The sequence below is a fragment of the Schistocerca gregaria genome, chromosome 3, assembly GCF_023897955.1.
Source record: "Schistocerca gregaria isolate iqSchGreg1 chromosome 3, iqSchGreg1.2, whole genome shotgun sequence".
Classification (NCBI taxonomy): Eukaryota; Metazoa; Arthropoda; class Insecta; order Orthoptera; family Acrididae; genus Schistocerca; species Schistocerca gregaria.
The window spans coordinates 141,886,333-142,030,511 of record NC_064922.1 but is presented as its reverse complement, the minus strand read 5'-3'; positions in this window follow the sequence as shown (position 1 = coordinate 142,030,511).

Below are 144,179 nucleotides of genomic sequence, written 5' to 3'. Positions count from 1 at the left end.
GGAAGAAGACGAGGAAGAAGAAGCGCAAGTCGCTGCTGAAGCTGCAGAAGTGGCTGCCGTCCCCTGCGACCACCTGCAGCTGCCGGACAACCCGAAAGCTGCGAGGATGGTCGTGGACATGTTAGCGAGGTCACTGCGAGATGGTACGTACCCGCGCTACTCCCACCTAATATCCCTTCACCATTCCCGATACTCTGTCAACGAGGCACTGTGCAAGCTGGTGGTGGCCCCATAATGGTATGGGCTGTGGAATCTACTGCGGTTTCCGGATGTTCGGCTACGGGGAGATCATTTGGAACCATTTATGGACGTCATGTTCCTGCTCTCCGCCCCCTCTCCCTCCCCCAACCAAAGGAAAAAACGATGCAGTTTTTATAGACTACAATGCGCCATTGTTCGCTATTGATTTGAAGAACATTCTGGAGAATTCGAGCGAATGATTCGGCCACCCAGATCGCCCAACATAAATCCCTCGGAACATTTATAGAAAGTTTAAAGAAAAAAAATTACGTGCTATGACTATGGCTTCACTATTGTAGTGTCAGATAAACATTTAAGTTATATTTTGGTCACACTCCTTACGACAATTATGTCAGAATATGGAATTTACCGGAAGTAATCGAGACGTGAGTTCGTGCACAAAATCCTGCGTAGGCAATACCTAACGCAGTTATGGGTGTCTTTAGAGGCAGCATGGCTCAGTATTTCTGCAGGGGACGTGCAACGACTTGTTGAGTCCACGCCAATTCGAGTTGTTTCACTACTCCTGGCAAAAGGAGGTACTACCCTGTATTAGATGGTATTCTACAGCCTACGTCACATCAGAGTACCTTGAAGGGAACAGGGACAAATAATCTGTAAAGTTAATAACAAGGTTTAAAAAATAAAATCCGGTTCTTTTCTGAACAAACCTCGTGCTGTAGAAAAGGTTTTCTTTTTAATTTATAACTCACATCCCTAGTAGAATAAACATAGTATAAGGGAGTGCCTCGGAAATACTGGTCTCACATACTGAATTATCAGTTTAATTTTTTAATAGCCCATTGTATCCAGTTTCTTCAAGGAGAGGTACGGAAAACCTGCAAGGAGAGTATTCTTGGTGTCCCACATGTATACTATAAGAGAAATGTGGGTAAAAGGATTAAATCGTGTTGATGCAGTGATTATTACACTGAACTGTCATGTTTAGCTGCTCGTATGGGGAGAGATATGGCCACGTTAATTCTGCACACCAGGAAGTCTTCGCCTACATTGTTCCGTACAGTTGAAGGCGCCCTCAGTACACAGAACAGCTGTTAACAAACCAGATCTCTGCCTCGGCAGTCGCCGCGCGAGTTCGGAGAGCCGAGTTGCGCCAGACGCTGCAGCGATCTGAACACGATGGATGGCTTTCCGCCACAATAGGTCGACCAGAATTAACGACATCGCAGTCGCAAATGAATCGGGCTCGTAGGAACTGCGCGGCTGGTTCTACAGCCGTCATTTGGAACTAAATTTGCTCCGATAAGCGGCCATTAATTACGGCATTGTGCTCGCGCCGCGCTTTCGCCGCTGACGGACTGCGATCAGATAGGCCCGGCGCGGGATTATTGGCGGCGAACGAGGTCTGCGCCGATCCTATGCGAGATCCATGGCTAATAGCCGCTCCTTAAGGCGGCGGGCAGCCGTCCGGCTGAATGGGGCAGCGGCTCGGAGGCTGCACGGAAACCAAGAGTACTTGCTGCAGGGCGACGCCGAGCTCTCCACGGAGTGCAGGCGGACTCCCACTGGATGGCAAGAAGCGCCACACGGAGGCCTGATGTGTCCCAGTCCAACTGGACGCGGTCCTCGACGATTCTCTCTGTCAACTTCTACACTTGCCAGCAATGTTAGCGCTGAGCAGTCTGAGGCCAGTCCAACTGGAAGCGGTCCTCGACGATTCTCTCTGTCAACTTCTACACTTGCCAGCAATGTTAGCGCTGAGCAGTCTGAGGCCAGTCCAACTGGAAGCGGTCCTCGACGATTCTCTCTGTCAACTTCTACACTTGCCAGCAATGTTAGCGCTGAGCAGTCTGAGGCCAGTCCAACTGGAAGCGGTCCTCGACGTTTCTCTCTGTCAACGTCGTTCTACACTTGCCAGCAATGTTAGCGCTGAGCAGTCTGAGGCCAGTCCAACTGGAAGCGGTCCTCGACGTTTATCTCTATCAACGTATTTCTACACTTGCCAGCAATGTCAGCGCTGAGCAGTCTGAGGCCAGTCCAACTGGAAGCGGTCCTCGACGTTTATCTCTGTCAACGTCGTTCTACACTTGCCAGCAATGTCAGCGCTGAGCAGTCTGAGGCCAGACCAGTGCACAGGCTGCCGTCTTTTTTTCTGCTATCTGCGCCATACAATTTGTAAGTCCCACACTAATATGCGTGTCTTTATGAAATTTAGCACAAATTTATCTCCCACTCCATAAGAAGTCTACGTATTACCAAAACGCTGTAGCCGTAAACTGTTATAAAAATTAAACTCATAAGCTGGCCTTTGACTAAACAGAGCCTAATTTGAGTTGAACTGTAACTGGTCTGGAAACAACTTGTCTTTGTATTAAATGCGCAACTAAAGTAAAAACAGATGTGACCCTAATCAAAATTTCCACTTACCTCGCGTCTTGACAACATTGCTGCAGATTTTTCGAAAGCACATCAAACAGCATGCTGGCAGCGGCTAAGGTAGGTTTCTATAGTTATTTTAAAAATAATATTTCCGAACAGTATTTAAACTCTTGCATACAATGTGGTGGAATATGATACGTGTAGTGATAAAACTTCTTTAAACAGTGGGATGGGGAGAGTAGCCATTCTTATTAAATGATATTCCAAGACAAAAATTTTAGAATGAATTACGTTGTAGTTGTTGTGGTCTTCAGTCCAGAGACTGGTTTGATGCATCTCCCCATGCTACTCTATCCTGTGCAAGCTTCTTCATCTCCCTGTACCTACTGCATCCCACATCCTTCTGAATTTGCTTAGAGCATTCATCTCTTGGTCTCCCTTTGCGATTTTTACCCTCCACGCTCCCCTCCAGTACTACATTGGTGATCCCTTGATGCCTCAAAACATGTCCTACCAACCGATCCCTTCTTCTAGCCAAGTTGTGCCACAAATATCTCTTCTCCCCAATTCTATTCAGTACCTCCTCATTAGGTATGTGATCTACCCATCTACAACATTCTTCTGTAGCACCACATTTCGGAAGCTTCTGTTCTCTTCTTGTCCAAACTATTTATCGTCCATGTTTCATTTACACGCCATACAAATACTTTCAGAAACGACTTCCTGAAACTTAAATCTATACTCGATGTTAACAAATTTCTATTCTTCAGAAACGTTTTCCTTGTCATTGCCAGTCTTCATTTTACACCCTCTCTACTTCGACAATCATGTTATTTTGCTCCCCAAATAGCAAAACTCCTTTACTACTTTAAGCGTCTTATTTCCTAATCTAATTCCCTCAGCACCACCCGACTTAATTCGACTACATTCCATTATCCTCGTTTTGCTTCTGTTGATGTTCATCTTATATCCTCCTTTCAAGACACTGTCCATTTCGTTCAATTGCTCTTCTTGGTCCTTTGCTGTCTCTGACAGAATTACAATGTCATGGGCGAACCTCAGAGTTGTTATTTCTTATCCATGGATTTTAATTCCTACTCCCAATTTTTGTTTTGTTTCCTTTAGTGCTTGTTCAGTATGCATATTGAATAACTTCGGGGACAGGCTACAACCCTGTCTCACTCCCTTCCCAGCCACTGTTTCCCTTCCGTGTCTCTCGACTCTTATAACTGCCATCTGGTTTCTGTACAAATTGTAAATAGCATTTCTCTCTCTGTGTTTTACCCCTGCCACCTTCGGAATTTGAGAGTATTCCAGTCAACATTGTCAAAAGCATTCTTTAAGTCAACAAATGTTAGGAACGTAGGTTTGGCTTTCCTTAATTTATCTTCTAAGATAAGTCGTAGTGTCAGTACTACCTCACGTGTTCCAACATTTCTACGGAATCCAAACTGATCATCCCCGATATCGGCTTCTACCAGTATTTCCATTCGTCTGTAAAGAATTCGCGTTAGTATTTTGCACCCGTGACTTATAAAACTGACAGTTCGGTAATTTTCACATCTATCAACACCTGCTTTCTTTGGTACTGGAATTATTATATTCTTGTTGAAGTCTGAGGGAATTTCGCATATCTCATACATCTTGCTCACCAGATGGTAGAGTTTTGTCAGGACTGGCTCTCGCAAGGCTCTCAGTAGTTCTAATGGAATGCTGTCTACTCCCCGGGCCTTGTTTCGACTCAGGTCTTTCACTGCTCTGTCAAACTCTTCACGCAGTATCATACCTTCCATTTCATCTTCATCTACATCCTCTTTCATGTTCATAATATTGTCCGTAAGTACGTATTAACAGAAAAGGACACTGTAAAACTGGGCTTCATCTTCTTACATAATACTGGTCTATGCTTGACAAGCTGCTTAATGATTTGAAAGGGGTATAATGTTAACAGAGAATTTCTATGAAAACCAAACAGATTAATAAGTGCTATGTTAATATATGACTCAGAGAACAAGGGTGATCTTTCTCCCAGCTGTGAGCGAGTGAACAAAGTTAACTAGCTTACAATAATCATGCCGACAATCTAGCTGTGCAGTTCTGCAGTATTACCTCAAATTACTTCTCTTACAAAAATTATTCTGACGTTATTTTATTTTTGCCTTTCATTATATACATCCTATTCATCCTTTCTGTCCTTTACAATAAATCTCTCTTTATCTAACAATCATAAGTCAAGATAGCACTAGTGAATACGTCCATCACCTACCTCACTTCAACTAAGAATGTATCAGACTGGGCAGGGGAAACACTGCCACAACAAGACCAAAGATTGTTTCACAGTAATATAAGTTGCTCTCTGTCTCTCTCTCTCTCTCTGTCGAGCATATTCATAACTTACAAAAGTGAAAGTGACATGCCCACCTTAAAAATTGCCTAATTACTGCTGCTGTTCAGTAAGTAAACCAACACGTTTTTTTCTGAAAAAAGGTTTGTTTTATCTAGCACTCGCATACACCATATTATTCCCTTCTTTGGCTATCGAATCTTTTATTTATACATAATCTCCACTCAGGGAGACGGCCTTACGCCTCTTACAGTATGCCCACTTGTTACCACATTAATAATCGTCGTCTGAGCCAATGTTCTGCTGCATAAGCTACCTCTCTGTCATTCACGTACTGCTTCCCACGGAGTTCGTCTTTCATTGGGCCAAACAGGTGAAAGTCGGAAGGTGCGAGATCTGTTGGGTGGGTGAGGAAGAACAGTCCAATGAAGTTTTGTCAGCTCCTTTCGTGTGCGCAGACCTCGGGTTCTCATGGGTAAGGAGACAATCGGTCGCATCCGTCCATCATAAGAGTGTCTGCTCATTCCACCACGCCAGGAGTTACAACTGTGTGCGGCGGGCCGGCATGCCGGAGGTCAGACAAGTTCGCGCGACTTTGTTGTGTTGCTGACAGACGCCACGCCCAAAGATTCACCGTGTTTTTGTTCTGTGCCAGGTCTCCGTAAACATTCTACAAGAGCCTCTTACTATCTGCAAAAACTTGGAATGTATCTCCGTTACAGACGCCAATTTTACGTTTTGCGTCTCCACCTAATAGTCCTTCACGAAAGTGTAGAGGCTAAAGCGGAAATATTCCACGATGTCCCACAATTAATTACGCATTTTTTTTTCAGCCGAAATTGGCCGAGAAAGAAATGTGTTACGTTACTTACTGAATGCCTCTCGTATCACACCATCTGCAAAATTTCCATACCTGTTCAAACAACTACACTGTGCCTCTCATGCATCTCCCGTAAACTCATGTCTCAGCGTCCTCAGTCTCAGATGGCTACTGCACTTATATCAATATTTCCCACTTTCCCACTTACCCTACATCTACAGATGCTGGTCAAACCGGATACCCCCCTCTTCCCCCTCAGATCTCAGTCACTCGTGCTGACTCTCACAATTACAAGCAGTAGCCATTTCTGGGAGTTGTAGAAATCGTCCTTAGGGGATGGTTATTCCTTTGCTTTTTACACCTTTTCCATGTTTTTGGTGAAATTATCTCCGACGTTAGCAATTCTTGGACCACTGTTTTGAAGAAAAATATACCAGAAAAAAAGAGGTAAGCGGTTAATTGGATTAAACATGTTTTTCATTGTTTGTGTGAGGAAAATAATGCTAATACTAGCTTTCAAACGCTATTCTTGTTCAATGTTGTTGCTGTGTGGCAAAAGTGGGTACACTTTAAAGAAATATAGGGAACTTCAAGGCGGAGCAACACAAGGGGAAGTATCAGTTACTGACTGTGAGACATTTTAGGATGAAGTCCCTCAAACCAATGTGATCCACCGCAAATCTTCTCAATCTTCTACAACAGAAACATTTTTAGAACCACAAGGTGAATTGGTTGCTGTTCCTGAGACTTCGGAAGTGACATCGGACGGATTGCTGCGTTTGCTCGAACTTTCGTTTCGCCGTCGTCATTCTCGGTGTCATGAAAGCCTCTAATACCTCCTCGAAACGTTGACTGGGGGAAGTACAAGGAAAATGACCAGAAGGGAAACGGGCAAAACAGTAATACTGACTTCCTCTCCGTATAAAAATTATTTGGAAAGCATCCTGGCATATGGCGGGAGCGTTTCAGGGGAATTACAAAAAAAGATAAATCTGGTTGGTCGGACGCGGATTTAAACCGTGGTCCTCCCGGATGTATGAGTGCAGTGTAATGACCACTGCGTCACCTCGCACGGCGACTAGAAACAACTTGGTGAACATGGCGGGAATAACCTCACTGTCATCAGAAATAAATTGCAGCAAGTGTAAAGATTTAAGCAGAGTGACTGTATGATTACCGTAATTTCTATCATGCAGCTTGGCCAAATAAGAGGTAATAACCATTCACTGTTCGATGTCATTCCGAGGTAGACAGTTCTTGTACCGGAGTTTCGGTGTGTTGTCGTTTGTGTTATGTGTTCATCTGAAACAGTCATCCAGCTTTACTGGCGTCGTGCATGTAGCCGAGGGAGCTCTGAAGCTACTGTCGGTTTGATTACTTGCAATTTCCAAATCGGCTGTCCGCCACAGCGTTACGTGCTAACAGCAAACACGAGTCGATTGGCTCTCGACGTCCGTGTCTACATACAGTTCAGCAGACATCTCTGGCTGCAAATCACACTGGATTGACTCATTAACTTACAATATCGTTTTTACACTTGTGATGAAGACATGCCGTTGTGCCCCGGTTTCAGTGTTACGTTAACCATAGCTCTGCGACCTGCTGAAAGAAGGAAACGTCTAAACTTTCAACTCTGAGAACAGGGGGAACTTCGGCGCTAAGCAGAGAGATATTAGAGTATCTCGGCGTAATCCTGTGTTGACTCTCACACACATATCTCTCAGCTATGTCAGAAATCTAGTTATGCACAAGTTGGTAAGACTGGGCGCCGTTGACTTTAAGATTCATTTGCAACGGCTGAGACTCTACCACAACGCAATTCTTACTAACGGCGGAATACAAACCACAACGATTACAACAAGGTACAATGTCCATGAATGACAGGGACAGCCGCAGCTGCCAACGGTACTCACCTACATGAAGCACCCCGAGGTGAGAGGTAAGGGGACTCACCGGTATCAAGCAATCCGAAGCGAACAGAAAACTGGATGACGCTAAACGTAACTTCTAACCAAACAGTGAAACGGCTAACCGTACTGTACTGATCAATCAGATTCTAAACACTACAGTAAATTTCTAATACAAATATCAACGATAAAGGAACAAGCCAAAGAAATGAATTGAAATTTGTGCTACTGCCGGATCTGGAAGTCGGGTGTCCCATTCATGAGGCAGGTACAGTGACCGTTACACCAGTGTAGCAGTATACATAACAGTGTGGCCCTCCCAAAACACAAACTTCATTTCAGACATTCAGCCTACTTTCCCCTTCCTAAATCGTCAATATTGCCGATGCTTTCCAGTACTAGAACAGCACCCCAGCTTTGTAGATAATAAGAAAATCTTGCCTGTGCGTCAGGCGTAGGTGGTCTATAGATGTGATATAATTAAATTTCCCTTCAAAAATTCGCCTAGTAAGCACGAGACCCGCGTTCAAATCCCCGCTGTAGCACAATTTTAATTCATTACTTCAGTTTCTATCACTATCGTAGATACATTTCAGAGTCATATGTGTCAAGGAAAATTTCATTATAAATATCAACCCTTAAACCACTGCATGTACATTTTTATTGAACTGTATGAAATAAAACCGTCATAACTTCTGAATGGTTTGCGATAGGCCGTTGGAACTAGACGGTTGTCCTCGAGGCTTGATGGCAATTAATGTGCTCATGCATCGTTTGGTTTAGCGATGAAGCCCACATTCATTTGGATGTGTTCGTCATTAAGCCAAATTGTCGCATTTTGCGGACTGAGAATCGGCATTTCGCGATCGAGAAGTCTCTTCACCCTTAACGTGTGACTGTGTGGTGTGCAATGTCCAGTCACAGAATAATCGGTTAGATATTCCTTGACAGCACGGTGACTACCGAACAGTATGTGAAGGTTTTGGAAGATGGTTTCATCCCTGTTATCCAAAGTTACCCTGATTTCAACAACGTATGGTTTTGTACTGTCGCGAAATAGGGGAGAATAGGGGCACGGACATGATACGTGGAGTGGCAATCATTAAAGCGAAGGCGTTTTTCGTTGCGACGGGATCTTCTCATGAAATTTCAATCACCAGATAGCTCCTTCGATTGCGAAAACATTCTGTTGGCACCCACCTAAATGTGGAGAAACGGTCATTTCGTTAAAGTAAGAGAAATCAGGGCTTGCACAGAAAAATTTAAGAGCTCGTCACCGTGCGCTCCGTTCGAGAGTGGAACGATAGAGAGACAGCTTGAAAGTGGTTCATTGAACCCTCTGCAAGGCACTTCATTGTGAACAGCAGAATAATCGCGCAGATGTAGATAAAGATGCAAAACAGAAGCAGGAGAGTGTTTGATGTCCTGGAGGATAATTTTCGGGAGAGGATTCTGGCCAGAGGCCATGGGTATGGTGCTCGATTGGTCGCCATATTCTACGGATCTGAACACATGCGGCTCTTTTTTGTGAGGCTATATTAGGGAAAAGGTGTACAGCAATAACCCCAAAACAATAGCTGAGCTGAAAACAGCCATTCAGAAGATCATTGACAGCATCGATGTTCCGACACTTCAGCGGGTCATGCAGAATTTCGCTATTCGGCTGCGGCACATCATCGCCAGCGATGCAGGCATAGCGAACTTGTCATAACCTAAATCCCAATTTCTGAAGTGACGTTTACGTGTTGAATAAAGTATGTGTACGCCGTAGTTTGCAACCAATTTATGTTTCTTTCCGTATAGTCCAATAATGAAATATAGAGTCGGATGCGTCTGTTATGAATTTAGAAACAAGCACTCTTAATATTTGTCAATTACAGAGCCATCTACCACGAATCACAAACAATAGTTTTGAGGGAATCCTCTTTGGCAAAGAATTCGCGTATGTAATAAAATGATAATTTAATAATGGACAGCCTCAGTTACACCGTTTACCTAGAATTTAGGCCTACTTATGTATCTAACGATAGATACTGTAATTCTGAAGAAGGTAGGCTTACCCCTACTGAAACATAGGTAAATTCTAGGTAAACGGTGAAACTGAGGTTATTCAATATTAAAATTAATATTTATACAGTTGCTGACATGGCCGCGAAATGTTGAAATATAATAAAAATGGGGTGTGGGGTCCGTTGCCATTTGAAAATACGAAGTTGATCCCGCCCACGCGCAATAGATGTCCCCTTTACTGAGAATTACTTTTCACCTCGAGCATTTTTCCCGTATGATGCGTCGTTTTCAAGATATTTAGTTGCCTGAGGTTAAAATAACACCCTGTAAATTACTTTCGATGTATCGATACATTCACAAATTAAGACAACATTGTCTATGGATTGCAGCGAACTGATGCTGCTCGTATTTATTTATTAAATAATTCGGACTTATGTGAAGTCATATTCAAACTTTTGGTCCGCTATGGATGGGTGCTGGCAGCTCCTAGGTTTTTTCGTGATACCACCATCGTAAACTGTGCCTGATGGCTGAAGAGCCACGGGTTCCATAATGTGCAGCTCGCACACTGAGATAGTGTATGATCACGCTATCACGAGAAAAACGTGGAGCCACCAGCAACAGCCATAGAGGGCCAAAAATTCTCAATATGGGTTTAACGTAAGCCGACGCCGGCAAGGAAATAAAATATTATTGCGATTTCGACTGTCGATTTGAATCTAACCAACGAAACATTGCTATTTTACTTTCGATCGGTATTGTTAGAAATATTATCGAAATATCGATGTAACGATGTTTTTGTTGTTGTTGTGTTCTTCAGTCCAGAGACTGGTTTGATGCAGCTCTCCATGCTACTCTATGCTGTGCAAGCTTCTTCATATCCCAATACCCACTGCAACCTACATCCTTCTGAATCTCTTGGTCTCCCACTACAATTTTTAGCCTCCTCTTGTGACCACAACAACTTCTCTATTGTATATAAATAATGATAGATATGGATAATGTATACCAATAAATGTATTATATTCTTTCGTATTTAAACTTTCTTTTCACTAATAACTAAGAAAGATTAAATAATATAATAAATATATTTGATATAATTATGGAAATGAATGGAATATGTTGTTAATATAAAATATAGTATATATATATATGTATATACATATAAAACAAAATATAAAATTAACTTGATATTAAATTAACTTAAATATTTGTTAGTTAAATAATCTAATTATAGATAATTCATTAATCATATTATTATAATTAATATAATTATTTATATTTATATAATATTTTATATTTAATTTTATTTATTTTATCCAATTATAATTATATTTAATATTAATTTACATATTATTATATATTTTAAAATACAATAATTTATTTTAAGCTAAAAACATAAGTAGCTATGTTGTTGTTGTGGTCTTCAGTCCTGAAACTGGTTTGATGCAGCTCTCCATGTTACTCTATCCTGTGCAAGCTTCTTCATCTCCCAGTACCTACTGCAACCTACATCCTTCTGAATCTGCTTAGTGTAGTCATCTCTTGGTCTCCCTCTACGATTTTTACCCTCCACGCTGCCCTCCAATACTAAATTGGTGATCCCTTGATGCCTCAGAACATGTCCTACCAACTGATCCCTTCTTCTGGTCAAGTTGTGCCACAAAATTCTCTTCTCCCCAATCCGATTCAATACTTCCTCATTAGTTATGTGATCTACCCATCTCATCTTCAGCATTGTTCTGTAGCACCACATTTCGAAAGCTTCTATTCTCTTCTTGTCCACACTATTTATCGTTCATGTTTCACTTCCATACATGGCTACACTCCATACAAATACTTTCAGAAATGACTTCCTGACACTTAAATCTATACTCGATGTTAACAAACTTCTCTTCTTCAGAAACGCTTTCCTTGCCATTTCCAGTCTACATTTTATATCCTCTCTACTTCGACCATCATCAGTTATTTTGCTCCCCAAATAGCAAAACTGCTTTACTACTTGAAGTGTCTCATTTCCTAATCTAATTCCCTCAGCATCAACCGACTTAATTCGACTACATTCCATTATCCTCGTTTTGCTTTTGTTGATGGTCATCTTGTATCCTCCTTTCAAGACACTATCCATTCCGTTCAACTGCTCTTCCAAGTCCTTTGCTGTCTCTGACAGAATTACGATGTCATCGGCGAACCTCAAAGTTTTTATTTCTTGTTTATGGACTTTAATACCTACTCCGCATTTTTCTTTTGTTTCCTTCACTGCTTGCTCAATATACAGATTGAATAACATCGGGGATAGACTACAGCCCTGTCTCACTCCCTTCCCAACCACTGCTTCCCTTTCATGCCCCTTGGCTCTTATAACTGCCATCTGGTTTGTGTACAAATTGTAAATAGCCTTTTGCTCCCTGTATTTTACCCCTGTCACCTTCAGAATTTGAAAGAGAGTATTCCAGTCAACATTGTCAAAAGCTTTCTCCAAGTCTACAAATACTAGAAACTTAATCTAGCTTCTAAGATAAGTCGTAGGGTCAGTATTGCCTCACGTGTTCCAACATTTCTACGGAATACAAACTGATCTTCCCCGAGGTCGGCTTCTACTAGTTTTTCCATTCGTCTGTAAAGAACTCGCGTTAGTATTTTGCAGCTGTGACTTATTAAACTGATAGTTCGGTAATTTTCACATCTGTCAACACCTGCTTTCTTTGGGATTGGAATTATTATATTCTTCTTGAAGTCTAAGGGTGTTTCTCCTGTCTCATACATCTTGCTCACCAGATGGTAGAGTTTTGTCAGGACTGGCTCTCCCAAGGCCGTCAGTAGTTCCAATGGAATGTTGTCTACTCCGGGGGTCTTGTTTCGACTCAGTTCTTTCAGTTCTCTATCAAACTCTTCACGCAGTATCGTATCTCCCATTTCATCTTCATCTACATCCTCTTCCATTTCCATAATATTGTCCTCAAGTACATCGCCCTTGTATAGACCCTCTATATACTCCTTCCACCTTTCTGCTTTCCCTTCTTTGGTTAGAACTGGGTTTCCATCTGAATAAATGTATTAGAAGAATCACTTAATAATAATAAATTAAACTTATAGGTATTTAAATTTAATTAAATGTAATATATTAATCTACATTATTTATTAGATACAGGGTGTTCCAAAGAAGTACGGCCAAACTTTCAGGAAACATTCTACACACACAAAGAAAGAAAATATGTTATGTGGACATGTGTCCGGAAACGCTTACTTTCCATGTTAGAGCTCAGTTTATTACTTCTTTTCAAATCACATTGATCATGGAATGGAAACAAACAGCAACAGAACGTACCAGCGTGACTTCAAACACTTTGTTACAGTAAATGTTCAAAATGTCATCCGTTAGCGAGGATACATGCATTCACCCTCCGTCGCATGGAATCCCTGATGCGCTGATGCAGCCCTGGAGAATGGCGTATTGTACCACAGCCGTCCACAATTCGAGCACGAAGAGTCTCTACATTTGGTACCGGGGTTGCGTAGATAAGAGCTTTCAAATGCCCCCATAAATGAAGGTCAAGAGGGTTGAGGTCAGGGAGCGTGGAGGCCATGAATTGGTCCGCCTGTACCAATCCATCGGTCACCGACTGTGTTGTTGAGGAGCGCACGAACACTTCGACTGAAATGTGCAGGAGCTCCATCGTGCATTAAGCACATGTTGTGTCGTACTTGTAAAGGCACATGTTCTAGCAGCACAAGTAGAGTATCCCGTATGAAATCATGATAACGTGCTCCATTGAGCGTAGGTGGAAGAACATGGGGCCCAATCAAGGCATCACCAACAATGCCTGCCTAAACGTCACAGAAAATCTGTGTTGATGACGTGATTGCACAATTGCGTTCGGATTGTCGTCAGCCCACACATGTTGATTGTGAAAATTTACAATTTGATCACGTTGGAATGAAGCCTCATCCGTAAGAGAACATTTGCACTGGAATGAGGATTGACACGTTGTTGGATGAACCATTCGCAGAAGTGTACCGTGGAGGCCAATCAGCTGTTAATAGTGCCTGCACAAGCTGTACTTGGTACGGAAGCAACTGGTTCTCCCGTAGCACTCTCCATACAGTGACGTGGTCAACGTTACATTGTACAGCAGCAACTTCTCTGACGCTGACAGTAGGGGGTCGTCAACTGCACGAAGAATTGCCTAGTCCATTGCAGGTGTCCTCCTTGTTCTAGGTCTTCCCCAGTCGCGAGTCATAAGCTGGAATATTCCGTGCTCCCTAAGACGCCGATCACTTGCTTCGAACGTCTTCCTGTCGGGGCAACTTCGTTCTGGAAATCCGTCTCGATACAAACGTATCGTACCACGGCTATTGCCCCGTGCTAATCCATTCATCAAATGGGCATCTGCCAACTCTGCATTTGCAAACATTGCACTGACTGCAAAACCACGTTCGTGATGAACACTAACCTGTTGATGCTACGTACTGATGTGCTTGATGCTAGTACTGTAGAATGAGTCGCATGTCAACACAAGCACCGAAGTCAACATTACCTTCCTTCAATTGGGCCAATTGGCGGTGAATCGAGGAAGTACAGTACATACTGACGAAACTTAACTGAAATCTAACATGGAAATTAAAAAAATAAACCAAATCGAAACAAATTAATGCAAAATAACCAAAATAATACACAACCTAATTTCATAGAAAAACTTTTAATTTATATATTAAGTAAATGAAGTGCCTGATTAAAGGGTTACCTTGATAGGGTAAATTAAGTAAATAAAAATTACCTTCATTAAACAAATTGCATAAGATAGAATTAAACTACCTCCTTTAGTATCAAAAACTTATGTGTATCATACACATCAATGTAAAAAGGTAAGCTAACCAAGCTAATGTGCACATACCCCATTTATAGAGGTATTAAACCTCTCCTTTTTAATGGCCAACAACTCTACAAAACTTATCTTCCTATCAACATTAATGATAGGAAAGATCCTGTCCATTTCATCAAATTCTTGATTTGGAGTTTGGATAGGACTTGAGATCAACTTACTTTCATTTATTCCGCTTCTAACGAGAAATAAAAATATAATGATAAATGAATCATCAATTAAATATTTTATTGTCCAAGCAATAGCACCGACAATACTATTATTTTCAATTTTGTTGATTCAAATAAAGTATCCAATAGGATGGGAAACAGAATTTATCCCCTCAGTAATAATCAGATCTAGATTATTATTAAATATTGGAGCTGCACCTTTTCATTTCGGATTTCCAGAAGTAATAGGAGCTTCAAGATGAAATAACTGTTTAACATTAATAACATGACGAAAAATTGCCCCAATAATAGTACTATCATATTGTATTCAACTAAGAACCTTTCTTTGAATCATTATTATTTTAAGAATCATTAATGGGGCAATAGGAGGCTTAAATCAAACATCTCTACGCCAACTTCTAGCATATTCTTCAATTAGACATTTAGGGTGAATAATTAGATCCCTAACAGTCAGAGAAAACATCTGAGAACTATACTTTATTATTTATTCACTACTAAGTTTAATCATGGTTTTACTATTCGAGCAAATAAATCTGTCCTTTATAAACTAGATTTATTCAGCCAGAAATATAAAAACTACCCTTCATTCGATCGCTGCGAGACCCTACGTTTCTGCATGTTGCAGGTCCAGTACAGGCCTTTCTGCATACAGAAAAAGTTCGACTGCTGTCCTGGCCAGCACGTTCTCCAGATCTCTCACCAACTGCAAACATCTGGTCAATGGTGGCCGAGCGACTGGCTCGTCACAATACGCCTGTCACTACTCTTGATGAACTATGGTATCGTGTTCAGGCTGCATGGGCAGCTGTACCTGTACACGCCATCCAAACTCTGACTCAATGCCCAGGCGTATCCCGTCCGTTATTACGGCCAGAGGTGGTTGTTCTGAGTACTGATTTCTCAGGATCTATGGACCCAAATTGCCCGAGAATGTAATCACATGTCAGTTCTACTATAATATATTATTTGTCCAATGGACACCCGTTTATCATCTGCATTTCTTCTTGGTGTAGCAATTTTAATGACCAGTGGTGTGTTATTGCGATTTGGGTCTGAACGTCGAAACATTACTATTTCATTTTCGATATACTGTCACGGTCGGTATTGTTAGGAAGATTATAGAAATATTGATGTAAGGAGACTTTAGGGAATTCTGGTAACTGTATTCGACGGAGTGTCTCTTTTTTTTATTTTGCTTTTAATTAGCGCTCTGTATGTTGGGGCCGGCGATTCTGTGCGGAGTGGTGAGCTGGGGCAGCGCCGCGCGTCGCCGGGTGTCGCTGCACTGTGCAACTGGCGCGCCAGCTGCGGCCGTGGCGCCCGCAGCTGCGGCGGCCGCCACCACGCGGCTACGCCACGCGACCGGCAGCAGGCGGCGGGCAGAGGGCGGCGGTCGCCGGGTGCCGGGTGCAGGCAGGCGACGCCGGCGTCGCGTCTCGCCGACGCAGGCGCACGGGGAGGCCGGGCGCCCGCTGCCCGGTGTCTGCCGACTCGCAGCTGGTCGCCGCACACACACACACACACACACCTGCCGTCTCCAGCCGCCTCTTCCGGCCTATACTCTCCACACGGCCCGTATGCCCCACTTCCTGAAACGAGCGGCATCCGCCTAAATACGCTAACCCGGCAAACTGATATTGGCCGCCCCCTCAGGAGAGCCCAGTGGTCGCTCTGGAACGCAGTAAGTTCTGTAGAACGGGTACCGACCGGTCGCACGGCCGTCGTGGGGCTCCTGTTCAGAACATACACTAATCACCCACAACATTATGATCACCTCTCTAATAGGTCGTATGTCCTCCACCTTTGCCACGGATAACAACGCCGACACACAGTGGCATGGAAGCAATGTGGCCATGGTAAGTCACTGGAGCGATGTCGCACCGCATCTGCACGCACAAGTCAGCTAAACGTAAATATCGTGTGACTAGGTCCTCACGTCGGGTAGACCGTTCGCCAAGTGCAAGTCTTTCGATTCTACGCCACTTCTACATCTACCTCTACATCCATACTCCGCAAGCCACCTGACGGTATCTGGCGGAGGGTACTTTGTGTACCTCTATCGGTCCTCCCTTCTGTTCCAGTCTCGTATTGTTCGTGGAAAGAAAGATTGTCGGTTTGCCTCTGTGTGGGCTCTAATCTCTCTGATTTTATCCTCATGGTCTCTTCACGAGAAATTCGTAGGTGCCGGCCGCGGTGGCCGTGTGGTTCTGGAGTTGCAGTCCGGAAGCGCGGGACTGCTACGGTCGCAGGTTCGAATCCTGCCTCGGGCATGGGTGAGTGTGATGTCCTTAGGTTAGTTAGGTTTAAATAGTTCTAAGTTCTAGGGAATTATGACCTGAGATGTTAAGTCCCATAGTGCTCAGAACCATTTGAACCATATCTCTTCTATCAACCCTATCTAGTACGTATCCCACACTGGTGAGCAGCATACAAGCAGTGGGCGGATTGCATTTCCTTAGGTTTCTTCCTATGAACCTCAGTCTGGCGTCCGCTTTACAGACGAACAACTTTATATGGTCATTCCATTTTAAATCACTCCTAATGCGTACTCCCAGGTAATTTATACAATTGACTGCTTCCAGTTTGTGACCTGCTATATTGTAGCTAAATGATATGGGGTCTTTCTTTCTATGTATTCCCAGCACATTACACTTGTCTACGTCGAGATTCAATTGCCTTTCCCTGTACCATGCGTCAATTCGCTGCAGATCTTCCTGCATTTCAGTACAATTTTCCATTGTTACTGTTGTGGTTGGCAGGAGAGCCAACCGTGTAGTAAAGGAGGCCGAAATGCACGCGTCTTAGCTCACGCAGGCTGGCGTGAGGTCTGGAACATGACAAGAAGGGAATTAGAACTGAGAAAAACGGATATAGCTGGTGGAATACTTAACTATAATCCATTAATGAAGAACATCGCTCTTTATGGTACATGATTCACAATATCAATAGTACGGATACTGGCGCCTTGCTAGGTCGTAGCAAATAACATAGCTGAAGGTTATGCTATCGTCTCGGCAAATGAGAGCGTAGAAGTCAGTGAACCATCGCTAGCAAAGTCGGCTGTACAACTGGGGCGAGTGCTGGGAAGTCTCTCTAGACCTGCCGTGTGGCGGCGCTCGGTCTCCAATCACTGATAGTGGCGACTCGCGGGTCCGACGTATACTACCGGACCGCGGCCGATTTAAAGGCTACCACCTAGCAAGTCTGGTGTCTGGCGGTGACACCACAGTTACATCTCTCGATATACCACAGCATCATCCGCAAAAAGTCTCAGTGAACTTCCGATGTCATCCACAAGGGCATTTATGTATATTGTGAATAGCAACGGTCCTGCGGCACTCCCCTGCTGCACACCTGAAATCACTCTTATTTCGGAAGACTTCTCTCCGTTGAGAATGACATGCTTTGTTCTGTTATCCAGGAACTCTTCAATCCAATCACGCAATTGGTCTAATAGTCCAAATATGCTCTTACTTTGTTCATTAAACGACTGTGGGGAACTGTATCAAACGCCTTGCGGAAGTCAAGAAACACGGCATCTACCTGGGAACCCGTGTCTACGGCCCTCTCAGTCTCGTACACGAACAGCGCGAGCTGGGTCTCACACGATCGTCGAAGCCTATGCTGATTCCTACAGAGTAGACTTCTAGTCTCCAGAAAAGTCATTATACTCCAACTTACTACGTGTTCCAAAATTCTACAACTGATCGACGTTAGAGATATAGGTATATAGTCCTGCACATCTGTTCGACATCCCTTCTTGAAAACGGGGATAACCTGTGCCCTTTTCCAATCCCTTGGAACGCTACGCTCTTCTAAAGACCAACACTAATCAGTCACAACATTATCATCGCCTCTCTAATATTTGGTATGTCCTCCACCTTTGGCACGGATACCAGCGCCGACGTCCAGTGGCATCGAGGCAATATGGCCTTGGTCAGTCACTGGAGCGATTCGCACCACATCTGCACGCACAAGTCAGCTAAACGTTAATGTCGTTTGACTAGGGCCTCCCGTCGGGTAGACAGCTCGCCGGGTGCAAGCCTTTCGAATTGACTCCACTTCGGCGACTTGTGTGTGGACGAGGGTGAAATGATGATCATAAGGACAACACAACACCCAGTCCCTGAGCGGAGAAGCCGCAACACGGTTCCACCACTTTCACCAAAGGATCTCTTAGTCGGTAGACGAACGTCTATGCTCTGCGTTGCAATATTAGTTATGTACAAGATGGGCAACTAGTCAAGTTTTATCTTGCCCACCTTGTACTTGGTCTTCCATGTACGATGCAAGCGCTTTGTCCGGCGTTGCAGCAGAATAAATAATGTTTCGACGGAGGCTGTGGTCAGGACATATTCTTCATCCTGCTGCTCAAAAATTGTGGCAGGTAATGTTTCACTTTTAGCTGAGAAGCAACTAAAGAAGTTAGGGTCGGCTGAGCAAAGAAGCCCGAAAAAGTCGTTGCGCCATTTAGCACTTCAGACAAGTGTCGGTAGCATCGGTTCCTATGGTTACGCATAACTGTAGCTGGCCATAACCGATACTTCACCTCTCCTGGTGATTAGGACAACACAACACCCAGTACACGAGCGGAGAAAAACTCCGACCTAGCTGGGAAACAAGTCAGCTAATTCTTATAAATTCCGGGTAAACATCTGATGAGCTCAGATGCCACGTTCAGTCACATCCCAGCTGTGTTGCACTGGGTTCCGATCTGGCGAATCGGGGAGCCAGCACATCAACTGGAATTCACCACTGTGTTCCTCGAACCATCCCATCACACTGCTGGCCTTGTGACATGGCGCATTACCTTGTTGAAAAATACCACTGGCGTAGGGGAACATGGTCGCCACGGAGGGGTGTACGTGGTGTACAACTGGCGTACGATACTCCTTGGCCGTCATGGTGCCTTGCACGAGCTCCAATGGACCCATGGAGGTCCACGTAAATGTTTCCCAAAAGCATAATGGAGCGGCCACGGATTCAAAAAATGGTTCAAATGATTTCAAATGGAAGCCGCAACACGGTTGCACCACTTTCACCAAAGACCAACACTAATCAGTCACAACATTATGATCGCCTCTCTAATATTTTGTATGTCCTCCACCTTTGGCACGGATACCAGCGCCGACAGCCAGTGGCATCGAGGCAATAACGCTAACTGAAGAGGAGGACATGATTATGTGTTAAGACCTGCAATAGCAGAATAGAGATTAATGACAGACTTGACATCAAACTTGCCGAGCACGTAGTAGACAAAGTGAAAGAATTCTGACATAATGGAAGCAAACCATAGTCGGAACAACAAGGATAGAAGCGGCAGACAACGAAAAACCTTCTCGCTGCTACCTGTAACTAGTCTGACAGCATCAAACATAGACTTTAATTTGAGACAGAAATTTCTGAGATTGTACGTCAGGAGCACAGTATTATATGTTAGTGAATCATAAACTGTGGGAAAGTTAGTTAAGAAGAGACTAAAAGTGTTGTTACAGACGGATTACGAAACTTAAAGCGACTGACATATTGAGTATTGAGGATGTTCCAGAAGTAACTTTCACCTTCCAGCGGAGTGAACGCAGACATTAAACTGCCTAGCAGATTAAAGCTGTGTGCCGGAGGAGGACTCGAATCAAAGACCTTTGACTTTTGTGAGTAATTGCTTTGCCCACGGAGCTACCCGAACACAATTCACGACCGTTTCTCATAGCTTTATTTCCACGATTACAAAGGGTGCATGACCTACCTTCCCAAATTCCCAGAAGCCCTCCTGTCATGCTTGGTTTGGTTTCCGGTCCAGCATACTATTTTAATCCGCCAAGAAGTACCAGTGAGAATATTGTCTGCAGAATCGCCGATGAAAGTAACTTTTAGATAACGCTAACTGAAGTAGAGGACATGACTATAGGACATGTGTTAAGACCTGACGTAATTACTCAATGGTACCACAGGAAATCGCAGAGGGCAAACATTCTAGGAGCAGACCGAAGTTGGAATACATCCAAATATTATATTCTGGTTTGAAGAGGTTAAAGGAAGTGAAGTAGTTGTGGTGGGACACATAAAACTGTAAGAAAACTTATCAAAAATCTGAAAGAAATGAAGTCGTCACAACGAAATTTTGTTGCGACGTTGGGATAAAAGAAATATTTCATTCATTAATTTGAACTTACCGTGGTTTTATTGATCAAATATTCGGAGAAAATAAAAAATCTGCAGCCACCGTTATGCCCATCTCATGTTTTCCCAGAAATCTCTTTTCAGCCATGTTCAGTTCATAATTTCCACAACTTACCCAATTGTCGGAGTGTCATCACGTAGAACACTTTCGCCATCTTGCTATACATTTATATCCTTTTGGACACTACATCAATTTCTGCTGTATAACAGTTTTCAAGTGATTCAGTTTTAGCCTACGGTACTGTGATTAATTACTGTAAGAGAATAATAAATTAGTTGAAAATGGCACAGAGCCAAAACTACAGTAGTGTCCAAAAAGTAACAAAAGAACTATCAAATGGTGGAAGTGTTATCTAACAGAGTTTTCATTCTGTGCTCTGACCATGTAATGTTCAGATAGTTCAAATGGCTCCAAGCACTATGGGACTTAAGACATAGAACTACGTAAACCTAACTAACCTAAGGACATCATACACATTCGTGCCCGAGGCAGGATTCGAACCTGCGAGCGTAGCAGCAGCTCGGCGCCGGACTAATACGCCTAGAACCGCTCGGCCACTATGTAATCTTCCACAGTGTTTTGTAGCGCCGCATTTAACAATCATTAATTCCATTTTTGTCTTTACTGTTTATTAACCACCCTCCACTTCCATAAAAGACTACGTTACTACAAATTATTTCAGAAAACACTTCATGATACTTAAAAGTTGGTCCTATGTTAACGTATTTCTAATTTTTACGAGAGCTTATCTCCCCCCTTTTTAAGTCTATATTCCTTACTTCAGTGCCTCATTTCCTAATATAATTCTGTTCGACTCAACTGACTACTTACTCCACTACCATTTTTCACTTTTTCATGTTAGTCTATTGATCTCTATTCAAGACAGTGTCCATGCTCTACAACTAATCTTTTGTATCCTTGGCCGTCTCTAGCAAAATTTCGTTGTTACCACCTTCAAGTTTTCATTTGTTCACCCTGAACTTTAATTCATTTTCTAAATTCCTCCATAGTTTCCTTTACTGGTTCCTCAATTATAGTCTCTCGTCACGTTATAATCTTATAATTGTAGTCTGTCTTTTCGTACGCACTGTACATAACCTTTACCTTACTGTGTTTTATCACTGACGACAGGTATTGTCGTCGAAGTTATCCGTTAGACGCAGCGTACATCAGGCAGAGTGGTCTTTCTACTGTGTTACGCCTGGAGCATCGAAAGTGCCTGTGCACGTGAGCACCTGTCCAGCTGGTCCCGTAACTCCACCTCTCTGTCCACAGTGCTTCGTATTTGCAGGAGTCAGGGCTCCCAACTTGTCGGCGTCAGGGTGAGAGCAGCAAGTCGGGGAGAGACCACATAGACAGCGTGAGAAGCACACCGACGCAGCCGTACACACAGCGGCCACCAGCGACACAACGATTTGTTTTTCAGTCACGAGTGCAACGCCTGTAGCAAAACAGGGAGGAGGGACAGTTAAAAATGTAAGCGGTTGGCCTTTTTTGGGCAAGTGCTACGTGGAGCGCACGTGTGCGAGCGCTGGCGACACGTGTGTGTCCCGTGGGAACGGCGGCTGCCGGGGGTCACGTGCGACCCCCTATTATCACGCTGCCCTGCGCCCTCTCTGTCACGAATGAGATGTGAACTGAAATAATAATGCCTTTCACGGCCGCAGCTGTTCCTTTTCACAACAGTCCTTAACGTTGCTTTCGGGTCGCCTTTCTCAAACTCATTTTTTTATATTGCCGAGTCTATTTTGCAATTAGGGATAGGCTGGGTAGTATCGGATAGCAGATTGTATCGGTAAAGAGCTGCTTGTGAATTCTGGCGCTAGTGACATCACGTCTTGTGTCACTGCCGTCTGCCAGAAAGTTTCAAATTGGCGCTTACTTACCCGTACTGTGAAAATTCATTGTGGGGGATGACCATTAGTCGTAAAAAACTTGCCGTATAGAAGAGAGGCGAAAAAATAAGTGGAGGAAGAGAGATGGCAAGTGTAGTAGCATACTGCCTCCCCGGCCCTTTTTTTGCAGTTCTCTGTTTTTCTGTGAAAGATGCTTTTATGACCTACTTGAAAATAGAAACCATTTCTTCGTATGGTACTTACACAAAAACTCTGTAAAAATGTTTTTGAGAACAGCACGTCACGCGATTCTGGATCAAGACAACAGTCCCTTTCGGAGTGGCAACAAGTGTCTTGTGAGCTTTTTCGGTGCACGAATTTAACTGTGGATACATGTGTTTCTTTGCAAGTACACAATACTACATTTTTATTGTATATTTAGGTACAATTGATATTATTCTCTGTATTGCAGGCTGCGACATTGTGTAGCCCAAGTAACAACAATGTTCGGGCTGTATCGCACAAAACAGTTTCAGCTTGTATCGGACAAACCAGACAGCACAAAACTTACAGTTTTAACTGCTATTTTTCGACGCTCTAAGATGGAGACGTCAGAATATAAACCGGAAGAAATTAACGTGAAGGTAGTCGGAAAACAAGTCAGAGTCCTTGAAATGACAATCGGACAACCGAGAGAGTTATTCAGTTCCAAGAAGTTGGGGGGAGTCTTGTATCTTGCAACTCTTACAGACTTTTGTCTCTAATAGATGTTTAATATATTTTATTATTCCGTGATTTAATGACAGCATTAATGTTTTGAGTACTGCAGTCTTTTTTCGAGATTGCAAATATTACTCCGGAAAAGTAAGCTTTTCGAAATGTGAAAAAATGTTGCAACGTTGAACACGGCCATGTACTTTCGTACTCAGAAGTATCCGAACGACGTTAATTGCGTCCCGCCTGATTAGGATGAAACACACATAACGTAACTGTCTTGGAGGTCTTCTAATCTCTTTTCGGTACAGTCGTTTGACTATACGAAATAGATACCACAGGTGACCACCAAAGAGCACTGTTCTGTATGGCAATACCTCCAGATGCAAATTAATACTGCAAATATTGGGAAACACGTTATCAGAGATCAGACAGTTTTCTACACTTGTAAATTCAAATTTATTACAAATAATGACATTCTTAATATGTTACCACTCTTATTAGCATCTGAGGCAACTAATGTCCATTGCTTGACCACTTACATCATTTCATAATCCTTACTCAAAACTAATTTTTTTCCAATAACAGGTACGATAAAAATTTCTGGACTCCAAAATTTGTTAATTCGGAGCGTTATTCCTCTCTACAAGATTTTTCAACCATTAACCGTCGTTAGCTTAAGGAGTAGTTGTGCGTTAACTGGACGATGAAGTCACAGACTAGAAAAACTGACAAGGGCAGCAGCAAGCAGTCTTTGGGAAGCTCACCGTCAACGACGTATCACTAGTAATTTTACTGTACTCTACTTGACACATGGATCTATGTGCCGTTCTAAACTCAGCTGTCGTTCTTGTTATCTACAAAGTCACATTTGAAGCCAAAGTTACTGATAAGCCACCAGTTGTGCACATGTTTGAAAAGTAAATTACACTCCTGGAAATGGAAAACCGAACACATTGACACCGGTGTGTCAGACCCACCATACTTGCTCCGGACACTACGAGAGGGCTGTACAAGCAATGATCAAACGCACGGCACAGCGGACACACCAGGAACCGCGGTGTTGGCCGTTGAATGGCGCTAGCTGCGCAGCATTTGTGCACCGCCACCGTCAGTGTCAGCCAGTTTGCCGTGGCATCCGGAGTTCCATCGCAGTCTTTAACACTGGTAGCATGCCGCGACAGCGTGGACGTGAACCGTATGTGCAGTTGACGGACTTTGAGCGAGGGCGTATAGTGGGCATGCGGGAGGCCGGGTCGACGTACCGCCGAATTGCTCAACACGTGGGGCGTGAGGTCTCCACAGTACATCGATGTTGTCGCCAGTGGTCGGCGGAAGGTGCACGTGCCCGTCGACCTGGGTCCGGACCGCAGCGACGCACGGATGCACGCCAAGACCGTAGGATCCTACGCAGTGCCGTAGGGGACCGCACCGCCACTTGTCAGCTAATTAGGGACACTGTTGCTCCTGGGGTATCGGCGAGGACCATTCGCAACCGTCTCCATGAAGCTGGGCTACGGTCCCGCACACAGTTAGGCCGTCTTCCGCTCACGCTCCAACATCGTGCAGCCCGCCTCCAGTGGTGTCGCGCGACAGGCGTGAATGGAGGGACGAATGGAGACGTGTCGTCTTCAGCGATGAGAGTCGCTTCTGCCTTGGTGCCAATGATGGTCGTATGCGTGTTTGGCGCCGTGCAGGTGAGCACCACAATCAGGACTGCATACGACCGAGGCACAAAGGGCCAACACCCGGCATCATGGTGTGGGTAGCGATCTCCTACACTGGCCCTACACCTCTGGTGATCGTCGAGGGGACACTGAATAGTGCACGGTACATCCAAACCGTCATCGAACCCATCGTTCTACCATTCCTAGACCGGCAAGGGAACTTGCTGTTCCAACAGGACAATGCACGTCCGCATGTATCCCGTGCCACCCAACGTGCTCTAGAAGGTGTAAGTCAACTACCCTGGCCAGCAAGATCTCCGGATCTGTCCCCCTTTGAGCATGTTTGGGACTGAATGAAGTGTCGTCTCACGCGGTCTGCACGTCCAGCACGAACGCTGGTCCAACTGAGGCGCCAGGTGGAAATGGCATGGCAAGCCGTTCCACAGGACTACATCCAGCATCTCTACGATCGTCTCCATGGGAGAATAGCAGCCTGCATTGCTGCGAAAGATGGATATACACTGTACTAGTGCCGACATTGTGCATGCTCTGTTGCCTGTGTCTATGTGCCTGTGGTTCTGTCAGTGTGATCATGTGATGTATCTGACCCCAGGAATGTGTCAATAAAGTTTCCCCTTCCTGGGACAATGAATTCAAGGTGTTCTTATTTCAATTTCCAGGAGTGTATATGACGTACTGCTTTATTCTGGATATGAATCCAAACCCAACACCTATAGGTAAAGCTTTCGTGCCTCGAAGAGACTCGAACGTAGCACTCATCGTCATTGCTCACAAGGAAAATAAACAGACGTGAAATACGTTATTTCTAACCAATGATAGTAAATCTGAAATTGAAGTAATAAGGCGAACTATTGTTCTGTTTCCTAACCGCGAAAGATGTTAAATGTGGTTCCATTGACGAACAACAAACTTGAAATGACTTGACGTCATGTTTCGTGTTGGACGGCGATTCGAACCCAACATCTAATCGGTTTGTTCACCAAACACAAGAAAATATTACAGAATTTTTTAGCAATAGCGAGATGTGTGGACCTGAAACGACGAGACGAATGAATATTTTTTCCTTCTCAGTATTCGAACCTGGCTCATGTCCCTTTTGTTTTCCAGCTACGAATAGACGTTAAGCATTGACTTTTTTTATCATCACTAGCGCTATGTTCAGAAGTCTGAACTAGAAATAACGGGACGAAGAGTTCCTGTACAGACTGGAAGTCGATCTCCGCACTTATCCTCGCTGACAATGCACGAACAAGCATCACCTATTAAGCTAGGAGCGTTATGTTCGAAACTGAACTACGAGGTGAAAATTTGACCCGTGTGACGAAAATCGAGGAAGCTTCGAGCAGCTGAACAGTCCGAATCACAGACGATCAACCATGCCTGCACGACATGCATTCGTAAGCATGCATCGTAAGCGTGCAACAACTTGTGGAAGTACACAGGTAGTTATTCTCCGATCAGTGAATTGAATGTGACAGGGAGAGACTAATACTATCCTCAAGTATGCTCCGCCGTGCACTGAACACTGGGTTGTAGAATATTTTGTAGATAAATGTTTATTTATGTACGCAAGTAGATAAGAAATCTCGCCTCAGTATCTGTAAGGATACGTACTGCAACTGTTCTCGGACTCGTTCACTACCTATTTTTCACGTGGATCACCTGCAAAGGGGGTTGGTAGTGAACGGTTGCATTTGCGCCCCTAATACTGAGTCATATATTGACTAGCCTTTGAACAGCAGTGAATTGAATAGACATTGTCTATACCTCAGCCTTGCTAAAATGAGATACACTATACAAGGTCAGATTGAAACTCATTTATTAAAAAATAAACACTTCTAACTTTGTGGACATGCATTTTTAAGTTCACAAATAAATCCGATCTGTATAAATAATAATCGGTGCAATTCGTAGATATGGTTTATTGTCTCGCACCCACACACTTTCACGTTGTTCCTTCACATACACTGGCGTCCATGCTTACACTTGCGGCACTTTGCTTCTCCGAACTTACCACCACAGCGGACGACGACCAAAGACCTCATTTTCCCGCTCATATCCCGAGTCCTGAGTCCGGTCACGTGACACTACATTAATTAAAATAATTCTTAGACATGGCCACAATTCGTCTACAATTTTTATAAGATTTAAATACTTCAACTTAAATAAATTATATGTAATTTTACACACATTTATCACAAGATAATTTTATAATTTGTTGCAATTAAAAAAACAAAACACTATGCAACGGAACTACGACGCTCATCAAAACACAACATAAGTATTTTCATGTCCCTTTTGCATTACACTATTTTTACTCTGCATTTAATACATTTTTCATTCTTAAGCACAGAAAATTAAAATCAGAACTAATTAATACATGCTATCAAATTACATAATTAGGAATAACTCCATGTTTTAGGACAGCTTCATCCCTCTTCCTTCACTTAATGACATCTTTGCACGAAATATGAAACATACAAATATTTGTCTGGCACTACAAAGGTCGAAACTTAATGGTGTCTTCATAATAAAATAACGACTTACTTTGCAGTTGTTCTAAACATCTTTATAACTTAATTCTACTATGAAACGTTTTGATTGAAGTACACCAGCCCGACATATTTCTGCTGCTGTGCTTTAAACTTAAATTACAAACTACTTGGAAGAGCTCCATATTATCTCCTGTTACCTTACAATACTTCGTACTGTACCACTGAAGATTTTACCGCTAACACGATATATCGTGTAAAGTATGGTTTATTGTATATTAATGTTAACCACTTATCATTCTAATAATTATTTAACGTAAAAGTACAAAGTGTTTGTTTTCTCTGTTGTTACGTTTAGGTTATGGTGATCTGGGTAGTGTAGAAGGCACGGAAGTGTCAGGTCACCGGATTCATTACTGATCTGATCAATGGCTGTCCAGCCCAGCAGGAAGCGCGAAGCTGTACAACACGTCCTTCGGCGATTATGGCTGAAGAACGATCATAAATAGAATGGAAAATAACTGAACGTCGATGATATTGTAATCAGTTCTCACTCTTGCCATCATCAAGTCAACTGTATGTTGTTACACTACTTAAAATTTTTAATACGTGGCATGCTATATTATTCTATGCCTAACACCTATAGGCAAAGCTAATTAAACAAAGCTTTCGTGCCTGACCGAGACTCGAACATAGCACTCATCGTCATTGCACTCTAAGCGCTTCAGTCCGTAACCACGCTGCTGCTACGGTCGCAGACTCGAATTCTGCCTCGGGCATGGATGTGTGCGATGTCCTTAGGTTAGTTAGGTTTAAGTAGTTCTAAGTCTAGGGGACTGATGACCGCAGATGTTAACTCCCATACTGCTTACAGCCATTTGAACCATTTCTATGCTAGTCAATAATCTGACGTAATGTTATTTTGAAGATAGCGAATAATAAACGCGTTATATATTCATTTCCTCAAGTACAGGAATTGGACAAAAATGTGGAAACACCACAAGAAATACACGGCTGGACATAAATACAGGCGCTAGCCACGAATGCAGGTTGACTGCTAGGTTTGACCACGAACGACACCTCTGCAATGTCTTCCATATGTTGCAAGTGTCAGATGTGGGCAGAATAGTGTCCTGTGCATCACGTACGAGGCGTATTCCGAAAGTACGGTCTGATCGGTCGCGAAATGAAACCACACTAGAAACCAAAAGTGTTTTATTTACAATAGTTAGCCACAACTTCCAGCAACGTCTCCACATAGTCGCCGCTTCTTCTGAGACATTTGTGGCAGCGTTGTACCAACTTTCCAATACCCTCGCCATACAAGGCAGCTGCCTGCACTTTTCGGCGATTCTCTACGCCCATCTGCAGTTCGTTGTCTGTGCCAAAACGTTGATTTCATAGCCAACAGTTCATGTCAGCAGAGATGAAAATCAAAGGGAGCGAAGTCCGGGCTGTATGGCGGGCGATCAAACACTTCCCATCGAAAACGCTGCAGCGACGTCCTCATTGCTCCTGCAGAATGTGGTCGAGAACTGTCATGGAGAAGGAAACGCATGACAGTTACGTTGTGTGGGCTGCATAAAATCAGTTGAAATCTCTCACGCGCACGCATACTTGGCGGGTTTTCTAGGCATCTTTAGGTGCTCTCTCTGGGCTCAGAACTGAAAAGACAGACGTGACACCACCAATGGGCATAGTGGAGATGCTGTCCAGCACACCTATGCAGAGCGTTATCGTATTTTCACTGCGTTTTCCATCTGACGAACAATCGGACCTCTTGTTCGCACGGACGGCACTTTCACGGTGGACGTTACATTTCAGATGTGTTACGACCTGTGGCTCTACCCTTCATTCGATCCCATCGAAACCCTACATTTCAGCAGGATAATGCACGACCGCATGTTGCACGTCCTGTACGGGCCTTTCTGGATACAGAAAATGTTAGACTGCTGCCCTGGCCAGCACATTCTCCAGATCTCTCACCAATTGAAAACGTCTGGTCAATTGTGGCCGAGCAACTGGCTCGTCACAATACGCCAGTCACTACTCTTGATGAACTGAGGTATCGTGTTGAAGCTGCATGGGCAGCTGAACCTGCAGAGGCCATCCAAGCTCTGTTTGACTCAATGTCCAGGCGTATCAAGGCCGTTATTACGGCCAGAGGTGGTTGTTCTGGGAACGGATTTCTCAGGATCTATGCACCCAAATAGCGTGAAAATGTAATCACATGTCAGTTATGACCAGTACTGTATTATACGAGCACCAACTATTTCCCCATCTTCGAAGTCACTTAGCTTCTACAAGGCATATTCCAAAAGTAAGGTCCGATTGTTCGTCAGATGGAAAACGCAGTGAAAATACGATAACGCTCTGCATAGGTGTGCTGGACAGCATCTCCACTATGCACAGTGGTGGTGTCACGTCTGTCTTTTCAGTTCTGAGCCCAGAGAGAGCACCTAAAGATGCCTAGAAAACCCGCCAAGTATGCGTGCGCGTGAGAGATTTCACCTGATTTTATGCAGCCCACACAACGTAACTGTCATGCGTTTCCTTCTCCATGACAGTTCTCGACCACATTCTGCAGGAGCAATGAGGAGGTCGCTGCAGCGTTTTCGATGGGAAGTGTTTGATCGCCCGCCATACAGCCCGGACTTCGCTCCCTTTGATTTTCATCTCTGCTGACATGAACTGTTGGCTATGAAATCAACGTTTTGGCACAGACAACGAACTGCAGATGGGCGTAGAGAATCGCCGAAAAGTGCAGGCAGCTGCCTTGTATGGCGAGGGTATTGGAAAGTTGGTACAACGCTGCCACAGATGTCTCAGACGGAGCGGCGACTATGTGGAGACGTTGCTGGAAGTTGTGGCTAACTATTGTAAATAAAACTCTTTTGGTTTCTAGTGTGGTTTCATTTCGCGACCGATCGGACCTTACTTTCGGAATACGCCTCGTACGTGATGCACTTACAAGTGCACAGGACATTATTCTGCCCACATCTGACACTTGCAACATATGGAAGACATTGCAGAGGTGCCGTTCGTGGTCAAACCTAGCAGCGCAATCTGCAGGCGTGGCTAGCGCCTGCATTAATGTCCAGCCGTGTATTTCTTGTGGTGTTTCCACATTTTTGTCCAATTCCTGCACTTGAGGGAATGAAGTCCCAAGAACTCGTCACAATACCTGACAGCAGTTCAACCTTGCCGATTCACCAGTACAGCTTCATGTAGAGGTGATCGTGTGGTGAACATAAACCCTGCCCAAACCATTAGCGATCCTCCTCGATATCGTTCACTTTCCGCAATGTTTGTGTGCCAAAATCGTGTTCCATTTCCCTCGAGATACAAATCCATCGAGAATCGCCCTCCAGACTAAATCGGGACTCATCTGTGAAAACAACATTCGCCCACTGTTCGACCGTCCAGATGGCATGTTAATGATTGCTCTACTGTGAAGACACCTCAGATGTAGACATACAGCGGGTCTTCAACAGTTTAGGCCACTCTGCCGAAGCCTTGTGCACACCCACACCTCCAGTGGATGCTGCGAGCTGCTGTGCAGTACTAAGGCGTTACCGTCGTAGCCTTACCGTCAGATAACGGTTCTCCCTTCTGAAGTCACACGTGGTCGGCCCTGTCCTTGCCTTCGGGATACTGTTTCAGTCTCTATTAACTGTCGCCACAACCGAGAAACAACAGAACGATTCACATTAAGCCATCGTGCCCAATCAGTTTGCGAATTACCTGCATCATTTCCTTCTAAGGCCCTCCATCGCAGAAAGTGTGGTAGACATCTTTTCTGTGCCATACTGCACCGTCTGTGACTGCGTAAATAGCGATTGTGGATGTGGAACTGCCCTTAGAACACTGACACTGACATGACTGTCCGTTGACCGGAATGCCATCTTCCATGCACAACATGATCGTACGGACATCTGGTTGACAGATCGTATGATAATGTCATGAATTAGTCACAGGACGGGGAAACAGCAGTTCGTTGCTTTAATTTTGGACGCCAGTGTATATGGCATCCAGGGATGCGGAAAACATCACCCTTTAAGTCACAAAGCGGACAAAAGTGTGTGTTGAGTGGTCTGTGACACATGGTCACTGAAGGGGACGACAGCTGCAGAATTCATTGCAGAACTGAATATCGCCCTCGTGAGCCCTGTCAGCACTAAACAGTCAAGAAGGGGGCTCCATAATGTTAGCACTGCAGGGCGTGATGGAATTCCAAAAGCACTCATCAATGCTGCAAATGCCTATAAGAGAAAACGTAATGCCGAATCATAAAACCTGGGCAATGGATTCAATGGAAGAAAGTTATTTGTTCGGATCAGCCTCGTTTCATACTGTATTCAACTTCTGGCCGAGTTTACGACCTTACAGTGAAATAGGGTGGAGGTTCGGGTAGGATTTGGGCAGCCATATTCCACGGGACCCATGCTTACTCTACAACGTCGCATTCCTGCCAATTATTACGCGAGCAGTTTCCTGATCAGGTTCTTCCCATGGTGAAGTCTTTGTTCCTCAATGGTGATGCTGTGTTATAAGGCGACAGGCCCAATTTCTCGCGGCTCGCATCGTCCAGAACTGATTTTGTGAGTACGAGGATGAAGTGTCGCATTTCCTCTGGTCACCACAATCACAAGATCTCGATAACCCTTATTCTTTAGTTTGGAGAAGAGGATGCTGGAGTCAATGCTTACCTGCATTGGTGGCTGAATCTGCATACAAAGATATCTTCAGTTTTTAAATGAAATGGATAAGTGTGAAAATTATTGAACTACCTTACAGGAGTAAAACTATACTACGTTTGTGTCCAGCAAAGAATGGATTTGGTACGTTAAAATGAATTCTTCCACAGGCAATACTGCTGTGTTGATAAACGTCTGGCACATGGTCGCTTATCTTACTAGTGCCTTAGAAATGCACAAATTGTTCTGTGAGTCTTAATGGCAATGGGTGTGGTGATATACAGTAACTGGCAGCCTGTGATGTTATTCTGGGTCGCCTAATATTGTTCTCATCTCGTCATAGCCTTTTTGAATTTTGCGCTGTTGCCTACATATACTGGCATGATACGGCATATGCTGCAGTGAGCGATAAAAACTGTTTTGAGTCCGAAAGCTTGCCCTACTCGTTGGCATAAATGTTACAGTGTGAAGTCAAGCGCCGGAACCCCAGTCTGGAACGACATGGAAGAGAAAGCTGTGAGAAGTTCACATGTTGACCGACCTCCCTTCCAGGACGACAACGCAACAGCAGCGGACCCTCAGTGAAAAGGACATAAGCACCGCGTCCGACAGGCGACGGCCCACTTCAATAGCAGCTTCAAGATTAGCGACTTGGATAGCAGCGTCTACGTTAGGCACTTCGATAGCAGTTCAAAAATGGTTCAAATGGCTCTGAGCACTATGGGACTTAACATTTCATGTCATCAGTCCCCTAGGCTTAGAACTACTTAAACCTATCTAACCTAAAGACATCACACACATCCTGGCCCGAGGCAGTATTCGAACCTTCGACCGTAGCAGCCGCGTAGTTCCGGACTTAAGCGCCGAGAACCGCTCGGCCATAGCGGCCGGCAGATAGCAGTTCAGGAAAGACTTTTGTCAGGGTCCAGCAGTCTCTGGAAAGACTGATTATTTCGTACGTCGCCCTTTGCTTGCGACAGACCTGTGTAATCGCCAAAGTTAAGTTCTGTAATTTTCTTGTTGTAATAAAACTCATTAATACCAATTGTTTGATTGTTTGTCTAGCGAAACGAATAAGCTGGATACCTAAGCACAGCAAATTTGACGGCAAGGTTGGACGAAAGAAAAAGGACACAGAAATTTGTAAACAACTGCTGCTAGCGCTGTACTGTATATATGACCTAGAGGTTCGCCTAAAGCTGCCGATATTGTATGAGAGTTTAACTGATCATGACCACTGTTGTGCGATTACTACAATAGCAGAAATTGAGAATGAGGATATCCCTGTTCATGTAGCCATAGTAATTATCTTGTAACCTGGGTCTGATTATTAATTACAAGCCTTTTGTTTTCCAAGTGTTAATTGTTGTTCTTTTCAGAATGTGTAAAGAAATGCCTGACTTATGAGGTGCTGGATGGGCACTGGCGGTCTAGTAAATGTTATGGCATTGAAATGATCCTATGCAACTGGCACCGACTTGGGGGCCACGACTGTTGCAGTACTGTGGCCTCTCCATTGTGTTGATCGAGGTCGAGTCATGGGAAACTCCCTCACTAGGGCGGAGGTTTGTGTTTTGAAATAGTTTACACCGCTGTCATTGCATTTGAGTGTGTCATAAATTTGAATATTTACTTGCCTTCAAGGCGTGTAAATGGGCTCTTAAGAAATTATTGCATAATTCTTATGGACTGCTAAGGGAGTTGTTTAAATGATAAGCCTGTGACTCAACGGAGAAAGGGTACCCTTGTCAGAGTGTCGTAAGAATTTAGAAATTTTGTAAGCTGTTATTGTTTTGTAAATTTGTCCTTCAGAATGATTTTTAATTTTATGCTTTTAAATTCAACTTATTGGAAGTAATGAATGCTGTGAAAGACTATAATTTCATATTTTAGCATTGAAAGAACTGGAAGCGAGGTGTAGCAAAGCTAATACAGTGAGCGCTCAGCTGCGATCTACTCTCTTGTGCAAGAAGCAAGTCAGTAGCAAGACTAAGTTATCTGTGCACCGTTCAATCTTTCGACCAACTTTGTTGTATGAGAGTGAAAGCTGGGTGGATTCAGGTTACCTTATCAACAAGGTTGAGGTTACGGATATGAAAGTAGCTAGGATGATTGCAGGTACTAGTAGATGGGAACAATGGCAGGAGGGTCTCCACAATGAGGAAATCAAAGAAAAACTGGGTATGAAATCTATAGATGTAGCAGTCAGGGCGAAAGGGCTTAGGTGGCGGGGTCATGTTACACGCATGGGAGAAGCAAGGTTACCCAAGAGACTCATGGGTTCAGCAGTAGAGGGTAGGAGGAGTCGGGGCAGACCAAGGAGAAGCTACCTGGATTCGGTTAAGAATGATTTTGAAGAAATAGGTTTAACATCAGAAGAGGCACCAATGTTAGCACTGAATAGGGGATCGTGGAGGAATCTTATAAGGGTGCTATGCTCCAGACTGAACGCTGAAAGGTATAATTAGTCTTAAATTATGACGATGATGATTATTTGAGCATTATGAGAAATTTCTACTCACCACATTGCGGGGATGCTGAGTCGCAGATAGGCACAACAAAAAGACTCTCACAAATATAGCATTCGGCCGTTAAGGCATTCGTCAACAACGCACACACATACGCGCGCACGCACACACACACACACACACACACACATACATACACACACAACTCTCACACACGTATGCAGTTTGAGGCAACTGAAACAAAAATTTAAAAAAATATGATTAATGTTCAGTTTTAATGAATGTTTCAAAGTACCACTCTGCCTTTTGACAACCAGTCTTCGCTCTTCTGCCAAATTAGTACAGGTGCCACAGAAGCACAGACCCTGTGAATCTTGAGTTGTGCCTTAGTCCGCCAGGGCCTAATTATCCAAATGAATGAGGAAATCTAGTTATGTTCTTATACCAAGTACAGTAATGTAATGTACTGTAGTGCTATGTATTGTACTTCTATGTAGTGTAGTGCTGCCTAGAACATTATAAATTAAAAGATAATGGTGCAGCAGAGGAGACGAGTTGCATGTGCCTTCTGGATTCCAGATGAACATACATCTGCCGCCAAATGGTCTTACCGTAGTACGTTCTTTTTTAATATTTTTTTTGTTAGGTGGGTGGATGTCTTAAGTAGCTTTTTCGTAAAGACTATAGTGCTTAGTTATACTAACTAATTTGTAATTATATCGAAATAATATATTCATCATAGTGACTCATGTGTAAAGTATACTCTGTTGTTGTATATAGATAACAGGCTAAAGGAAAATAGCAAAAAAATAAATGAATGAAAAATAACTACATACTTTCAAGATGATAACTTATACTCAGAGGCTAATCTCCGTACAAATGTAGCATTATAATGCACAGGCACTTGCTACAATTTTTCACTCTTTAGTTACATAAGTGAAACGTCTTCCAGAGGCCGCTGCAAGTAAGCTTTACTACATGTGGCCAAAGAGCAATCGGTGATGATCAACTACTGGCACTGTACTGAAAACTGCGAAAAAAAATTTTTTGTGTGCTGCTCTTTAAAGGCACATTTGCACACTGAGTGGTTACTGAGGAAAAAGTCGTAGTTATAAGTTGAGAAATAAAGATACATTAAAAAAACCACGGATGAAACCCACGGCTGTGCAAGCATTGCCTGCAGCCGCTGGAAAACAGAGGAAGTATTACGATCGTCAGATGACGAAAGTATAGGTTACTTTTTGTTTGATAGGTCCTGTACAGATCGGAAGTGTGTGGCACACCGCCATTAACATTGTATTGTTTCAATATTTAATTCACGAGTTGCAATCACCGGCACTCGTAATCACATGATGTAAGTGTGTTTTTAGTTTCTATCTCAGAATATGTATGTTTTATTTTGTGTCACTAGTTATTTGTAAGATTGTTGAGTGTCTTGGATTGGCAAAGAAGGGATCCGTAAATTGAAAAGATACTCGTCGAGCACGAACCATTGACGTCTTCGGGTGCTGATCTAAAATAAGAAGTCCGATATACATATATAAAAGATAAAAGGTGAATCTGCAAGAGCGCGGTCATAATTAACATAACGGACAAAAATGCCTTGCCCAAGCACATAAAAAAGCAAAGTTTGTAAAATATTAAACATAATTAATATTGCGTACTGTTATCTCTCATCTGTGTGTGCAGAGTTCAGATACGAAAAAGACCAAAAAATATATATAAATATAAAAAAATTATATTTATAGGTCCAAATACGCAGAACGCGTGTATTCGATTCTTCTTTATGACAGTGCTATATTAACAATGGGAAGTATGTGACGGGACAAACGTTTTTCGGGTGCCGTTACGGATTTTGATTCACTTCAGCATATTACCTTCGCGGTTGGAAAGTATTAAACACGTGATGAATGAATGGTATGTATGTATACTCTGTAGCTAAAGTCTCCATGTGTGCAAACATTGTAGAAAAGCGAGCTTTCGAGTCTTCTCGCGCCGGCAGCAGTAGACGTCAGCTGTCCGAGCAAGGGACAGGATGACAATTACTGACCTATATGATATAATGAAGATTAGATGGGTAGATCACATAACTAATGAGGAGATATTGAATAGAATTGGGGATAAGAGGAGTTTGTGGCACAACTTGACTAGAAGAAGGGACCGGTTGGTAGTACATGTTCCGAGGCATCAAGGGATCACCAATTTAGTATTGTAGGGCAGCGTGGAGGGTAAAAATCGTAGAGGGAGACCAAGAGATGAATACACTAAGCAGATTCAGAAGGATGTAGGCTGCAGCACGCACTGGGAGATGAAGAAGCTCCCACGGGATAGAGTAGCATGGAGAGCTGCAGCAAACCACTCAGGACTGAAGACAACAACAACAACAACAACAATGAAATAAAATTGTTATAACTTCTGAACGGTTTGCGTTATTAATTTCAAACTGCAAGGTTAGCGACAGAGAGTGATGGGAATTAGAATTCGGATGCATGGTTTCGTTTAGCGACGAATCCCACTTTCATTTTGATGGTTACGTCAATAAGCAAAATTTGCGCATTTGGTAGACTGACAACCCGCATTTCGCGATCGAGAAGTCTCTTCACCCTCAACGAGTGACTGTGTGGTGTGCAATGTTCTGTCAAGCAATAATCGGTGCGATATTCCCTGATGGCACGGTCGCTACCGATCGGTACGTGAAGGTTTTGGAAGACGATTTCATCCCCATTACCCAAAGTGACCCCGATTTCGACAAGATGAGGTTCATCCAAGACGGAGCTCGACTCCATCGAAGCAGGAGAATGTCTGGTGTCCTGGAGGAGCTTTTTGGGGACCGCATTCTGGCTCTGGGGTACTCAGAAGCCTCTGGCATGGGCCTCAATTGGCCGCCGGATCTGAACACGTGCGACTCCTTTTCGTGGGGCTATAGTAAAGACAAGGTGTTCAACAATAACCCCAAAACTATTGCTGAGCTGAAAAAGCCATTCAGGACGTCATCGACAGCATCGATGTTCCAACACCAGCGGGTCACGCAGATTTCCGCTGGTCATCTGCTCCACATCTTCCCCAATGATGGCAGTAATATCGAACATGTCATAACCTAAATTCCAATAACTGTAGTGATGTTTACATGTTGAATACAGTGAGTACATGCCGTAGTTTGTAACTGATTCACATTTTTTTTCATATATTTCAATGATTGTCACCCTGTATTATCATGTGAGCTGGTCGCTATTCAACGAGACGAAAGCCGCCGAAGAACTTACATTTAATTGTTACAAACAATGGAATAGTGAAATGACTGTCTAAATTGGTTCCGTTTGGTTTCTGGGATTTGGAAGTTCAGTTCTGATTTGAGTCTTGCTAGGGAATCCTACACTAGAGCTGGTAGGAGAAACCTCTAATTAATTATCATGTCGCCGGGAATGACGATAGATTGCGAATATAGATGGGATCGCGACTAATAAATTGTGTGAGAATACCGTCTAGAGGATTTATGGAATTACTTAGTATTCGGTCGGTGTTGTCGATCAGAACTTAATGTGATCGAGCTGTTAGCTGTGTTCGGCAGTGTTTCCGCTTCGATTTATATTGTTCCGCGAGAGAAAGTAGGGTATGTTAATAGAACTGATTTGAGTTTATTTTGGGTAGTAGCACTGGAGAGATTTTTGCTACGATCGAATATGTGGAGGAGTTGGGTAACTGACACTGCAATAGCGTGGATAAACTTTATTGGTGTTTACGTGGTGTAATAAGAAACGGGCTAGTGTGCTGTTGAAAAGTACGCTCTAATTTCCGTGAAACTGTGGTCCATACTTGGAGAAGGTGATGTTTGAGGGTGTTAGTCAGTCATTGGACTGGACTTAGAGTGCCTTTCAGCATATTCCTGGTGCGCTCAAGACTCTAGAAGTCATTGTGTTTAAAGTTGGTAGATGTTGTATTCATGCACGCTATTTTGAGACGCCTTCTCTAAGGCAGATGCGTGTTGAGCCTTTTATGCTGGTGAATGTATCTGAGCACGCGCTACAGTGCTAGTGACGTAATAATTGTGATTTTGTGTATCACTGAGTTTAAGTCTCAGTTGGTGTTATATAAAGCCAAGAAACAGGATAGGCACTACTTATGCCAAAGAGGATTATTGTTGCTCGTAAAATTTGTGACACTAATCTTTGAAAATAGACTTCGTACCCTAGCGGAAGCAATTGACATTATTCAACGATATTCAGTTCCATTGCTCGGTGTGGTGACGAGTTGCAAATCTTAACTTAGGCACTTGATTGTTGTATTAAAGTTAATACAAATGTGGTGGTGGCACATAGGATTTTTGTTTGTTTTCGTTTTGTCTTGTTCCATTGCTCGGTGTGGTGACGAGTTGCAAATCTTAACTTAGGCACTTGATTGTTGTATTAAAGTTAATACAAATGTGGTGGTGGCACATAGGATTTTTGTTTGTTTTCGTTTTGTCTTTTGTGTACCGATTTGATGTTTTGAATGTCACTCGTTCGCATGGAAGTTGCATGTGAGACAATAATTTGATCCCAATAAAGAAAAATTAAATTGAATTCTGAATTCGGAGTCTAATTCTACAGTGTAGCGGATTAAATCCGCACTGAAAGAGACGCAAGTTCCGTTAATAATAAAGAGCCACATTGATACAAGGTAGTTAAATGTCAGTCTTGCAGAGATAATTCAGTTATTCCAGGTCAAAGAACTACACTCAAAGTATAAATGTCATACTGAGATTTTATTGCGATTTAAAAAGCAATAATTAGAGAAGAAAGTACTTACTGAGTTGTCATTAAAGAAAAGGCAAGCGTGTTAACTTCTTTATTCACTTAATGGTTGCTTCAAGGACAAAAAAAAAAAGGAATAAGAAATAGGGACAGCAAGAAATAACGGTAACAGACCACAGGAGAATTAATAGTATCGCAGAGATAACCATCGCTATATATCGCCGGTTTGCAATGAAATTATAACTTTGGTCCCTACGTTAGGATTTGTCGTAATATGAAACGGTTTATTAAATTTAGCTGAACAAGGGAGTACGACACTGAGATTTACCGAAAGGAAGTGAAACACTGGTCACGGTAAATGTTTATTACGCGTTTTAGGTGATTCTGTTGTATAGTAGTGACTAAAAGATCTTCGCGTAATAATCTATACCAATAGTTGGCGTGAATAACGTAAATAACCAGCGATAGCTATAGTTATTTCGTGTTATAAAGTTGTCTGTTGTCAGTAAGAGATTTTAATCATTTAAATAATTACTAATAACGCCATAATCGGTGTAAGTTATGAATTACCAAGTACGCAGTTTTACTGAGAATTGTTGAACTATTGTTGTCAGTAGCAACGCACGTTACGGCACATTGAACGAGCGTATTTAGGTTTCAAATAATGTGCAGATTGCAGAAGATTTCATTGAATCCTAATTACTCTAACGATAAATGGTATGTTGACCCTCCACCACTCTGACGCACTCCAACACTATTGACGAATGTAGTATTCTCAGAGTGTGTACAATGCTGTAGTAGCATGTAACCTGTGTACTTGTGTTTTAGTTTGGGTTGGTTGTTATGGGGGAGGAGACCAGACAGCGAGGTCATCGGTCTCATCGGATTAGGGAAGGACAGGAAAGGAAGTCGGCAGAGCCCTTTCAAAGGAACCATCCCGGCATTTGCCTCGAGCGATTTAGGGAAATCACAGAAAACCTAAATCAGGATGGTCGGACGCGAGATTGAAGCGTCGTCCTTCCGAATGCGAGTCCAGTGTGTTTTAGTCGGATACAGTTAGTGTGGAGTTCCTATTATATTCACTCAGTTAAACATCTTGGACAAAATTTAATGATTTATATTACTACTGGGATGAGGCAAGTCTGGTCTTGAAGGCGGACTATTGTCAGTATATAGTTCAGATTCACGTCTCGACACGCCACTCTGCATAGACCAAAGTGGCACAGCACAGTACAAGAATGTCCTCTTTCTCTGATCGCCATACAGGACAGAGAAGTACGGCCATCTCGCAGAATGAAGATAAAATGCTGTTGTTACATTGCGTATGTGACTGGAGGCGAAGCAACCATTGTATGCAAAACACGAGTCGTCTCGCCGCTTAACGAGCTCTAAACAGATTCATCCGAGTAGAATGCAATGTTCCATTACGTCCTACGCCGCTTACTTTTTCCAACAGGTAACGGACTTGTAATACCGCACGTTATTGTGACAGGACTGAGTTTGGGTCGCACTAAACGACCAAAACATCTCGCAATAGGCGTCATATTGATGCTCAATAACTCTCGAGTATACACTGCCAGCGGATCTTATTAGTAGTGACTGCGTTATTGTGGAAGGTATTGGGTCATATCTACCTCAGCTCACGTCTGGCGCCATGTGATTTTCATGACGGAAGTCAAGGGATGGCGTACGCACATTTACAGATGTCACTAGTATCGCGTGTACAAGGTATGAAAGAGCAGTGGATTGGTGGAGCTGTCTTTTGTTCTCAGGTGATGCACGTGGAAGGGTGTCCGACATTATTATGGCCCCATGACGAAAATTAATAGACTTCGAAAACGGAATGGTAGCTGGAGCTAGACACATCCTGTGAGCGTGTGGGTGCTATTCTGTCATTCTGTGCAACGAATTAATCTGAGATTTATCCTTTACCCTGTGGCTCCTGCAAGATGCAATTTCCAATCCCACATTACTACACTAGTCAGACAGACGCTCCTGCCGTTCTAAAGAGAGATGCCTGAAAAAGTTTCAGCAATAAATATCTTCTGTTGTTGTCCGCTGTAAGGAAATGACACAAAAATTCACAAAATTTCTTATTTAACTATTGGGATACTTGGGTACTGGAGTAGTGCTAGTTAGTGTATGAAAAACATGAAACTAACTAAAATTATTATTTATTTGCTAAAATTCTCAGAAATCACAATGGCACCTTTAGTTATGAACTGAACAAGTTATTTCTGGGTTCTTTTCGGAATGTGAAGTTACCTCTCAAGGATGGGATTCGCTAATGAAATTTCTATACAGAGTTTAAGATTGTCATTGACTTGGCAGAATGGCTGAGAGCCGCGCCTACTCAACTTGAATAATTATCCGTTTACAATGTTGCTAGGTACGGTCGAGGCTGTCGTGTGTGGAATACAGTGAAGTGTACTGTTGTGGAGGAAATATTGGGGCTCGCAAGAGCTGTAGCACACGATACCGTAAGCTGCAATGACTGATGTCTGAACCACTCGCTGCTGACAAATAAGATAACTCTCGTTCTATCTGGATTGACCTTCCCCAATCAAACTCTCCCTACGCCTTGATGAAGTCAAGGACTCCTATTCGCCCCTAGTCTAACTATTGGCGTGGTACACCGGTCAGATAACCAGTCCACCGTGATGCCACTCAAAAATTCGCTCGCAGGCGTTTAACGATGACTCTGTCCATTCACACTGCACAATAAGTGTGGCGGCCAACACTGTGAACAACGCTTAATCGCAAGGACTCAGTATAGAGTCGCCCTCCGATTCCCTCTCGACAGAGGTGCCCTCCCAGTGAAGTACTGAGGAGAGACTTGTTCCTCGCTCTTTGAGTACACGTACGAGCACACACGCTCTCGTTACGTGTTCTCGCTCCAAGAACGACAACGGAACGGCCCCCCTCCACGCCAGACGTGGAGGGGTGTATCTTTCGGTCTCTTCCATTACTCCTTCAGCTCATGGCGTCAGGAATATCGTCTGCCAATCAGCATTGCTCTTCTAAAACGGGAGAATGACGTTTCGTTTAGGGCGACCAATCCGGAAATCTGTAGCATCGGTAGCATCGGCATTTGGCGTTTGCTGTCTCCCTGTGAAAATCTCTGAAGCTGCGTGATATATTTGTAAACCATGTGTAGGCTGGGTGCTCCCACACAATGTAGCGGAATTTGCACATGTGTGTTATTTCACCAGCACCTCCTGGCCACTACTTCCACGATAACGTATTTGGAATAACATGTGTACCTGACTTGTTGTTTGTGAACCTCCCTACTTTACATTTCAGTACTCTTAATTTTAATGGAAGTATCACCTAAAGATCTAGCTCTAGGTGGTGGTTCCCAACTGTTTTGGGGTGGCATTATGTGTGGCCGACGTACGCCGCTGGTGGTCAATGGAAGGCGCCGTAACGGTACGTGAATGCCATGCTCCGACCGATAGTGTAACCATATCGGCAGCATATTTGCGAGGCATTCGTCTTCATGGACGACAATTCTCGCTCCCATCGTGCACATCTTGTGAATGACTTCCTTCAGTATAAGAACATCGCTCGACTAGAGTGGCCAGCATGTTCTCCAAGCATGCCTGTGATAGATCGAAAAGGCCTGTTTATGGACGACGTGACCCACCAACCACTCAGATGGATCTACGCCGAATCGCACTCGAAGAGTGGGACAATCTGGACCAACAGTGCCTTGATGAACTTTTGGATAGTATGCCACGACGAATAAAGGCATGCATCAATGCAAGAGGACGTGCTACTGGATGTTACAGGTACCGGCGTGTACAGCAATCTGGACCACCGCCTCTAAAGGTCTCGCTGCACTGTGGTATAACATGCAATATGTTGTTTTCATGAGCAATAAAAAGGATGGAAATGATGCTTATGTTGATCGCTATTCCAATTTTCTGTACAGGTTCAGGAACTCTCGGAATCGAGGCTACGTAAAACTTTTTTTGATGTTTGTATCTTGCCACAGATGCTCAACAACGCACACAGAACTGCAACAAAAAAGCACTGAATGTACATATGCACCATCTGATGATAAGCTTCTACGCAGCTCGAAACCGTTCATGGTTGACTGAAATACATCTATTTACAAAGGCGACTGGTTGCGGTAATTTCTAAAAACCGACACTGTTTTAGACACGGCACCATCGAAGCCAAACGCACTTCATTACAAATATTGGTGGATCCTGCAGGAATGAGATCAGAAGCCTATAACCTGCCTCATGAGCTGTGCCAAATACCGTTTATCTTCAGGAACAACATTCACCAATTAAATGAAATGATCTCAAGCAAGAATCACAGTAAGGTCACAGTCGAGGAGGAGGAAAATAATCTTTCTTCTTTGCCGTTCTGTGGCTCCGTGTCGGTCAAGAGGCGCCGACTGATGAAAAGATACAAGATCGGATCTATCTCCAGCCCTCCGAAAAATCGCGGTAAGTACTGAGACTAGTCAAAGATGCGGCGGTTCTACAGGATACCTTGCAAGTGTGGCCAGTCTTACGTGGGACAGACAGTGTACATACTTTGGAACAACGAGGCTTGAGTATGCTACCTCGAAAAATCTGCTTTAGCTAAGCATGCTCTAGAAAACGGTCACCAAATCAAATGTGACGGAATCTCTGGCGTGGCTTGCACAAACGGCTTTTGGAACTGTGTAAGTGAAGAAACCATCGAAACTACACTCCTGGAAATGGAAAAAAGAACACATTGACACCGGTGTGTCAGACCCACCATACTTGCTCCGGACACTGCGAGAGGGCTGTACAAGCAATGATCACACGCACGGCACAGCGGACACACCAGGAACCGCGGTGTTGGCCGTCGAATGGCGCTAGCTGCGCAGCATTTGTGCACCGCCGCCGTCAGTGTCAGCCAATTTGCCGTGGCATACGGAGCTCCATCGCAGTCTTTAACACTGGTAGCATGCCGCGACAGCGTGGACGTGAACCGTATGTGCAGTTGACGGACTTTGAGCGAGGGCGTATAGTGGGCATGCGGGAGGCCGGGTGCACGTACCGCCGAATTGCTCAACACGTGGGTCGTGAGGTCTCCACAGTACATCGATGTTGTCGCCAGTGGTCGGCGGAAGGTGCACGTGCCCGTCGACCTGGGACCGGGCCGCAGCGACGCACGGATGCACGCCAAGACCGTAGGATCCTACGCAGTGCCGTAGGGGACCGCACCGCCTCTTCCCACCAAATTAGGGACGCTGTTGCTCCTGGGGTATCGGCGAGCACCATTCGCAACCGTCTCCATGAAGCTGGGCTACGGTCCCGCACACCGTTAGGCCGTCTTCCGCTCACGCCCCAACATCGTGCAGCCCGCCTCCAGTGGTGTCGCGACAGGCGTGAATGGAGGGACGAATGGAGACGTGTCGTCTTCAGCGATGAGAGTCGCTTCTGCCTTGGTGCCAATGATGGTGTTTGGCGCCGTGCAGGTGAGCGCCACAATCAGGACTGCATACGACCGTGGCACACAGGGCCAACACGCGGCATCGTGGTGTGGGGAGCGATCTCCTACACTGGCCGTACACCTCTGGTGATCGTCGAGGGGACACTGAATAGTGCACGGTACATCCAAACCGTCATCGAACCCATCGTTCTACCATTCCTAGACCGGCAAGGGAACTTGCTGTTCCAACAGGACAATGCACGTCCGCATGTATCCCGTGCCACCCAACGTGCTCTAGAAGGTGTAAGTCAACTACCCTGGCCAGCAAGATCTCCGGATCTGTCCCCCATTGAGCATGTTTGGGACTGGATGAAGCGTCGTCTCACGCGGTCTGCACGTCCAGGACGAACGCTGGTCCAACTGAGGCGCCAGGTGGAAATGGCATGGCAAGCCGTTCCACAGAACTACATCCAGCATCTCTACGATCGCCTCCATGGGAGAATAGCAGCCTGCATTGCTGCGAAAGGTGGATATACACTGTACTAGTGCCGACATTGTGCATGCTCTGTTGCCTGTGTCTATGTGCCTGTGGTTCTGTCAGTGTGATCATGTGATGTATCTGACCCCAGGAATGTGTCAATAAAGTTTCCCCTTCCTGGGACAATGAATTCACGGTGTTCTTATTTCAATTTCCAGGAGTGTATAATAAACGGTAAGACTCTTAACCGAGACGGCGGCCAGCAGCTCAGAGCAACCTGGGATCCAGCTACAATGCGGCTGAAATGGGCGCATCGAATACCGAATCAACGTATGGTCTGATACGAAGGGTCAGGGGAAAACTAGGTAAGTCACATTTTTGGGCAATGTCGGGAATGTACCGCATACCACGCACATGCGGAAAGGTTTGTGTTAGAACGACTCGACGATCAGTCTACAGCTGGACCACAGGTTAAAGGTTGGGGCAGGTGGAGAAATCGGCCGTCGCTCTGTGTGAGACCGACGACGTAATAAAATTCAACGACACCTAACTTCTGGGTGTAGAGAAGCACTATGACACCCGCTTGTGCAGAGAAGCTATAGAGATACACAGACACGAGAAAAGCTTCAACAAGAAAGAAGAAACCCTCAAAGTAAATGGATCGCGGCTGTCCGTGCTGCAGCGAACGACCGTTGCAGCTAACAAAACGAGAACCGCACTGGATATGACCGCGGAGAAATCCTTGGACATTGGCGCTCTAGGTACATATAGTCTGCGGCCGTGAGATCGGCACCAGCGAACCACCAGCAATGGTGCATGAAGCTTTGACAATGTCAGCCACTCGTGGTGGCGTAACGTCAGAAAAATCATCAGATTAACGTCTGCCTAAGAACCCGAGACAAAAGCCAACAGGCTGAGATAAAAATATTGCCTTATGGAAAGCAAAGACGGTGACAGATACACACGAAGATTTCGAGGAAACGTTCGAAGCTTGCATATATAAGCCATCTGCTTTGACTGTAGTCAGTGTTAATCAAGAAATGGAAAACAGTGTTGGGTCCAAGGTACGCTGCAGAATTCCATTTCAAAACTCATCATATTTATACATCATCTGAATGCAACGTCTGCCTTATGCTGAAATATCAGCTGACATACCACGCAAGAATGCAAAGCGGTATCATGAGGACACGATCACAGTTTCATCCAATGGACGGTTGGTTTGAACTGCCCACACCTGCGTATATGCAGGTATGTTTATTCAGAATTCCTTACTTGTACATTAGTTTGTTCTGCAGAAATTATTAGCTTTAGAAACTTGTCGGCCCACGTGTTTAAGGTCAACATCGATATCGCGGTGGAACACCACCTGCCTGTAAAATGTGCCTGCGCTCTCGTTGTTGACATAAACCGAAGGTAATGGATCGGTGTGACTTGAGCAGACGCGCAGGATGCCTTGAAAACATATGCACAAACCGTACCGTCAAACCAGTGAGTTTGATACAGGGCGCGTTATTGGCGTGAGAGAATCTGATGCACCAATCCAGGAAATTGCTGCTCGTGTGGGGCGAAATGTTTCGGCAGTGCAGCAGGTGTGTGCAGAATGCCGTTTAATTCGACCAGACAGGTCAGGTCGCATTACCTAGAGCACTCCCCGGGAAGATCGACACCTCATCCGAATGACAATGGAGGACGGGTCTGTGTCCTCTTCGGCTCTGGCGGAACAAGGGAATAGTGTACGCTACCAGGGATGATCGTCCGTCGCCGTTTATTACGGCGTGGGTTACATGCGCGTCGTCCACTTCTCCGCCTTCCTCTGACGAATATGGAGAAACATGTTAGACGGCAATGGTGTATAGAACGACGTCACTGGGGGCAGGAATGTTTTCGGACGAACCCAGGCTCTGTGTGTTTCAAAATGGTGGCTGCATTTTTGTTCGTCGTAGATCATGGGAGCGGCATCACAGTGACTGCATTAGCACGAGACGTACACCTCCAGCTCAAGGCCTTGTAGTGTGGTGTGCTATCGGCTACATCCAAAGATCACAGTTGATGCGTCTCCACGGTACTGTTACCACTGTGACCTACGTGAATGACATCTTGCAACACGTGGTCATAACCTTTCTGCACAACACCCCAGACGCCATTTTCTAGCAAAACCGTGCACGAGCACATGTTGCTGCAGGAAAATGTGTCTTCTTGGTGTCACGGGGTGTTGGACTTTTGTCCTGGTCTGCCAGTGCTCAAGACTTGTCGCCAGTCGAAAATATGTGGGATATGGTGAAACGACAGGTGCAGCGCTGTGGCCCAAAACAAATGGTTCAAATGGCTCTGAGCACTATGGGACCTGAGGTCATCAGTCCCCTAGAACTTAGAACTACTTACACCTAACTAACCTATCAGACACATTCATGCCCGAGGCAGGATTCGAACCTGCGAGCGTAGCGGTCGCGCGGGTCCAGACTGAAGTGCCTAGGACCGCTCGGCCACATCGGCCGGCCAACCCAAAACAACCACCATAGATGAACTTTGGAACGAGCATGGTTATTTCACAGGACGCCATTAACGCTTTATACGCGTCGATGCCATCACACATGGAACAAGTTAGCCGGGCCCATAGCGGACCCTGTGTCTATTGGGTAACAGGACACGTGCTGAACAGAGGTGACTAAAATGAGTGTGTATTGTGTGTGTGTGTGTGTGTGTGAGAGAGAGAGAGAGAGAGAGAGAGAGAGAGAGAGAGAGAGAGAGAGTGTGTGTGTATTGAACCGGGGATCCAGAAGCGACGCAGAGGCTTCGTCCCTGCCCGGCGTAGCCCCCCTTGTTGTTCACAATTCCAAAACAGGCTACAGCAGTCCACCCACCCCACCGCCGCCCCACCCTGAACCCAGGGTTATTCCTGATGTGACTACTAGCATAAACAAATTTCTTAAGTCGTAACTATTATGGAAGTATTGCGTCTGTTTCACATGAAAAAAAAATGTCCAAGTGTATGTGAAATCTTATGGGACTTAACTGCTAAGGTCATCAGTCCCGGGACCAGCCGCACAGTTCATGACTGCAGCGCCTGAGACCTCTCGGCTGTGTCACATGACTTACCAGTTTCTTTCCCCTTACTGAGTGACCTTTGACTGTATTTTGGGAAATTACTCGATTGTGGGAATACTCTCGATGGAAATAAAGCTATTTCCGCAGTCGATACACACCAGATATTTAATTTAAATAAAATATTGATGTAGCCCTCATCGAAGCATTAAAATCAGTATTTCCCGAAGTTCCACTTTTCATCAGGTACCGTGTGTCACGTCGCCGAAGAACCGACGAGCGCTCGCTTCGTACAGTCAGGTTTCTGATTAATTGTCCTTTTAATAATAGGTAGGTAGATTTACTTGGTGATATTTTCATTTTAGTGTTTTGGCGCCATAGTTGCAGTTTGTTTAGGGCACTTTCTATCTTAGGTTCTATTCGCGGCTACGGCCGCCGACCAGCAGGAGGAGGTCATCTGCATAGGCTATCACCTCTTCACTTTGTTGTAAGGTGTCTAATAGTGGCTCCATGTGGATGTCCCAAAACAGGGGCCCTAACGCGGAACCCTGGGGGCAACCCTTAGCTATTGATTTTCCAACTCCCCCCCCCCCCCCCCCCCCCCGGGGGGATCATAGCCAGACCTCCCGCTGCTCGCAACTGCTCCTCAGACAGACATATAGCGGCCCTGGACACTCCTTCTCTCGCAAGCAGGAGAAGAGCGAAGGCCACCACAGGTTGTCGAAGGCGCGACTGATGTCCACCATGATGCCCACCACGTACTTGTGCGGGGCAGAGCCACAGACCTCGGCCGCCAGGGCGATTGCATCAGATGCCGATCGCCCATGCCTGAAGCCCAAATGCCTGTCGCTCATCCCACACAGCACTCGGTGTGCGGTCAGTCTGTCGGCTAGTAGTTTTGCAACGTACGGGGATTTAATTGTAAAATTATCGATATATTGAAAAATATTGGTAGTCTTATCGACCATGAGATGCTATCTGACTTAAATTGGCTTTGTTCAAACGCGCGATTATGCCCCCAGTATCATTTGCATCGAAATTGCCATTACACTCTAATTATTAAACACAAATATGGTGATTGCTAGCTACGAAATCAATAATGCGGTGATTAGCATATTATACCAAATTAAGATTTATTCAGAAAACAGGATGAGCAATATTTCTATCCTAACACGACAATACAATACACTCGCTAACCTAACTAGCCTATCATTGGCACAATGCATTCTCTTTTCCTAACCACTTAAGTCAACACTGAACCCGCAGGTGACTCTATTGCAGTTCTGCCTGAACGGACACAGAGAGCGCCAGTCAGAGAGCTAGCGGGATACGAACTCATTTAGAATTACAGTGCCCTACCTTGGCTGATGATTGCTAATATCACCGTAATCCTCCGTGAAAATTATGACGGTCGGCCCAGCCAACGTCGTGATCCCGTCTTTCCCGTGAGCGAGCTTGGCATTAATCTCCAACGTGGACGTGGTTTGCGCCCGTAAACTCCTGTACTTAAGTGTTCAATTGCGGAGTCCGTCACTAGTCAATACCCAAGCCACTTGCACATATGCCAAGAGCAGTTGATCGACTCAAGTGCACGGCAGCAAAGGTACACTTCAGGTCGCATATGAACACCACAAGTTAGCACAAATCTGTTTCTCTCCTCAGAGGAACTGATAATGTTACGTGTGTGGAGTCGTATGCTCTAAACTATTCAGACTTGGAGAGTAACCACTGGACTCAGTGCCGGTAACTTCTCCAACCTACTTCTCTCCACGCTCTCCAAGCAGGGCACCTAGACACCGCGACTGCTCTCTTCCACAGCCGACCCCAGAGTCCACCTTCAGAGTTTTTGCAAACCTGGACTTTCTTCGCCGCATGGATCCGTGCGTGTTGGTAGCCAATCACGACACAGACTTCCATGTATCCGTGCGCGTTTGTACCCAACCACGACACAGAATTCTCCCGTGGTTACTGTTGCCGCCAAACTTTTAACACGTATCTCTACGTGCTCTGCGCCAATCCCGTCACAGTCTTCCGCAAATTTTCCACTGTGGCGCGAAATCGCCTTTCTCTCTTTCGCATATAGCTCCTTCTCGCTTCTTGTTGTGATGGCCCAGCCTCTCCCAACGTCTTTGGTGGTCTGAAGTTATAACAATATGTTTACGTAATGTGTATACATAAACATACAGTTAGAAATGTCCCCGTTCGTAGTCGCTAATTATAACAACATGTTTACTTTTGTGCAGTAACATATAGCTATAATCAGCGGTGGAAATATATTTGCGAACGCCGATCTTGTTGGATCGTCTGATCAGTCGGAAGTTGCATTGTAGAGGAGAGTAAATGCCTATTCAAAATATAATTATTTTTGGATAGCTCAACATGAATTTGCTAAGGGACCGCAGTTTCTCATGCATTTACCAGTAGAATATGGCGCGGAGAAAATATTTCGCCGCATGCAACTTCCGTCCGATTTCGACGAAAGAATTCGTGACTGTGAACTCTCTATTAGCCAGAAACATAAAGAAAATGTTCATGAAAGAGTTAGACATAGATTCTATGATAAATAAATAGTCCATACACCAGTTCCATTTAACTCTGAATTTATGGCAATTAATAGATGAACTTACACTGCAGTAAAGGATTTAACATGGATGCCGTTTTGACTGGCACTTAGCGTAATGAAAATAATTCCTTTGACGTTTACACATACACGTCGCACAATAAATCTACTGCTGTGCAGCATTCCACTTTTAGTATTGCACTTTTACTTTACACTAAAATTATATTATTTTTAACAATAATAATACAGTGCCAAGACATGCGCGTCCGACACAAGTTACAAGAGACAAGAGAAAAAATGAGTCACTGTTCATCGAGAATGTCGTACATAAAAAAAACTGTGAAAGTGTTCTTCTTCTGTCCGTTTTTTCGCGCCGCGGTTTCCAAAGTCAATAACTCACTGCATCTCTGACGGCGCTTCGACAATAAACAAGTTACGTCATAGGTCGTTCACCTTTTACATTCTCGCAACATTATTTGCTAACTGTAGCTGTTCCCGAGCGACTACTCGATTAGTGAATGATTTAAATGACAATGCAATCACATAATGTTACAAAGTGCCAGCCGACAAAGGGGTCCGGCCGCGGCCATCCCGTTGGTTTGACATGACGTAAACACCTTCCTTAGGGGTTCCGGCCGTGTTCCAGCCTCTGCACCCATCTCGTTTGACATGAAACACCCAACTCCCTTTTCTGTGTCCATTCTCTCCTACCGGTGGGCCAATTATCACTTATTATTCGGTGTGTTAGTGCTGATTTAGCATCATGTAAGGTGCAAAATCTGCTACCTTACAGTTTTTCTCGTATTTTCCCGAGTATATTCAGCAAGCATATTGGTCTATATGATTTCGTGTTTGTTGGGTCTTTGTCTAGCCCTTTTCGGATAATAACTACGTTCGCTGTCTTCCATGGCTTTGGAAATTTTTGTTGTCTGAGACACTCATTGTACAGGTGAGTGAGTGGTGCAGTTAGCTGGGGAGCTAGGAAGAGCACCACCTTAGCTACAATGCCGTCGCGGCTGTCTTTGCAAGACAGGAACGGTGCAATGAGACGTTTTGGAGTGTCACCACAAATAAAGCGCCCCCCTCGGCACGTGGAGCTATTTCTGGGGCGGACAGCACGCGCCGCGCCCGCACTCCTTCGCTGTCACAACGCGACGCCGCAGCTGCGGGCGACGCCTGCCTCTCATCTGCTTCCTGGCTGCCGCAGTTGGCCGCCGCACCGCCCCATTTGCGCAGCTGTCAGCTGTACGCAGGCAGAGGCGACTGAGCGCGCACGCTACTCGTCGCCCACTACGCAACGGCACCGCGCTACGCGACACGCGGGCCGGCGCCTCAGCTGCCGCCGCGCCGGCGAGGACATCTGCCGCCGGTGGTTGCCGGCTAATAATCGGGTGCGCGCCGCACGAAATCTGTGGACACCCGCCCGGTCCCTGGGGCATAACGGGAGGCGCCTGTTAAAACCGCGAGCCCGTACTGAGCTGAGCGCGCCCACCGCGTGGGAGTAATCGCGTCACCTGGCATGCGACCGGGCCAGCTTTCTAGTCAGCGGCCGCGGCAATCCGGGGACAAAGGAGAAGGAACGAAAGCCAGCGTCAGGTCCAGATCCGACACGGGGAATTTACTCGCGTACCCACCATCCTAGTCGAGCTTTCCTTTTCCCACCAGCCGAGTGAAGTTCATGTGCACCGTGATCGGCCTTTTTATTTTCTACCCATAATTTAAGAAGGATCCTTTCCACAGCGGTGGAGGTCCTCCCTGTCCTTAACACGCAATCTCTTGACTATCCTCCGACCAGCTTCCCTCCAACTACCAGTAGATACGGCATGTATCTCCTAGACATTGTACTATATCCTAAATTACACTACTGGCCATTAAAATTGCTACACCAAGAAGAAATGCCGATGATAAACGGGTATTCATTGGACACATATATTATACTAGAACTGACATACGATTACATTTTCAAGCAATTTGGGTGCATAGATCCTGCGAAATCAGTACAGAGAACAACCAACTCTGGCCATAATAACGGCCTTGATACGGCTGGGCATTGAGTCAAACAGAGCTTGGATGGCGTGTACAGATACAGCTCCCCATGCAGCTTCAACACGATACCACAGTTCATCAACAGTAGTGACTGGCGTATTGTGACGATCCAATTGCTTGCCCGCGATTGACCAGACATTTGCAATTGGTAAGAGATCTGGAGAATGTGCTGGCCAGGGCAGCAGTCGAACATTTTGTGTATCCAGAAAGGCCCGTACAGGACATGCAACATGCGGTCGTGCATTATCCTGCTGAAATGTAGGGTTTCGCAGGGATCGAATGGTGGGTAGAGCCACGAGTCGTAACACATCTGAAATGTAACGCCCACTATTCAATGTGCCGTCAATGCGAACAAGAGGTGACCGAGACGTGTAACCAATGGCACCCCATACAATCACGCCAGGTGATACGCCAGTACGGTGATGACGAATACCCGCTTCACCATCCAACGTGTATGCACTCTGGTATGTTGTTGTCAACCGTAAATTCCCGCCCAATCCTCGAGTTTATCCTATAGAACCGTCTACTTCACCACTTTGCTCTGACTGCCAAGTCGACGACAACGACGAGCATTACCTCTGTTATCTCTGCACCCTACTGACGACGATTATCCCAGAACTCACCCTACCTTCTTGCGAAACACGACGCACTCACCTGGTTTCGAGGACAAGCTTTGGAATGCCCCTTTCACAATGGTTCACGTACGGTGCTCAACTTCAGGAATCAGGTTTTGATCGCGTACAGTACCTTCTCCCAGTCACCCATTACCGACGACCCGTTGCAAGATATCTCTACAGCGCCTTTCTTGACCTCCCCCTCCCCCCCCCCCCCCACCCCGCCCCATTTGTGGTATGCTCGTCTTCCCAGTTGATGACGTACCATGATCGCATTCCACGGTGCGGTGAGCCGACGCATGAGGGCCAAGGAAAGAATATAGTACGAAAATAGAAAAGTGCTCAACTTATCTGCCTGCTGTAGGGAAGACTCGGTTTCGATTCCTCGTGTCACCAGTGATTTTTCTATGGAAGGGTGTTTAATACGGAGTTCACACCTAATTGAGGAGCACGAGACCCTGGTTTATCTGGCCCTGATTAATCCGCTTTGTCGCAGCGCGGGATTAGCAGAGCGGTCTCGGGCGCTGCATTCACGGACTGCGCGGCTAGTCCTGGCGGAGGTAGGAGTCCTCCCACGGGCATGGGTGTGTGTCTTTGTCCTTAGGATAATTTAGGTTAAGTAATGTGTAAGTTTAGGGACGGATGACCTTAGCAGTTAAGTCCCATAAGATTTCACGCACATTTGAACATTTTTGGAATCCGCTTTGTCCAGATTCCTTCTCCCTCTCTGTGTCTGTAAGACACGGTATACGTACAGTTGTTACGTTGGCACTGCTACTAGCATAGGACCACCGACCCAACGGTTTCCACTACAGTTATTACGGTCGGTGTGATTTGATCTTCACAGACCTAGGAAACTATGCCGGTACTGTTGTATTTGTTCACATGTTCTGAGGGTACCTATGTGAAATGGCTCCGAAGGCTACGAATGTGGTTGTTTCAATGGGCAATAAGTGGGAAGCGCTGAATAGAGCAGAAAAAGTACTGAGAATAACATAGCCGCAGATTATGATGTAGAGACATCAACTGTGTCACACTGGAAATCGAAAAGAAATCGAAGATTTCTGCTTTACAGTGATTACTAAACACAGTTGGCAGAAAGCAGCAAAATAGAGAAAGGAAGAAATGAAACGCTAAATGAAGCATTATTCGTTTCGTTCTGTGGGAAAAGAGATCGTAGTGTTTACATATACGGTTTAATCCGATAGGACAAGGCGCTAAATTTTAACTGCAAACGAGGTAGGGGCGGTCCTAACTTCACAGCCATCCGAGGTTGCTTGCAAAGATGGAGTGGTCGTCGTGGCATACATCAGTTTTCAGTGACGGTAACTATTTTTAGGGGGGCGCATTGGCTCCAGGAAGCCTCAAAAAAGAATTAAATGAAGCAACAAGTTTACTGTTACCAGTCACTGTTTATTTATCGCCACAACGTGTTTCAATGTTATGTACATCATCAGATGGACACAACATGTCATGAACATAGAAGTACCTAATGGAGCGCCGGCCGCGGTGGTCTCGCGGTTCTAGGCGCGCAGTCCGGAATCGTGGGACTGCTACGGTCGCAGGTTCGAATCCTGCCTCGGGCATGGATGTGTGTGATGTCCTTAGGTTAGTTAGGTTTAAGTAGTTCTAAGTTCTAGGGGACTAATGACCACAGCAGTTGAGTCCCATAGTGCTCAGAGCCATTTGAACCATTTTTGAACCTAATGGAGCCACACTTTCCTCATTTGACATACAAAACCTTTATTCTTCTGTGCCAATAGATCCCACACTATTGATAATCAATGTCAACCTAAAAAAGCACAAAAAAATCCCTTCAATCCACATTACTCAACTAATGGACCTGCTTGAATTCACACTTTCACACTACTATTTTAAATTTAACAATAACATCTACAAGCAAACAGATGGTCTGGCAATGGGCTCGAATCTTCCGGATTGCTAGCTGAAATATTTAAAGTAACTTAGAAGACAAAATCCTGAATTTCTACCACCACTTCCTCAAAAATATCATCTACTGCTACAGGTATGTAGGTGATATCATCATTTTAATCAAAGGCACTAAAGATGACATCAAACAGTTGAACCAGTTATTCAACAACTCCCATGAAAACAAAAAATTCAGAGTTGAACACCAAACAGATGACAGATAAATTTTTAGACCTTACCATTACAATCTCAACATTCATGGTGGTGTCTGTTTGTACTATATCGTGTCTCCCTACCACTTTCGCGCAACGACGATCTGAGCGTGTTTTTTAGGGAATTAACTAGTTTGAACCAGGGACCTGTTGCTGGTAAGGAGACGCCAGACCACACATGACATGTAGAATTCAGAAGAGTTCAGTGAGACTAGCGATGATATAACCAAATACTAAATGATCTGTAAAAGAATCTTAATACTAACTAAATATAGTGGAAAGGGTTCAAGGCTTTCCTATTTTTAGTTAGCTGGTAAAATAACGTCGAAAAAGCAGTTAAGTTTACCATTGGAAATTTATTCTATTCACAAAACATCGTTTATAAATTGCACTATTGATAAAAGGAAATGTTTTAATACAGGATGGTAAAAACCAACTGCGTTCAACAAAAATGTGAACGAATATTCCCTAAATGGGTTACCAAGTTCTACAATCGATCGAAGGATGACCTATGCCATATCACATCTATAATCTAGGTTTAAATTAAGTTTCACAAAAGAGAAAACTATCAGAATGGTCTACAGAGACCCTCAATTATCTTTAATTACTTATTTAACTTGTCGTAAATTACAGTGGCTGATGTGGCTTCTCAATAATTATGTAACAGAAAAATCATCGCGTTTCAGATCTTTACTTCAAGTGGCAAATGTGAACACCATGAGCTTTAATTGACGATCGACACTAGTATTACGCAAAAAGGGGTGTAACAGATGAGACTTCTGCAGTTCTGAGGGAAGCCTTATGCGCTCAAAAATGCGGCATCGCGTGCGTTCATTACCTTGTCGGTGTTTAGGCAGCGTCAAGGCGGCAGCGGCCGGTGCAGCAGCCATCCAGCTCGCCGTTTCGGAAGCAACTCTCTCCTAACTTCTCCTTACTACAATTTACCGAAGTTAGTTTAAAAAAACTATCTGGCTGTGTTTTCATCTGACTAATCAGGGTCTCAATGTTAACCTTAAGCTCCGCCTACAAAAATTCTGTCTATCCAATGAGAAACGTTATTCTTTTCGTGGTGGGGCAATGTTTTTTAAAGTTTGCAACGTAACAGAGACGCTAAAAAGTCTCACGCTAAAACCTGCAGCTGGTGTGGTCCTTTTAGCGTTATCGTGAGATCTATACTGTTCTTCTGGAGGGCTCTATCTTTTAACATGGGCTGGGGAGTGATCCTAATGTAACAGACACGCGAAAAAGTCTCACGCTAAAACTTGCGGGTGGTAGTGGCCCTTTTTGTGTTAGTCTGTGCTCACTCGTTACTCGTATTACTTTGGTTAATTTAATGTCACGGTTTATTCCGAGCTATGTGACATACTACTGGATTTGCTTATCATGTCAGGGTTTTCATGTAAGGTGTTGGATTTGCCTGACACCTTACAACAATATGGAATAATAGTCATAGTTTGAAATTTATAGGAAGCCTACCATAACACATATGAGCCGTGTATCGACTCATGCTACAGCTTGTGTTTAAATTGCATTGGTTTTCCTTTTCTTCCCCTGACATGTTTGTTTGATGTGTTGTCTGTCATTAAGTGGCTACTTGGTTATCTTTTTCCCTCTGCTATCGATATCTGCGTTTTGCTTCCGGGAAACTGCTGTGGAGGAAGTAAGATCTTTGACCGGTGGTAGCTTTATGTGATGGCGCGGAAGTAGGGGCGTGCGCTCGGAGAGTCTGGTGGACACGGGAGGGCAGTGTGGCTCGCCAGCGCGAAGCAGGCGTGGTCGGTTGTACCGAGCCGCCCCGTGATGTATGTCGGTTGTGTGTAACGAGCGGGTCGAGTTGACTGAAGAGCTAGCTCCCAGCGGGTTGGTTGTATGCAGAATCTCCCCACGAGTAATTGCTGTTCATTTCACCTTGGGACGTTAATAAGCTTCTTTAAGTCCTCCGTTTCAACACTGGAGTTTAAAAAGAAGACTTCTAACATGAAGGAGCCGTCACTACCCGCCAACGTTGCAGAGAAGACGTGAACTCCGGTGACAGAGCGTGTTGGCGCGAGACCGTGGCGTGTTGGGTACGCTGGCGACGCGTGCGGGGTCCGATGTGTGGATCATGGCCATCAGAGGTCGTGTACTACCTATTCGAGCATAATTGCAAAAAAATGGTTCAAATGGCTCTGAGCACTAAGGGACTCAACTGCTGTGGTCATCAGTCCCCTAGAACTTAGAACTACTTAAGGACATCACACACATCCATGCCCGAGGCAGGATTCGAACCTGCGACCGTAGCAGTCGCACGGTTCCGGACTGAGCGCCTAGAACCGCGAGACCACCGCGGCCGGCGAGCATAATTGCAAGTTAAGTTAGTGGAAGGTTTAATCATTGAGTAATAAGTTTGCGTAAACAGTGTCTCTTCTGCCTTGTGGCCTCCGGCGACCGGGTTTCCTGTCCCCGGCACATGTGTAATTGAAGACAGTGATCTTTCCTCCTCGTCTTGTTTCCGACACCATATTTGTTTACAAGATATGACAGTATACATGTGACGTGGTACGACAGTGAAAGGAAGCTGTGACCACTGGAGGTACTTTATTTTACTTATATTTACCGTTAGATACAAGTTTAATTTTTTGTCAGAAGAAACCCATGACCATGCTCTGAAATAGTGTTTTGTTTATCCACCAGACAGTGTCACAAGTTTCTCCAAAAAATCGTAACACAACACACACACAAATGTCATACTAACAAATATAAATCCACAGTAAACTTGTTGTTTCATTTAATGTCAATAACAGTCACGGTAAAGCCTAACCTAAAGTGTTCACATTTTAATATAGAAAAGAATTAGACGAAATTATTTCCTCGAAAGACGTAGCACCACGCCAGTTATGAAATGCAGACGAACCTGGGCTTTTTTATCGGATTCTATCTAGTAAGATACTGGCTTCCAAGTGAAATTGCTTGCCAAGGGCTTACAAGAGGTATAAACATTGAACATCGAGTTGAAGTTATGACTTTCAGTAATGTGTCCGGAAGGCACAAATTCCATCTCCTATTGATAGGACAATCAAAATATCCGCGTGCATTGTCACATGTTAATCGGCCCAATTTGCCAATTGTCTACAGATCACAAAATAATGCATGAAAGAATGATGGCATTTTTAAAACCTGACGTCGTGATGATTTTGTGAAACGATATTTGAAGGAAGGGGTTGTACCACCAAAGGCCGATTTAGTTACTGTCAATGCGCTGCCAAGTCCGGGACTGGAGCGGCTCGTCATTTGCAACATCGGAGAAAAGGTTTCAACACGTCTGAATTACCTGGAATGTTAAGAATCATTTCTGGTAGTTCAGATGTAGAAGAGAGTGACACAGTTACATGGTAGCACAATGACGGTGATGTTCATCATGGCACGACGACCGATGGCTACACCCCAGACAGAAAACTTCAGAAAATACTTCACACAGCTACATCTATGTTCCAAGTTAAGATTCTTCTCTCGTTCGCAGACGCTTTTCTAGTTTCTCCCAGTGTGCATTTTCTCTCTACAACAATTTAATCAGCAGCAAGCAACTTTCAGGGCACACCAGAAATTACCGTCTCGCTATGTTATGAGGGAAGTATTGAATTCTAAAAGTTATAAAATTAAATACAAAGATCGGAAAACATAAATAAATAATGATTAAACAAAAATGGCAGACAGAGGTGTGACGGAAGTTACGAGAGAGAAAATTTGTCCCTGACATCGAAGCTGTTTCATTGACGAGAGGTCCGGAAAACTTTACTGCCTGTCGTCATTGAAACAGCTTTACAAGTATTCGGTTTTACAACTGATAGGTTTTACTTTACATAATAGTTTTGCCGTACTAATTATGTTAGGAACTGATCCTAATCTAACGTTAATTACACAGTTGTTTACACTATTTCATTTTTCTATTGTTAAGTTATTTTATAGGTCTTTTGACCTTATCTGGATAATTACATCATTATTTTAATGTCACGTTTACTCTCTGTATCTATTGCTTCATCCGATTCAGTGTCACTCTCTGTATCTGTTTAGTGCCTTTTTTTGCTGAAGTGCTTGTGTTTCGTTTTGTAGTGTTCTTAAGTGTGGTCTATGTTGTCTGCAAACATCATAAACGGTTTCAGATACATCACCTCATAGTCTGTTGAGGAGGTGCCATTTTTTCTGATCTTTAGTAATTATATACAGGTATTCAGACTTCGGTGTGTTTGGTGTTGTAGTGGAGAACTACATAATCAGAGCTGCAATGTCCAACACATTCACAAGTGTCACGTCCTTAGAGACTTGTTGTTGTTGTTGTGGTCTTCAGTCCTGAGACTGGTTTGATGCAGCCCTCCATGCTACTCTATCCTGTGCAAGCTTCTTCATCTCCCAATACGTACAGCAGACTACATCCTTCTGAATCTGTTTAGTGTATTCATCTCTTGGTCTCCCACTACGATTTTTACCTTCCACGCTGCCCTCCAATACTAAATTGGTGATCCCTTTATGCCTCAGAACATGTCCTACCAACCGATCCCTTCTTATAGTCAAGTTGTGCCACAAATTTCTCTTCAATTCTATTCAATAACTCCTCATTTGTTATGTGATCTACCCATCTACAGAATTCTTCTGTAGCACCACATTTCGAAAGCTTCTATTCTCTTCTTGTCCAAACTATTTAGCGACCACGTTTCATTTCGATACATGCCTACACTCCATACAAATACTTTCAGAAACGACTTCTTGACATTTAAATCTATACTCGATGTTAACAAAATTCTTTTCTTCAGAGACGCTTTCCTTGCCATTGCTAGTCTACATTTATATCCTCTCTACTTCGACCATCATCAGTTACTTTGCTCCCCAAATAGCAAACTCCTTTACTACTTTAAGTGTCTCATTTCCTAATCTAATACCCATAGCATCACCCGACTAAATTTGACTACATTCCATTATCCTCGTTTTGCTTTCGTTGATGTTCATCTTATATCGTCCCTTCAAGACACTGTCCATTCCGTTCAGCTGCTCTTCCAAGTCCTTTGCGGTCTCTGACAGAATTACAATGTCATCGGCGAAACTCAAACTTTTTATTTCTTCTCCATGGATTTTAATAGCTACTCCGAATTTGTCCTTTGTTTCCTTTACTGCTTGCTCAATATACAGATTGAATAACATGGGGACAGGCTACAACCCTGTCTCATTCCCTTCCCAACCACTGCTTCCCTTTCATGTCCCTCAACTCTTATAACTGCAATCTTGTTTACACGATGGATATGGGCATTGTATGGGTCACGTCCTGTCAGGAAAGGGGCCATTCCTCTAGTGAGGTCAGTGTGTTCTCATACGTTAGTGAAAAAAGAATAGACACGTCGCCCCTTGTCTGTCTGGTCCTATTAAAAAAAAGAGAGAGAGAGAGAGAGAGAGAGAGAGAGAGAGAGAGAGAGAGAGAGAGAGAGAGGTTTCAACAGGCTCTGAGCACTATGGAACTTAACATCTGTGGTCATAAGTCCCCTAGAATTTAGAACTACTTAAACCTAACTAACCTAACCTAAGGACATCACACACATCCATGTCCGAGGCAAGATTCTAACCTGCGACCGTACCGCCTAGAACCGCGCTGCCACACCGGCCGGCTCCCATTCCTCATGCTGTATCTCAGTCTGCCATGTGTTAAGCTGTATTCGGTCTGTCACGTTGCGTCCAGTTACGTCTTGTATTCTGTCTGGTCTACCTTCATTCACCCCCCACCCGGGGGTGTCTGTTGAGAGGCCAGACAAACGTGTGTCTCCTGAAGAGGGGCAGCAGACTTTTCAATATATGCAGGGGCAACAGTCTGAATGATTGACTGATCTGGCCTTGCTGTGTAGGAACTGAGAACGGCTGAAAGCAAGTGGAAACTAGGGCCGTAATATTTATCGAGGCCATGCACCTTTACTGTATGATTAAATGATGATGGCGTCCTCCTGGGTAAAATATTCCGGAGTGAAAATAGTCCCCCACTCGGATCTCCGCGAGGGGACTACTCAAGAGGATGTCGTTATCAGGAGGAAGATAAATGGCGTTCTACGGATCGGAGCGTAGAATGTCAGATCTCTTAATCGGGCAGGTAGGTTAGAAAATTTAAAAAGGGAAATGGATAGGTTAAAGTTAGATATAGTGGGAATTAGTGAAGTTCGGTGGCAGGAGGAACAAGACTTTTGGTCAGGTGAATACAGGGTTATAAACACAAAATCAAATAGGGGTAATGCAGGAGTAGGTTTAATAATGAATAGGAAAATAGGAATGCGGGTAAGCTACTACAAACAGCATAGTGAACGTATTATTGTGGCCAAGATAGATACGAAGCCCACACCTACTGCAGTAGTACAAGTTTATATGCCAACTAGCTCTGCAGATAATGAAGAAATTGAAGAAATGTGTGATCAAATAAAAGAAATTATTCAGGTAGTGAAGGGAGACGAAAATTTAATAGGCATGGGTGCCTGGAATTCGGTAGTAGGAAAATAGAGAGAAGGAAACGTAGTAGGTGAATATAGACTGGGGCAAAGAAATGAAAGAGGAAGCCGCCTGGTAGAATTTTGCACAGAGCACAACTTAATCATAGCTAACACTTGGTTCAAGAATCATAAAAGAAGGCTGTATACATGGAAGAAGCCTGAAGAAACTGACAGGTTTCAGATAGATTATTTAATGGTAAGACAGAGATTTAGGAACCAGGTTTTAAATTGTAAGACATTTCCAGGGGCAGATGTGGACTCTGACCACAATCTATTGGTTATGACCTCTAGATTAAATCTGAAGAAACTGCAAAAAGGTGGGATTTGAAGGAGGTGGGACCTAGATAAACTAAATGAACCAGAGGTTGTACAGAGTTTCAGGGAGAGCATAAGGGAGCAATTGACAGGAATGGGGGAAAGAAATACAGTAGAAGAAGAATGGGTAGCTTTGAGGGATGAAATAGTGAAGGCAGCAGAGGATCAAGTAGGTAAAAAGACGAGGGCTAGTAGAAATCCTTGGGTAACAGAAGAAATATTGAATTTAATTGATGAAAGGAGAAAATATAAAAATGCAGTAAATGAAGCAGGCAAAAAGGAATACAGACGTCTCAAAAATGAGATCTACAGGAAGTGCAAAATGGCTAAGCAGGGATGGCTAGAGGACAAATGTAAGGATGTAGAGGCTTATCTCACTAGGGGTAAGATAGATACTGCCAACAGGAAAATTAAAGAGACCTTTTGAGATAAGAGAACCACTTGTATGAACATCAAGAGCTCAGATGGAAACACAGTTCTAAGCAAAGAAGGGAAAGCAGAAAGGTGGAAGGAGTATATAGAGGGTCTATACAAGGGCGATGTACTTGAGGACAATATTATGAAAATGGAAGAGGATGTAGATGAAGATGAAATGGGAGGTACGATACTGCGTGAAGAGTTTGACACAGGACTGAAAGAACTGAGTCGAAACAAGGCCCCCACAGTAGACAACATTCCATTGGAACTACTGACGGCCTTGGGAGAGCCAGTCCTGACAAAACTCTACCATCTGGTGAGCAAGATGTATGAGACAGTCGAAATACCCTCAGACTTCAAGAAGAATATAATAATTCCAATCCCAAAGAAATCAGGTGTTGACACATGTGAAAATTACGGAACTATCAGTTTAATAAGTCACAGCTGCAAAATACTAACTCGAATTCTTTACAGTCGAATGGAAAAACTCGGGGAAGATCAGTTTGGACTCAGTAGAAATGTTGGAACACGTGAGTCAATACTGACCCTACGGCATATCTTAGAAGCTAGATTAAGGAAGGGCAAACCTACGTTTCTAGTATTTGTAGACTTAGAGAAAGCTTTTGACAATGTTGACTGGAATAGTCTCTTTCAAATTCTGAAGGTGGCAGGGGTAAAATACAGGGAGCGAAAGGCTATTCACAATTTGTATAGAAACCAGATGGCAGTCATAAAAGTCGAGGGACATGAAAGGGAGGCAGTGGTTGGGAAGGGTGTGAGACAGGCTTGTAGTCTCTCCGCGATGTTATTCAATCTGTATATTGAGCAAGCAGTGAAGGAAACAAAAGAAAAATTCGGAGTAGGTATTAAAAGCCATGGAGAAGAAATAAAAACTTTGAGGTTCGCCGATGACATCGTAATTCTGTCAGAGACAGCAAAGGACTTGGAAGAGCAGTTGAACGGAATGGATCGTGTCTTGAAAGGAGAATATAAGATGAACATCAACAAAAGCAGAACGAGGATAATGGAATGTTGTCGAATTAAGTCTGGTGATGCTGAGAGAATTAGTTTAGGAAATGAGACACTTAAAGTAGTAAAGGGGTTTTGCTATTTGGGGAGCAAAATAACTGATGATGGTCGAAGTAGAGAGGATATAAAATGTAGACTAGCAATGGCAAGGAAAGTGTTTCTGAAGAAGAGAAATTTGTTAACATCGAGTATAGATTTAAGTGTCAGGAAGTCATTTCTGAAAGTATTTGTATGGAGTGTAGCCATGTATGGAAGTGAATCATGGACGATAAATAGTTTGGACAAGAAGAGAATAGAAGCTTCCGAAATGTGGTGCTACAGAAGAATGCTGAAGATTAGATGGGTAGATCACATAACTAATGAGGAAGTATTGAATCGGATTGGGGAGAAGAGAAGTTTGAGGCACAACTTGACCAGAAGAAGGGATCGGTTGGTAGGACATATTCTGAGGCATCAAGGGATCACCAATTTAGTATTGGAGGGCAGCGTGGAGGGTAAAAGTCGTAGAGGGAGACCAAGAGATGACTGCACTAAGCAGATTCAGAGGGATGTATGTTGCAGTAGGTACTGGGAGATGAAGAAGCTTGTACAGGATAGAGTAGCCTGGAGAGCTGCATCAAACCAGTCTCAGGACTGAAGACCACAACAACAACAACAGCAACAACAACATGTTGCTGTTGTTGTTGTTGTGGTCTTCAGTCCTGAGACTGGTTTGATGTATCTCTCCATGCTACTCTATCCTGTGCAAGCTTCTTCATCTCTCAGTACCTACTGCAACCCACATCCTTCTGAATATGCTTACTTTATTCATCTCTTGGTCTGCCTCTACGATTTTACCCTCCACGTTGCCTTCCAATACTAAATTGGTGATCCCTTGATGCCTCAGAACATGTCCTACCAATCGATCGCGTCTTCTAGTTAAGTTGTGCCACAAACTCCTCTTCTCCCCAATTCTATTCAATACCTCCTCTATTTATGTGATCTACCAATCTGATCTTCAGCATTCTTCAGTAGTAACACATTTCGAAAGCTTCTATTCTCTTCTTGTCCAAACTATTATCCTCCATGTTTCAATTCCACACATGGCTATACTCCATACAAATACTTTCAGAAACGACTTCCTGACACTTAAATCTATACTCGATATTAACAAATTTCTCTTCTTCACAAACTCTTTCCTTGCCATTGCCAGTCTACGTTTTATATCCCCTCTTCTTCGACCATTATCAGTTATTTTGCTCCCAAAATAGGAAAACTCATCTACTACTTTAAGTGTCTCATTTCCTAATCTGCCGGACGGGGTGGCCGAGCGGTTCTAGACGCTACAGTCTGGAACCGCGCGACCGGTACGGTCGCATGTTCGAATCCTGCCTCGGGCATGGATGTGTGTGATGTCCTTAGGTTAGTTCTAGGGGATTAATGACCACAGATGTAAAGTGCCATAGTGTTCAGTGCCATTTGAAGCGAGTATCAGAAGAAGATAACTAGCTGAATGCTACCACAATGCTCCGTATATACTTATTACTGGTCACATGTAAACATTCTGCTGCAAGGCAAAAACGTTAACTGTTGCATCGAAACTTCCTGAACAATTTCATTACTCGACTTTTTAAATGATCTATGTTGCATTAAGAAAAATTATCCGATGGAACTTAGTGGCAGAAATTTGTACACATTTTCGCCCTTATTCAAGAGATCTACCGTCAGGAACTATTAAAGTGCTGTAAAAATACTGGTAGAGACGGAGCACGTAAATATTGATTGCCAATTTCTGATGTTTCTTTAGCATCTTCTTCTTTATGTTTCGATCATCCGAGGACCAAGTTAATTCGGTTCAGCTTCTTTTGTTCTGGGCTTTATTCTCATTCTCATATTTGGAAAACTTTTTTCTTTTTCTGTCCTTAAATTTTCTACTGTGCACACAATTCAGTCCTAGGAAATTGTGGAAGCATGATACTGTATTTAATACTAATCTTGTTTAAATCTATGTTCTCTTTGTTCCCCTTATTAACATGTTCCCTTACGTCTCTTGTGTAGAGACTGCTTTGTTTCCCTTGTCGACAGGAGCCTTTAATACCTAATAAATCAATCTTTAGTTTATTCGAACTGCTTTAAAACAAATCCTAAATCTTGTGACGTTCATTTTAGGCTCTCTACTCCCTTCGTTTTTAATTATGTATTATTTTTATATTACCTAATCGATAGCTGATTTTTTATGTGTCTCGTCATTCGTGATCTATAGAAGGTTTTGAACTCAGCTTCTGAAGTTCCTACTGAACCTAAATGCTTCGTCGTCGCTGGAACGTTTAACCGTGATCTTTCTGCTTTCCTGATTTCACCCATACGTTGAATGGGCATTCGACGTCATGGCGACAATCAAAGAACCAATCGAAGGGCGTCGCCTAGGAAAGGCCGCGGGGCCAGGCGGCGGTGGCGAGTGCCGGAGCAGGGGTTGCGGCGGTGGAGGAAGGCAGCCGTTAATATTTCCGCCCTCGAACAACAGTGCACGGCATTAACGGAAATATGCAGCCGGCACAGATGGACGGCTCGGCGGCCGGCTGCCCCGGCGCACACACACGTGCGACTGCTCGCCCGGTGCCGCCGGCCGCATTCAAACTGCAGCTGGTGGTGGTGCTGTGTGCGCCAGGGCGCCGTATGTCGCCGCCTCATTGTGCCAGCGCGCCACACATCTGGGCCGGCGAAGCGCCCGGATCCGCCGTGGCACGCGTCCCTGCAGCCGGTAGCCGGCCACCTAGCCAACGATCACTGGGGTGCGATAGCCGGCAGACGATCACGAGCAGCCGATAGGTAGGCGACGATCGCCGGGTGCGGCGGCGCTCCGGTGCGCTCGTGTGCTCCTGTCACTCCGAGCCATGAAAGGCAAATGAACACTACTGCCATTAGCTACGCCAAGAAGAAATGCAGATGATAAACGGGTATTCACTGGACAAATATACTAGAACTGACATGTGATTACATTTTCGAGTAATTTGGGTGCATAGACCCTGAGAAATCAGTACCCAGAAGAACCACCTCTGGCCGTAATAACGGCCTTGATACACCTGGGCATTGAGTCAAACAGAGCTTGGATGGCGTGTACAGGTACAGCTGCACATGCAGCTTCAACACAATATCACAGTTCATCAAGAGTAGTGACTGGCGTATTGTGACGAGCCAGTTGCTCGGCCGCCATTGACCAGACGTTTTAAATTGGTGAGAGATCTTAGGAATATGATGGCCAGGGCAACAGTCGAACATTTTGCGTATCCAGAAAGGCCCGTACAGGACCTGCAGCATGCGTTCGCGCATTATCCTGCTGAAATGTAGGGTTTCGCAGGGATCGAATGAACGGTAGAGCCACGGGTCGTAACATATCTCAAATGTAACGTCCACTGTTCAAAGTGCCGTCAGTGTTAACAAAAGGTGACCGAGACGTGTAACCAATGCCACCCCATACCATCACGCCGGGTGATACGCCTGTATGGCGATGACGAATACATGCTTCCAATGTGCGTTCACCGCGATGTCGCCAAACACTGATGCGACCATCATGATGCTGTAAACAGAACGTGGATTCATCCGAAAAAATGACGTCTTGCCATTCGTGTACCCAGGTATGTCGCTGGGTACACCGTCGCAGGCGCTCCTGTCTGTGATGCAGCGTCAAGGGTAACAGCAGCCACGGTCTCCGAGCTAATAGTCAATGCTGCTGCAAACGTCGACGAACTGTTCGTGCAGATGGTTGTTGTCTGGCAAAGGTCCCCACCTGTTGACTTAGGTATAGAGACGTGGCTGCATGATCCGTTACAGCCATGCGGATAAGATGCCTGTTATCTGGACTGCTAGTGATACGAGGTCGTTGGGATCCAGCACGGCGATTCGTATTACCCTCCTGAACCCACCGATTCCATATCCAGCTAACAGTCATTGGATCTCGACCAACGGTAGCAGCAATGTCGCGATACGATAAACCGCAATCGCGATAGCCTACAATCCGACCTTTATCAAATTCGGAAACGTGATGGTACGCATTTCTCCTCCTTGCACCAGGCATCACAACAACGTTTCACCAGGCAACGCCTGCCAACTGCTATTTCTGTATGAGAAATCGGTTAGAAACTTTCCTCATGTCAGCACATTGTAGGTGTCGCCACCGGCGCCAACCTTGTGTGATTTCTTTGAAAAGCTAATCATTTGCATGTCACAGCATCTTCTTCCTGTCGGTTAAATTTCGCTTCTGTTTCACGTCATGTTCGTGGTGTTGCAATTGTAATGGTCATTACTGTATTTAACTTATCCATTCTCACTGCTGTAACCTCGACTGATCCTTTCGAGAGCTGTACATGGCGCGGAACAGGACTGCGATATGGCTTTAGAGTTCTATATTTAGGTATTGATTTATAATTACATATTCTGTACATCAAAAAGCTAGCAGCCTGCCTATACCTTTTAGAGAAAGAACTGAAAGGGAAACGATGCACGTTCACATTTGGCGAAAACCAGTTTGCTAACAGTGGTAACTGCTTATAGGGTGCTTTCATAAGTGCGTGCAAAAATTTAACAGGACATAGATGATACTCCACTGAACAATTTTTGAGGTGGTGAACCTAGGGTCGGAGAAGTCAGCTTAAGCAGATAATAGGAATAAAGTTACGTAACTGTCAATTTTTAAATTTACATTAGTTTAGGTGCAAAAGCTATCACTGACACGGTGAATGTACTATTTGTACTGTATCTTACAAATTTGTGCTGAATCTGACGGCCACCAGCCTGATTGCAAACATCACATTGGCGAACAAGATTCTGACGCATGCTGGCAGATAACCCTGGTGACTCTCGAATCACATCACAGGCAGCTACAATTCTGGTAGCTAATTCCACCGCTATATACACTGGGGTCTCACACAAGTGACTTGAGATATCCCCATAGGAAATACTCAAAGGGAATTCAGGTCAGGTGACCTCGTAGGGTATGGAATAGGAGCTCTCCTTTCTTTCCAGCGACCGCACCATCGATTTGTATCGTGCATTTCTGGACAGCACTGAGTAATGAATGGGTCTGTCGTTGATTCATAGCACCTTCTGTCATGGTATACTGAAAATACGATACAACAGACCCACCTGATGAACGAGCAAAGTAAACAAAACATGCATCGTAACTTCGTGGTAATCAGGCTCCTCCTCCTTGTAGGAGATGTACGTGTAAATAAACAGCACACTACGTGTAAAAAATGGTTCAAATGGCTCTAAGCCCTAGATTTAGAGCCACATAAACTAACCTAAGGACATCACACACATCCAACCCTGAGGCAGGATTCGAACTTGCGACAGCTGCAGCTGCCCCGTTCCGGACTGAAAAGCCTAGAAACGCTCGGCCACAGCGGCCGGCTACACTACATGTAAACCTGTTCGATTGTTACTTGTAAATAAGCTGGAAAACAGTAATGCTAGACAAAGCGGTAGACAAGTTTACTTCCATATCTCCTCAAGCTGGCTTCTCCGACCCCAGGTCCCATACCTCAGACCATTCAGTGGAGCATTCTCTGTGTCCTGTTACATTTTTGCACGCTCTTACGGAAACACCCTGTACAAGTGACTCCGTCGTTCGGTTTCGTCATGTATCGGATTTATCCGGAACAGTTCATGTCGACTTCCCTGTTTCTTAATTTCCGCCAACGTCAGTCAGCTAGCATTTCTAGTGCCAAAATTGCGTGGTGAAGGTAAACGTTGCAATTTTGTTAGTAGCTCCGATAGCGGATTACCGAAAGTCCAACCTTGTGATTTTGTTTTTTCTTTATCGTTTTCAAAAAAATGGTGCAAATGGCTCTGAGCACTATGGGACTCAACTGTTGTGGTCATTAGTCCCCTAGAACTTAGAACTACTTAAACCTAACTAACCTAAGGACATCACACACATCCATGGCCGAGGCAGGATTCGAACCTGCAACCGTAGCAGTCGCACGGTTCCGGACTGCGCGCCTAGAACCGCGAGACCACCGCGGCCGATTATCATTTTCAGCAACTGTTTCTGAAGCATGGCGATGTGAAGAAAAACCACTCTACTTGCTATAATTTTTTTTTTAACGCAGCTGGTGTGTAATTGCTTCACATCGTAAATCTTCTTATTCCATTGACTCCGCCACTCCCCAGTGCAAATGTGCTCTTTCTTTTGTCCCACCTGTTCTTGCTTCACTCACTCAGAGAGAAAGACTGGACGTGATTAAAGATCGGAAAGTAGTAAGGCTCCTTCGCACAGTCTAAACATTCATGGTGGTGTCTGTTTGTTCTATATCGTGTCTCCCTACCACTTTCGCGCAACGACGCTCTGAGCGTGTTTTTTAGGGAATTAACTAGTTTGAAACTGGGACCTGTTGCTCGTAAGGAGACGCCAGACCACACATGACATGTAGAATTCAGAAGAGTTCAGTGAGACTAGCGATGATATAACCAAATACTAAATGATTTCTGCGTCAGCTCCACTGCACTCCCTGTAAAGGAATCTTAATACTAACTAAATTTAGTGGAAAGGGTTCAAGGCTTTCCTATTTTTAGTTAGCTGGTAAAATAACGTCGAAAAAGCAGTTAAGTTTACCATTGGAAATTTTATTCTACTCACAAAACATCGTTTATAAATTGCACTATTGATAAAAGGAAATGTTTTAATACAGGATGGTAAAAACCAACTGCGTTCAACAAAAATGTGAACGAATATTCCCTGAATGGGTTTCCAAGTTCTACAATCGATCGAAGGATGACCTATGCCATATCACATCTATAATCTAGGTTTAATTTAAGTTTCACAAAAGAGAAAACTATCAAAATGGTCTACAGTGACCCTCAATTATCTTTAATTACTTATTTAACTTGTCGTAAATTACAGTGGCTGATGTGGCTTCTCAATAAGTATATAAAAGAAAAATCATCGCGTTTCAGATCTTTTCTTCAAGTGGCAAATGTGAACACCATGACTTTTAATTAACAATCGACACTAGTATTACGCAAAAAAGGGGGTGTAACAGATGAGACTTCTGCAGTTCTGAGTGAAGCCTTATGCTCTCAAAAATGCGGCATCGCGTGCGTTCATTACCTTGTCGGTGTTTAAGCAGCGTCAGGGCGACAGCGGCCGCCGCACCAGGCATCCAGCTCGCCGTCTCGGAACCAACTCTCTCCTAACTTCTCCTTACTACAATTTACCGAAGTTGGTTTAAAAAAACTATCTGGCTATGTTTTCATCTGACCAGTCAGGGTCTCAATGTTAACCTTAAGCTCCGCCTACAAAAATTCTGTCTATCCAATGAGAAACGTTATACTTTTCGTGGTGGGGCAATGTTTTTTAAAGTTTGCAACGTAACAGAGACGCTAAAAAGTCTCACGCTAAAACCTGCAGCTAGTGTGGTCCTTTTAGCGTTATCGTGAGATCTATACTGTTCTTCTGGAGGGCTCTATCTTTTAACATGGGCTGGAGGATTGTCCTTGACGTACCTGAGACGCTTTACCTCACGCTAAAACGTGTGGGTGGTGAGCCCTAGTGGTTAGCTCTAGACGTGGGTGTCCGTCCCTTATCGTAGGGCCTTCTAGCTTAACATGGTTCTGCTCTCGGTTTCTGTCCTCGTTTGTCCCCTCGGAAGTGCGTCTACTTCACGGTGGGAAGGTACGACATGCATTTAGGCATTCTTGTGTTAGTATGTGGTATTCCATTTGCTCACTCGTTACTCGTATTACTTTGGTTAATTTAATGTCACGATTTATTCGGAGCTATGTGACATACTACTGGATTTGCTTATCATGTCAGGGTTTTCATGTAAGGTGTTGGATTTGCCTGACACCTTACAACAGTGAAAGTAAAATTATGTTCTTCTACAATTTCAAAAGAACCACTTCAAATATTTACCCAAAAACTGTGAAAAAATATAAAATAAAAGTATCGGCACTCGATATTGCTATTTTATCAATGTATGGTTGAAAAATATGTCGCCAATATGTAAATATACTTTTGGAATAAATATCTATGTTAGTCGATATTTTGTCAAAGGCCCTAGTGCAGAGCCCGTACCATACTGTCATGTGATCGCCACTTTTGATGTTTTAAGGCATGATAGTTAAGTAGTGTTTACGTGCCTTTCGACTGCATGGTGTCAGTGCATTTACGTGACTCCTCCTGGAGACGTGGCGGAATGGTAGAAAACAGCTGTCGTGTTTGGACGTGGCCACGGTCACTGGAATACAAACTGGTGTGAAGAACTTAAGGACGAAAGCATCTTTCCCGTGGTGTGTCACTGCCTAGCAACACAGGTCGATCAGTGGACCATGCGTCGAAAGAATCGCTAAAGTGCATGGGAGGAGGTATGTTATGTTATGTTACGTTAACCGCGGACCTAGAAACGACGGAGAGGCTCCGTCTCCGCCACAGCCGCAGTGGTCCGCAACCCCACGACGACTACCGCAGTCCACTTCACCCCTCCCCCACCCCCACCCCCCTTACCACACCGAACCCAGAGTAATTGTGCAGTCCCCGTTGGACCCCCCAGGAAACGTCTCACACCAGACGAGTGTAGCCCCTATGTTTGCGTGGTAGAGTAATGGTGGTGTACGCGTACGTGGAGAACTTGTTTGCGCCGCAATCGCCGACATAGTGAAGATGAGGCGGAATAAGGGGAACCACCCTGCTTTCGCTGAGGCGGATGAAAAACCGCCTAAAAACCATCCACAGTCTGGCCGGCTCACCGGATCTCAACACAAATCCGCCGGGCGGATTCGTGAGGGGACCGGCGCTCCTTCCCGCCTGGAAAGCCGTGCGTGAGACCGCGCGGCCAACCGGGCGGGCAAGAGAGGAGGTAACTGAAGGGAGTACGCGGTGAGACAAGCAGAAGTGACACTTTCACTGAAAGACGAAAATAATTACACTGAAGTCGTCGTGATTAACTAGGGACTCCCGGACATCACGAAATGCAGGAAGTGGTTCTTAATATAGAGTGTGTGTTCGCCACGGATGGCAACGCGCGCCCATGCTAACCACGGTGTCAGTAAGGAGTTCTCTTGACAGCGCATTCCATTCCTCCAACTGCGCGGTTGACAACGCGTTGGACCTCTGTGAAGAAATTAACTTTTAGCGCAACAAGTGTGCTGCTTCTTCACATCGGCATTCTTCGAAAACAGTTGCTGAAAATTATGAACGAAAATCTAAATGACGGCGGGTGGAGACAGCAGCTACAACGTGTACCTTCAGCACGCAATGTTCCTGCACCTGCGTGAAGAAAGGTTTATTTCGGCATGTAGCCATTGTCAAATTAAGGAAATATGGTATGGGAGGTCAACTGGAACTGAAATATTGCTTGAAAATGCACCACGTGCACAGTTGTTAATTAACCCAACAGTTAACAAAAAAAGTTTTATAATGCATCCCTTAATCTGCACAAAATCCCATCATGAACTTGCAAATTTTCAAATTAAATGTTTTTCTTTCAGTTCTTGCTCTAAGAGGGGTAGGCATGCTGTTACCCTGTTGATGTACAGAATAGCTAATAATAAATCAATACCTAAATATTCAGTTCTAAGATCAGCAGTACGAGGGTGAGTCAAATGAAAACCTTAAATTTGTAATAACAAATCGAAATTTCGCGCCGTTATTCTGTAAGTTGGTGAGCGTGCTACAAATAGCGTGCAGAATGGCCTGTAGGTGGCAGCGTAGTGCAGATTCATACATATCGTCGCAGTATCAGTATAAAGATGGCCGCACTTGCGACTTGCACCAGGGAAGAACAGCGTTCTGTTATTCGGTTTTTGCGTAGTGAAGGTGTGAAACATATTGAACTTCATCGACGAATGAAGGTTCCGTACGGTGATGCATGTTTGTCTCAGCAGCAAGTCTACGAATGGAGTAGGAAGTTCGCAAATGGTGTAACTTCAGGGGAAGATGTTCCTCGTACAGCTCAGGCACAACGAGTTGTGACTCCACAGAACATTGCAGCAGTTGAAGCCATAGTGAAGGAAAACCCGCGAGTGACAATGAATGACATTGCAGCATGTTTACAGATTAGTCACGGATCAGCACACCACATTGTGTTTGATGTGCTCCACTTTCGCGAAGTGTCTACAAAATGGGTGCCACGGCAGCTGACTCGTGAAATGAGAGAGCGACGTGTTGATGCTTGTAAAGAACTTCTTCGGAACTTTTAACGAGAAGGTGATGGATTCCTTGTAAGAATCGTTACTGGGGACGAAACCTGGGTTCACTTCCACCAACCGGAATGGAAGAGAGCGAGGAAGGAATGGCGCCATTCCTCATCACCAAAACCAAAGAAGTTTCAAACGGAAGCATCAGCGGGGAAGGTTATGCTGACTCTCTTTTGGGACGCAAAAAGGCGTCATTTTGGAGCATTACATGCCTATAGGGACCGTTATCAGTGCATCATACACATGTCTCCTAAAAAAATCATCTACGGCCTGCAATCAAATCAAAGCGACATGGATTGCTGTCAGCAGGTGTCCTTTTGCAACATGACAATGCAAAGCCTCACTGTGCTTGTACAAAAGTTGCAACAATCACAGAGCTGCATTTTGAGAGTCTTCCTCATCCACCATACTCACCAGACCTTGCCCCAAGTGATTTCCATATGTCTGGACCACTCAAAGAAGCAATGGGAGGAAAGAAGTTGCGTTCTGATGAAGAGGTACGCCACGCGGTGCATGAGTGGTTTCGCGGACTACCAAAAGAACTTTCTCCAAAGGAATTTATACACTTTGTAAGCGCTCGAGGATTTGCATTGAGCCTCGAGCAGATTATGTTGAAATGTGATACTGCTTTGTATCACTTCTGCGCAATAAATAATATTTAAAAAAAATATTTAAGGTTTTCATTTGACTCACCCTCGTATGTTTAAGATGTGCAGAAGGTATTTTTATAGGCCGATACATAGATATTTTTTCTTTCAATAAATCGATACCTTTTGTCTATTTAGCAGGGGACCGGCACTGATTGGGTTGGGCTGTTTGGGGGAGGAGACCAGACAGCGAGGTCATCGGTCTCAACGGAATAGGAAAGGACAGGGAAGGAAGTCGACCGTGCCCTTTCAAAGGAACCATCCCGGCATTTGCCTGGAGCGATTCAGGGAAATCATGGGAAACCTGAATCAGGATGACCGGAAGCGGGATTGAACCGTCGTCCTCCCGAATGCGCCAGTACTGATATTTATTTAAATATCGATACATCGAATTCCAGATATTTAGAAAAAACTCAACAGTCTTAGTAGATATAATGTTCCATGGCCGTACTGACCTCCAAATCTTAACACGGTGCACACCGGACAACGTAATTGTGACACAGTATCCCTCCCTCACGTGCTTCTTTCCATGGGCGCCTTCGGCTCTGACTTCACTTTTGCGGCTGCAGTCCGCGACCTCACCAAAGATCGCTGGTGGAGGAGCTCCTGGAACGAGAGGGTATTGGGCGAGTGGACCAGCCCGCCCATTCCCCTCACTTTAATCGCACCGAGAGTGTGTGGGAAGCGTTGGCAATCATATTGCAGCACGTCCCCGTGCATCATCGACCATCTAGTAGGTGAGACCCGTGCTGCCTTACCGCAAGCGTTATCTGCACAGCTCCAAAATAAATCACGACATTGTGCTGAACTGAAACTAAAAGGCGACGAATAAATGAAACGGAAAAGATGCACAGAATGAGGAAAGACAGAGAGAGGGAAAGAGTAAGTTTAAGATTATCTCGTTGCTATTTGTCTACAAACAGTCGTTAGAAATAATGAAAATAGATTGGCATTTGTCGTGAGAGAAACATAAGTAAGCGTATAATGAGCATCATGTTCTTGTTGCTTTATCTGCTCTTGAGGAAGGACAATCGACCGACCGACAACAGTCCGAGGCTGAGTAACCGGAGGGTTATAGCATACCCTGCTCTTGGCGTCTTTTTCTTTTCATTTTAATTAAGGGCTTGAGAGAAGGGTCGGGGCCAAATAGGACAGGGGTCGTCTTCCGAGGCCTGCCCTCAATCTCCCGTTCCCGCCCTCCCAGCGCCAAGGAAAGGAAAGAGGTTCGATGGGATCTAGAGAACTTCATTGGATCAATTTCACTTACTTATAAGTATACATCTATATATATTTCCCATGTATTTATTTAGTTTTATATATACACTCCTGGAAATTGAAATAAGAACACCGTGAATTCATTGTCCCAGGAAGGGGAAACTTTATTGAGACATTCCTGGGGTCAGATACATCACATGATCACACTGACAGAACCACAGGCACATAGACACAGGCAACAAAGCATGCAGAATGTCGGCACTAGTACAGTGTATATCCACCTTTCGCAGCAATGCAGGCTGCTATTCTCCCATGGAGACGATCGTAGAGATGCTGGATGTAGTCCTGTGGAACGGCTTGCCATGCCATTTCCACCTGGCGCCTCAGTTGGACCAGCGTTCGTGCTGGACGTGCAGACCGCGTGAGACGACGCTTCATCCAGTCCCAAACATGCTCAATTGTGGACAGATCCGGAGATCTTGCTGGCCAGGGTAGTTGACCAACACCTTCTAGACCACGTTGGGTGGCACGGAATACATGCGGACGTGCATTGTCCTGTTGGAACAGCAAGTTCTCTTGCCGGTCTAGGGATGGTAGAACGATGAGTTTGATGACGGTTTGGATGTACCGTGCACTATTCAGTGTCCCCTCGACGATCACCAGAGGTGTACGGCCAGTGTAGGAGATCGCTCCCCACACCATGATGCCGGGTGTTGGCCCTGTGTGCCTCGGTTTTATGCAGTCCTGATTGTGGTGCTCACCTACACGGCGCCAAACACGCATACGACCATCATTGGCACCAAGGCACAAGCGACTCTCATAGCTGAAGACGACACGTCTCCATTCGTCCCTCCATTCACGCCTGTCGCGACACCACTGGAGGCGGGCTGCACGATGTTGGGGCGTGAGCGGAAGACGGCCTAACGGTGTGCGGGACCGTAGCCCAGCTTCATGGAGACGGTTGCGAATGGTCCTCGCCGATACCCCAGGAGCAACAGTGTCCCTAATTTGCTGGGAAGTGGCGGTGCGGCCCCCTACGGCACTGCGTAGGATCCTACGGTCTTGGCGTGCATCCGTGCATCGCTGCAGTAAGGTCGCAGGTCGACGGGCACGTGCACCTTCCGCCGACCACTGGCGACAACATCGATGTACTGTGGAGACGTGTTGAGCAATTCGGCGGTACGTCCACCCGGCCTCCCGCATGCCCACTATACGCCCTCGCTCAAAGTCCGTCAACTGCACATACGGTTCACGTCCACGCTGTCGCGGCATGCTACCAGTGTTAAAGACTGCGATGGAGCTCCGTATGCCACGGCAAACTGGCTGGCACTGACGGCGGCGGTGCACTAATGCTGCGCAGCTAGCGCCATTCGACGGCCAACACCGCGGTTCCTGGTGTGTCCGCTGTGCCGTGCGTGTGATCATTGCTTGTACAGCCCTCTCGCAGTGTCCGGAGCAAGTATGGTGGGTCTGACACACCGGTGTCAATGTGTTCTTTTTTCCATTTCCAGGAGTGTACATAACGGGATCCTACTACCGCCACCAGAAGCTTCCGAGTCGTCTTCGCTTAATTAATGTAAGGGGGACTCCCTCTAAACCGTATGCTCTGAGGATCAATCGTGTGCCGTGAATCATTTTTAAGTGTGCCTTCTCGTACACGGAACGCCCCAACGAGCAGGAGGATTCTCGAATAATGCGCCTAAAATGTTGGATAGGCGTATGCGGTGCAATGCGTTGTGGCGGAACGTCTCATGGGTCGTTGTCATGTGGACCCACATGTCCAGAGCGTTTTCGTGAGCGGCTTGCAAAATGTAATACAGCACCATGACCTTCAGCCAGTTGTTGGCGTTCGTTCTTGTAGTGGGAAAGTAAGTGGTATCTGGGTGTACGAGTTCGTCTGGCGTGACAGACTGGCTGTCGTCGCAACAGGAGCGCCAGCACACGTTGTACATGATCCCATCATCTGCCTGTTATAGCACATGTCAGGCAATGCGCATCCGAATCGACGACGGCACAGTGCGGACACAAAGGATCGTCGGTGAGATGGATGAAATGGAGGCGCTGGCGTGTGGCTAATTTGCCGTTCACCACCATATACCACAGGGAACAGGCGTACGTGTGCAGGTATGGGTTGTGGACTGCTCGCCACACTCTGGTCCACAGGATGTTTGGATGTTGTTGTTCGACGTTGTTACGGGGTTGTCGAGCATGATAGATGCGGTGGTAATCTCTCGTTCTCGGCACCCTCGTTGCCAGTAGATCCTCGGTCATGTAACTCAGTTCGACCAGAAAATTGCGGATGTGGGCAAGAGATGGACCTATGTGGCCCACGGCGACCGGGAGACGAAGATCTCGCGGCGCGACGATCTGTAGCAGCGTCCCCGTCAAGCTGTTGTTGGTCGCGGTCCATGCGAGCCACATCGTCCCTTGTGGACGTGAGTCAACCCTAGGCCCCCTGCCAGTGGAGGCCTCGTTAAAGTAGTGTAGCGAACTCTGAATATATGACCTGCACTCACAAGTTGTCCGTGCGCCGCCTGGAAAGTGCGGGCCATGGCAGCTCTTAGCGCTAAAACGTTTGGAAAATAATTAAGTTTGGACGGTAGATAAGTGTTGACGTAACGCCTTCGGAGAATCATATCCATATTGCGATATCTGCTATCACAGAACAGCGCCATTGTCCTTTGTAGTAGATGGCGATATGTGTCTGTCGCAGTTCAGCGAACTGTACTGGAGAACTGCGCCCCCAATGCGTTGAGTGAGTGATCCTTTTGCAAGGCGATCGCCTTTGGGTATAGAAGGTCTCTCCCGACATCCATGTATGTCGTAGCGGCACAACCGCAGAAGCCTCGCTTGGATTCCGTCGCCCGTCTGCGAAGGCAGCACATCGGAAGGCCACGTCTCGAATGGCAGCAGACCGGAAAGACATGGCCTTCTCCGTTCTAGCAGGTGTCTTGCACCTCGGTCTTCCTGCTTTCCGCACCTGGGACGTCGTACAGAGTATGTGACTGGGCTCTTCATTTTTGGCCGGCTCTGCAGACGGTGTTCACGTGAGATGTTGTCTGCCTCTCCTCTGCTGAAGTTCGGACGAGGTCGGAACCATTGGTTCTCGTCGGGAACTCAGGCATCGAGACTCCTAGTGCACCCGGGAACGTAGTAAGCTCAGTACCACGTGTGGACGTCGGTCCTTTCAGTGGTTAATTCTACAGTGAAGCACTGCTGGTAGACACTATCGAGCTCCATGTTCTCTTCCTATCTGAAGATGAAAGTAGTTCTACAGCTACGTTCAGGTGTCTGATAAGCGCGTTCAGAACACGAAATTCACTTACAATATCACATAAACTATGACCTCTTCTACATCTACATAGATGCTCCGCAAACCACCGTACGGTGCTAAGCGGAGGGTACCCTGCACCACCACTTGTCATTTCCTTTCCTGGTCCACTCGCAAATAAAGCGAGGGGGAAACGACTGTCTATATGCCTCCGTATGAGCCCGTATTTTGTCTCCGTGGTCCTTACACACATTGTGTGTCGGCGGCATTAGAATCGTTTGGCTGTCCGTTTCAAATGCCGGTTGTCTAAATTATCTCAGTAGTGTTTCTCGAAAGGTACGACGCCTTTCCTCCACGGATTCCCATTTGAGTGTTCTTCGACCCTATCGGTAGCAAATCTAGCAGCCCTCCTCAGAATTGCTCCGATATCTACATTCAGTCCGACTGGTATGGATCCCAAACACTCGAGCATTACTCAACAATACGTCGCACGAGCGTCGTATATGCGGTGTCCTTTACCGGTGAACCACTCTTTCGTAAAATCCTCCCAATAAACCGTAATCGACTATTTGCCTTCCCTATTGCAGTTCTCACATATTCGTTGCGCCTCATATCGCTTTGCAACGTTCCGCCCAGATACGTAAACGACTCTGTGAAGCAGGACACTAGTAATACTGTATCTGATCATTACAGGATTGATTTTCCTGCTCACCCGCATTAATTTACGTTTTTCCACATTTACAACTAGCTCCCATTCATCAGAACAACCGGAAATTTTGTATAAGTCGTGTCTTCCTACAGCCACTTAGACCTCTTAAGCTGCCTGTCTCTGCTTGGTCTCGTGAAGATTATTATGCAGACATGGAATGTCAAGTTATGGCATGATATTAATTTCCTTATAAAAAAAGAATATGTATGAAATTGGTGAATCTGGATAATATGTCTTGAAAGAGGTAACCAAAAAAAGTGCTGAATTAATTCTGTATACTTTCCAGAACCTAGTCCTGAGTAGTAAAAGCGTGGGAAACCACTTTTAGAAAAAAACTGGGAAATGTGGTTGACCATGAGAGAGTCCCGGCGGAGGTTCGAGTCCTGCCCCGGGCATGGTTGTGTGTGGTTGTCCTTAGGTTAAGTAGTGTGTAAGCTTAGGGACTGATGACCTCAGCAGATAAGATTTCACACACATTTGAACATTTTGACCATGAGAGAAACGAAATTCGAAAGTGAAGCAACGTACCATTTCAACGGCCTCGTTCCTCTCTGAAAGTCAATCAGGCTCTTTATTTCACATTGCGCAGTGTAGTAGGGTGAGGTATTCCACTCTGTGACGTCACCAGCTCTTCGTCCACGTCCCGTGCTGCTAATAGAGGAAGAGGAGCAGCGGCCGGCAGCCCAGTGAGAAGGCGGCCCAGCGGCCTGTCTTCCGCGTGGCCTGCTCTGGCGCCGCTAAGTGGGAGTGGAGCTCGCTAAGTGCCGGCGAGCTAACTGGCCGCTTCCTCAAGCCGCGCCGCCTGCTACCACCGGCACACGCCGCCTCAGAAAAGGCTATAAGTGGGGAAAATAACCGGTAAACTAGTAACTGAGAAGAAAGAAGTAAAATGGTGGATGACTAATTAATGGCGGTGAACCTGGGACTCCACCAGTACGTGGGGGTGGGGGGTGGGGGGGGGTGGCTTTATAAAGAAAAAAAAATGATGTTATGAGTTTGAGAAAGTTTATTTACTGAATATATTCCCCCTTGAGCTCAGCACATTTGTAGCATCTTTGTTCCAGCTTCTCTAACCCACATAAAAAACGAGATTTCGATTTAGCTGCAAATCACTTAACTGCAGCCTTTCCGGTTTCTGCAGTTTTCAGAAATCGTCTTCTCTTGAGAAATTTCTTGAGGTTTGGAAATAGACAGTACTCTGAGAGGGCGTAGTTAAGTGAATAGAGCAGATGACTGAGGATTTCAGACGGATGATCTGCCGTTTGTTACTGCATGACGGCCACTTTGCGAGACTTTACTGGGCTTGCGATGTGTCTTGAAAGGCTACAAGCGACTTTGAGCTTACACCCTGACAGCAATCACTGTAACGAGTAAGTCTTCTGCTTGACTACCTGGCCCATGTATCTGCTAAACTGATTTTTCCCTTTGCGTGTGATTGTTGTTGGCAGACTGGATTTGAGGTTATCACATTCATCAGAATCTATATCAGCTTGAGTGCTCAAATAATATTAATGGAATGGTGGCCCTGTCATTATTTTAGTCAGCAATTGATGGGTGATTAGTATATCACCATGAGATTGATTCTCTATAAGAATTATGGCATAAGTTTATAGATTAAAATAATAGGGAAGCAATATGTGTTAGCGTGATGACAAGTAAAACATAAGTGTTGGCAGCAAAAATGGACACAGAAAATTGTTAAAACTCCACTGGGTGATGACTGGTTGGCAAAGACTAGGATTCATCTGACTGAACTGTTTAGCTCAAAACATCGATAACGCGATCTGAAATTATCTGACATTGAATAGACGTTGATGTATTAATTCTAGGTAGAAGTTATTTTACGTTGGTGCAGCTGGGAACAAGTGGCGAGACTGGGACTCTGTTAGTCCTAACGATCAACAGCAGCAATAATACACTCCTGGAAATGGAAAAAAAGAACACATTGACACCGGTGTGTCAGACCCACCATACTTGCTCCGGACACTGCGAGAGGGCTGTACAAGCAATGATCACACGCACGGCACAGCGGACACACCAGGAACCGCGGTGTTGGCCGTCGAATGGCGCTAGCTGCGCAGCATTTGTGCACCGCCGCCGTCAGTGTCAGCCAGTTTGCCGTGGCATACGGGGCTCCATCGCAGTCTTTAACACTGGTAGCATGCCGCGACAGCGTGGACGTGAACCGTATGTGCAGTTGACGGACTTTGAGCGAGGGCGTATAGTGGGCATGCGGGAGGCCGGGTGGACGTACCGCCGAATTGCTCAACACGTGGGGCGTAAGGTCTCCACAGTACATCGATGTTGTCGCTAGTGGTCGGCGGAAGGTGCACGTGCCCGTCGACCTGGGACCGGACCGCAGCGACGCACGGATGCACGCCAAGACCGTAGGATCCTACGCAGTTGCGTAGGGGACCGCACCGCCACTTCCCAGCAAATTAGGGACATTGTTGCTCCTGGGGTACCAGCGAGGACCATTCGCAACCGTCTCCATGAAGCTGGGCTACGGTCCCGCACACCGTTAGGCCGTCTTCCGCTCACGCCCCAACATCGTGCAGCCCGCCTCCAGTGGTGTCGCGACAGGCGTGAATGGAGGGACGAATGGAGACGTGTCGTCTTCAGCGATGAGAGTCGCTTCTGCCTTGGTGCCAATGATGGTCGTATGTGTGTTTGGCGCGGTGCAGGTGAGCGCCACAATCAGGACTGCATACGACCGAGGCACACAGGGCCAACACCCGGCATCATGGTGTGGGGAGCGATCTCCTACACTGGCCGTACACCTCTGGTGATCGTCGAGGGGACACTGAATAGTGCACGGTACATCCAAACAGTCATCGAACCCATCGTTCTACCATTCCTAGACCGGCAAGGGAACTTGCTGTTCCAACAGGACAATGCACGTCCGCATGTATCCCGTGCCACCCAACGTGCTCTAGAAGGTGCAAGTCAACTACCCTGGCCAGCAAGATCTCCGGATCTGTCCCCCAATGAGCATGTTTGGGACTGGATGAAGCGTCGTCTCACGCGGTCTGCACGTTCAGCACGAACGCTGGTCCAACTGAGGCGCCAGGTGGAAATGGCATGGCAAGCCGTTCCACAGGACTACATCCAGCATCTCTACGATCGTTTCCATGGGAGAATAGCAGCCTGCATTGCTGCGAAAGGTGGATATACACTGTACTAGTGCCGACATTCTGCATGCTTTGTTGCCTGTGTCTATGTGCCTGTGGTTCTGTCAGTGTGATCATGTGATGTATCTGTCCCCAGGAATGTGTCAATAAAGTTTCCCCTTCCTGGGACAATGAATTCACGGTGTTCTTATTTCAGTTTCCAGGAGTGTACATCCCTTTCTCGATGTGTAGAGGTACCTCAGATGACGATCGCGGTTTAAGCATTTGCACAGCAGCGGTATCGCGGCGCCTGTAATTAGCTAGATCTGGCACAAAATAAGCAAAGTCGAGGCTGGATCACAATTAGTCTCTGGCGGAGCATTGGAATCTCAGCAGATTCCAGAGTGTGACACTCGCGTCCGTCGGTCATACCATGGACCAGTCTGACACTTATATGGCCCTGCGCACAAGGAGATCAAACATCAGGTGAGCAGACCAGTTGCGATTAAGACTGTTGCCTGAGATGATTGACGTCCAAACAGTCGGTACAGATAAGACTTCACCACAGGATCCCCAATTAAGTCAGTCAAGACCGGTGCTAGTGCATAATCACTCCCGGACAAGTGCCCTAAGTGCAACCCACTTATAAGAAAAGTCAAGGCCAGAATCCTCTCCAGACCAGAGTATCAACCAGAAGACCCATTCTAGAGCAGAGTCTGAATTGGAAGACCAAGCTTCTCACTTACCTGCTATACCCGTCAGCCAGTCTTCGTCAAAGTTCACTATAATGTTTGAGGTGTCAGGTCAGAGGGGTGTTCTGAACACAATTTCGACACAAAGCACCTCAATAGGCTGTGGAGTAGAAGGGGTAGGCTAGCAATAGAACACTGTATCACCATTGACTAGACACTCTTTTAATGAACGCATAAGTCAGGTATTACCTAAAAGGAACAATCAGTACAAATTCCAAAATAATATTCTTTTCCTTTAAGTCACTCAAACATTTCAACAGGCAAATAGCAATCATTTAACTGAAAGCCTTTTAAGAAAGCAAGATTAGAAAATTTGAATGAGGAGTTTAAATCATATTAAATAGGCTCTGCCGAGCACATATTTTAAAACGAAATACTTCCTTTAAGGAACCAGCGACCAAAATTAATTACATAATCCTCAAAAACCATATTACATCCAAGACATTTAAGATTAAACAGTAATATATAACATCAGAGAGCTGCAGTCCCAACTTTTAAGCAGCACGTTTCAGATGGACTGCACTGGAACAGTACAATACAAGTCCCTCAGAGGATCTCCCCACACAGGAAGTTATTGCCCCAATTGACAAAAATATCAGTATCTTTCCATGTACAGACATAAAACAAACTAAAAGCTCTCTTAACTTTGCTGCAGTTAATTCCCTTTCAACATAACATACTTCACAAGTGTATCCCTAGGGCGGCACCGACACCCCGCACTTTAGCACGCGAAAACTCCAGCGATGCACTCATCACGTATCCTTACACAATCCAAGAACAGAGAGGCGGCTCCCCAATAGCGGAACATTTAACCACGCGCGGCGTGAGGGTTTGCGGGATGCTGATCTCGCCCTTAACCTCAACACCAGTTCAAGTACTAGTCAGCCCACAATCTTCAACCACCATACACATTCCTTCAGTTACTGCACAGAAAGCCAATGTGATAGGCAAACAGACCAGCATATGATAGAAGCTTAAGCAATTTCCTTACTAGACAACCTTTATGAATAGTAACTGTAATTTTCTTTTAACTTGAGCACACCCACAGTCAAAAGACAAACAAAACCAATCATAAGGACAGTAGCACATAAGCAAGTAGCAATGGTAACTTCTGCTTAGATTGGCTACAAATCAGGGCGTTGTTTAACACACCAGAGAACATAACTATCAATACAATAGCAAATTACTCACACGTGTACTCCCCCACGATTTCGATTCGCAAAGCCATAGACAAAACGTGGGGAACGTACCAGTTAGACCAACATAATGGTGCTCCCTCAGTTACCCCAAATAACTGACTCCTTTAGTTGCACAGAAAAGAACGAGACCTAATGAAAGCACCACAGTTTTCGCCTCTAATTGTCACAGTAGAAGTGAGACTCAATCACAAATGTAATTTCACATCACCAGTTCCCGTATAGTCAATACAAGCGCCTGATTTTCACCCGTTTATAACGGCAGGCAGCAACATCGTACGGAAAAGAGCGTAGACACAAGCCCTTACCAACCCGACAGCCGTCTTCCACCACGTCCCAGAGCACACACCCCACAGGACCTCACCTCGTTATTCCTCGCGTAGGCCCCAGAGGGCGCTGCTTACCGCCCAGACCGTGGCATGAGAGATAAACCACCAGAGTGGCCTATCGATATGAGCCGCCACGGCTCATTGTTCACTTTTACGGGGAAGCAACCAATTCCTGACTCGCAAATTCCTGCCCAGAGACGAGAAGACGACATGCACCTGACTTGTGCATATCGGCCGCTTTAGGAAGCTGCTAATCGGTCGTCAATTTTTTCGCTGGCTCATTACAGAAGAGCAGGGACTATGGAGAAGGACCACACCGTTATCGTATACGACTCGTTGAGATGGTCGACATCCAGAGCCCCTACCGGAGAAACAGGTCACATTCTTCACATGTATCCTAGTGCCACCAATGCACGTTCCCATGAGTTGAAATCACGTGTCGTTGTTGTTTAAGTCATTAATTATACGTATCTCGATTGCCTCTTTAACGATGTCGAAATAGGAACCACTACGTGTATGAGGAGAAAGTATGACCAGACAAACGCATTCCCCTCATCACTTTCTCTCTTCCCGTCCCTTCCCCCCCCCCCCCCCCTCCCCCGCTCCCCAACCCCTCCCTCGCTACAACACCCTCCGTGATCCTTTCTCAAGTCACTACGGCCTTCCTACTCTCCAAATTCCACAGAAGCACTTCTGCAAATCTTGTTGAACTAACAGGCCCGAAAAAGAAATTGCGCGAACAAGTGGCTTACCGAAACCCTCGGAAATATGTTATGTTTAAGAACGTAGCAATGTGCGTACCATAGCTCCGACACACAGCGTTCAGCTGCCACAAGTTTCTATCCAGCAACCTCTCCTTTGCTTACAGAAAGATTCATTGTGCCAATGGAAGTGTGTTCTCTGTCACCGGGAGTTTCGGCAATATGGGAAAGGCAAGTAGAAGGAGGTGCTGGGAATAGGGAAGAGGCGGGAATGGAAAGACAGTAGCGAGGATAGGTCGCCTCATGGATTTTACGGAAGGTGCCGCGGCAAAGCTGAATGGCAGCCATGCGGTAGGTTTATTTACCGTGTCAGTAGCTAACATCACTCAACACATGGTATACCACATGACTAAGAACGAACTGTAAACGTTACAAATACTGAACTACAACAGATCAAACCTGCTTTATCCAGGTCTTCATGGCGCACAGGAGACAGTACATAGGCGACACTATTAAGAAGTGGGCTGAGCTCCGCTCAGCTACACAATCGTGGACTCCGTACTACAGAGGTTTTTTCACACTCAGCAAAAAAAGTTTTGCATCACATCGGTTCTCAGAACCCCATGAAGACACACACTGACTGTCGGTATTGTATCACAGACACAGTCCCGTTGACTGTTCAGAGATGTCACTAAACCCGCCCAAAGATGTAAACTACCATGCATGAGCTGCGACTATTAGATGGATGGGGTACGACAGCCGGTCAGTTCTAGTCATTCCACCAGGAAGGAGGTGCACAGATAGTGTTGTCTGTAGTTCAACCGTGCCTAGACGGTCAATACCACGCTCCGATCTAATCTGCATTGTTACTTTGTGCTCAAAAAATGTTCAAATGTGTGTGAGTTCTTAAGGGACCAAACTGCAGAGCTCATCGGTCCCTAGACTTACACACTACTTAAACTAACATACACTAACCTATACTAAGAACAACACACACACCCATGCCCGAGGGAGGAGTCGAACCTCCGGCGGGAGGGGCCGCGCAGTCAGTGACATAGCGCCTCTAACCGCGCGGCATTACTTTGTGCCAGGAAGGTCTCTTAACAAGGGAAGAGTTCAGGCGTCAGAATGAACCAAAGCGATGTTGTTCGGACATGGAGGAGATACAGAAAGACAGGAACAGCTGATGAGATGTCTCGCTCAGGCAGCCCAAGGGCTACTGCTGCATTGGATGACCGCTTATTAAGGATTATGGCTCGGAGAAACCTTCACAACAACGCCACTATATTGAATAATGCTTTTCTTGCAGCCATAGGACGTCGTGTTAGACTGAAACTGTGCGAAATAGGCTGCATGATGCGCAACTTCACTCCCGACGTCCATGGCGAGCTCCATCTTTGCAACCACAACACCATGCAGTGCGGTGCAGATGGGCCACAAAACATGCAGAATGGACCGCTCAGGATTGGCATCACGTTCTCTTCACCGACGAATGTCGCACAAGCCTTCAACCACACGGAGACGTGTGTGGAATCAACCCGGTCAGGATGAACGCCTTAGATACACTGTCCAGCGAGTCCAGCAAGATCCCTGCTGTTTTGGGGTGGCATTATGTGCTCATGGAAGGCACCATAACAACTATACAATACGTGAATGCCATCCTCCGACTGATAGCGCAACCATATCGGCAGGATATTGGCGAGGCATTCGTCATCATGGACCACAGTTCGCGCCCCCATCGTGCACATCTCGTGAATGACTTCTTGAGGATAATGACGTCGCTCGACTAAAGTGGTCAGCATGTTCTCTAGACATGAACCGTATCGAACATGCCTGTGATAGATTTGAAAAGGCTGTTTATCGACGATGTGACCCGCCAACCACTCTAAGGAATCTACGCCGAATCGCCGTTGAGGAGGGGGAGAATCTGGAACAACAGTTCCTTGATGAACTTGTGGATTATATGCCAAGATGAATACAGGCATGCATCAATGCAAGAGGATGTGCTACTGCGTATTAGAGGTACCGGTGTGTACAGTAATCTGGACCGCCACCCCTCACGGTGACGCTGCATGGTGGTACAACGTGCAATGTGTGGTTTTCCTGAGCAATAAAAAGGGCGGGATTGCTGTTTATGTTGGTCTCTACTCCAATTTTCTGTTCAGGTTCTAGTACTCTTGAAACTGAGGTCATGCAAAACTTTTTTGATGTGTGTTCATTTATATATACATCTACAACCGTACTCCGCAAACACCTTACTGTTTGTGGCGGAGGGTACTTCTGAACCTTCCCTTTTTAATCACTAATGACGCATGAAAAAATGACTATCGGGGGAGCTCGGTATGACCTATAATTTCTCTGAAGTTCTCGTCTTGCTCATTTAGCGAGACCTTTGTGGGAGGAAGTGATACGTTGTCCAACTCTTCTTGGGATCTAAGTCCTCGACACTTAATTAGTAAATCTCTCAGTGATTCATAACGCCTCTCTTGCAGCGTTTGCCACTGGAGTTAGTTGAGCGATTCCGTGACGCCCTTAGGCCAAATAAAGCACCGCTCTCTTTCAACGCATTAAAAACTGGAAGCTTTCTTGCTTGCTTTTAAATAAAATAAAAAGAAAAGTATCGCTAAATCTGATAACGTACATTTCTTTATTTCACGTCTATGGTCACAAACTTGTAGGTCCTCAGACTGCCACTATGGTTCCACTGTATTAGGACATGTCTTTTATAAAGAGATCTGAAGATGGTCACTGCTAAGCGAAACCGGTAGTCCGAGGTTCCACAAGTCTGCGTCCATAGACATGAAATAAAAGAAACTTATTCAGCGTTTTCGGGTCACTGTTCCATTCGCGGCCATGTTCTCAACTATTGAATTTTATGGTATAATTTTATTTCTTACACTTTTCTCTTTAAGAAATAATTTTTGTGTCCCACTGGATGCTTCCGGTAACCGCTGCATGGTCATCGACGGGAATTCCAAAAGCTCTCCTATTGGACCTGCACCGGAATAATTTTGTACAAGTCATTGTCAATATATTTTCTATAAGCATACAGAAAATAATTGAAAAATATTAAGTTCTAACAAAATGGTAACCAGCTGAAACAAATTTCATTTTCTCCGCACACAACATCGAAAATAGACTTTTTCATATATCGCAGAACGACTACGTACATTGATATAGAATGACCGACTCAAATTCCGATCAAAATGGTAAGTACCCTTCTCAAGTTATGTTTCTCGACACTATGAAAAATATCGATTCGAAAAAGAACGCATTTCAAGTTTTGGGTTATATTTTATTTATTTATGTTTTTAGTTAAGTGAAACATACCCCTAGTCAGCGATATCTGGGCCATACTGCGGTTGTTCCAGATCCAAATGGAGGTGCTCTTCCATATTCTTCGTAAGCATGATGGTCCCGCGGGCCTCTTTCGCATCTTCTGTCATCTACTGCTCTGCTCGCTCGATTTTTCGTCAGTTTTTGTGTTGCTAAGATGCTGGTCTGATCTCTAGTTCAAACACGTTCATAATTTCCATAATTCTGGTTAGGCCGTTGTTGAAATTACGTGTCGACTGTTGTTTTACCGCTGTGAATGGTTTTTCCAAAACACTCCCAAACAAATCGCCTTGTAACTCAATAACTGAGTTTCTGACGGTCTTGGGATAAACGCTAAACAACGTAGATATCCCAGAGAACGTTTTAAACCAATAAAAAATCGATTTTTTTAATTTTCAAAGAGGAGTATCCCCTTAACACTACTTGATAAGCATCGCAGACTTAAGAACGGGACACACGGTTCAGTCGTACGTTTTGTAGGGTACTTCTTTCGTGGATAAATTATTTCCGTTTGATTCTCCCAACAAATGTCAACCTACCCAACCTACCATCTGCTTCTCCCACTACTTACTTTCTGTGATCTTCCGACTTAAGGTCGCATCGAATAATTACTCCAAGGTATTTTACGATAGTTAACGTTACCAGCCAACAGTGTAATCTATGAGTAGTGGATCAGTTCACTTACTGAGGCGCAATATGTTATATTTGCTTTCGTTCGGTGTCAACTGACAGTGCATTTCGCTTCAGTCCACAGGCGTTACCACCTTCCTGCTGATAATATAATCGCCTATGAATTGCGCCAGGGTCACCAATGTTATACATTAGATTATTAATATAAGTTGTAAATAGTACCAGTCTAAACAACACTCCCCGCGCGACCGCTACGGTCGCAGGTTCGAATCCTGCCTCGGGCATGGATGTTTGTGATGTCCCTAGGTTAGTTAGGTTTAAGTAGTTCTAAGTTCTAGGGAATGAACACCTCAGATGTTAAGTCCCATACCGTTCAGAGCCATTTGAACCTAAACAACACTCCCCTGGCATACAACTGAAATTGTTCTTAGGTTTGACACTGGTTGAGTTGTCTCACTAAGAACGCCAGAAGTAGTCCATCCGTCTGCATGGCCGTTAGAGAATCGTCCTTCAAGTGTCATGCTTGTTTTCATGTGTTGAGATCTGTTACGCCAAGTTTATATTCTCGTTCGTTGTGATTGTGCTATGAGTTCCTCAGTTGTGTTAATGGGGTACGTCAGGGTGACGTCGAAAAAACTCGAATTTTTTTATTACGTTATTCGAGTATAGATACAATGAAGAATTATTCCCCAAAGTATTATGCGCGAACTCCAAAAAGTAGCGATTTTGTGAGCGTTTGATGCTAAAGCAAGCGGTGAACTGGAAAGTTAGAAACACAAAACGCCATTGCCAAAAATCGTTATCGATGTCGACACCACTATTTAAACCGATATCAGTAAAGCAGGTTAGCTGGAGCGTTGTCTGGACGGTTTTACTCAAAATGTGAACTGAACTTTGAACTGCCTCATTTGGAGGTAAACTCCAAAAATAACATAGAGCCGAAGCGATGTTGTCAACATTGCTTCAAATTTGGCCATATGTCCATTCAATGTAGCCCACACTGCACTAATGCTCATGACAAATGCCAAATGGTTCAAATGGCTCTGAGCACTATGGGACTTAACTTCTGAGGTCATCAGTCCCCTAGAACGTAGAACTACTTAAACCTAACTAACCTAAGTACATCCATGCCCGAGGCAGGATTCGAACCTGCGACTGCAGCGGTTCCAGACAGTAGTGCCTAGAACGGCTCGACCAATGCGGCCGGCTGACAAATTCCCTTCAAATCAAAATCGGCGACGTGCGTCCATTCTGTGAAGGTAGGAGAGGCCAGTGGCGATGCTGACAGCGACGAAAAGGGCTTTGACGACGAAAATGGCGGCTTATCAGGCCAGAGTAGCAGAAATCGGCCATCCACTAGTCGGGGCGTAGTCATTATGGACCAGGCGTGGATAGAAATGGGAATGGCGTGTGACTAGGGCGTCCCGTCGGGAAGACCGTTCGCCTGGTGCAAGTCTTTCGAGCTGACGCAACTTCGGTGACTTGCGTGTCGATGGGGATGAGAGGATAACGATAAGGACAACACAACACCCAGACCCTGAGCGGAGAAAATCTCCGACACAGCCGGGAATAGACCCCGGGCCGTTAGTTGCGACATTCCGTCGCGTTGACCACTCAGCTACCAGGGGCCGACACCAGGCATTGATGATACCCCGTCACTTTCAAGTTTTGTCACATTTTTATATGGTAAATACTTGTCAAACATTAAACCCATTTTCCTCAAAATCATGTTTTTCGGCATGGTTGTCGTCGCCCACGCCACAATTTTCATCCGATTTTAATGATTTTGGTGAACCTTGAACCAAACTGAATTATCTACAGTTCATCGTAGCAGATTTTTTAAAGTTGATATTTAGTTGTTTTTGTTTCTGGGAAAAGAGAGGGGTCCAAAAATGGCCAGTTTAAAAATAATCTATAAATTCGCCAATTGTTTTTTTCTTTTTTGTTGCAAATCCTTATGATAAACAAAAATTACGTCTGTAAGCCTCAGGGTGAGGTGTCAATTTCATGTTTCAGACAACCGCAAGCCACAACCGGAGTTACAGCGACTACCGTCGATCTACCTCCTTTCAGAGTTGCCTCGAGAAAATGCCAGTTACATGTTGTTGTTGTGGTCATCAGTCCATAGACTGGTTTGATTTAGCTCTCCATGCTACTCTATCCTGCGCCAGCTTCTTCATCTCCCAGCAATAACTGCAATCTACATCCTTCTGAATCTGTTTAGTGTTTTCATCTCTTGGTCTCCCTCTACGATTTTTGCCCTCCACGCTGCCCTCCAATACTAAATTAGTGGTCCCTTGATGCCTCAGAATATGACATAGCAACCGATACCTTCTTCTAGTCAAGCTGCGCCACAATCTCCTCTTCTCTCCAGTTCTATTCAATACCTCCTTAGTTTTGTGGTCTACCCATCTAATCTTCAGCACTCTTCTGTAGCATCACATTTCGAAAGCTTCTATTCTCTTCTTGTCTAAACTATTTATTGTCCACGTTTCACTTCCATACATGGCTACACTCCATACAAATACTTTCAGAAACGACTTCCTGACACAAATCTATACTCGATGTTAACAAATTTCTCTTCTTCAGAAACTCTTTCCTTGCCATTGCCAGTCTACGTTTCGTATCCTCTCTACTTTGACCATTATCAGTAATTTGCTCCCCAGATAGCAAAACTCGTTTACTACTTAAAGTGTCTGATTTCCTAATCTAATTCCCGCAGCATCACCCGATTTAATTCGACTACGGTCCATTATCCACGTTTTGCTTTTGTTGATGTTCATCTTATATCCTCGTATCAAAACTTTGTCCATTCTGTTCAATTGCTGTTCCAGGTCCTTTGCTGTCTCTGAGAAAATTACAGTGTCATCAGCAAACCTCGAAGTTTTTATTTCTTCTCCATGGATTTTAATTCCTACTCCTTTACTGCTTGCTCAATATACAGATTGAATAGCATCGGGTATAGGCTATAACCCTGTCTCACTCCCTTGCCGATCCCTTCTTCCCTTTCATGCTCCTCGGCTCTTATAACTGCCATCTCGTTTGTGTACAAATTGTAAATAGCCTTTCGCCAGTTATATACTGAAGATAATAATTTTCAATAAAAATTACTAATAGAAACTTCAATGATTGCTTTGCTCATCGCAGTAGTCCTAAACCCCATCAGTCTACTACATTCTAGTACGGAGCAAACATCCTAATTTTGAGCAATATATTTGTACGTCACCCAGTAGTTCCTCCTTACGGAAACTTCTTGAGTCGTAAACGCTCTTATTTGTAACTAGACAGAGGGTGATCTTTTTATGTGTTCGATTTGGACTGTGCTTTTCGTGTTGCTTCTGTGGCAGGGGGGAGCGATCCCAGCGAGACAATGTGACTTCCGCAGTGGGCTGCCGACAGCCACGGAGCTGGTTTGGCGCTGAGTGACGGCAGTCCGCTCGCGCCATTAGTCAGGGACGGGCCGAAGCGCCTGCTGGGTGTGGCGGGCCGCCTCTGGCCGCCACATTAGCCCGGCACTGTGTCCGGCTGTGTCGTGTGGCAGCCCTGAAAGGCCGCCTTGTGCGCGCACAGTGGACGCCTTGAGCGGCGGGCCGCGGGGAAAAACCGCCCTGCCTGCTTGCCTGCCCCACGTCTGCGCAGCGTCAACGAGTCGCGCTCTGCGCATGCGCGGGGGTGTCAGTCTCGAGTGCCCGGAGCCATCTGGCTGTACTGTAGCGTGCCGCCGACGAGGACGGACGCAAGAACGTGTATCCTGAAAGGGTGGTAGCTTGTCCAGTTGCTGGAAAAAGCAGCCACAGAAACAAATCTTAACCAGCTCATTAACGAGGAAACAAACTTCCTGGACGATTCTGCGGTCACTGTGGATACTTTGTACTGTACATACAGCCGTCTGTAACACGTAACATATTTCTTTATTTTAAACATTATTTCGGCAACTGCCATTGTTGTGTTGGCAGAAGAGCCAACACCGTGTTACGAGAGGTAGCCGAAATGCACGCGTTTTAGCTTACGCAGGCTGGGGCGTGAGGAGGGAAGAACTATACTGTCGTGAGGTCTGAAACATGACAAGGAATGAGTATTCAGAAAGCGGACGTAATTAGCTTCATACTTAACTTCAATCCATTAATGACGAACGTCGCTCTTGACGGTACATAATTCACAATATTATCTGTTCAAAATAGATTCGTATTAACTGAGTATGGCGCCTTGCTAGGTCGTAGCAAATGACGCAGCTGAAGGTTATGCTAAACTGCCGTCTCTGCTAATGAGAATGGATGTAGACAGTAAACCATCGCTAGCGAAGTCGTCTGTACAACTGGGGCGAGTGCTAGGGAGTCTCTCTAGACTAGACCTGCCGTGTGGCGGCGCTCGGTCTGCAATCATTATAGTGGCGATACGCGGTTCCGACGTATACTAACGGACCGCGGCCGATTTAAAGGCTACCACGTAGCAAGTGTGGTGTCTGGCGGTGACACCACAGACATTATCAGATCAGATCAACCATCCCATGTAGGCTTTCACGGCCGGCGTCCTCATCAGTAAACACTCCCGGGCTAAATTGCTGTGGTCGACCTGTAGAACTTCTCCCTGAAGTTTCGTTCTCAACTACGGAGAACATCTTCCGAGGTGAGTCGAGGACTGGCTGCTAGGAGCTGGGGCCGCCGCTTATATGGAGATCGTAGACGGCGCCACCGCACGTCACGTGGCGTCGATGTTCAGCTCTCTCTGGCTATCGTCTGTTCTCTCGATTGCAGGCAATCGATTGTCACGTGATTGATGCAACGTCGACCGCCATATTTTGTCCAATTTTTATCCTTCTTCTTCACGATTAAAATTGTATTGATGTTTGTGGATTTCAATTGCCTCTCTATACACACGTGTATAATAATGCGACGTCCTCGCTAGCACGCTTGTCTCACCGAATTTTATTTCGTGATCTCCATCCTTAAAAACATGTTCCGCTACTGCCGATTTGTCGATATGTTCCAAGAGACAGTTTCTTTTGTGCTCCGTCAAACGTGTATTGATGCTTCTTTTTGTAGTTCCTATGTAAACCCTGCCACAACTTCACGGAATTTTGTATACCCCTGGGGTGGCTAGGGGGTGACGAGCATCTTTTGTTGATCTTAGGCACTCACTAATTTTCTTAGTAGGTCTGAAAATAGTCTCCCCTTAAACTTGGCTAGTAATTTCCCAATGCGATCCGTGATGTTATGGATGAAGGGAAGAAATACTTTTCCAGCTGATGGTTGTTGCTGTCTCCTATTTTTAGGCAAATATATATATAAAACAACGTTTAGTGTCATGTGTCTTGGGAGTCTTTCGCGACAGCATACATGAATAAAACGGTTTTCCAGCCGCGTCAGTTCGAATAAAGTCCTCAAGCTGTCAATGACAGTCTCCGCCATCGTCGTCAGGAGTTCACTGACTGCCGGGGCTGTTACGGTTTCTCACTTATATAGGCATGATGACATCATCAGCAGCCAATCAAATCGATCCAATGTGGCGCGCGCGCGTAAGTCGACCCGGGCAGCTAGCGGAGCTATTGCCTGTGGCAGCACCGGTGACGTCAGGTGGCGCCAGGGGCAGGCGCCACGTTTGAAACTGCCGCTCCCGCGTCGCGCATCTGTCTCTGCTTTCTTTCGATGTCCAACGCCCGTCCCCGTGCCCTGCTCAGTGTGTATCCCTGGTCTCCGTTGAAATTGTTGTTGTTTAAGCGAATCTCGGCCGCTTCCTCTATAACGGAGTGCATGAACCAACACTTTTGCATTTTCGAACTGTATTTTATGTCTGTTTTCCAGGCAGTGCTCCGCTATGGCCGACTTGTCAGGCTCCCTTTGTTTTATATGGCGCTTGTGCTCCGTACAACGCTCCGCAACCGAGCGAATTGTCTGTCCAATATACATGGTGCCACATTAACAGGGTACACCATACACACCGGACACTCGAAGAGCAATATCGTCTTTAACAAGACGCGACATATCTCGTATCTTGGGGGCGGCCCTTAACGCTGGTCTTAGCCCATGTTTCTGCAGCAGGCATCCTAACTTACTACTGGTTGCTCCACAGTATGGCACGAATACAGTCCGTTCGGCCCCTTCTACTGATTCACCAGGCGTCTTTCGTCGGAGGCCCTTGACAGCGTTTGCAATGTCTGTTTTGCTGTATCCATTTTCCCTAAAACACATTTTAAGTTGTGCAATTCAGACTGTAGTTTCGTCATCAGAGATAATCTTGCCTGTATGAACCAACGTGTCCAGGACAGCTTTCTTGTGTACAGGGTGGTGGAAACTATTGGCGTTCAAGTACCGATCAGTGTGTTTTGGTTTCCGGTACACTGAATGACCGAGCTGGCCTCCTGCCTTCCGCTCAACGAAAACAGCCAAGAATGGTAGCGTGCGACGCTTCTTCATCTCGACAGTAAATTTAATGTTGGGATAGACACCATTCAGATGATCGACGAACTGCTATAGTGTATCTTCTTCACCATGAGGCCATATCAGGAAGGTGTCATCAACGTATCGTAGAAAGCAAGACGGCCGTAATGTCGCAGTTTGCAGAGCCTGCTCCTCAAAGTGCTCCATGAAGAAATTTGCGACTGCTGGAGACATTGGTGATCTCATGGCTGTGCCGTCAGTGATCTCATAATATTCATCCCAGTAGAAAAAGTACATTGTCGATAGGACGTGACAGAACAACTTAATAATTCCAGGTGGAAAATGTTGGACCAAAAGATCCAGCGTATCTCGTATTGGCACCCTCGTAAAAAGTGACACAACATCCAGGCTAACCATTAGGTCGTTTCTGCCTGTCTCTGTTCTCTTGAGTGTCTCAACAAATTTCTGCGAGTTGACAACATGGTGTTCGCAATGTCCCAATTTTTATGCTAATAACCTTGCCAGATGTTTAGCAAGTCTGTATGTGCGCGAACTGATTGCACTAACAATGGGCCTCACGGGAACACTTTCCTTGTTTATCTTTGGTAATCCATAAAGCCTGGGAGGTATGGCGGCACGAGGCGTTAATTTCTTCACCACTTCATCTGATAAGTCAGAATCCTTCAATAACTGTCCTGCCTTTCTTACAATTGCATGCGTGGGATCACAACTAAGCTTACGGTACGTGGCGTCTTTTAATAAATGTAGCATCTTCAAGTAGTAGTCTGCACAGTTCAGAACCACGGTGGCACTCCCTTTGTCGGCTGGCGAGACAACCAAGTCTTCATTCTCACGTAATAGCCGTAAGCAGCGCCGTTCCTCCTGGCTTATATTAGAGTTTGGTGGCTTATCTTTCGCCGGGATATGGCTGGTGGTTAGCCTGACGTCGTCAGCTGCATCATGCGAAAGATTCCTAATGCACTGCTCTATTCCACTACTTATATCCAATATTGGTAGACGTCGAGGAGCTGGAGAAAAGTTGAGGCCTTTACTCAGTCGTCGTCCAGTTCTTGATTCACAACCGATCATGGGCCTTATCGGATTTCAGAACAGTTTTTCCGTGATCCAGTAGATCGAACTTGGCACATTGCTTCGACGATGCCTTGGATAGACTTGCATGTTGTTGCACTGCCGTTGCTACATCCACCAACTCCCAATCGAATGATGACAATATCGATGAGAAGCCACCCATCCAAGCGCCCAACAGCTCTTAATTCCGGTGACCTCTGGGGAACCGGTGTATCCACTACGGCAAGGCCGTTGCTGTTATTACAGTCTAAAGATGGCCGAAAAAGTCCTTAAACGATAGTTAAAATTTTAAATTATACGTGACTGTGCCGCATAATTAACCATTTTGGCATTTGTTAGAACGTCGGTTCAATCCCGCGTCTGGCCATCCTGATTTAGGTTTTTCCGTGATTGCCCTAAATCGATCCAGGCAAATGCCGGGATGGTTCCTTTGAAAGGGCACGGCCGAGTTCGTTCCCCGTCCTTCCGTAATCCGATGAGACCGAAGACCTCGCTGTCTAGTCTCCTCCTCCAAACAACCCAACCCAAACCATTTTGAAAAGAATATTACGCCGGGCGAATTATATGTTCCTCCCTCTCGCCATACGAGGGTACGTATTCCCATACTTCGCCATAAATTATCCGATGCGATCGTTTTGGTGGTCTACATCTAGATCTGCATAGATGATCTGCAAGCCACCATCCTGTCCGTGGCGTAGCCTGTACCACTACTTGAAATTTCCTTTCCTGTTCCACTCACAAATAGACCGAAGGAAAAAGCCCTGCCTGTAAGCGTCCGTATGAGCCCTAATATCTCGTATCTTATCTTCATGGTGCTTACGCGCAATGTACGAGGGTTCCCACGAACAATGCACTTTGTTATTTTCTTCAACAATTCTTTATTTAATGTAATGAAAGAGTGGCGTTTATCTACACACTATTTCTCCACGTAATCTCCATCCAGTTTTATGGCCTTCCTCCTGTGCGAAACAAGGGCGTGTACCCCCTGTCGGTAGCAATCCTTGTCCAGGTGGCGGAGGCAGTGCTTCATTGTGTGAATCACCCCGTCATCGCCATCAGAATGTCTTTTCGAGTCGTAATGCGTCTGTCCTCGCGAATGACAACATCAGCTCGCTGCAACATGTCAGGTGTGACAGCCGTGGATGGTTTCCCCGACCGCTGCAAACCGTGGATCTCCGCCGAACCGCCATCTGATGACCTCACCCTCCCTGCCCAGCGACTAACTGTACTTCTGCCGCCAGCAGATGCTCCATGGACTTAGCACAAACCTTTGTGAGTATTCACCAGTCTCTTTCACCGCAGTGAGAAATTCACTGACGGCACGTTGCTTGTCACGTACCTCATCAACGGAACCCATTTTCGAAACTGTCCTGTAGCTATGCTATCTGTCGGAAGAGACAGAAACTTCCCGGGCTCACTCAGGAGACTTCAGATAATACATAGTAATACAAACGCAACGTTTCGCATTCGTAGCATTGTTCTCGGCGCAACAAAAAAAAAAAAAAAAAAGAAAGAAAGGCTGCAGTGCTATTGGGCAATTCTCGTATGTTGGCGGCAGCAGAATCATCTGGCAGTCAGCCTCAAATGACGGTCCTCCTTCTATCCAGGGATACCCTTTTGAATTCTCGAAGCATTGTCTCGAAGAGTTGTTCGAACCTACCACTAAAAAATCTAGCAGTCCACCTCTGAACTACTTGGATATCTTCCTGTTATCCAACTTGGTACGGATCCCAAACAGTCGAGCAGTATTCGAGAACAGGTCACACTACGGGTGAACCACTCTTTTTTTAAGATTAACCCAGCAAACCGAAGTCAATCATTCGCCTACCCTGCCATAGTTCTCACGTGCTCGCTCCATTTCGTATCGCTTTGCAACGTTACGCCCAAATATTTAAACGATTTGTCAATGTCAATCGGAACAATAGCAATAGTGTATCCAAATTTTGATATTCCCTGCATCTACACTCGTGCCAAAGAAACTGGTATAGGCGTGCTTATTCAAACACAGAGATATGCAAATAAGCAGAATACGGCGCTGCGGTCTGCGACGCCTATGTAAGACAAGATCTGTTACTGCCGTTACAATAGCAGGTTATCAAGATTTAAGTGCATTTGGTGTTATAGCTGGCGCACAAGCCATGGGACACCGCATGTCCGAGGTAGCGATGAAATGGGTACTTTCCCCGTATGACCATTTCACGAGTGTGCTGTGATTATCAGGTATCCCGTAAAACATCAAATGTACGACATAGCCGCGACGGATATAGATACTGCGAGAACGGGACAACCAACGACTAAAGAGAAGCGTTCGACGTGACAGAAGTGCAACCCTTCAGCTAATTGCTGCAGATTTCAATGCTGGTCCATCCATGTCAGCGTACGAACCACTCAACGAAACATTATCGATATGGGCTTTCGGAGCCGAAGGCCCATTCGTGTACCCTTGAAGATAGCAGGACACAAGGCTTTACGCCTTGGCTGGGCGTGTCAACATAGATACTGGACTACTGCTGACAGGAAACATGTTGCCTTGTCAGTCGAGTCTCGTTTCAAATTTTATCGAGCAGGTGGACGTGTACGGGAGTGGAGACAACCAGGAATCCATGGACCCCGCATGGATTGTTCAAGCTGGTGAGAGCTCTGTAATGGTGTGGAGCGTGTGCTGTTGAAGTGATACGGGACCTCTCATACGTCTAGATACGACTCTGACAGTTCACACGTACCTAAGCATACCATCAGATCACATGCATCCATGCATGTCCATTGTGCATTCCCACGGACTTCAAGCAGGACAATGCGACACCCCACACATCCAGAATTGCTAAAGGTCCAGGAACAGTTTTCTGAGTTTAAACCCTTCCGCTGGCCTCTAAACTCACGAGGCATGAACATTATTAAGCATGAAACTTCCTGGCAGATTAAAACTGTGTGCCGGACCGAGACTCGAACTCAGGATCTTTGCCTTTCGCGAGCAAGTGCTCTACCAACTGAGCTACTCAAGCACGAATCACGCTCAGTCCTCAAAGCTTTACTTCTGGCAGTACCTCGTCTCCTATCTTCCAAAGTTTACAGAAGCTCTCCTGCGAACCTTTCAGAACTAGCACTCCTGAAAGAGAGGATATTGCGGAGACATGGCTTAGCCTCAGCCTGGGGGATGTTTCCAGAATGAGATTTTCACTTTGCAAAGTTTGGAAGGTAGGAGACGAGATACTGGCAGAAGTACAGCTGTGAGGAGCGGGCGTGAGTCGTGCATCGGTAACTCAGATGGTAGAGGACTTGCCCGCGAAAGGCAAAGGTCCCAAGTTCGAGTCTCGGTCCGGCACACAGTTTTAACCTGCCAGGAAGTTTAATATCAGCGCACACTCCGCTTAGAGTGAAAATCTCACTGTATTATTGAGCATATCTGGGACCCCTTGGGCCGGCCGCGGTGGTCTAGCGGTTCTAGGCGCTCAGTCCGGAACCGCGCGACTGCTACGGTCGCAGGTTCGAATCCTGCCTCGGGCATGGATGTGTGTAATGTTCTTAGGTTAGTTAGGTTTAAGTAGTTCTAAGTTCTAGGGGACTGATGACCACAGATGTTAAGTCCCATAGTGCTCAGAGCCATTTTTTTGGGACCCCTTGGAACGTACTGTTCAGAAGAGATCGTAGTCTTACGGATTTATGCCCTGCAGTATTCATGGTGGCAGTCCCCTCCAGCAGTACTTCAGACATTAGTCGAGTCCATGCCACGTCGTGTTGCGGCATGCTCGAGGGGGTCACTACAAGATACTATTCAGGTGCAACACTTTCTTTGGCTTAGCTACGCATGTTTCTGTATGTAAACATGAGGAGTTTCTCGGTCGCACATTCCACCACGCCGGCCCCTCCTACGAGTGTGCGCCCGTACTCAGAGACCCCTGTGGCGACAGTCCCACGTCGCATGTGGCCGCTGTCGCCACGGCAGATGGGGCCGCCCCGCCCGCTCGCAGTGGAGTGTTTGGCGGCAGCTGGGGCTGGGGCTGGGTCGTGTCCCGGCGCACCCCGCGGCGCGGACAGCTGCCGGTCGCGTGCCGGCCGCGGCTCCCACGGGAAGCCGCCGCCCATATGCTCGCCCGGACGCCTAATGGACAGCTGGCCGCGCGCACGCGACCTGCGCTGACGTCAGCGCGCGACGTCGGCCGGCGACGGCGGCGGCGGTGGCGCCGCACCAGGCGCCAGGCGCCCGCTAATGGAGAACAGCCGACCGCCGCCCACCGACCAAAAGCGCCGCCTCGGCATATGCGGCCCGCATGCGCTCACTCGCTATTGTGAATCAACAGCGCTGCGGCCTCGGCAGGCGCTCGAGAGGTTTTCCGTACGTGTTCCCCATCGCGGCTGCCGGGTTTTTACAAGGCGAGCCACTTGCAGATCACACTTAACTCTTCCGTATGCTCTTGAGCGCTCGTGACCCCTGGCTCACGTCACGCCAGCTTTCGAGACTTTTTTACAGTTCTTAAAACGAATGCCTTACGACGTTAGAAATGACTTGTGCACGCACGAGTGTCTGTATGTGACTGGCTGGGTTCGGAAAGGGGTGTGTGGCGTGGGGGAGGGAGTGGGGTTGGAGAGATGCCGCGACTTCCGCAAAGCGTTCGATACAGTTCCCCACAGTCGTTTAATTAACGCAGTAAGAGCATATGGACTGTCAGACCAATTGTGTGATTGGATTGAAGAGTTCCTAGATAACAGAACGCAGCATCTGATTCTCCATGGAGAGAAGTGTTCAGAATGAAGAGTGATTTCAGGTGTGCCGCACAGGAGTGTTGTAGGACCGTTGCTATTCACAATATACGTAAATGACCTTGTGGATGACATCGGAAGTTCACTGAGACTTTCTGCTGATGATGCTGAGATATATCGAGAGGGTGTAACAACAGAAGATTGTACTGAAATGCAGGAGGATCTGCAGCGAATTGACGCATGGTACAGGGAATGGCAATTGACTCTCAATATAGACAAGTGTAATGTGCTGCGAATACATAGAAACAAAGATCGCGTATCATTTAGCTACAATATAGCAGGTGAGCAACTGGAAGCAGTTAATGCCATAAATTATTTGGGAGTACGCATTAGGAGTAATTTAAATTGGAATGATCATACAAAGTTGATCGTCGGTAAAGCAGATGTCAGACTGAGATTCATTGCAAGCATCCTAAGGGAATGCAATCCGAAAACAAAGCAAGTAGGTTACAAAACACTTGTTCGCCCGATGCTTGAATACAGGTCAGCAGTGTGGGATCCGTACCATATAGGGTTAATAGAAGAGATAGAGAAGATCCAACGGAGAGCAGCGCGCTTCGCTACAGGATCATTTAGTAATAGCGAAAGCGTTACGGAGGTGATAGATAAACTCCAGTGGAAGACTCTGCAGGAGAGACGCTCAGTAGCTCGGTACGGGCTTTTGTTGAAGTTTCGAGAACTTACCTTCACCGAGGAGTCAAGCAGTATATTGCTCCCTCCTGCGTATATCTCGCGAAGAGACCACGAGGATAAAATCAGAGAGATTGGAGCCCACACAGAGGCATATCGACAATCCTTCTTTCCACGAACAATGCGAGACTGGAATAGAAGGAAGAACCGATAGAGGTACTCAGGGTACCCTCCGCCACACACCGTCAGATGGCTTGCGGAGTATGGCTGTAGACGTAGATATACATCAAATGGATGAGCGTCTGTGCAAAAGGAAACCTTCTCTATACAGACAACAAAACAATATAATACTCCCTCACGAGGAGATAAATTCAGAGTAGGAATTAAAATCCATGGATAAGAAATAAAAACTTTGAGGTTCGCCGACGACATTGTAATTCTGTCAGAGACAGCAAAGGACCTGGAAGAGCAGCTGAACAGAATGGACAGTGTGGTGAAAGGAAGATATAAGATGAACATCAACAGAAGCAAAACGAGGATAATGGAATTTAGTCGAATTAAATCGGGTGATGCTGCGGGCATTAGATTAGGAAATGAGACGCTTAAAGTAGTAAATGAGTTTTGCTATTGGGGGGAGCAAAATAACTGAGGATGGTCGAAGTAGAGAGGATATAACATGTACACTGGCAATGGCAAGTAAAAGCGTTTCTGAAGAAGAGATTTAAATGACAGGAAGTAGTTTACTCAAAAAAATGTTGAAATGTGTGTGAAATCTTATGGGGCTTAACTGCTAAGGTCATCGGTCCCTAAGCTTACACACAACTTAACCTAAATTATCGTAAGGACACACACACACAGCCATGCCCGTGGGAGGACTCGAACGTCCGCCGGGACCAGCCGCACAGTCCATGACTGCAGCGCCTTAGACCTGCCGGAGTGGCCTTGCGATTCTAGGCGCTACACTCTGCAACAGAGCAACCGCTACGGTTGCAGGTTCGAATCCTGCCTCGGGCATGGATGTGTGTGATGTCCTTAGGTTAGTTAGGTTTAATTAGTTCTCACTTCTAGGCGACTGATGACCTCAGAATTTAAGTCGCATAGTGCTCAGAGCCACTTGAAGCCTTTTTTGCAGCGCTTTTAGACCGCTCAGCTAATCCCGCGCGGCAGGAAGTAGTTTTAGAAAGTGTTTGTATGGAGTGTAGCCATGTATAGAAGTGAAACCTGGACGATAGATAGTTTGTACAATAAGAGAATGTGGTGCTACAGAAGAATGCTAAAGGTTAGATGGGTAGATCACATAACTAATGAGGAGGTATTGAATAGGACTGGAGAGGAGAGAAATTTATGACACAACTTGACTAGGAGAAGGGATCGGTTGGTAGGGCATATTCTGAGGCATCAAGGGATCACCAATTTAGTATTGGAGGGTTGCGTGGAGGGTAAAAATCGTAGAGGGAGACCAAGACGTGAATACACTAAACAGATTCAGAAGGATGTAGGTTGCTTAGGTACTGGGAGATGAAGAAGCTTGCACAGGATAGAGTAGCATGAAGAGCTGCATCAAACCAGTCTCAGGACTGAAGATGACAACAACAACAACAAGGGGGTGCCCATAAAAAAAGAACCGGGATTATTTCTTAACAGCTTCGTATTTTCAAATTGTTTACTAATGAACCTTATCTCCTTCAAAATACGCTCCATTACCACTAAATGATTTGTCCCACCGATCCTTCCACTGTACAAAACATTTTTTGTAGTCATGTTTAGAAATGGGTGACACGTTCTCCCTCGTTTCTTTCTTGACTTCTTCAGTGTTGTCAAATCGGCCTTCTTTCATGGCTCTTGGCATGTGTGGAAAGAAAGAAAAGTCACATGGAGCGAGGTCAGGCGAGTAGGGTGCGTGGGGCAGCGGAACCATGGCATTTTTAGCCAAAAACTGTCTAACAGAGATGGTGGCTGTGTGTGCAGGTGCGTTGTCGTGTTGGAACAAACAGTCTTCTGTTTGTTACAAATCGGTTTTTTTTTTTTTTTACGATCGCTGTTGCCCTCTAATTTGTGACGGTCCGTCAATTGTTTGTCGACGGTGTGTGACCACTAACTCTAGTATTTTTTCGATGATTTCATCGATTCGGGCAGTTGATGGACTTTAGAATGGTTCAAATGGCACTGAGCACTATGGGACTTAACATATGAGGTCATCAGTCCCCTAGAACTTAGAACTACTTAAACCTAACTAACCTAAGGACATCACACACACCCATGCCCGAGGCAGGATTCGTACCTGCGACCGTAGCAGTCGCGCGGTTCCGGACTGAAGCGCGTGGAACCGCTCGGCCACGGCGGTCGGCTAGTTGATGGACTTCCAGAGGTTTATCATCAATCACTCTAATTCAGGCTGCAAATCAAGTTTTAAATTTTTCGCCTTTACTGATGATCTAGCAATCATTTACACAATCATTGCAATTCCGGCAGCAAATTCAGTTTTCAATTCTGAGTCATTACTGGTGATTTAGTTCACATCACTAAGGGTAAACTGAGTATGCCACAGAAAATGTGCATAGTACAGCTGCAAAGACAGGATTCTAGGTATCTTAGGACAAAGCCCCTTTACATGGAAATTCAGCTTCAAAACAGCAGGAAACCTCCATTAAATACTAGTACAGGGAATTTGTTTTAACTTGACACAAGTAAATATCTCGAAAGCTATGCACCATTCGGGAAGAAATTTTCTAGGTAGGTAATTGACATAAGTATAGCGAACATCTGTCTGAGCTACAGCTGCCCACCTCCTAATAACCCTTCCCCTGTGGGCGGAATGAACCCTCATTTTTATTACGTATTCATATTCTACGCCAAAAAATTCGACCGGTTTTCTCAAACCACTGTTTTCCATTCGTGGTATATAACGTTGTATTCCCCAAATATCAAGTATGCCTATGTTTGCAATTTGATTCTACGTCTAATTTATTATGCAAATAGAAACCTTTGTGTACCAAATGTTGATACTGACGTTAGAAATTTACTTTAGTGTTGCAAAATTCATTGTACAACACAAGATGCTTAGCTGTTTCATTGTCTGGTTAGAAACTACGTTTGGCGTGAACCAACGACGTGTATGTAGTAGTTATCTGTTCCCATCCGGATGCTTGATTATTAGTGAGTCTCCTTGCCTTTCATCATTGAGGTGCTTGATTTCGTTGAGTTCCCTTGCCTCTCAAAATTCGGGTGCTTGATTTCGGTGGGTATCGGTGGTAGGTCCACCTGTAACTATCACGTCATGGACATTTTACCTTATTACAGTCGTTGTGGTTTGTATTGCGCCGATAGCCGTGTAGCGCCCAGCGCAGCGGTTACAGCGCTTGGATGGAAACACACACCGAACTCAGTCACCCTGAGGACGGACTACGAGGGCGGCCATCGAAATCAGGCATTCCGATTGATTTTAGGTACGGTTGTTAATAAAATATCGATATATCTATATTTACTCCCGAAAATATACAGGCGATATTCTTTCCATGGGACGTCGAGGTATCGATATCGAAATAGCAATATCAGGTGCCGATATTTGTACCTCACATTATATTTTTCCGAAATTTTCGGTGAACAATTGTTCTTTTGAATTTGTAGTAGATCATAATTTTACCTTCAGTGTGTGAATGAGTCTTAGTACATTAGAGCTTTTATGACGTCCAGTCTTTGACTGTGTGAAGCAAGTATAGGTGTCACAAAGAAGAAGCCCGACTGCACTGGAAGGTGGCTATTTCTTCACGTCAGCATTCTCCAAAAACAGTTGCTGAAAATGGTGAACAAATATGTAAACTGCATGACTGGTCTTTCCCTGTGGACGGGGACGTATTGAGGGGATATCCTGACGTAATTGTCGCTCGGCACTACCAACAAAAACTGCAACGCTTTGTCTAAGGCGTCTTGTCACTGTCTCGTCGATGGGTGTGAGTGTTGACCTTAGCGTAAGTTAGTTTAAGTTAGATTAAGTAGTATTTAAGCTTAGGGACCGGTGACCTCAGCAGTTTGGCCCCCATAAGACGCCACCATGAATTAAAAAAAAATGTTGCAACGCTTAACTTCAACACGCAATTTTTGCGCTACAGCTGTTGCGTAGCTAGCCTTCGCAGAAATAAAAGTAACAGGAAAGTCGACATGAAGTGTTCTGAATGAATCCATATGTGACGAAACTGAACGAGGACCCATCAGATGGCAGACTGCTATCTTGCTGATGTAGAGTATATCTAATAATAAATCAATACTTAAACATACAACTTTAAAACCAGCAGTACATTTACAATGTGCAGCCGATATTTTTGTAGACCAGTACGTAGATGCTTATTACGATGTATCCCTACGTTGTATGGATATATCGGTACTTGATAACATTTTTTAAATGTCCATACATCGGATTCCCGATATTTTTAAAAATATCAACTCACCACAAACAACCCCTTAGGGAACAGAAAACTACGTTACCATATAAGTTGCCTATTTGCCAGAAATGTGAATGTCTAGCCATGTTATTTTTACTATGCAATCACATTTGCAACACTCAAGTAGCGTTCGAACATCAGTGTCAACCGCTAGAACAAAAAAAGCCTTACTTTTACATCGTAAGTGAAGTGTAGAATGAAATGTGTCGATTCCTAAATGCATTTGTAGAGCGGAAACCAATAACGGACTAAGCGCCAACAGAAATTTTTTGACTGAGACCCGAAAACCGAAGATAAGTGCCGTTGCCAACAACATGAATGTTGTGTACATAGTTCCACGTAGTCAGCGCGTACACAACTTTCCCACTAGAGCGCGCCCCGGTAAGCACAACAGCGCAGGCGCAGCGCTCGTCCGTCTCCGCACTACGAGATGGCGCTGCCATAGAGGAGGACCAAATTCTCCCTCCGCCGATCCCCGTATTAATATGTAACGCACCCAATGAGATTGTTGCTTATTTAGAACCTTTTCTCCTCGTGGATCACACTCGCGCAGTGATACATGAACGTGTGAGGTAATATAACGAGTGTACAGACCTCCGATTAGTCAGTCTGCATGTGTCTGCACCAGTCTGTACCAGTCTGCATTTGTCTCTACCAGTCTATAGTCAAGTTTCAATCTGCGCCTAATAAGATTACGATATTCCTGTACATAGCCATGAAGATAAATGTGTAGACACTTTTGTCAAGTATCAGAGATATTTGTGAGAATAAGATTGACGTACCAATACCAAAAGAACTTCAGATTGTCAATAGTAAATAGCATCCGGAACCAAGTTAAGTAATTTTTATGGTTGTTATTATGTTAATCAATGTCTGTGAAAATTAATCAAATTCTGTTTAAAGTTGGTCACTGTCAATCTGCTACTCTTAAGCGTGCAAGTGGAATTTCTATCGTCTGACCTAACGGCAGAAGATAAATACGCCACGAGAAGACCATGAGACATATTGCTGACACTACTTTGTTAGAGTGACAAGTCAAATAATCTGATGGTGTGTGTACCGAAGGTCTTACAGTACGCACACCACAATGAACAAGCGGGCTAGGTATTACAATCATTTGAAGGGCTTATTTCAATAGTGGTACAAGTCCATTTTTGTTCTTTCTGAGATACAGAGTCCTAAAGTTAAATGAGCGCTGAAAAATCTGCAGTTGATGTACGAGAAATATTCAAGCATATGGCTTCTTGCTAGAGATGAACTTTTCTTTCTGTTTAGTTGGACCATTTATGTCAGAAGCATTATAGACAGATAAATGGAGGTAATTGACTTGTACCACTATTGAAATAAGCCCTTCATTTCTAGTAGTGCATATCAGAACTGAAAAATAGCATGAGCGGTATGCACAAGCACACTGGTGAGGCTAAAGCTGGCTAAGTACTGCAAAGCTTTGTAAGTGTTCGCAGCGTGTGATAGAGATTTTGCCTAAATTGAAAAAAAAAAAAGAAGCTGAAAGAATGTCAAATACCGAAGGACCTAGTAAGGCTTATGGAGACAGTGACACCCAACAACCCACTTGTGGATACTGTGTTCCAGACTGAGGACGCTTAAAAAAAAAAAAAAAAAAAAAAAAAAAAAAAAAAAAAAAAAAATCGGCCGATACATGTATCAACACAAGAAAAATAAGTATTTCCAAACGTAACTGGATTGAAGTGGAAAAAAATTGCACTTGGTGTCGTCAAGATGAGAACCATGTTTAACGAACTTCAAGACTGAAGCACCTACAAGATTTTAAAGAAGGGTATTACAACTGACATGATAAAGAACTTTGTTTTACCGTCACAACAATGTGAAAACATCTCGTCAACCGCTTAGATAAAGGTTCTACAACAGGTGCAGCCGTGTTTGAAAACAGCTAAAGGAACATTTTTCGTACAGTTAATTAAAATGCCACTGTGCTCTATAAAATTAAAAGAATGATTAAAAATTATTTAGTCACAGGATCGTGTATCTGTAAAACGTATCTGTAAAATGTATGTTATTAACAAAAGTGATAAATATACATTTAGTCTACATCTTCCTGATTCTATTCACAATAAAGTGCCTGTCAGAGAGTTCAGTGAACCACCTTCAAGCTGTCTCTCTACCTTTCCACTCTCGAACGGCACGCCGGAAAAGCGAACACTTAAATTTTTCTGTGCGAGCTCTGATTTCTCTTTGTTTATCGTGATGATCATTTCTCCTTATGCAGGTGGGTGGCAACAGAATGTCTTCGCAGTCGGAGGAGAAAACTGGTGATTGAAATTTCATTGGAAGATCCCGTCCCAACGAAAAACGCCTTTGTTTCAATGATTGCCACTCCAATTCACGTATCATGTCTGTAACACTATCTCCCCTATTTCGCAATAATATAAAACGAGCTGCCCTTCTTTGTAATTTTTTCGATGTCATCCGTCAGTCCCACCTGATGCGGATTCCACACCGCACAGCAATAATCCAGAATAGGGCGGACAAGCGTGGTTAAGCAATCTCTTTAATAGACCTGTTGCACCTTCTGAGTGTTCTGCCAATGAATGGCGGTCTTTGGTTTGCTCTACACAAAATATTATATATGTGATCGTCCCAGTTTAGGTTATTTGTAATTGTAATCTCTAAATATTTAGCTGAATTTACAGCCTTCAGATTTGTGTGACTTATCGCGTAATCGAAATTTAGCTGATTTGTTTTAGTGATCATGTGAATAGATTCACACTTTTCTTTATTCAGTGACAATTGCCACTTTTCGCACCATACAGATGTCTTACCTAAATCATTTTGCAATTCATTTTGGTCATCTGATGACTGTACAAGACGGTAAATGACAGCATCATCGCCGCGCGGGATTAGCCGAGCGGTCTGGGGCGTTACAGTCATGGACTGTGCGGCTGGTCCAGACGGAGAGTCCTCCCTCGGGCATGGGTGTTTGTGTTTGTCCTTAGGATTATTTAGGCTCAGTAGTGTGTAAGCGTGGGGACTGATGAACATAGCAGTTATGTCCGATAAGATTTCACGCACATTTGAACATTTGACTACATCATCTGCAAACAATCTAAGACGGCTACTCAGTTTGTGTCCAATATCGTTAATATAGATAAGGAAGAATAGAGGGCCTGTAACACTTCCTTGGGGAACGCCGGATATTATCTCTGTTTTACTCGATGACTTTCGGTCTATTACTAAGAACTGTGACCTTAATGCCAGGAAATCACGAATCCAGTCGCACAACTGAGGCGATACTCCGAAGGCACGCAGTTTGTTTAGAAGACGTTTGTGAGGAACGCTGTCGAAATCCTTCTAGAAATCTAAAAATATGGAGTCAGTTTGACATCCCCTGTAGATAGCACTTATTACTTCATGAGTATTTCACAAGAACGATATATTCTGAAACCGTGCTGACTGTGTGTCAATAAATCGTTTTCTTCGAGGTACTTCATCATGTTCGAATACAGTATATGTTCCGAAAAAAATCGACGTTAGTGATTTGGGCCTGTAATTCAAAGTACTCCTACTTTCCTTTTTGGGTATTGGTGTGACTCCAGCAATTTTCCAGTCTTTAGGTACGGATCTTTCTATGAGCTAGTGGTTCTGTATAATTGCTAAATATGGAGCTATTTTATCAGCATACTTTGAGAGGAACCAGAGTGGTATAGAATCTGGACCGGAGGATTTCTTTCATTGGCACATACCTCGTTTTTGCCGATCTTGCACGGCATTTAGCACATTCTGAATTTATCAAAATAAAATTGGTGGAAGGAAGATAACTTAAAAAAAATTCGCAACAGTAGTGTGATTCTTACTAGTGACAATACATAAATAAAAAAATGTTAATTTTTTTTCATTAAAATATTTTTCTCACTAGAAAGAAAAAGAAACTGAATAGCTCGGAATCAGTCTTTTGACACTTAGCCATTTATTTATTTCCCCTTAATAGTTGTCCATTACAGAGCCACCTACCACGAATGGGAAACAATGATTTGAGTAAACTGTACGTATTTTTTGGCGCAGAATCCCAAAACGCGGTAAAAAAAAAGGTATGCCCAGTTGAAAACACAAAGTATTACCCTCCCAAGCAGGGGGTGGGGGGGTTGTGGTTAGGAGGTGGCCAGTTGGAACACAGACAATGTGCTCTTTACTGACATCATCTTTCAATGTCGAACATGTTTTTCGTAGGAAGCGTCGTTTTCGAGATGTTTAGATGTGTCAAGGTACAACAAATACCATGTACGTGTCTTGCAGATATCATACTGACATCAAGGATGGACTATACGGTCCAAACTTAGGAAGAATCATCTAACATCTAGAGGGACTTAGATTACCCTGCAATCACTAAACAAAAAGTTGTCCAATGCGACATGTGACATCTCAAGACAGTTCGTTTACCGGGAACACTATATGCGACAGAGACTATAAGCGTTGGAGGGCACTGTAAAGCTGGAGAAACTGAAATACAACAAAAACGGACAAGTGCGAGTAGAACTCCTTCTCTGAGAGTCCCGTACATACTTAATTGTGTAAACTGGTAGTTCAGCAATAGGTTTCGATGACTGAGTTGGGGAATATGAAATATGTATCACACATGGCCGTATCTTTTGACTGCATTGACTTGGAAGCTTACATTCTTTATACCGTCAAGAAACCGTACACATCAATATTTAATATAAACTGAAATTTGCTATGTCTACCAGTTTCTAAGGAAAAGAAGTTTTAACAGATGATCAGACAAACAGACGGACAGATGCACAACAAAATAATCCCATAATGATTCTGTTTTTACCGACTAATGCACGGAAACCTAAAAAAAAGCAGGTTACCTGATTTTTTCACGCTGACAGATAAGTTTGATAACGCCGTGCGCAAGAGACTCTTGGAATTCATTACCTGTATTTGCAGGATGGACACTAATTAATTTCGTTAAAAGACTACTCACCACTGTTAATTCAAAAAGGTCAAAATCAACTGGTTATAAAGAACTGTGATGTTGTTGTTGCGGTCTTCAATCCTCAGACTGGTTTGATGCAGCTCTCCATGCTACTCTATCCTGTGCTAGCTTCTTCATCTCCCAGTACCTACTGCAACCTACATCCTTCTGAATTTGCTTAGTGTATTCATCTCTTGGTCTCCCTCTACGATTTTTACCCTCCACACTGCCCTCCAATACTAAATTGGTGATCCTTTGATGCCTCAACACATGTCCTACGAACCGATCCCTTCTTCTAGTCAAGTTGTGCCACAAACTTCTCTTCTCCTCAATCCTATTAAATACTGCCTCATTAGTTTTGTGATCTACCCATCTAATCTTCAGCATTCTTCTGTAGCACCACATTTCAAAAGTTTATATTCTCTTCTTGTCCAAACTATTTATCGTCTGTGTTTCACTTCCATACATGGCTACACTCCATACAAATACTTTCAGAAATGACTTCCTGACTCTTAAATCTAGACTCGATGTTAACAAATTTCTCTTCTTCAGAAATGCTTTCCTTGCCATTACCAGTCTACATTTTATATCCTCTCTAGTTCGACCATCATCAGTTATTTTGGTCCCCAAATAGCAAAACTCCTTTACTACTTTCAGTGTCTCATTTCCTAATCTAATTCCCTCAGCATCACCCGACTTAATTCCACTACATTCCATTATCCACGTTTTGCTTTTGTTGATGTTCATCTTATACCCTCCTTTCAAGACACTGTCCATTCCATTCAACTCCTCTTCCAAGTCCTTTGCTGTCTCTGATAGAACTACAATGTCATTGGCGAACCTCAAAGTTTTTATTTCTTCTCCATGGATTTTAATACCTACTCCGAATTTTTGATACATTTACAAAAAATGACTATAGTAGAAGAGATCAGAATAAATAGTCTAGTGTTTGGAACACTAGTAACGAAACAGAAATTCAGGAGATACTTAAGAAAGTACCTTGCAAGAAATAAATGGAAGAAAAATATAGCGAATGCATAAAGAGATTTTGGAAACATAAGAATGCAAAAACCAACCACAGTACCAAGTGTAAGAGCCCTCTTAAGAGAGTAAAACGAAGAAAACACAAGATTGGAACTCACTTCTAATTTATTTGCCTTTTTCAGTACAGGAGCCAATATGGAGTATTAGTGTCACGGTGAAGGACTTCCCGTAGTCTACCTCGTTCGAACGTAAGGGTGGTAGGATGTCAGACGGGCCGACTTGGAGCGGGAGAGGCACCGCAGGACATTTTAACTCCCACTGTTTACACTTTTACAAATAAATTCGTAAAACTTTGTCAGCATGACCAGGAAGGATTCAGGATTCACACTCACAGCAGTGGATGTTCAAGAACATAATAAAATAAATTCTTTTACATGGGAAATTTCATCATTTTTTCGCTCACTATTGGCTGCATTTGTTGCTATGGGTATACTTTTCTTCATAAGCAAGAGAGACTCTTCCATAAATTTTGGACAGCATACAAATCATACTTACAGGTGTATGAAACTCTAGAATTTATTTAATTTGTGAAAAAATGAATTAGCTGTTACATTTTAAACGTCATGTTCAGAAAAAACTCCAATTTTGTAGTTAATTATTTCAATTTTTATCACAGTTTTCAATAGATTTGGAAAATTCTAGAGCTTTATACACCTGTAAGTGTAGTTTGTATGCTGCGTAAAATTCATCAAATAACCTCTCTTACGTATGAAGAAAAGTGTACCTATAGAAAGAAATGCAGCCAATAGTAAGTGAAAAAATGATGAAATTTCATATCTAAAAAAAATATTTTGGTATGTTTTTGAACTTCCATTACCATGAGTGTGGATCCTGAATCCTTTCTGGTCATGCTCACAAATTTTTATGAATTTATTTTTAAGAGTATAGGCAGTTGAAATTAATATGTCCTGTGGTGCTTCTCCTGCTCCAAGTCGGCCCGTTTGACGTCCTACCCCCTTAAAGAAGTGACGGACTTTTCAGCTCCTGTTTCTTGTCTCGGGCACCCAGTGAAGAAAAGGCCGGCAGCGATATACACGCAGGCAGAGGAAGTACTTGACCGGAAAAACTACGTAATTTTTGGAAATAATTATACACGAATCTCACCGAAAAGATTCGGTATCGTCGCTGGCTGAGTACACGTCATGGAGTGTAGTAAATCATGTGGTTGCATTGGTCTCAGAGAAATTCATATCTCCTAGACAGCTATCCCCAAGATGCAACCTAAGCCACAGGTGGTAGAGCGTGGCTTCTGCTTAGAACAGAGCAGGAAGGACAGAGGTGAGAAGTAACGGGATGTCTGCAGTAACGCGCAACGGCTCCACGGCGGCAGCGGTTTTTCAGCCGATGTTTCAGGCCATCCACCTGTCGCCATCCGCATGACGCAGCACAGAAGAGGCTGAGGCTGCTGCGTCACTTACCTCGGCTGCTGGGCGTCGTTTGCGTTTCGAGTTGAAACACGCTTTAGTTCGGTGTTTAAATTGTCTTTCACAACCACGATTCGTATTGGTTATGAACGGGTTGAGCCGAATGACTGCAACGCTGCAGTCACAGGGACACCGACAGAGGTGGCCGTCACCAAGAGTTCGCTCCAGTTTCTATAGAGTTCTAACCTCCTTTGCGAAATGGATTCTGTGACGTCCCTTGGAGACAAGTGTAGCATTGTTGCGTCTCCTGTTAATACGACGCCGAATGCATGTGAGTGAGCTACATCTGTCTTCAGAAGAACGTGGCGGTTGCTTTACACTCTTTCCTCAGTTACCGGAGTAACGAGACAAGTTTTACGAATATATGACATGAAGAGAGGAACGTTCTATTACGTACTCGACACGATTCGTGGATACTGAAAAGCAAGTTTGCAAACACTCTGTACTACTTCAAATAATTCCGACAAAGGGACATGTCACTCAACCGTTAGTATACAGGCCATGGGACCTATAACTTCTACGCTCTGTACCTTCTTTAGATGACTTTACCGCACGCTCCTACATCCACACGATGTTCGTCGGTATAGTTTCAAAACATCCTGCATGTTAGAATATTTGCCTAGCACTGTGTTTCTGCTGGCGAGAGCAAGCGCAATTGTCGCAACGCAGACGAATCTAGTGTCCATGACACGATAATGAAGCACATGCTCAGCCACTTGCGAAATATTATTATTTCGCATATAGTTTCTCTTGCACTGATATTCCATATGGAAGCATCCAATTCAGAAGTGCTCATATCCGTTGAAAATCAAACTGAATGGGTCATTCTTAACATTCACGACACGACACACGTACGCTGAAGTGGATAATATGTGCATAAGTGCACACCCAATTATGCCAAATGGAGCACATGTATCAAGCCTCCGGAAACAATATCCCTCATCATGTTTGCGATCGTTAATAAGTGACTTTACTGTGCTTGATGCACAACCCACTAACACGTCTGGAAAATTGTACGTTCCAACATTCACTAGGACTGTTGATTTTTTTAAATATCGAGAATCCAGTACATCATTTAAAAAAAGTATTATTACCGGCACTCCATATGTCGAAAAAATTACCGATATATCGCCAGACAAAATATCGACGATCGGTAATAAAAAAACAAAAGAAAAAAGAAGAGAAAATATATACTGGCTGCAGGTTGTAAATATACCGCCAGTTTGAGAGCTGTATGATTAAGTATTGATTTATTATTAGACATTCAGTACATCAACCAGTTCCTGTTTATTCACGTTAGAGCAAGAACTGAAAGGAAAACGATGAACGTTCATGCTTGGCGGTAACCACTTAGTTAACAATGTTAACTGCAGGTAAATGGCAAAATAATAGGTGTCCGATGAGTCCGTTGTTCGGTTTTGTAACACAGCCGATTTGTCTGGAACACTTCACGTCAAGTCCCCTGTTTTTCTTCATTTCTGCAAACATGAGCGAAATAGCAGTCGTAGTGTCAAAATTGCGTGGTGAAGATAAACGTTGCAGTTTCTATTGTTAGCGTCGAGCGCCGATTACGTCAGAATTTTCCTCATACATCACTGCCAACCGCGAATACCAATGACGCCATTTAGATTTTTGTTCATAGTTTGACCAACTGTTTTTTAAGAATGCCGACGTGAAGAACAAGCTCATTAGTTGCGTTACAAATTTTCTCTTTGTGACGGACACGTCCATATCGTCTGCTCGCAAAACTCTGGCATCTCTGTCTCCACATCCACCATTGCTGGCGGATCAACTCCAACTGCACAACACTACGCGCTGTTCACATCCAACTGCCCATCACTACAATAGCGAATATTCCAACAATGCCAAATAGCCCCAGACTGCACACAGCACAGTCAGTGATTTTCATACAGAGCGCTACGTGGTGTTACCAATATAAAAACCTAAACAGCCTACTTGCAAGTTTCAAATAGTTACCGAAAATTGCGAAAAACATATAATATGAAATAAAAATATCGGCGCTCGTTATTGGCATTCCGATATCAGCACATCCATATATTGATGAGTGGAACGTAGCCGATTTATACTGATACTGTTTGGAAAAATATCGATATATTGGTATTTTATCAACAGCCCTAACGCTCACTACTCTTTAACCGTAACGGCAACATGCAACTATTTCATTCAAGCTCCCCTGAGGAGGACAATTTTATTATGGGCTGCAGGAAGCGGTGTGACTATACACTCACGAGCTGACTGCTCTCGGATTTGGTCAAGCGCGTGGGAGACACCCTCCCATAACATATGCACGCTGTCGAACGGTGTGAAATATAGCAATGGCTATATATGTCCCTGCTGTGGGTGATGTAAGGTATTAAGTTCGGCTGTACGGGGAGGTCATTATACGGGACCTTCTCCACCAATCCATCGCTCAGTAAAGTATTTGTGTTAGCCACTGTCATTCCAAGAGTAGAAAATGGTGTTTGTGGCCCGTCGCTCTGCATCTGTTTTCTTTCTGCAAGATAACATCCTCAAATAGGACGGAAACCGATGACAAACAATAGTGTCAGTCCGTCACCCAGAATTCCCGCCGGCGAGTTGATAGAAAAATGTATCTGGTACCTAGCTTCCATGGTTCAAAAATGCTTCAAATGGCTCTGAGCACTATGGGACATAACATCTGAGGTTATCACTCCCCTGGAACGTAGAACTACTTCAACCTAACAAACCTAAGGACATCACACAAATTCATGCCTGAGGCAGGATTCGAACCTGCGACCGTAGCGGTCGCGTGGTTCCAGTCTGAAGCGCCTAGAAGCGCTAAGCCACACCGGCCGGCACTTTCCTTTTTCATTTTATTGTTATTCTGGTGATATACTAGCCTACTCGGTGTGAAATTGCTTAATACGTAATTAGAAGTCAAGCTGTGAAATACGAATCTGTAATATGGCATGGAGATATAACACTCGCTGCAAATAATTGTGGATAAAGTAACTACTCGGACATGAATGTGGTTTATGCCTGAGGAGTACCATTTCTTCGCACACTTGATTCGTAATATTCTGTTAACTGCTGCGACATCCGTACAAACTGTGCAATGTTTTCTACAATCTGTTGCGCATGTTGCGAATGATCCCGCCTCTACAGTCACTTGAACGACAAACAGAAAATGATTATTTTCTTATATTTATGTATTAGTTTTTGAGGTGGCATGGCCGGCCGCGGTGGTCTCTTGGTTCTAGGCGCGCAGTCCAGAACCGTGCGACTGCTACGGTCGCAGGTTCGAATCCTGCCTCGGGCATGGACGTGTGTGATGTCCTTAGGTTAGTTAGGTTTAAGTAGTTCTAACTTCTAGGGGACTAATGACCAGAGCAGTTGAGTCCCATAGTGCTCAGAGCCATTTGAACCTTTTTTTTTTTTTTTTTTTTTTTTTTGACGGTGGTATGCTGTTTTGACGATTTTGGTCGGCATACACAACACCTGCATGTTGATTAACGTCGTTCACAGTGGGTTAATAGGAGTCATTGCATTATTTACATTGTGCCGTCTCTATGCAATACGAATCTTGTTCTGATGAGTACGCATGGCGAGAACAATATGTACAGAATGGCAGACGTAGAAACACTTAAGAATGCTATGTCTCATGACAGCGGCAGTATCAGAGTACTAAGTACAGAAAGAAACACGACAGCCGACGTCAAAGGTTGCTGACCTTTTTGACAACTGCCCACGTCCGGACTGGCACTTATTTAAAGTACTTTCTTTCTTTTTGCTTTCAACATTGCAGCCCAGCCAGCAATCGTGAAAATCTAAGAAACTATCAGCCTCGATTGCCGTAATGAAACCAACCTTTACCTAGGTTTCAGCCCAAATAATTGAGTCTTCTTCAGAAGATATACCTGAATCTATAATTTGTCTAAAAGGGTATGGTCTAGAAATAAAACTTAAGTAGCCTGTATAGGCGTAGTCACATTATAAAAATGCGGTACTACGTCAACACCAAGACTTAACTTAAGATTTGGCGTACGCCTCGTCTCCATGGACGCCGTGCGGTGGTCCTCGGGAGCTTACGTGAAACTAACAATAAGTAGGACAAAAGACCAACGCAGTTATATGTTAAAACAAAAAACTTATAGAAATGTTGAAAATCTTAAACATAAAGCCTCTGCACCAGGTTATGACTCATATGTAACAAACTATGCATGGATTTATATAAGATCGAACACACTACCCCGACTTACACACTATTAAAATATATCGGCTGTTTCACAACGAATGCTGCGTAACGCACCCATCGCTATTAATGAAAGATGACATAGGACATAAAACAGCGAAACTGTAGTATGTAAAAGCCATAATGCAACAATCTCGGTTAACCTGTACACAGATGGTCGAGTAGGTGTTTTTACCAGTTGATGTTAATATAATTCTTATAGCTGACACGCACTGAATGAAGAATATTATCAATATTAAACTTTTATCTTAATACTAAAAATAACGCGTGACTGAACGATTGACGCCACTTCATCTCCATGTAATAGCAAATGACCAGCATAGGTCAAATTATGTTTTACGTGTACAAAACATGGTAAATGCGTGAAAGGACGTGCAACGCCCTTCCATCGCCCTTATACCCTATTGACCGACAGAGGTCAATTTCACTACGCGCTACAAAGGATAATTATCGCCTCTTAAAGTAAAGACTATTGTTAAATAGAAATGATATGATAAAATATGCTTGACCCGAAAGGACACATAGGAAAATTTTATGGACACTTGGCATGGGAAAACGGCGTGTTCTTCACAGGGAAGAATTAAAAAGAAATAAAAGATAGCTGCTAATATGCACATGTGCATGCCGTAAATGGACAAGGATGAAGTCGTCTCTGGATTGCAACTACAAATAAATGTAAAGGGAATTAAATCCCAAAAGGTCGAGACGGACCAGCTAAACTTCATCTTGTCACCTGAGGCTCCATTCCACCGCTCGTGGGCTAGTAACCACTTATATGAATATGTCTATTGTCTATGGGATAGATGCGGGGATCTTAATTATTTAAAAAAAATGTGTGCCACATTATGTAAGCACCGTATGTGGGCCGGCCGTGGTGGCCGTGCGGTTCTAGGCACTTCAGTCCGGAACCGCGTATTTGCCACGGTCGCAGGTTGAAATTCTGCATGGATGTGTGTGATGTCCCTAGGTTAGTTAGGTTTAAGTGGTTCTAAGTTCTAGGGGACTGATGACCTCAGATGTTGAATCCCATAGTGCTCAGAGCCAACCGTATGTGGAAAGCCTACCTGGTGGGAATCATATACCAAAATATCACGTGCTACCTACTACCTTAAGGGACGTCTAAAATAAAGTATATCAGACACCGACCATCTGTGTCACACCGCCACCGAAATACTGCTCGGCTCTTCCCAACCAACCATTATCTGGTCATGATATTCTAAATAATGGCATAAAACATTGGAAACAATTCTTGTTTTAAACTGAAGTTGATCATTAAGGAGGTTATCCTTATCAAATTGCAGATCTTTAAAAATTTCCATTTCTTCTAGGATATCTAATCTAGAATCTTTAATCTCATGATGCAGTAGCTCTGTGCTGGATAGGGGATTAGGCGCATGTGCCATTTGGATCAGATGTTGGGCGAAGGAGGAACCTCGTGTGCCGTCACCACTTTTGGTTGGAATGTGCTCCTTATATCTAGAAGCAATGGCTCTGCCTGTTTGACCTATATAATAGTTCGGGCAATCCCCACAGGTGATTTTATAAATCCCAGGACGAAATAGTTCGTAATGTGATGCTTGCAGTGTATGGACCAAAGTTTTTTTCAGATTATTATTGGTTGAAAATGCTACCTTAAACCCTAGATTCTTAAGCATTAGGCCTAATCTGTAAGAAATAATGCCTATGAACGGAATAGATAACATGGCAGCAGGTTTACATCACATAATGTGGATGACGTGTTGTTTCTTTTGTTTAGTTTCTTGCTTATTGCTAAGACAAAAAGAAACGTAGGTGGAAATAACTGGTTCACCTCTGTAGTACTGGCTAATGAATAAGAAAAGATTGGCCTGACATACGTCGGTACACTTCGGAAATAGAACCGCGAAATTCCGGTAGAAGTCTTGCCCAATAAATCATATGAAGTGAGACATACAAAACTTGGTTTCACAAATGGTTTAACAATATACTCCTACGTCCCTAAGAAAAGTAAATCAGTAATCAGGCTATCATCAATGCATCATGACAAGCGCATTGATCAGCGGAGTGGTAAACATGATATTACTCTGTTTTAAATTACACAAATGGGGGGAAGGTGGGGGGCGTAGATACTATTGATTAGAGCTGTGCTCTCTATAAATGTTGAAGAGATGTAAAAGGTGACCAATAGCCATATGGTGGGCTGTAATGCTATTGTTAACAGTTACTTAATATGGCAGCACTCCAGTCCCAACACAAAGATGTCACTTGTTAATTTATGCCGGCCGCGGTGGTCTTGCGGTTCTAGGCGCGCAGTCCGGAACCGTGTTCCAAAAGAAATCCGTTGGAATTCGATTACTCGATAAATAGTACAATTCTCAACGCTGTCAATTCAACTAAGTACCTGGGTGTTAAAATTACGAACAACTTCACTTGGAAGGACCACATAGATAATATTGTCGGGAAGGCGAGCCAAAGGTTGCGTTTCATTGGCAGGACACTTAGAAGGTGCAACAAGTCCACTAAAGAGACAGCTTACACTACACTCGTTCGTCCTCTGTTAGAATATTGCTGCGCGGTGTGGGATCCTTACCAGGTGGGATTGACGGAGGACATCGAAAGGGTGCAAAAAAGGGCAGCTCGTTTTGTATTATCGCGTTATAGGGGAGAGAGTGTGGCAGATATGACACACGAGTTGGGATGGAAGTCATTACAGCATAGACGTTTTTCGTCGCGGCGAGACCTTTTTACGAAATTTCAGTCACCAACTTTCTCTTCCGAATGCGAAAATATTTTGTTGAGCCCAACCTACATAGGTAGGAATGATCATCAAAATAAAATAAGAGAAATCAGAGCTCGAACAGAAAGGTTTAGGTGTTCGTTTTTCCCGCTCTCTGTTCGGGAGTGGAATAGTAGAGAGATAGTATGATTGTGGTTCGATGAACCCTCTGCCAAGCACTTAAATGTGAATTGCAGAGTAGTCATGTAGATGTAGATGTAGATGTACGGTCGCAGGTTCGAGTCCTGCCTCGGGCATGGATGTGTGTGATGTCCTTAGGTTAGTTAGGTTTAAGTAGTTCTAAGTTCTAGGGGACTAATGACCACAGCAGTTGAGTCCCATAGTGCTCAGAGCCATTTGAACCATTTTGTTAATTTATGAGAGAACTGTTTCAACTGTAACTGAAAAGCACATGAAACAACGTGCTATTGTACCAACTCTATCAACAAATTTGAAAACATTAATTCAGCATTTCGTTTGAAAGACCAGTTCCAACCATCAAGCTGATGTGGGCCTAAAAAGCGCCAAATAAGTAACTTTTGCTCAAGAAATCATGACAAAGAGTGTCAGTCATTTGTTCAAGATGCAACAAATATGTCTGCAAAAATCACTCTGCAGCTGAAGGCATTATGTGTACAACGCAACAAAGAGTAACTTTATTAGGATCAACAATATTTTCGACATTGGGAAGCCGGGGTAACCGAGCGGTTCTAGGCGCTTCGGTCTGGAACCGCACTACCACTACGGCCGCAGGTTCGAATCCTGCCTCGGGCTTGGATGTGTATGATGTCCTTAAATTAGTTAGGTTTACATAGTTCTGAGTTCTAGGGGACTGATGACCTCAGCTGTTAAGTCCCACAGCGCTCAGAGCCATTTGAACCATTTAGAAATTGAAATTTTTGTTAAGCATAAAGTAATTGCCGTTAATTTCATTACTACGCATTAAAATTTACATTTACGCTTTCAGAGATTAATTTCGACCTTAATCAACTAGGCAGATGAAGCAAAAGAGAATAGTTACTACTAAAAGGAAAAATTTGTTACGTTAAAATTATCTCTGTATTGAGAATTGAAAAATGTAGGCATTGAAATAAACATGCTTTGTATGAGTTTCTGGCTTTCTCATATCTCATATTTAGATTAAAGCAGTTGATAAAAGTTGACATGAATGTGTATAAAACAATTACCTTAAAAAATTGAATGAAGCTAAATGGAGATACTAATAATTTTTGGGGTCACTAATGAGCCAACGGTAGTATCCGTGATAGTCTAAAATGTCGATAGTAACTCAGTGATAACAGACAAGCAAAATTTATCTTGCGATTTTCTCGGAATTGCCAGAATAGTGGACGTTACTACTTCCACAATGTTTTAATGGCCTACTGAAGGAGTACAAATTTAGAAGTAAATCTGTGATTCCAATGTCGTAGCCTCCCCTTGTGCTTCTTTTCTCGACTGGGTCGCAGGTGCTTTTCTTCTGGTAGTCATCTCTGGACGCTGGTTTACACTAGGCTAGTAATTTAGTCAAGCGGCGAATGATTTAGTGATTAAAAGTGTCTGAGCGACACTGTTTAGTAAAACTGGTAAGTAAAGCGGTTCAGTCGGCCCGATACAGTAACCTGAATATTTAGCGGTCAAGTAGCTTTCCACACCCCAGCCTATTTCTATCACTTGGGCGTCACTGGACACGTGTGAACACAATCTGTTCAGTAGCGTGCATTATTGTCTGTCCTTGTTCCGCTCTGTCTTTTCAGTCATCACTTGCTTATCAATCAGCAATACGAGTTGTTGGAGTGGCAATACAGCGGGAGTGCTTCAGGAACATGAAATGTCCACTGTGCAAGACCAAAGCAACCAAGGCAGCCGCAAGTACAAAGGTGGAAAAGACGATGGGAAACAAGGGTTCCAGGAGAAGGAGATTAAACAGAAAACTTAAAAACTTGTCATCTGAAGAGACCGAGCTTGATGGGTCCGGAAAACCTGTTGCTCTCCAGCTAAAATCATTCCCATTGCTACTGTCTCTGGAGACGCAACATCACATGCAACTGTGTGTAAACACGTCGATACCATCTACTACTAAAACTCCATCGGGCAAAATAGACTAGATAGAGATCATCACACACTGTTCGATGGGTTCACCTAGAGCTTATGCTGCAAGACATTACAGCAACAACTTCCCCGAGAATGCGCAGAGCATGTGAAAGACATTCCTCTCATCCTACATTCTCACTGTCGAAAAACGTTCTCTTGGGTCTTCAGTTGCGAGTTCTTTCAGAAGCACTTTGGATGCTCCTTGCAGATCTCTTTGTTCAATTCACTTGTCCTTCCCTACAGATCCAATTTCTACACCCGCCTCTTCCATCACATGTTCAAATGGCTCTGAGCACTATGGGACTCAACTGCTGTGGTCATTAGTCCCCTAGAACTTAGAACTACTTAAACCTAACTAACCTAAGGACATCACACACATCCATGCCCGAGGCAGGATTCGAACCTGCGACCGTAGCAGTCCCACGGTTCCGGACTGCGCGCCTAGAACCGCGAGACCACCGCGGCCGGCCATCACATGTTATAGGAACACACTAAACCTTACGTAATGAAACACCACCACATGTAAGTAGGCTGTTTAGGTTTTTATGTTGGTAAAGCCACGTGACTGTGGTGTGTGTAATCTGTGGCTGGTTGGCGTTGTTGGAATATTCGCTGTTGTAATGTTGGGCAGTTACATGGGAACAGCGCGTAGCGTTGGGCAATTGGAGGTGAGCCGCCAGCAGTGGTGGATGTGGAGAGTGAGATGCCACAGTTTCGAGAGGTTACTATAAGCGGACGATCTGGACATGTGTCCATCAGAAAAAGGAAATTTGTAAAGATGAATGTCATGAATTGATAGATATATATATGATGACTTTTGAACATTATTAAGTTAAATACATTGTTTATTCTCTATCAAAATCTTTCATTTGCTAACTATGCCTATCAGTAGTTAGTGCCTTCAGTAGTTAGAATCTTTTATTTAGCTGGCAGTAGTGGCGCTTGCTGTATTGCAGTAGTTCGAGTAACGAAGATTTTGTGAGGTAAGTGATTTGTGAAACGTATAGGCTATTGTTGGTTAGGGACATCCTTTTGTAGCGATTATTGAAAGTCAGCCTGCGTTGCGCTAAAAAAAAAAAAATAATGTGTGTCAGTTTAGTGATGATCAGAATAAGTAAAGCGAGAACTGTCTGAGTACATTCAGTTTTACTCAACTGTCTTTGTATCAAATAACGTAGAAGTCTACTACCACAGTCATTCATTATTTTTCTAAGAGGACGTTTTAGCTTCTCATTGGTCACTGAACTCAGTACATTCTCTAACAGATGTTGGACTTCAGGAATGACAGCTGATGAACTCCTTCAGCACTTCATAAATAGCATGAACTTCGGGTAGGAATAAAGAAATAGTTAACTACCATGGTGGAAGAAAGTGTGCCAGGGTCCTTAAACAATACCAAGTAACAAGAAGTTAAAACACTGCCTGCAGCTTACTCTCTGCAAGTGTGGCTGCTCATATGAGTATGGCTACACTGCATTCTACTACGCACTTTTTCTGATAGAGAACTGAAGCAACCTTCCGACGTTCTCAGGGCTGAAACGTATTCTCTCGCATCTTCAGTTGTGAGTTCTTTCGGAAGCATAGTTGTTACTATATACAATCCTCTTTGGTCAGTCCACTTAGGCCGGTATTACACTATCAGATTTCTTTGTCAAATATTTTTGTAAAAAATCTTTGTCAAAGATATTTGATGGTGTAACAGAGAACTTTGTCAAATGTCGTGCAATATTTCATCAAATCTAGGGCCTTGCTGTAGATTTGATCAAAGAAATCGCTTGTCTTCTGTTCACTGCAATGTGATATGTTGCCACATGGAGCGCTAGCATCGCTGCAGCGTTCTGTCATCTGTAGTGTTTTTATAAACATTTCCGGTTAACACAACTGGTGTGTAGCGACACCTACAAAATTAATAGAGTTGTATGAAGCTGATGAGGCACTCCACGTGAGGCACCCTGAATACAAAAATAGATTAAGAAGATTGGAGATCTGAGCTGACATGACTTAACCTAACCTAACCTAACCTTCTCCTGTAGCAAGGAATCGGAGTGGTACACACGCCTGTCTTCTTCAGATGTAGCAGTTCTTAACTGAATATTGTGCTTTGTGATATGAGGATACACTTAATTCGGCACATACAGAAATGAATGCTCATCCATTCTTAAGTAACTGATGTACGACTTGACGTCCTCCACTATAATCTCACGTAACAAGTTTTGTTGAATGCTTTTATCGTGTCGTCGTAAAACCCACGGCTTCACCCAGGTATGTTTCCTTTTTTCCCCTCTTCTCTTTCGCATGTGCACACAGTGCAATTGTGGTACATGCAACTGCTGCAGTTAATAACAAGTTTTTGCTGTCAGCCATGTTGAACTTTGACGAAAAATATGATGACAGTGTAATACCCTTTCTTGCGCTACGCCAAAAATCTTTGTCAAATGTATTGGACGGAATATTTGATCACAACTTTGATCAAATCTTTGACAAAGAAATTTGATAGTGTAATTGTTGTGTTGGCAGAAGAGCCAACACCGTGACTAGTGGAGGCCCAAATGCACGCGTTTTGGCTCACGCAGGCTGGCGTGGGGAGGGAAGGACTATACTGACGTGAGGTCTGGAACGTGACAAGGAATTGGAATTCAGAAAGCGGACGTAATTAGTTTGATACTTAACTTTAATCCATTAATGATGAACGTCACTCTTGACGGTACATGATTGACAATATTATCTGTTCAAAATACATTCGTATTAACTGAATATGGCGCCTTGCTAGGACGTAGCAAATGACGTAGCGGAAGGCTATGCTAAACTTTCGTCTCTGCAAATGAGAGCGTATGTAGTCAGTGAACCATCGCTAGCAAAGTTGGCTGTGCAACTGGGGCGAGTGCTAGGGAGTCTCTCTAGACTAGACCTGCCGTGTGGCGGCGCTCGGTCTGCAATCACTGATAGTGGCGACACGCAGGTCCGACGTATACTAACGGACCGCGGCCGATTTAAAGGCTACCACCTAGCAAGTGTGTTGTCTGGCGGTGAAAAGGCTACCGCCTAGCATGTGTGTTGTCTGGCTGTGACACCACATTCTCCTCGACGCTCAAGTCGCCGAAGTGGCGTCAAATCGAAAGACTTGCACCAGGCGAACGGTCTACCCGACGGGAGGCCCTCGTCACACGACATTTCATTTCATTTCACCACATTCTCCATGCAAATCTCTTTGGTCAGTCCACTTTCGCTTCCTTATAGTTTCGTTCTCTTCGTCCAACTCTTCCAGGATAACAATTGCTGCAAGATGTATGGCTCGGTTAACCCTCGATGTCCGAATTGCAGTGAGCAATCGACAGCAGCCAACGAAATCACTTGCGAACTCGCAGTTGCCTATGTGCCCTTTAGCTGTCAAGTAGAGCTACTGAATCTACTTGGCACTTGGCATAATAACTTGCCAAGTGAAATCGGCCTCATGTGCAAGAATGTGGATTTTGACTGCTGTCGCGTTATATCGCCCCGACAGCACTGAAGTTCCGAGACACCGTCGAAAGCAGTGTTTAGTCTGTGCCGAGATATTAGTTTGCCTTTTTTTTTGTTTTTTTAGGCCGCGCCTCTAGAAGATAATAAAAACAGTCAATACAGTTTACCCCCGAACGGGAGCCGACGGCAAAATCATAGCGTTTCACGTGCGTGGGAAACGTTCGTCGCGTTTCGGCGGCATCTGATAGACGCCGGCCGCTTTGTCTGCGGCGATTACGCGTGCGTGGTGTCAGTGCGTGGCGCTGGCAGCTTTGTGATGGTAATGCGGCCGGGCCGCAGGTGTTTCTCACGGCGCTGCGGCAGGTGTCCGCGCCCGCCTTTCCCACGGCCGCCGTCCGCAATCTTTGGCCCCGCCTGGCTGCCCGCATATCCGCTGCCGACTGCTTCCGCCGCGCACTGATTGCCTGTTCCTAGGGCGTAGGGCGCCGCCCTTCACCCCGCGCGACCCCAGGGCAGGTTCCGCACAGCAGCTGGTTACTCCCACCGACTACCGGTCCAGGGGCTGCTCACACAACACTTCTGTGTAAGCGGGCTGCTCTTTCTAGAGACTGGCCGTGATGTAAACCAGTTAATGGCTCAATAAACAAGTTTGTTGATATAAAAAGACGGATCGTGCCAGGGTGGCTTACTACTATAGTGCGCGTCATTTACGACGGCGGCCCAGTTTAGGTTAGTTCTGCGCATCTGACGTCACGAAACACATTCAGCCAATGAACAGAGAACGACGTTGCCAGAGCTCGACTGCAGTGCAGAGCACGGACGAGCGTCTTCAGTTTTAGAAACGTTCAGTCATAAATAAACTAACTGAACAAAAGCAATGGCTTGATAGCAGAGCCGGCATCTCGTGGTCGTGCGGTAGCGTTCTCGCTTCCCACGCCCGGGTTCGATTCCCGGTGGGGTCTGGGATTTTCTCTGCCTCGTGATGGCTGGGTGTTATGTGCTGTCCTTAGGTTAGTTAGGTTTAAGTAGTCTAGGGGACTCATGGGCATAGATGTTAAGTCCCATAGTGTTCAGAGCCATTTTTTTTATAGCAGACTTTCCTTTATAGAAAGTTTGGAAAAAGCATACCAATTGCTTCATATTCGATTAATCAGTTAAACCAAATAAGCAATAAGCCTCCTAATTAGGACGATAGCAAAGAAAGGTGTTTGTATCATTTTCACGAACTTTTTCGCAATAAACAACAGTGGTAATTGTTTATTTCCTATTGTAATTCAACGAAACATGAGTAATCCATACTCATACCAACAGTGTTTGTCGGTATTTTGCGTGATATTTTAGAGTCCTCCAGCAGCTCTCTTGAACGAAGAGATGCATTAGGGTAATGGGTAAGATGTTAGGCTGCAAAGTGAGAGGATTTTAGTTCAAACCTTGTGCAGTACTTCATATTTTCTTTATTTAAAAACGATATCGAAATTTCTTACTTCATGAATTTTATTCGTTTGGATGTAATTTTTTGAAATCTCTGGTGCTTTGTCTCTTCATTATGATCATAATAAGTTTTCGGTTTTTCTAATTTTGTCCTCCAATATTTCTTTTTACAGCAATTAAAAACAATGAAAAGGCACACATACAATATTCATGTTATCTGTTCTGTTTGTATATCTTCTCTTCCGCAGTCGCTGTTTTACTATTCGTATTGATATATATTCTTTTGCGACAGAATTAAAAGTATTATTTAGAGCAGAATTTCGGCTCATACTTTGCCGAGCTACTTGATTGTCAGACGCAATTCTTTGCTTCGTTGCTTTGGCAACATCACCATATTCAGTGTTTCCGTGGCCTATTCTATGTTTTGGTAAGTATTTGCTGTCCGTTGAGACAAACACAAATTGTTTGCACCATGCACCTCACTGACAATGTATTTTAGTTTCGATGTTTTATTACGTCCACAATTCAGGTTTGTGTACTTCGCCAACTTTCTTTTAATCAGAACCTTTTACAAAAAAAAAAAAAAAAAAATAAAAAAAAAATAAAAACGAAATGACTCTGGCATAAATAAAACTTTTATTACAGTCGCGAAAGACGGAATATTTCTCAATATTACATACGAGACCTATCTGGTACTTAAATGAGATATTGTTATACAGTAAATTTTATATGAAATTTAGGTACCTTGTCCACATTTCGTTCTCAACATTGTGGCAACTAAAATCGACCATACGGAAAGTACACTATGGACGTTTACCTCTGCAAACTCTTCAAAATTTCGTGCAATGGTTTACTACATGTAATGCTTCACAATAACTGCATTGAACATCGAAACAAAATAAAGTCATTTATGGGGGGAAAGTATCAGTCAAGAAGATTTGTAAATATCAAACTTTTGGGCCAAATAGCTTTTGTGAAATTGAATGATAAGTGTGTCAAAGCAGTCCGAACACCATGTGTCTGCAGAGGCGAGCAGTGTAGTGATGACAAAATCGCGCACAGCGCGGAATGCGGGCAGCACGTCTCTGTGGCAGCGAAAGAATTAATGCGGCCATGGTGGCTTTACTTCACAAACTGTGCGCTCCCCACTAAACAGAAGTTTGCGAACTTACTATACTATGGCGCTGCTTCTCTTGGCGCGTGCGTCGTTTGCAACTAGCAACGCAGCAATCTCACGCGTCTGGGCGGGCATGCGCGAACCGCCAAGATAAAAGAATTGAACTTATAGGAAGCTCACCAACATCTGGCAGAACAGAGCGATGAAAACGGAACGGAGGTCCATCCTGTCGAAACACTCATGTTTATCGTCTTCTTTTTTTGGTTGCGAAACAACGACCCCGCAGTGAGGTTGCCAGATGTCTGGCCTTCTCCAGACATGTCCGAATTTTTACGGTCTTGCCTGGCCAAATACGGGGTGGTCAAAGCAGTTTGAAAGGCCTGTAAGGCTATTGCAGGGTGTGTTGTGCTGAAAAATAATTGATAAGAAAAAAATTCCATACGTTGCACCATTTCCTAATTGATTGGCATTACCAATCAGGCTGTTGCGCGCGAAATCTTGGCACCCCACCAGAGGCGGTTTCGCCAAACGTGTTCTTCGGTAGATTTCCAAAAAACGAACAAGACAGCAATACAAAATGTGGACGTCGGCGGTAATAAGGGTGAAACTCCTGACGAAAGCTGAGCAGTCTCGTGTGCTATCATGTACACTATGAGAACAACTAACACTAATTGTACTGTACGCAATTCTCGCCTCTCCGGCTCTTGTAAGGCTTTTTAGCGATGAAGTACAGAACGCACAACTAAGGCCTTGTCCAGGTTAATGACGTAAGTGCTAGCAACAAGTTATGGAGGAGAAGGAGATGTACCACCATCAAATGCAATTCTAAACAAAAACAAAAAAAGTGAAGCTGGATGGCAGTAAATTCTTGGGTCATTTGCAAAATGTTACAAAATTTATGGAAAGAGGAAAAAACAAACTATACCGTCTTTAAATTGGCTCGCGAACAGTAGTAGACAGCTCATTTCAAACTACATGAAAATTAATTTTATTCTGAATTACTGAAATTGGCAGAATATTACTTTGCAGTTCTAGATCATAAGACTATCGTCGAAACAATGCTCTCTTTCATAAGGGTCCAATGGATAAAGAAATGCGATGAAGTGCAAACTGGCACAGTATCATAGATGATGATGATGTTATATAACTTAAAATTATCCTGTCAAGAATTCCACGAAAAGTAGCATTATAAAGAGGTTTCAAATGCGAAATTTTAATTTTTAACTTCGAGGGTGAATCAAATGAAAACCTTAAATTTGTAATAACAATCCTGTAAGTTGGTAAGCGGTCTACAAACAGCGCGCAGAACGGCCTGTAGGTGGCAGCATAGTGCAGATGCATACATGCCGTCGCAGTGTCAGTATAAAGATGGCCGCCCAACTTGCAACTTGCACCAGGAAAGAACAGCGTTCTGTTATTCGGTTTTTGCGTAGCGAAGGTGTGAAACCTATTGAAATTCATCGACGAATGAAGGTTCAGTACGGTGATGCATGTTTGTCACTACAGCAAGTCTACGAATGGAATAGGAAGTTCACAAATGGTGTGATTTCAGTGGAAGATGCTCCTCTTCCAGGTCAGGCACAAAGAGCTGTGCCTTCACAGAACATTGGAGCAGTTGAAGCCATAGTGAAGGAAAACCGCCGAGTCATAGTGAATGACATTCCACCATGTTTACAGATTATTCATGGGTCTGCACACCACGTTGTGTACTTCCACCAACTGGAAAAGAAGAGAGCGAGCAAGGAATGGCGCCATTACTCATCAGCAAAACCAAAGAAGTTTCGAACAGAACCATCCGCAGGGAAGGTTATGCTGACTCTCTTTTGGGACTAAAAAGGCGTCATTTTGGAGCATTACATGCCTAGAGGGACCACTGTCATCAGTGCATCGTACACAGATCTCCTAAAAAAAATCATCTGCGGCCTGCAATCAAGTCACAGCGACGTGGGTTGCTGTCAGCAGGTGTCCTTTTGCAACATAACAATGCAAGGCCACACACTGCCCATACGACAGTTGCAACAATGACAGACTTTCATTTTGAGTGTCTTCCTCATCCACCATACTCACCAGACCTTGCCCCAAGTGATTTCCATATGTTTGGTCCACTCAAAGACGCAATGGGAGGAAAGACGTTCCGTTCTGATGAAGAGGTACGCCAAGTGGTTCATGAGTGGTTGCGCGGACTACCAAAAGAATTCTTTTCTAAAGGAATTTATGTACTTTGTCAGGGCTGGAGGACTTGCATTGAGCGTGGGGGAGATTATGTTGAATAGTGATGCAGCTTTGTACCACTTATGCACAATGAATAAAATTAAAAAAAAATATTTAAGCGTTTCATTTGACTCATCCGAAGCTACTGAAATAGCTGAAGTTAATGAATATCGTTTTGTTTTCCGTCCCAGAAGAGTGAAACACTTAGTCTCTTACATAACTATAGGTTATAAGGCTATTAAGTGTATTATTTTTGTAGATGACGCGCGTTTAAGCTTGATCTCGTGCAAAAAGTTGTTTGAATGGTTATTAACAAAGAATTGAAAATGTCCAACTGACTATATTTCTATTTAAAATACGTAGTCCGAATTTAGGGCAAAGCGTCGGCCTAAGTATGGTGCCGAGTCGGGATTTTCTATTTTGAAACCTGCCAACACAGCTCGTAAGTTGGTAAATGACGCAACCACCCACAAATAAATCTTGAACGCTTTCTTTTACAGTCAAAACCGGTTTCTGGCAACCATGCCCATCTTCGGATGGCTAAAATTTTTTTTACATCTTTTTTTTTTCTCTTTTTGGTCAACAGCATGTCATCTGCTCCACACTGTACAAGAATATTTGAGTATGTAGCGCCACTTCTTCAGTTGTTTCATTAATAATTTCGCTAAAGTGCTCGCATTTCAGAGTACCACTATACTCAAATATTCTTGTGCAGTGTGGAGTAGATGACATGCTGTTGACCACAGCAGCTATTTAACGAAAAATATTAGGCATCTGAAGATGGGCATGGTAGCCTGAAACCGGTTACGGCAGTAAAATAAAACATTCAAAAAGTATGTGTGGCTCTTTGCGTCATTCACCAACTACCATTAACAGCTGCGGAGGTCACAAGATCCAGCAACTACTCGTAAGGCCAGGAGCAAAGGGCGGACAGACGCCTTTGAGATTCAGTGCTGTCGCGGGACGCTGCGCTTAAAATGGGCCAAAAGAAGAAAAAACATGGCCATTATTTAGCAAGTAGGTATATCCAAGTGCCTTTGTTCTCGTGTCAAGAAAAACATTCTCCAGTTCTTGGGTCGTGTTGTGCGGAGAGTCGGGGAAAATCAAGAGAAAATACTCATAGAAGGCGAGATCGAGGGCAAGGGACCGAGGAGAAGAGCAGACAGCTGAGCAGGTGGCTAGATCAAATCAAGAAAATATTCTGTTTACCCATTCAGCAGACTCTAAGAGAAGCTGGTATTGTCAGGGATGCAGTCGCTTGGCTCATGTGATCACGACATTCCGCACCGAGCACAACGACTTGTGCTCTGATGATGAAGAACGTGATAGTCACCAAAGGGAACATACTACAGCCGCAAAGTGACAGTGGGCAAAGAATCTACACTGTATGCCTTTATTGGCTACAGAACGTCTTTGCGAAGTGGTAGCAAAGACAAGTTCGTGAGTTACCGAATGCAAAATCATTGAGGAATTGACAGTGCCGTTTTAACACGCATCTTTCAACTGTTAGGGAGACAAGTGACATGACCATTCACGGAGATCGTCAACGAATTATATTTACGGAATGAGCTTAAAGTCTCAGCTGTCAGCTCACATTTTATTACTCCACAGGCGATTAAAATTATCTTTTTTCTAAATAAATATGTAAATTTTGTCGAAACTTAGTGCCCTTTTCATGTTATCATAAAAGAACCGCAAATAAAATGAAGTTTCTTTAAAAGTATTGCACTTTTATGACCATCAGGTGAAAAAAAAGTTATATTTGACGTGTTTGCTTGCGTGGACATACTCCGCAACAAGCACAGAAATATTTGTTTTGTAAATAAAAACGGCCTTTTATTGCTGCACTGCATTTTATTTCTCCCAGACGTGTTTCGCCTTTTTCACTTAGAGGCATTTTCAATGAGATAGTTCTTCGAGTTTTTGGTTGGCAACTGCGTTTCCTCTCATCTGGTCACATGCTGGAGGTCGCACTATAGCTGTGTTTACGAAAATTTTCATCTTGTTTGCTCTTATTGTTGTGCTTCACTATCAGTCTTGTGTCACTAATTGCAGATATTTGGTCGAAAACTGTGATTTCGAGACGTGACTACTGTGTGTTCACATGGTGAACTCATTTGCTGTGGGACATTGAGAAATATTCCCGCTTCAGGACCTACAGTTTCAAGACGTTGCGATAGGTGATTGTTCTATATGTAGCCTACAAAATGTCTCGTACAAAGGAAGTCTGTTCTAAGCACAGAGCTGTCATTGAGTTTATTTTGTTGGAAAATGAATCACGGATATCTACAGGCGCTTGCAGAATGTCTACGGAGATCTGGGAGTGAGCAAAAGCACGATGAGTCGTTGGGCGAGGCGTCTGCCACTATCACAACAAAGTCACGCAAACCTGTCCACTGCTCCACATGCTGCCTGGCCGCGCCCAGCTGTGACTCTTACAGTACTGGAACGTGCGGACAGTCTCATTCAAGGTGATCGACGGATCTCAGTTAAACACCTCGCTGCTGACCTGGACGTCTCCGTTGGCAGTACTGACACACTCGTCCACTAGTTGGGGCACTCAGAGGTGTGTGTCCGCTGTCTTTCTCGCCGCATAACAGAATACCATAAAGGACAACAAAGTACCATTTGAGCTGCGTTACTCGCACGTTACGAGACTGATCATTCCAAATTTTCGTCGAATATCGCAGCATGCGATGAGACGTCGATTCACCACTTCGAACCGGAAGCACGGTGGTAATCCCTGGTGTGGTGCAACATCACGTCACCTCCGAAGAAAATGTTCAAAGCCGCAACCTCAGCTGGTAAAGTCATGGTGATGGTCTTCTGGGAGTCTGAATGGGCCTCTCATGGTGCAACGATCAACTTTGAAGTGTATTGCGGTATCCTCAGCAAACTGAAGAAAGGACTTCAGAGTGTTTGTTGCCACAAAAATGCAAACGAGACTGATAATGGCAATTTTTTGTCGAATATCGCAGCATGCGATGAGGCATGAATTCATCACTTCGAATCAGAAACACAGTCGTAGTCAATCCCTGGTGTGGTGCAACATCAAGTCAACTCTGAAGAAAACGTTCGAAGTCGCAAACTCAGCTGGTAAAGTGATGGTGATGGTCTTCTGGGAGTCTGAATGGTCCTCTCATGGTGCAACGATCAACTTTGAAGTGTATTGCGGTACCATCAGCAAACTGAAGAGAGGACTTGAGGGTGCTCGTTGTCACAAGAATGCAAACAATCTTCTCCTTCTTCGCGAGAAGGCAAGGCCTACCACAAGTCTGCGCATGCTATATTAGCTCACAAAACTTCATTGTTTCTGAGCAGTATGGGACTTAAGATCGGAGGTCATCAGTCCCCTAGAACTTAGAACTGCTTAAACCTAACTAATCTAAAGACATCACACACATCTATGCCCGAGGCAGGATTCGAACCTGCGACCGTAGCGGTCGCGCGGTTCCAGACTGAAGCGCCTAGAACCGCTCGGCCACTCTGGCCGGCAAACGTCATTGGCCTGATCTTCCCTAGCTACCTTAAAGCTCGGTTCTTGGACATTCCGACTTCCGTCTGTTTGGCGCAATGAAGCATGCATTCCATGGGAAGCAGTATGTGGATGATGGAGACGCTATTGATGCAGCAAGACGCAGGGTATCGTGCAGGCAGCGCACCCTGCCAGTAAAGTGGCGTAAGGTCGTTCCACTGAACGGAGATTAAATAGGGTTTTGTACCCACAGGAGTGCGGAATAATATAGTGTAGTGGAATCCTGCAGGCGCTTGCGGAATGTTTTCACAAAAAAACCGTTGCACTACGTACTGAACGCCCCTCTTATTTACTGCTCCGGCAAGCAGTCTCAGTTCACCTTGGGTGCAAAAAGTTATTGTTATATGTAAAAGGGTGTCATTGAGGCGCTGGAGTGACAAGACTCTACAGCGGGCGAGAAGTGTACAAGAGCCGCTACCAGACTAGCTGGGGCCTTATTGCCCCATCCGCGGGCGCTGAGTGAGCGTGCGGCCCGGCGGAACGGACGCCAGCTAGGCAGGCTCGGCTTACGCCCACGGCAGCGTCTCGCTTTGAGGCGAGGTGCGGCAGAAAGGGGCGCGGGTCGGATTTCCCAGCGTGCGCAATCCAGCCCAGACCCACCCACGCCGCCCCGGCGGGCGCCGCCCCGCGCCCGCGGCTGCTCCACATGTCTGACCAACCACACAGACACACACGGACACACACACGTGCGCCACACCTTCACCGGTCAATGCTACGCTTCCGCAGGACTCCCATTACCAGCTGGATCGTGTGTTCTTATCTGTCGCAACGTCCACCTCTCCATTCAGAAGCGTTACAGCAACTCTGTGGAGAATGAGGCAAATACCTGGGGACACTAATTCTGTCGTCCTGCCTTACCCTTGACTTCAAGTGTAGGGTCACATTATCATAACATTAATACACTACTGGCCATTAAAATTGCTGCACCATGAAGATGTGCTACAGACGCGTAATCTAACCGACAGGACGAAGATTCTGTGATATGCAAATGATTAGCTTTTCAGAGCATTCACACAAGGTTGGCGCCGGTGGCGACACCTACAACGTGCTCACATGAGGAAAGTTTCCAAACGATTTCTCATACACAAACAGCACTTGAGCGGTGTTGCCTGGTGAAACCTTGTTGTGATGCCTCGTGTAAGGAGGAGAAATGCGCACCATCACGTTTCCGACTTTGATAAAGGTCGGATTGTAGCCTATCGCGATTGCAGTTTATCATATCGGGACATTGCTGCTCGCGTTGGTCGAGATCCAATGACTGTTATTAGAATATTGAATCGGTGGGTTCAGGAGGGTAATACGGAACGCCGTGCTGCATCCGAACAGCTTCGTATCACTATCAGTCGAGATGACATGCATCTTATCCGCATGGCTGTAACGGATCGTGCAGCCACGTCTCACCCCTGAGTCAACAGATGGGGACGCTTGCAAGACAACAACCATCTGCACGAACAGTTCGACGACATTTCCAGCAGCATGGACTATCAGCTCGGAGGATATGGCTGCGGTTACCCTTGACGCTGCATCACAGTCAGGATCGCCTGCGATGGTGTTCTCAACGACGAACCAGGGTGCACGAATGGCAAAACGTAATTTTTTCGGATGAATCCAGGTTCTGTTTACAGCATCATGATGGTCGCATCCGTGTTTGGCGACATCGCGCTGAACGCACATTGGAAGAGTGTATTTGTTATCGCCATACTGGCCTATCATCCGGCGTCATGGTATGAAGTGACATTGGTTACATGTCTCGGTCACGTCTTGTTCGCATTGACACCACTTTAAACAGTGGACGTTGCATTTCAGATGTGTTAGACCCGTGGCTCTACCCTTCATTCGATCCCTGCGAAACCCTACATTTCAGCGGGTCCCGTAGGGGGCTTTCTGGATACAGAAAATGTTCGATTGTGCCCTGGCGAGCACATTCTCCAGATCTCTTACCAACTAAATGCGTTGAGTCAATGGTGACCGAGCAACTGGCTCATCACAATACGCCAGTCACTACTCTTGATGAACTGTGGTATCGTGTTGAAGCTGTATGGGCAGCTGAACTTGTACACGCCATCCAAAACTCTGTTTGCCTCAATGCCCAGGCGGATCAAGGCCTTTATTATTGCCAGAGGTGGATGTTCTGGGTACTGACTACTCAGGATCTATGCACCCAAATTACGTGAAACTGTAATGACATGTCAGTTCTAGTATAATATATTTGTCCAATGAATACCCGTTTATCATCTGTATTTCTTCTTGGTATAGCAATTTTAATGGCCAGTAATGTATCTGAACACGAAAACTGTAGTACCATTGTCAATATTAGTTATACATGGAGACCAATACCTGCCAGGGCAGCCGAGAGCGCTAACGCGCTGCTTCCTGCATACGGGTAGGCGCGCCGCCCCAAGATCGAATTCACCCAGCTGATTAACGTCGAGGGCCAGTGTGCCGGGCAGCCTGGAAGTGGTTTTTAGGCGGTTTTCCACATCCCGCTAGGTGAATACCAGGCTGGTTCTCACGTTCCACATCACTTACACTGCTCGCAGACATCTGAAGACGTTCGCACTCTTCTATGGCTTACACTAGACACAGACAATTGAGGTACACTATTCCTGTCCCACGGAGTACAGGGTGGTGCCGGAAGGGACATCTGGCCTCCCCATAAATTAACATGCCACATCCGATTATCCATGGCCGACCCTGTATAAACGCGGGACAAGGCTCATAAAAGAGAGATACATGGAGGCCAATTTTTTTTCTCACTGTGGGACTTAACATCTGTGGTCATCAGTCTCCTAGAACTTAGAACTACTTAAACCTAACTAACCTAATTAACACACATCCATGCCCGAGGCAGGCTTCGAACCTGCGACCGTAGCGGTCACACGGTTCCAGACTGAAGCACCTAGAACCGCACGGCCACACCGGCCTACGCCAATTCAACTTATATAATTCGAAAGGTGTTTTGCCGTAAATGTGCTCAAAGAAAAATTTATGTGTATACGTAGCCGTTAAGCTGCGGTAAAAAGAAGATGTTGTGGTATTGGTAACTTTTAAGATACCTTCTCTATCATGCCTCAAATGTGCAATATGTGAAGATTGAAAATTGAAGTTCTACAGACTTGTGTCCTACTTACCGATCAGTTGGTATGATAGAAACTATGCGCGAAAGTAACGACTTATCGTGAAATCGCATTCTGGAGACGTTCATGTTTACATGGTCCATATGCAGTAACACACGTATATCAGGTAGCTACAATGCGACAACTGTTAGGTCGATGATTTTGGCACCAGTGGAAATCAAAATATCGTAGTAACGAAGTCTGTAAGTAACGTTGTGTAGCGGCGTCGTGATTTCGCTTACTTTCCTGTAGTGTAACTTTTTAGCCATTTGTCACTGTTGTCAGAAAGTTCCTAGTTTTTAGTTTCTTCATTCTGAATAATTACGACTTCCGACTTCCCTTAGTATTTGGAAACTCTATTTGTTTTAGGGCATGTCTAGAAGGAGAACGTTAAGGGGTCAGAGAGAAAGATGCAGAGCTAGACAGACACAATTTTCACCTCGAGAATGTAATAGTAATGTGAAAATTCATAATGATAATGGAACTGTTTCACTGAACGACACATTTAAATGCGCACTGACGCTAATTTCACATAATTATGAATGTTACAATCGCGGTTTGTTGCATTTACTTTGCTGATTCCGTAATGCAAAACATTTCGAATGAAAGGTTACTGTAGGCGATACAACGGAATTCACATTGTGTTGTGATAAGGGAAAAGTTAATTTACTTGCGTCAACACAAAATTTATTTTTCAGCACGATTTGTTGAAGACGCAAGAATTCAAGAGAAATCAAATAATTATTTCAATTATATAGATATGATACATAAAAGCAACAAAATTTCGTGGAATCGCGTCCTAGTGACGTTCATGTTTACGTGGTCCATTTGCAGTAAACACGCACACCAGGCAGCTGCAGTGCCACAAGAGCTAGGTCGTTGATATTGTCAGCAGTGGAAAACAAAATATAATAAGGAACCTATCGGGGGCAACACAGTCTGTACATAACGCTTCGTTTAAGAATAAACGAAAGTAACTATCTACTCATTTGCCGCCAATACCATAAAAACTGATCTAAGCTGCATACCTTCACTTTCTTCATTCTAAACTGTTACGACTTCTCTTATTATGTCTCAGACTGTGCCTCGAAGAAGGTCACTAACGGTTCGGACTAAAAAACCAAGATCTAGAGAGATACAATTTTTGAGTTGAAAAAGTAACTGAAATAATGTGGGCATTGATGATGATAACTCTGTTGTTGTTTTGTGGGGTAGGGCTCAGCTTAGAACTAAGAATCTGCATATAAATAACTTCTAGTTAACTCTACAAGCCAATAGTCTTTCGTAACTTTATTAAAAAAATTAGTCGAATTTCATATAAATGGGCTAAACCAAGGTCCGGAGAAAGATAAGTTTGGGCAGTAAGCGTTCTGTGCTGCTATTGGCTGACGCTGCGACGTCACTATGGAACAGCGTCTGTCTCGGGAACAGCGCTGTAACATGTGCGCCGCGCATTTAAATAATGTGACAAAGCCATGCGGTAGCGCTATGCACATATACAGACGGCGGTAGTATCGCCTACACAGGGCTGAAAGGGCAGTGTACTGGTGCAGCTGTCATTTGTATGCAAGTGATTATTGTGAAAAAGTTTTCAACTTGATTATGGCCCCACGGCAGGAATTAAAAGACTTTGAACGCCGAATGTTAGTGGTGGCTAGACCCATGGGACATTCAGTTTCGGATATCGTTAGGAATTTCTGTATTCCGAGATCCACAGTGTAAAGAATCTGCAGGGAACACCAAATTTCAACGTTACCTCTCATCACGCATAACGCAGTGTCCGACGGCTTTCATTTAAAGAGCGAGAGCACTGACGTTTGTGCTAACAGAGTGCGACATATAACGGCAGAAATCTATGAGGGACGTACGGTGAACGCATCCGTTAGGACAGTGTGGTGAAATCTGAACAGCACGGCATCGCCTCTCCTCAGCTCGTGACTCTATCTGTTCCGCCATAGATCACTGAAAAACTGTGACTTGGTCAGCCGACTCTCGACAAGTACTTGACCGATCTCTGTTCGACCCTACACGACTGAAAACCATATATATACACATATATACACTCCTGGAAATGGAAAAAAGAACACATTGACACCGGTGTGTCAGACCCAGCATACTTGCTCCGGACACTGCGAGAGGGCTGTACAAGTAATGATCACACGCACGGCACAGCGGACACACCAGGAACCGCGGTGTTGGCCGTCGAATGGCGCTAGCTGCGCAGCATTTGTGCACCGCCGCCGTCAGTGTCAGCCAGTTTGCCGTGGCATACGGAGCTCCATCGCAGTCTTTAACACTGGTAGCATGCCGCGACAGCGTGGACATGAACCGTATGTGCAGTTGACGGACTTTGAGCGAGGGCGTATAGCGGGCATGCGGGAGGCCGGGTGGACGTACCGCCGAATTGCTCAACACGTGGGGCGTGAGGTCTCCACAGTACATCGATGTTGTCGCCAGTGGTCGGCGGAAGGTGCACGTGCCCGTCGACCTGGGACCGGACCGCAGCGACGCACGGATGCACGCCAAGACCGTAGGATCCTACGCAGTGCCGTAGGGGACCGCACCGCCACTTCCCAGCAAATTAGGGACACTGTTGCTCCTGGGGTATCGGCGAGGACCATTCGCAACCGTCTCCATGAAGCTGGGCTACGGTCCCGCACACCGTTAGGCCGTCTTCCGCTCACGCCCCAACATCGTGCAGCCCGCCTCCAGTGGTGTCGCGACAGGCGTGAATGGAGGGACGAATGGAGACGTGTCGTCTTCAGCGATGAGAGTCGCTTCTAACTTGGTGCCAATGATGGTCGTATGCGTGTTTGGCGCCGTGCAGGTGAGCGCCACAATCAGGACCGCATATGACCGAGGCACACAGGGCCGACACCCGGCATCATGGTGTGGGGAGCGATCTCCTACACTGGCAGTACACCTCTGGTGATCGTCGAGGGGACACTGAATAGTGCACGGTACATCCAAACCGTCATCGAACCCATCGTTCTACCATTCCTAGACCGGCAAGGGAACTTGCTGTTCCAACAGGACAGTGCACGTCTGCATGTATCCAGTGCCACCCAACGTGCTCTAGAAGGTGTAAGTCAACTACCCTGGCCAGCAAGATCTCCGGATCTGTCCCCCATTGAGCATGTTTGGGACTGGATGAAGCGTCGTCTCACGCGGTCTGCACGTCCAGCACGAACGTTGGTCCAACTGCGGCACCAGGTGGAAATGGCATGGCAAGGCGTTCCACAGGACTGCATCCAGCATCTCTACGATCGTCTCCATGGGAGAATAGCAGCCTGCATTGCTGCGAAAGGTGGATATACACTGTACTAGTGCCGACATTGTGCATGCTCTGTTGCCTGTGTCTATGTGCCTGTGGTTCTGTCAGTGTGATCATGTGATGTATCTGACCCCAGGAATGTGTCAATAAAGTTTCCCCTTCCTGGGACAATGAATTCACGGTGTTCTTATTTCAATTTCGAGGAGTGTATATACTTCGCGATTTTTAAGTGTACAGGATGGTCCATTGATAATGACCGGGCCAAATATGTCTCGAAATAAGCATCAAACGAAAAAAACTACAAAGAACGAAACTCGTTTAGCTTGAAGGGGAAACCAAATGCCGCTATGGTTGGCCCGCTAGATGGCGCTGTCATAGGTCAAACGGATATCAACTTCGTTTTTTTAAATGGGAACCCCAATTTTTAATTACATATTCGTGTAGTACGTAAAGAAATATGAATGTTTTAGTTGGACCACTTTTTTCGCTTTGTGATAGATAGCGCTGTAATAGTCACAAACGTGTAAGTACATGGTATCACGTAACATCCCGACAGTGCGGACGGTATTTGCTTCGTGATACATTACCCGTGTTAACACTCTGCCGTTTAGCAACTGCGGAAAAGGTCGATATCGTGTTGATGTATGGCTATTGTGATCAAAATGCCCAACGGGTGTGTGCTGTGTATGCTGCTCGGTATCCTGGACGACATCATCCAAGTGTACGGACCGTTCGCCGGACAGTTACGTTATTTAAGGAAGCAGGAAGTGTGTAAGTAGGCTGTTTAGGTTTTTTTATTGGTAACGCCGCCGCCACGTAGCGCTCTGTATGAAAATCACTGGCTGTGCCGTGTGCAGTCTCCGGCTGGTTGGCATTGTTGTAATACTCGCCATTGTAGTGCTGGGCAGCGGCAGCTGGATGCTAACAGCGCGTAGCGTTGCGCAGTTGGAGGTGAGCCGCCAGTAGTGGTGGACGTGGGGAGAGAGATGGCGGAGTTTTGAAATTTGTAATAATTGGTGTCATGAACTGCTATATATATTATGACTAGTGAGGTAAATACATTGTTTGTTCTCTATTAAAATCTTTCATTTGCTAACTGTGCCTATCAGTAGTTAGTGCCTTCAGTAGTTTGAATCTTTTAGTTAGCTGGCAGTAGTGGCGCTCGCTGTATTGCTGTAGTTCGAGTAACGAAGATTTTTGTGGGGTAAGTGATTTGTGAAACATATAGGTTAATGTTAGTCAGGGCCATTGTTTCGTAGGGATTTTTGAAAGTCGCGTTGCGCTAAAAACTATTGTGTGTCAGTTTAAGCACAGTCTTGTATAATTGTTCAAAGGGGACGTTTCATATAGACCAGTCGCGTATAAATTTTTCTAAGGGGACGTTTCAAGTGTTCAGCTACATATGAAACATCAACCACGACCTGCAACAAATGATGATGCAGAAGTAGGTGTTTTAGCTGCTATCGCGCCTGATCCGCACATCAGTAGCAGACAAATAGCGCGAGAATCGGGAATCTCAAAAACGTCGGTGTTGAGAATGATACATCAACATCGATTGCACCCGTTCCATATTTCTATGCACCAGGAAATGCATGCAACAACTTGTACAGTTCTGCCACTGGGCACAAGAGAAATTACGGAACGATGACAGATTTTTTGCACGTGTTCTATTTAGCGACGAAGCGTCATTCACCAACAGCGGTAACGTAAACCGGCATAATATGCACTATTGGGCAACGGAAAATCCACGTGGATGCGACAAGTGGAACATCAGCGACCTTCGCGGGTTAATGTATGGTGCGGCATTATGGGAGGAAGCATAATTGGCCCCCATTTTATCGATGGCAATCTAAATGGTGCAATGTATGCTGATTTCCTACGTAATGTTCTACCGATGTTACTACAATATGTTGCACTGCATGACAGAATGGTGATGTACTTCCAAAATGATGGATGTCCGACACATAGCTCGCGTGAGGTTGAAGCGATATTGACAGGTCGATTGGTCGTCGCAGCACTATACCATGGCCCGCACGTACAGCGGATCTGACGTCCCCGGAAAGTTGAAGGATATTTGCATCCAACGCCGGACAATATGC